We start from the raw sequence: 144,179 nt of genomic DNA, 5'->3' as shown, positions 1-144,179 counted from the left end.
AAAACCTCTTAATTTTCAAACAGTGCTGTCCCTTAGAGATTTGAAGGAGTTTTAAAATAGTCATAATTTGATACAATTTTCCTGAGAGTCTTTGTGTAGTTAAAACCCTGTATAAGTGGTACTCAGACCTTCCAGCTAGACAGGCCATTTGTCTCATGCCAGCAGCAGACCTTCAGTTCCAGAAATGCACACCTAAAATTTGCAGTGAAAGAGAGCAGAGAAATTACTGATACTCTGTGCTTCTCACACAGGCACAGAATTTGTTAGTGAAATGTGCCCAGTGACCATACAAAATAACTTTACGCCATTCGGCAAGGGAAAATTGAAAGCTTTCCAGCAGTCCCTGGGTGATAATTCCTGTCTGCCCCTTTGTTTGGAAATCTTGTGTTTTGCCTCTTTACCCCATTCTCTTTTTTAGCATCTGCAAAAAGTACACTGTTCCAGACTATTCTTCTATGTTGCAACACAGAGCAAGTAACTGAGAGCCAATGTATTTTAACAGATAGTTTGGAGAGCCACTTGACTCTATTTTTAAATTAAAACCTTTGTCCCTGTCTTTGAAATACTCGGTTTGTGGTCTGCAGGGGTCAGAATGTTGGAGCAAGACAGGCAGGAAGTTGGATCACCAGAGCATATGCAACTAAACTGATCAAGATATATCCATTTCTCTCAGCGCGATCACATTTGCAGTCCTTCTGAAATTCTGCCATAGTTTAACACATCGCCATGTTAGCTCACATTTTTTTGCTATGAACAGCCCTACCCAATGATTTGGTTGGAGAAGCAAAGGAAGCATAGAAAAGCTCTGCATTGTGTCTGTGTGCAATACTATCTAAAAAGAACTGGACTACAATTAGCAATAAGTGTGTTCTGTCATGTTCAGATGTGTGCAGCTTAGGTAGAAAAGATTACAGGCACATTATTTAATAATGTAGCTACAAGATTAATTAGTTATTGGTATAAGCCTGAAAAGTCTGGAATGCAATTGTATAAAGGAGGCTGTAGAGAGGAAAGGCCTGGGAAATACATGAAGAGTGCTTAGCCCTGAATAGATAACCAAATGCACAGACCAGGTTGAAAAGGAGATCAAAATATTTCAGCCTTTTCAGAGAACATTAATGTACCCTAGACAGCTAAGCCAAAAAGAATTCATCCCCAGTGGAGCTGTATTTCATCTCACCACTGTGTTGTCTGAAGTCAAACACAATAGCTCTGACATATGAGCTCACTGTGTCTCCAGTAAACAACAAAGAACTTGCAACACTTTTTGTCCCCAGTGATCAATACCGAGTCTAAAAGAAAAACAGAGAAAGCCACTGTATGTAATTTGGTTATCATCAATATTGTATTCCTATTCAAAACAGCCATCAGAAATGTCTACTGCTTCTTAAAAAGCAGAATGTAAGCAGAAAATATTTATTGATTTGCTCTTGTGGATTTTTTCCTATAAATACATAGCAAGGGAAGAAAATACTAAAAAAGTTAGCTTTTGAAGTGAACAGCAGGTACCTACAAGGAGAACTTACCTATTGTGCAGCTGATGGTACAGGAATAACCAGGTAATTATTATCATCTGGTAGCTGAATGTAAAGGAAAAATACCTCACTGCACTGGAGAACTTCCTGAAGTGTTTGTAGAAGAGGCACAGCCTTTACAACTGACCAGGTTATACACCTACTGGTATAACATGTTGTGCTAAACGTACTATTCATTCCTCCTGCTAGAATGCAATAACTTTGGGATTTTTCCTAATGACAACAGACTTACAAAATTAATTTTTTTCCTTATTCTTCTTTTTTCTCTTTTTTTTCCGGCTTTTCACAGCTTCCTCTGTGAAATTTTGCTAATAAATTTTGAACACACTTGTCAAATTTCATTGCAACTGGCTGAAGGAGGTAAGTCTTAAATTTGCTGCTATATACTTCATGCAGTCTCTTGTAGAGCAGAGGGACCCACATCTCCATCCCCGATAAACATACACAGAACAGGAACCTGTACATTCGATTTGTTGGCTGGATAATCAGCACATGTAGCTCAAAATCAGCTAGAGTACGCACACCCTCACACCCTTGTCTTCCAGTAAAAATGTGAAGCAGTAGGACTACTGTGTGGGAGGAATGCTAAGGAATCGGGGGGGGGGGGGGGCAGCAAGGAACATGAGGCAGGAGCTAAGGATATTTTGACAGTGATGCAAAGGGCACAAATGACACAACTCTATAAGAAACCAGACTTCTCAATTCAGCCACCCCCAAGACCATGAATTTCTGCTCTGCTGCTTTCCACGTTGTGCGAGCATCTAAACATCACCCAGCTAGGTTGTCCTGTTTCTAGCACGCATGTTTATGAAAAGCAGGACCTGTACCTGATCTCAAGCAAAGCAAAAGAAAATATTAGCTCAGTTCTCTTACACAAATGCTTGATGCCGTGAGAGCTGTTACAGTGGATGGCAGAGGGGAAGCCTGCTTTGGCAACAGAAAATACTCAGATCTGAATGGCTGGGCTGAACTTTCCCTAATTGGCTACAACTTTCATCACAGGATTTTTTTCTGATTATAATTTTAAAGTATTGTTCTGTTATTGCACAAGCTGAGTAATTTCTTCTGAGCATTTCAGGTTGCAGTTAGGTTACTGCATGAGCAGTTGTGTCCCCAAATGTTCATCTCTGCTCTCCAGATCCCTCCCTGGTGTGCTGACATAGTAATTTGGTGTGGAGAACTGAAGAGATGAAGTGATCCGGATAAGAAATAATCCATCATAAGAAAAGGTTTATTTTTCAGCCAGATCAGTCTCCCTTATGCTAGTGCACAGCAGGAGACAGCACTGTTATAAGAATGAATACTCAGGGATGACAAGCTGTTGTTTAAACTGCGCCACTGCCCCCAAATCACTTGTGACTTTCTTCCCTTAGTCATTTGGGTCTAACAGAAGCTGTTTTAAAGAAGTAAGTGTTTCAGAATGGAAGTCAAGTGTTCCCTGAAAAGCAGGCAAGTGAGCAAAGTGGGAGCAGAGAATACTATACAGAAAGGCTCCTCACAAAATTACAATTACCTAAATATTTATTCCCGAAGAAAAGGCCTTCTGGCCCATTCCTTTTAATTTATTGCTGCCAAATTGTTCTGCTGCCTGAAACTGCATCTGAAATGCAATACTGGGTGCAATGTGATGTGTTTCTGCTGATGTCACTCAAGAGTCACTCTCCCATACCCATACTGAACACAGAAGCGGAAAAATAAATATTTTTTGTTTCTCACAATTTCTGCAACTCTCATCCTGGGAAGAACATGCTAATGGACCTCCCAGGAATGTATAATCTCTTTCCTACCGCCAGGACTGTCATATACCCTTTTGCCTCTGTTCTGTTCCAGGATCTATTGTGTTTCCAGAGCATCAGTATTTGCAGGCGTGAGAACATTGAAGTGGAAGGCAGAGTATGAATCACTGTCACTAAAAACTGGTAAAAAAAGAGGATTTTGGAAAGCAAATCACCTGAGAAATTACGCTTTCTTCTACTGTCTTTCCATATTATTTTCAGAGAGTAAAATGCATGTTGGTAAACCTGTGGACCTTCCAGTGTGCCCCACCTTTTCCTAGGAGAGCAAGTCACTATAGGAACCCCAATGTGATGCTTGATTGTGTTATTATTATGAGCATTACTGTTCCTCTGACTTTTTCCCCCTTCATCCACATTGTCCCTGCAATAAGAAGACTTAGCTGAGGAACAGCTCTTGCCAGTGGTAAGAAGTAAGGATCACAGTCATGCGTAACCAAGTTCCTTTTTTCGTAATGCTTATTAGCATTATAAATTATAAGAGATAAATAAAATACAAATTATAAATTGAGATGTTAAAATTAAAAACCAAAAACATGCATCCTGCTAGAAGCTTCTGATCACAGGACTGGGCTCTAGCAAAATTCGACCTGTGCTTCACAGAACATAATGTTTTACTGAAACAGCGTAAAGGTTTTTTTCATTTTTTTTCTTGTGGTTTTTTTTTTCACATTTTTCCTAGTAGTAAGAGAGGTCAGAGCCTGAAAATAATTTAGCATAAATATATGCACTCACTTTTTCTGGAGCTGCAGCAGGCACAGAACTAAGGATGTCTTACAATTCCTTACAGTGAAAGACAGAAAGCTTTATCTGAGGTGTAGTTCAGATAACTGTAGTTAGAAACAATTTGTATAATTAAGTATTATGGTCACAGGGCTGAAAGGTATGTGTGTGGAAGAACAGGAAAATGGAACACAGAGAAAATGGGGAGGAGAAGTGAGCAGGTCAGAGGCACTCTTGGGTCCGTTTGATACGATTTTTTGATCCTGAACAGCCTGATAGACATTTTGGTGTAGCTGATGAGCCTCCCCACTTCAATAAATACACCTGTGATAAATTCGTTACAAAGTAATGCGGTGAAAGCTTAGCATTTCTACATGTCACGGTTGACAGGCACATAAAACAATCTGCTGGTAACTCTGAAGCACTGACTTTCCACTTGAGCACAGGGGGAGTGATCTTTCCCTCCACGAAGGAAGGCATCATGGTTTAGACAGCCGGCAAAGGACTCGGCGTGGGGCGCAGAGCTGGAGTCCAGAACATGTACCAGCTGCCGACGAGGGAGGGAGGGGAGCCATGCAGCGTGAGCCAGACGGGGCAGTGCCGCAAAGGCGTGGCCGTAGGAGCCGATAAATACACCTGACACATGCCTGGAGTAGAGCTGAAATCCTGGCCAGGGAAGGGCTGCGGGGAGGTGTGTGCAGCGGCAGGGGACCGCGGGGCTCTGCAGCACTACCCGGGCTGGCGTTTCGCTGCTCCCGATGGCGCATTCGAGGACCTCACGGCAGGAATAAGGGACTCCGGCGGTGCTGCGGTCTCTGCCCCGGGAGTCCTTCTGGGCCTCAGGCGATTCGCCTTTTGCTTCTTAACCTGCCTTCACATACCTCCCCCCGCTCTGGTTTTCGGTTTCTCACTCTTGCCAGTTCCCCTTCCCCTCCTTCCGAGCATCTCTGTGCTGGCGTGGTCACATGCTTAGGCTTTGATGCCTTTAATCCCACCCTCACCGCCCGAGAGGGAGGAGGAAAATTTGCGGGAGAGAAGTGAGCAACAAGCAGAGTGGCAAGATAAAACAGAACGCGGAGCTGCATGGACCCCCTTCCCCCGCGGCGGGCGCGCAGAGCCAGCGGCGCCGGCAGCGGGGAGGAGGGGAGCGGAGGTGCCGGATCTGCGGGGGGCCCGGCTCGCCCGCAGGCTGCAGGACGCCGCCCGATGCGCGGGGCGAGGCTGCCGAGCCGGAAAGGGTAAACCTCTCCGTGGGGCTGGGGCTGCCCCAGGCGCGCTGGTTCTCGCTTCTCCTGGGGGGACTGCGGAGAGAGGGGGCCGTCTTCCCCTGGCGTGGCTTTGGGGACCGGCCGGGGAAGGCGCTCCGCCGGCGGCGCGGAGCGGAGCGGAGCGGAGCGGAGCGGAGGGTGGCGGGGGGCGTTCCTGTCCTGCCGGCTGCGCCGAGCCCTGGGGGAGCTGGGCGAGGGGAGGCGCGAAGTTACTGACTCATGAGCGGTGAAGACGGGCACGCTTTCCGGGAACCAGCGGCGCTTGGCTCCTGTAGCCTGAGGCGCCCGAGTGAGGGGGGAAGAGCAAAGCCTCCAGGGAACGGGGAAGTGTTTCGTGCTTGCGCTGAGGATGTGGCTGTAGACGGAGCAAGCAGAAGAGAGGGTGGCCGCAGCCTGGCTGGGCCTACAGGAACAGTCCTTCCGTTAGGGAAGGTGAATGAAACTCTTTTAAGGAAACAAGAAAAAAACCAGCCAGCTTCCGCCCTGTGCTTGGTGCCACCCAAAGGAGCTCTCCGACGAGGTAAAAGCATGGCCAGAATTTCTCTGGTCAGAAGCCCGGGCAAGGGGGTTGAGGACCGGCCACACTGAAATGCCATCTGTGTCTCTGCCGTTTTGCAGGGAGGGCAGAGAGTGGGAGGGGGGATCAGCTTATCTAACGCCCTCTCCTCTTTGACCATCATCACTAAGGTAACTGCGATTAATCCCAGTGCTTTAAGGGTCACCTTGTGCTACCTGGCAGCTGTCCCAAAGGGAGCACCTAAGAAACCTAAGGGCTGAAGTCACTGACATTTAAAATCATAGGCTGTGGAGGAGATTTGCAACTGTGCTGATAGTGCAGCAAAAGATGAAGCTATACCAATGTGCACTACAGGTTCGTAGGTTGCCTTGCTCTCATGGTCACTGCGAAAACCATTTTATGTACAACCAATCGGCTGCCATAAAGGCATGCCAGGTTCAGCAAGCATTTGCAAGCACAAAAGCCAGGAGAGATACCCTCCTGCACATGTGAAATCTGCTGCTTTCTTGTCTGTCCAACAAGTACAATACTAGTTATATAACTGACTGTTTTTCTGCTACTGTATTTATCCCATTTTCTTCCCTTGGGGCTCAAACAGATCACCAGTATCCCCCAGAACCAGGACATCCCATTTACCATGCCCTTCTATGCAGGATAAATAATCTGTTTCATACATTGGGGGGGGGGGGGGAGGGGGGGGGCGAGGGGAGGAGGACACAAGTGGTGAATACAGAGAAGAAGTCAGCAGTACTGTTTAACATTAGTAGACCGTCTCTTAAAAGAGGAATACAGTTTATCAATATGACTAAACAGTTTTTCTTTCAAACAGAGGTTAGAATCACAATATTCACAATATTGTTGCCTGGTACAGTTTTGCATTTTTATTGTTACAGAGACCTATCCCAACTGGAAACCTACCGCCTTATCATCAAAGGTCTTTGCTTACAAAAACAATATCCTATTTCCTTATTACTGTGTTTTATTCTTTACAGTCACAAATAAACAACAGTAAAGCTGCAATATTTTCTGCATTAGCAGCCATCACCACATCCGTTTCCTTTTCTTTCCCTCTCCCCCCCTTCATACATCCACACCCCCAGCCCTATTGTCACAGGTGAATTATTAAGAGAAGTCATCACTGTCAGGTTAAATAAAAGGTTTATTAATGATTAAACAATGATCAAATGATAATCATTGAATGATAATTAAATGATAATCAAATGATGATCAACAATTGAATGATAAACAGTGATTTAACAACAATTTAACAGTAACTAATCGATAATTAAGCTGTAATTAAATGGTAATTGAATGGTGATCTAACTAATGATTTCAACAATGATTTAAATGATAATTAGCCAGCGGTCAAACACTTTGCTGCTTACTACACTGCTAATACTTAAGCTACAGCTGTATATATAAATGTTGCTAGCATACAATATACTTTTAGGCCTAATGTAAAATGTGCTTACCTCATAGTTATTAGATGCCAGGTAAGGCGTCTCTCAACCTTGAGGAGTAACCTTGAGAGGCGTCCCTGCTCAAGGGGAGATCGCTGCTGTGCTGCCCGCTGCCATACAGGAGAGCTCAGTGGGCTCGAGGGGGCTACAGCTAATCTGTCACGTAAAGTGATTGACTGGCAGTCAAACCCCACTTCCGTGTATCTGCATGGGCGCAGCTGTAGCAGTTGTAGTTTTGTCTAGTCCCGGCTCAAGCCAGTACTGCTGGCTCCTGATAAGACATGGCCTAGACTCCTTAGTTCCTGAGAAGATATGGCCTAGCACAATTCTGCGAGTTTGCATAGCAGGTCTGCTTTCTTGGTGATGCCTGAACCAAAGTGCTACTCGCTCAGTCAGAGTGGGTGCACCCATCACACCTACCCAAATCACAGATACTCGGGGAGCTAATTTAATCTGCACGTTGCTCTTTCAGAGACTGTGACATGGCTGGTTTCCTAGCAAGGCCCGGGGGCACGCTTGCGTGTAGAAACTGAATAGAAGAGCAACCACCGAAGGACCTATTCTGCAATAGCTGCGTTGGGATACCTCATTCCTGCTGCTCTGGAATAGGTCCTTCTGGACAGACTTCTCCAAGACCAAGAATTCTTTTTCCTCATCTGTTCAGATTACTTTAATTTGCCAAGAGTTGCTATTACTTAAGCATACCACATTTAGTAGCTGTTTTTTCAATAGCTATTCTAGATAATTTACCTGTGTGGATTACCAGTATGGTTAAACTACAAAATGCCAGTTGTTCATGACAATAAAACCAGGCTGATATGTTACATATCTGGGAAAACCAGATTCCGTCCTATCTTTTATATTATTAAACTGAAGATCCACTAAGGTAGAAATTGCCTCTTGCTATATTTGTGTACAGTATCTTACATGCAGGAGCCCTGGTATTATTTTAATAAAAGACTGTGACACAAGGAGTTAAAATACCAATTATCTATAGCATCTCTGATGAGTCAATACACATGTAGCTCTGAGATTCCAAGAGCAGACAGCAAAAGGTAATAGCTGGTGCCATTATTAGCAGCAGCTTTGTCTAATGTGATTTTTCCTTTTTTAACAAACAGGGTTCTAAATTTTATACTAAAGCACAAGTGGGCTCAAGCCAAAAGCCACTTCTAAGATTTTGGAGGGCTCCAGGCAGATATCTGAAAATATGTAGCAGTTTTTATACAGATCATTGTAAAATCCTCTAACAACATATCCTTTTTTTTTTTACCTCTGACACAAAAGAAAATGTGAATGCAGACACATACAGATTGCATAATTAATTTTAAAGCCATGTAAACCTTTGGTGTCATCTTCTAAAAGACTGCTCCTCACAAAACTCCTTGCCTTAAGTCTCTGTGTTAAGCTATTATCTTGCAGAACTCTCTTCTCCAGGCTGCCTTCCACCCCTACTTGATCTGGATAATGACCTTACTGCTTGATAGAAACAGGGAAGAGCATTGCTTTCCCATGACATTGCATAGCAGGGAGGCAGCCAGGTGAAAGTCAGCAGGTGTTGAGAATGGGCTCCCTTCAGATTTACATGGCAGAAGGAAGTTCATATACATAAGAAGAAAGAAGTTGGGGAAATAACTGTAATTAATACATATTCAGTTCATAGCCTGTTTCACTGGTGGCATAGTTTTACCTTCTTAGTTCAAGGGAAATGGAGAAAGTATCTTCCAGCTACTACATCCACGTACCTTGCATGTGAGGTCAGTAGCTTTCAAACTGTGGTCTCTGGATTTCTAGGAATTTATGAACAACCTGTAAAAGTTAACTACAGTTAAATGAGTAAAGCAGGCTAGCCTATCAGTAAATTTACATTCAAGATGCAATTCTGCAGTTTCTGGGGTTTCCTGTCTGGGTTACTCCCTGGGTATCTGTGCATTTTCACTTTTCTAATAGTGCTTAAATTCTACCTCCTCGGATAGAAAAAGTTTGCATGTTCATTGACAGGGTCTGAGGAATGGCAGATCAAAACAGATGGCTTTGCCATTGGTTTCTACCTCTTAGACCATGTAAGTTCTGCAAAGGGCCAAGCCCAAACCTTCTCCACCTCCCTAGCCACCTCTATGCTTCAAGCTATCATTAACCTGTTAGACGGTAGCAGTGTTATGCCTTTAGTACTTAGACCATAAGAAACAAAAAGTAAAGTTCTAAGAGAACTGAGAGATCAAGTGCATCACCAGTAGCCCTGGTCTTTGCCACAGCAGGAAGCACTTCAGGTGAAAGTTAAATGAAACAGCCTGGCTTATTTGACATTCCTTGTCTAGAAACAACATAATGACAACTGCTTTAAGCAGTGCTTGAAGTAGAAGAGGTGAGAGATACATTTGGTACCTGCTAGTAAAATACAATCAAAGAACAACTGAGCTGAGCTCCTACCGTTAAGGTTCTGCTGAATGTTTTTAGAAGCACAGCTCCTGTCAGGATCGTTAGCATTTTCCAGGAAGCCCAATTCCAGTTTGGCATCTAAGTGTAATGGTGAGATTTGTGAATGCTTGGCTTCTACTGGACACTGCTGTTTTCAAGGTGATCCTGAACACATTGTAGAAATATTATCTGGCACCTGACCTACTAAAAGCTGTCAGAAAATAAGAGGAATTTCAGATGAGAAAAGCTGGCCATCTGGTGCAGTAATAGGGATCAGCTCATGGTAGGGACCTCAGGTTTTGGAAGCTGAGGGTATTTGTACACAACAGTCAGCTTTCAGCATGCATACCTGAAACAGAAGGAGATCTATGTGGCTCTTTATGACTTTGTGAAGCTTGCATCAGTTTCAAGCAGGACTGTTTGCTGGTGCACTAACAATATCACAGCCTAGACAAAGCTCTTGTCTCTGCCAAGAGAGGGTTAATTAGTAGAGAGGTTTGGTCCTGCAGTTGCAGCTTGTCCGCACAATGTTAGGTTGGGGCGTGGAAGTGTTTTTCGTACGAAGGTTTCAACTTGGGATGCCACTGTAGGACCAACACACAAGTCAAAACTACAACTTGCGTGAACACTTACTAGTACCACTGTTATGGCTGAGGTGGGGACTGTAACGGCTGGCCTTACCATGACATTTTCTGAGAGCCTACGTTTGTTTCCCACAGAAATGACTCTACGGCTTCTGACCACATGACTTCATCCAGCTGTTTTTATGTTAGGGCAGGAATGGCTTTTCCCATTGACACTGAAAAGAAGTGTAGTTAGGCAAAAAGGAATCATTTAATATTGTAATCATAAATGAATAATTACGGCCTTGTCTCACAAAGCAGGCCGTAGAAGACAGAGATACCCTCTCCTACATTAGCTATCCAGGAGCCTCCTAAAATTTTGCAGCTTTGAAACTCGTAGAAAGCTTTGTTGCAGGAATGCCTGCATGCAGGAATACCTCTGTGGAGAGGAGTTTGGAGCAGACACAAAATCAGTTTTCTCTTTTAAAGCACTAGCATAGCAAACAGTATTCTACATTCCAAAGAGGATGTTACTCATTTTTCTACTCTTCCTCAGTGTGTGCAGAGGTAACTTTTTCCCAAACAGTAAAACTCAGCCACGTAATTAGGGGACTAATGAAGATGGGAAAGTAGATTTGGAACCAGGTGAGCCAGGTGTTTCTGGAATGAATCTTCATCATGAGGATCTAAGTAAACAAATACTTACTGGAACAGGCTGCCCAGGGAGGTGGTGGATTCACCATCACTGGAGTTGTTCAAGGAACGTGTGGACATGGCATTGTGGGACATGGTTTAGTGGGCATGGTGCTGTTGGGTTGATGGTTGGACTTGATGATCTTACAGGTCTTTTCCAACCTTAGTGATTCTGTAATTCTGTGAAATAAGCCAAATATATAGCTTTATATCGCCACAGCTTCTAACCGTGTTTAAGCAATGGCTCAGTTCGACACAGAACATATATAAAAGTGGCCTCCACTGCAAGTATTTACATGGTTGCAGAGTAGTTACTATTCAGGATTCATACAGGGTTTTTTTAAAGCACTATAAAATCCAGTTCTGATTCTTGCCTTTCTCCTCAAACTTCATTTTTCTGTCAGAAGTGCCACTTAAATACTTAAAGAAGAACAAACAAAATTTTTTCCCCCTAAAAAGGGAAAGAAATGAAAGTGACATTACAAACAGCTTCTGAAAACAGCGTAAGTTCTGTAAAGTCAGAACCATCCTAATGACTAGAAAACAGCCTGACCAGAAACTCTGGATTCAAGTCCTGCAGATAAGATCAAAACTTCACCTCTGTAGAAGGAAAAAATTTCTGTCTAGATTGGGAGCTCTTGGGTTCCTAGTGTTACAGCCAAAAAGTGGGTAGGAGATTAGTGTCTTCCCTCCTTTCTAGATCCTTCTGCTTGTTTTTGGCATGAACTAGAGTATTTGACACACTTTAATATGCTCGTGAGTTCTTTTACCCTCTGTGGTGAAAACAGCCTTTTCCTCTGCAACTAATTAAATCAAGTGCGTGGCAGTCAATGTGAATGCTAACAGCACAGGCAGCAGAGGAAGATACGAAGAGAAGCAACAGTGCCTGTTCGATGGTTGTTTTCCTTGAGGCATTCTGAGTTGCAAAACCAGAGTAAGAGCTCTAAGATCTTGAGTTGTGTTACTGCTGAGGTGAAACCAGGGTGAGTCAGAAACGTTTGTGGACATGACACTGTGACCTGCGTGGCTGCCTTCCAGTCCTGTGTGCTTCTTCAGAGTTAGCTACTTCCTTGTATGAGGCAAGGAGATACCTCCCGAGAGGGTGGTGCCTACCTGTGCCACCTTAGCTGCCCTACCGTGTGCCAGGAGCGGGGACACCAGTAGGTGGAGTCCCAGCCCTCCAGTTTGGAGGCTGTCTCGGCAACAGCCCCAGCAATACTGCTCGCATCAAGGGGAGGCTCAAAAGTATGCCAGTGTGAGTTGTAGAATATGATTCTGCATTCGTGTGTTCCCTTAATGTTTGTGACTGGTTAGCAGAAAATGAGAAAAAGGAAAGCCCTGGATTTTGGATGGATAAGTGCATTTAAATGCCAGGTCTTTGCATCTGATGGATTTCAGGTCTTCATGTCCTGAATCATCATGGCTTGGATCTGGCAGCTGAAATGCAGCCATCACCTTTAAGGCCTTTACAAGGTCCATTGATGCAATACAATGCAGTGTCTGTTAAACAGGATTGTGTAATCAGAAAGAAAAAAAAAAAGAGCTATATGGGAAGACACTGCAAATTCTCATGCATCAGTGTGTAAATTTGTTATCTCTATTTAATTACACTAAATCTTTGAAGTCTTGTGTTTTCATGAATCATAAGATAGCACAACACTGATGTCATGGTCTATCCAAGGATGGTTTGAGATCTCACAGCATGAAGTGCTTGGTCTCCAACAAATATTTGGAATAACTCTTGTATTTTTTCCATTAAGCTTAGTAAAAGGCCTTTCACATAAGATTGTCAGATTCGCATATGGCAATAGGAAGTGGTTCTCTTAATGGCCGATATAGCAAATTTGTAACTATGGTAATGAAGTCAGTTTTGAAGTAGTCCTGGAATTAGATCCTGCTCAGTGTCCTCTGAGACATTTCTTCTATATAGTCCATTCTTCTGAGACAGAGAAGAAAAGCCACAGCCCTGATTTCTTTCCACCCACACATCATTGCTTAGGCTACTTCAGACAACAGTGCAGAGAAGGAAAAATGGTAACATTTTGGTCTGGGAGTACCATTTGATGATCAGACCTTGGTGAAGGCAGAAGGTTAAAAATGGGAGAAATTCTTCACTGAATGGGGCACAGTCAGTCGGGGGGTGGGGCATGAATAACTAAATTCATAAGGAGAGGGAATGGAAAGTAAAAGGGAGAATCAAATAGCAGATTGAAAAGGGAAATTTCTGGCCCAAGAGAATTCATCTGAACAGCCTAATTGCCCTGATTTTGTGTAAGCTTCTGACAGCCAGGCTGTTAGGTATTCATGGCAGCCCAGAGAAGCAGAACAGAAAAGCCAAATATGGCAAAATCTAATTTTTGTGAAGGTGAATGTTTGCTTAAAGTGTGTGTGTGTGTGTATACAAAAAAAATACGTATTTATATGAATGTTTCAGTTTTAAATTAAAGCATATAATTTTAAATTACAAACTTTTAAGTAACAAATATGAGTCAATGGCTCAACTGCAACTTGTTAATCTTGCTGTGATGGTGTATTTCACAGGATCTAGAGAGGAGGAGACATCTGAGAGAGACTCACACACGTTACCCTTAGCGTACACATGCCCTTAGTGAAGTAAATTGGTATCTTATCTTGCTTCACACTCCAGGGACTATTCACACTCCGGGGACTAAAGTGAAAAAGCATGCATTTGGAGGTGTGTAAGCAACAGACAGGAAGCATGTGTCATTCCACAGAGGTGAAAGTTTGTCTCTCAAATATGTGCTAGGCTAAGATAGAAGAAATCTGGCTTTGGTTCTTGGCTATGACCCAAGTCTTACTATGTCACTGTGACCAGACAGTGGTATCTAAGTTCTCTGCCTTTATAGGAAAGGGATTTCCACACATCCTGCATCCACCTTGCCTGTTTGTTACATGTTTGCAGCATAGTAACAAACACAGCAAAGTCTTTCCTATCTAGCTAAGCCAGATCAAAGCTCCTACATGCTGAAAAGGCCTCAGGGGCACTTTGCTGGAAACTTAAGTTTGGCTCATCTTTCTTCAACCTCCCACGACAATTCTGTGATGCCCCCACCACAAAGGACTCCTCAGGGGCCTTTTATTTTGGCTTAATCAGTGACTAGCCCTCAGCTTTCCATTTTCTCAAATCACGGTCTTCCCAATTTGACAGTTCCTATTTCATTAACCATCTTTTTTCTTCCTGTCTAGGCTTGGACAAATTGTGCAGGTTTGGCAGCCACTGCCCCAGTGATACCTTGCAATCCAGGGAGGATGCATCGGAAGTGAAGGAATGAGGGCATGAATAGAGCAGGGGTGCCCTCCTGCAGCAGCCATGTTACACCAAGCCTGGCAGCTCTATGGGAGGTGGTGCCGTTGGTCCAGTCCTTTTATCCATCTCCTCATACTGACTGTGGTGACATTTGGTGTGCTTGCACCTTTGATTTGCCACCGGCTCCTCCACTCTTATTTCTATTTGCGGCGCTGGCATCTGAACCCCATGAGCCAGGAGTTCCTGGAGCAGAACCAGCAGGAGGGCCAGGCTGCTCTCCATTACTTTGAGAAGCTGCAGATACCCAACGCCTCTGAGGCCTCTGGCAGTGACGCCTTCCAGCCCTTGCTGCTGGTCACCATTATCACTGTGCAGAGGCGGAATGATTTCCACTATGTCTTGCAAGTAGCCTCCAGCTTCCACCGCCTCCTCCAGAAATGTGGTGCACGTTGCCGGAGCCACCGCATCCTCCTCTGTAATGTGGAGTCAGACCCCAGTAGCCATCAGGATGTCAGGCTGCTGAGCAGCTTCTTTCCTATGGTTAGTCGTGACAAAACTGGTGAGAACCCTGACCCCAGAGTGAACCAGTTTGAGAAGGAGAAGCAGGACTACGTCTTCTGCCTTGAGCAGTCGCTGTTGGCGTACAACCCAGAATATGTCCTCATAGTGGAAGATGATGCTGTGCCAGAGGAGGAGATATTTGCTGTCTTGCAGCACCTCTTGTTGGCCCGGTTCTCCAAACCATACCTCAGAGATGCACTCTACTTCAAGCTTTACCATCCTGAGAGGCTTCAGCGCTACTTCAATCCTGAACCAATGAGAATCCTTGAGTGGCTAGGTCTGGGTATGTTTCTGGGGCCCGTGCTGAACTGTGTGTACTCCTGGGCAACTGGGCGCCCCAGCCTCAGTTGGCCCATTGTCTTGTTCTTTGCTTTGTACAGTATGGCTTTGTCAGAGCTGGTGGGACGGCATTACATGCTGGAGCTGCGCCGGCTGGCCCCCACGCTGTATAATATCGTGCCCGTCACCGAATGCTGCACGCCTGCCATGCTCTTCTCCGCTCCGTCTGCCCGCCGTGCCTTAGGTTACCTGAAGGGGCTGCACTGCCGCCAGGGTTTTGCTAAGGATATTGCCCTCTACTCACTGCTGCATACTAAGGGGGAGAACGCCTATGTGGTGGAACCCAACCTGGTCCGGCACGTGGGAATGTATTCCAGCCTTCGGCTAAACGACAACCCAAAACTGCTGTGATCTGTTCACGCCTTTCCAGACACAAAGCCCAGAGAACTTGCCACTGGGCAGAGACAGTGTGCAAACTCAGATGTTGTGCTGCTCACACTGGGCATCCTGTGCCTCCAGGTGGACAAAGAGTAACTCTCTTAAAAAAAAAAGTTTCTTAAAAAATAAACTTATGTACATGCAGACCCTGTTAAATATATGCTTGGAACTAATCCCCATGTACCATGTGGGAGGGGAGTGGAAGATTCCAGTTGAGGGTGTGGATTCTCTACCCTCCTTAATCATTCCTAGGGAAAAGTTCTCACATCAATATAAACAGCTATACTGCCTACTCTCCTTTACCTTGGTTACAGAAATCCTCAGCTTAGGGCAACAGAAATGTTGGACAAAGTGAATGTTTCAAATTTAAGCTAGTGACAAGGAAAAACCTTTATTTTACCATCCTTAGGAAGGTCTGATCTCTGACCTCTGTCTGTTCCAAAGCCATGGTTTTGAGCAGACCTTTCAAAAGCAACAGTGGTTTATGTGCCTTTCCCATGAATTTCGCCTAGATTCTTCACATTTTACGAAGCCTCTGTTTGTTACTATTTCTCCCTATAGATCCTATCTATCTGCACCTCCACCCTTCCCACTCCTTTTTCTTGGAACAAAGACTCTTAAAAACAAACCCTCTGCTGCTTCATTAAAGGTCACCTCTGATGTAGGAATAGGAAAACAGAGTAACAGCCATTGATGTTACACAGCCAGGTCACAAATGCATGTTTTCATTGACATATTACAGACATTATAAACAACACAGGATGACTACTGTGTTGGTTGGTATCATCACTAGTTGTAGCATATCCAGGTCATTAAAAGAGGCCACATCAGTTGCTGACTGGACTTAGACATTCAACATGAATTTACCTTGACTTCCCATCAGCCCAGAGGCAAAGGAAAGGTTAGATCAGGTGCCGCTATTGTGCAGGATCCTTGTTTCATTTTGGAGCTGTAATTCACAGCTCAGCCTAAGTGGTTCAGTAACTGCTCCTGGCAGCAAGCAAAATACCCACAGGAAGCAAAGCTAGCTGTTCATAAAAACAAGCAACAATAGCACAACACATCAAGGGGCCACTCTGATACTGACCCATTAACTTAATGTGCTCTGATTGTTAGGCATGTGGGATAGGTACTTTCTACCACAGCTGTGGGCACAGTTCAACATAAAACCATGCAGATGACAGAGATCTCATACAGAATCAAAACTGGCACCAAAATGTTTATGCCTTATGAAAAGCCGACCTTGACTTTAGGTGGGCTTTCAATCAAATTCACTTGTATATGGAGTTTGGTTGAATTATTTTTGAAACCATAGTCCTAGCTTTGGAATGAACCAAGTACAATATTTTTGTCAAGTTTTGGTCAGTGGGGTTGTTTGGTTTTGTGTTTTTGGGGAAGGAAGATCTCTACTTTTAATTTTCTTTCCCCCAGTCTCTTCCCAGGTGATTTATGCCTTAAGCTCTCAACCAAGTCTGGTTGTAGATGTGAAAGACATAAAACTCTTGAGAGATGAAACCAAAGAAAGCTACAAACCTCCAGTACGATGGCTATCGGTTACACAACACAAACGCATAATGCAAGTTAGCCGAGAAATGGCTTCACAACACAAAGCAGTGCTTTGCTCTCTTAGTAATCAGCTGGGATACTTTTGTAACACCTTCGGAAATCAGGTGTGAGTAAAAACTGCTTGTGGATTCCATGTCATTCCAAAGGCAAAACACCTCTTCTGTCAGAGGACACAGGAAAAATTGCACAGGCAGAACCACAATTTATTCCCAGCTGCTGAAAACCCCAAAGATACCAGAGTGGTTGCACAGTGGCAGATGGGCAAACCTATTCTCAGGCTTTACTAGAATATGGTTAAGATGGCAGGATTTGAGTGTCAATGTGTATTTATTCCACTAAGTGCCTGCGCATGTGAGGAAATACAACTTATTTGTTTATGCATCTTCAGCTGTGAATGTTTTAGTGCAGTGTGCTTTCTCCTCACTCTTTTTCTATCTTTGTAATATACAAATCCAGGACAATGCCCTGTTCTTCTCATGAGGGTTCATTCATACTTGTTCCTGCAAAGAAAATCTCACAGCAAGATACAGTAAATGGGACAGGGAAAGGAAAAAGGAGGAAGGAAAGAAAGAAAGAAACCTTAGAAAAGAAACCAACTAACTATATGCAGTTAATAAATGTTTTGATGTGGGAAATGATTTATCCATTTGTCTTGAAGTTATTTTCCTTGTTTGCCCAGTAGTACTTTATTTGTCATCCCAGAAGTCCAGGGGAGGTCAATAATTTCACTGAGCTTCATAGCTGAAAATTTAAGAACATGAATTTGAGGCATCCCTTCTAAACTAGGAGACAATTTTCAGGGCATAAGAGACAAGAGAAATTGACTAGGAGACCGAACAACATGCAGAGGTCCTACAACTTGAACCTGCCAGTGAGAGAGTTTCAGATAAACCCGTTGAGAATGAACTTCTTTGTGCAAGGAGCAGGTTAATAAACTCTTCAGGTCCTTCTGGCATAATTTCCTTAAGCGCCCCATTCACCTTTACAACAGAGGTGCTTCTTTTACTGAGCCTGCTGGGGGCTATTTCTGAGTTAGTCAGGTACTTGCTCAGTGCCCACCATGCCAATGTGGCATCTGAAGCTTTCCTTCTTCTGCCTCTGAACCTTCCCAGGTAGACTGATTTTTGTTTCTGTTTTCTGTGCCACATTTTATTAGAAATGACAAGTCAGAGAAGTGTACTTGCCCTTGGAACAGAAAATGGGAGGTTACTGTGAGCTCTTAATTCCTGTTGGATTTTGTTCCACAGTTCAGGCTAAAAATGCAGTTTCAAACACACAAGCCTTTTCTATCAGTGGAGTGGAGTTGAGTTGCTGTATGTCAGGCTACGTAAATTCAAGGCCTAGCATTAACTCCTTGAAATGCAGCCAAAAGAGTTTGGGTTTATTCACGTTAACACAAACTTAAGTCACTTTTTTTGAAACAAACAATGTGGATTTTCTTGGGTGTTGGTTCATTCCCAATAGTTCGGAGTCTATTTTTCAATGCAGCAACTACTGCTTGCACAACAGGATTCTTTCTTGATGGGCCAGACAGCAGGACTTAAGGCATTATTGTCCAAGACAATTCAGGGGAAGTTATTCAATTAAACAAAACCCACCTTTGTTTCCAAAGCATGTCCAACATAAGCATTTATTCCAGCAGAACACAAAGCATAAATTGATAGGTCTCTATTACATTAGAAGCCCAAGAGGATTTTCTAGCTACAGTAGGTATCGATGTCTTGGTGAGAAGGCACTGCATTTGAAGACAGAAGGAAAAAGCCTTCCTCTCAGTTGTGAGGAGCTGTGAATCGCCAGACTGGGTATTTCAACAGCAATTTGGTTGGATGCAAAGTGAATTACTTTTTTCTAAAAATGTTTACAAGCAAACTTTCTACCAAATAAACAATCTTTCTGTTAAAACTCTATTTTCTCTCCTTTCTGTATGCCACTGTTCATTTTCCTGACTGGCAGATCCATCTCTTTCCTTACTATATTTGACTAAGAAAGATACTTCCGTGCTTATGTGTTTGCATGCATGTGCATGGATGTAATAATTTGGATCCTACAACAATTCATGTTGAAAAGGACCTCTGAAGGTCCCTGGTCCAATTCCCCACTCAAAGCAGGTCTTATTAGACCAGGTTGTTCAGGTGCTTCTCCAATCAAGTATTGAGGCATTTTAATAGGGACCTGAGATAAAATCAAGCTCTAAGTGCTGGAATTTAACCGTAGTATACTTTTCTATAGAAAGGCTATATATTTCAAAAATAAAAGAAGTAATTTTCTGTGGGAGACAGTTGTAGTTACAAAGGCACTGGCAGTTTCTCTCCCAAAGTTAGAGTTTCTTTTTGTGTATTTCCACATCAGCTTTATAGACATCGTATCCAAATTCAGCAGATGGCAGGGCCCAACATACGGTTCTGAATAATCTTCAGTAAAACATACATCTGCCAAAAATGCATATAGAATTAGGCACTCCATGGTCTGTGCTTCTTCACTGCATGTGTCTCTGTTGCTAGAGTAACTTGAGTTCCACAAACTATGTCCTGACACCTCATGCTTTGAGACAATCCCCCCCATCAGCCAGTTTATTCATCCACCTGTAGGCTAAGAGTCAGCAATATCGATGTCCATTTCCAAGACTTTGTTCTGCACAGCAAACTATGAATGCCACATTCCCAGGTGTGTAACCACTGGTCATTTTTAAATGTTGATGAAGAAACACAGTGTTACATTTTCTTGCCCTGTTAGCAAGCCTCTGGCCGGCTATGTATTCTTAAGTGCCTTTTTTCTCTCTGAATTTCTGCCATGGTGTCCAGTGTTCCTCCAGCAGTGCAGAACCTACATTTGCAATGGTCTTTTCACAAAACTGGTCCACTTCAGACATTGGTTGGAGTTTGTGTTTTGCAAATTGTATGCCAACGTTAACATGCAGCACCTAAATGTGTTTTTTTGGGGGACTATGTGCTGCTCAGATAAACAGGTAATAAAAAATTAAGTGTCTCCCATTATAGCAGTCAGTTGTTTGCCTACTTACGTTTTTAAAAACGAAGTGTCAACAGAAAGGCATAGAGACCAGTGTCATTACTGCATTTATCTTCATGTCCTGTTACAGCAATTTTGCACAGCCCAGAAATGTTGCCACTGGCAGCCTGGTTTAAAGTTGTATCCTTGTTTGCTATCCCCACTATTGAAATTATTACAAAGATTTGGGTTTTAATAACAGTAATGTTATGTCCTTGCCTGTTTTTCATTCCACGGCACGGTGTTTGTTGCAGCCCAGCTTTAATACGCAAAGAACGTAGAGCAAGCAAACCCTCCCTGTACAATCCCCTCAGTGCTCTTTGTGGGCCTGAGTCTCTTCTGCCCAATACCCTCCATACCCTCCCTGATGTACGTGTCCGCAGACACTGCTGTGGAGCCAGAAATCTGGGTGATTTCTTTCAGTGGGGTGAAAGGCCAGGCCCTCTGCATTGGCGGTGAGGGCTGTAGGTGAATGGGGAAAACAAACCACTTAATAAACAATACCTCTGATTAGATAGGGATGAACAAGCTGGACTTTGAGACAGTTAAGCAAGACTGCAGAGTACAGAAAACAGGAAAACATCCAGCATGGTGTAAAGAGGTGAGGAGGGGCAGACTCCACTCAGCTCAAGCCTGCTCTGATTAGACTTTAACCCCATCACGCAGGCAGCACTCTCTTGGGGCACACAGAGCCAGGTGTTTTTCATGTGGATGCACATTATACTCAGGCATTTGTCCAACTTCCAGTGTTTTTTTCCATTCCGTTTCAAACCCTTTTACAGGCTTGACCACATACAAAAGTGTTGGTAAGATTAATAGTACTTCGTTTACTGAAATGCAGAGGGAAGCTTTAACTTTCTTACTTTTCTCTTGGTGACCATGTAATCTTTGAAATTGCTTCATCCATTTCTTTCTTTTTAATCTTTCCTTCTCAGATGTACTACAGTTTGCCTCTCTTCACATTTACTTACTGTATTCATTTAAAATGCTAGTTAATATGAGTAATTAAAGGCAAAATCATTATTGGAATGGTACTGCTAGAAACACACATCAAAAACACAACCATCACCTGAAGAAACATAAGCAGTTCTAAAACTTTTACCCATTGCCTTTAAACCAGGCTTTCCATTGATTTTAACGTACTTCATCCAGTAACAGTCTTCACTCAAAACTTCACTGCAGAACTGACAGATCTTTTGACAGCAAGGTTGGATATAACAAGGACAGCAATTAAACTAACTTCTATGAAAATCCAGTACTTGCATTGTCAAACTCAAGAAAGCAAAACCACAAATTAAGACCTATATAATAACCCAAGCCACCTGTAAAGACAGTTTTTAGTGGTCTTTAAAAATTTTAAATGTATACCTCTGTCAACTTTTGTATGGCAATTTCAGATGGAAAAGTCAACATCAGCAAAATCTCCAAGCCATTCAAATACAAAATTCACTTATGCTGTGCCACGTTTGTGAGAGGAAGTGCTAGATGCTTGTGTTTTAACATTATCCATCTTTTATAGCTGACCACCATTTCCTGTTTCCATGCTGTGAAAGGCACAACAATGAACATTTAAGCTGTTTTACTAGTTATGCATCTTGTTTGCAGTGATTTTTCAAACACAGATTTGAGTGAGCTGTAAAGATTTTTATATTGCAAGACTGTTTATATCAGCTTTTCCACTAACAGAAAAAAAGCCATAATCCATGCAGAAAAACTTCAATCACCATGTTTAGTTAGATATGTATTTAAATAATCAATTCTCATACATCCGAAACTCTCAAAAAATAGTTAGTAATCCTTCCTCTATTAGGAGATTTTTCTCTTCACTAGAAAAGTGGATCAGCAAGCACTGCAATAGTCTGTAAAATTATTTTTAAGAATACCAATAATTGAGAGTACTTGTTCTTTAGCTCAACTGCCTTCCCTTCCCATTGTCCCTGTCCTTATCCTCAGCCTGGGATCTTTGCAGTACTTCCCCCTTCCCATGCCAGATGCAGAGGGGGATGAGGAACCCTAGGGAGGCAGAGAAGAGCTGGTGCTTCCTCAGGAACTGAACTCCCATACGAAACCTCACCTGCATGGACAGACCTACAAACTGCAGAAGACAAACCCCACATACCACTAAGATGGGTGGCAACACAAACAACAGTGGATGCTACAAAAGGGCATCTGTTTCAAGCCATCACCAAGCCACAAGTTGTCATCTGTCACAAAGTTGTTATCTGTACCCCTTAACATTCATTTGCATGATCTCTGTCTCTCTTTGTTTCCTGTTTCCCTGAAGCCCCCAAATCTGATTCCTGACTTGCGTGCGTCCTTATTCCTCTGAACACACCTTCCACAACGGTTTGGTGTCCCTCTCACTCCATGTCCACCAAAGGTGCCCCAGTCTTCCTGTACGGCGATGCCTGTACCAACGTCATGCTGACCACAGCCACAAATTCAATCTCTGTCGAAGTAATGTCTAGATGTAGCCACCTGGACCAAGGGTGCTCACACCAGCAGACAGCCTCTTGCTAGCTACAGCCCTATGACTGCATCACGTTACTCTGAAAAAGGCTTAAACAAAAAAAGAAACCATTTCAAAATTAGTTGGATCACTGGAAGGCTGAGAGAGTTGGCAATACTATGAGTTCAAACACTAACGCAGTGAGACAGGTTTACAACTTGGATAATACACGAACTTTGCCGTACAGGCAATGTTTTGTGCCGGCAATGATTTGATATTTTTTATGGGGCAGGTTAGTTGCTTGGTTAAATGCAAGTACACTGCATTCCCCTCACAATGCAAGCTTATTCCTCTTATCATCTAAGGATACAGGATACCACTATAACCTAATTTTTAGAGGTTTAAGTATCCTCAGACCATGATTATGTAGCTGTGGGGATCAAAGTATGTACTTTTTTGCAGTGTCATTTTAATGTCACTCTACTACTAATTTCTGCACAGCACGGTCAGCGTCATGGATCTGCATGTTAATAGTACTGAACCTCACAGTGACATTATCTAGCATGACTGCTCATTCCCTATTCTTGCCTGAAAAGACTTACATTCCTAAATTAAGTGAAAAAGTCAACCACTATGTCCATTCACGTTTTTTCCTCCTCAGTCCTCAGAATCTCTGCTAGGACCTGTAATCCCAGTGCTTGAAGTGCTGGATATTGGCTCAGAAGGACTAGAAAGGCACACCCTAGCTATTACCCACCTGGAAATACATACATATACTTCTGAAAGAGTTAGGAACACAAGGTGGGCTGCAGGGGATTACGTAAAGTGGTTTCTAAATGTCAGACACTATTTCTTTTTAATAAGACTCCCCCCAGCTTTTCTCTAATAGTCTGTCAGACCATATCACAGATGACAGTGGGAAAGAAACACTTCCAAGTACTTTCCTACCTGTGACAGCTTCTAACCAAACCAGGAATGACGGGATTCAAACTCTGATTTCCTCTGTGGCCCTGAAGAAGACCATCAGTATGACACCTTCTTGGTCTCAAGAAGGTCTTAGATAATGTATTTCATTAAAAATATTTTTAATCCATACTAATGCCTCTGTAGTGGAAAAAATTTAATACACCATGGGGTTCATCTTTCTGCTAGGATGGGAGAAATGGAATATAAAGCAAACACTGTAAAGCAGGGAAGGCTTTGTGTCTGTGTTATGTGCCACAGCATTCTTCAGCAAAAAGGTATGGAACAGGAAGGAGAACGTTAAAGAAAACAAAGCAACGCAAGCACAAGGCCTTCAATTGGACTGTATCCTCAGCTTTTTCAGAGGTTTCTCTGCTGACTGTCACAGAGTGCTACTGCTGGCAGCATGTAAACTGTTAAGGTCTCCTACAGGCACTGACCTTGGCACGCAGCTCTAGAAGAGACAGGCTCAAGGACGAAATGCCCTAATGAAGACAGTGTTGCTCAGTGAGGAGAAATCAGATGTCTCACTGTGTCCATGTAAAGGCTAAAGGTGTCACTACAAGAGCCAAACAAATGGAGAAACTACGTCATTCTTCAGGCAAACACTGGGTCTTTGTGGTAAAGACATGCTAATGTCCAAGGTTGCAGAGTGTGCTGTTGCTGAGGGTATGTTTGCCTAATAGTCCCTATGCTGTACTTCCCTCCGGGAGTACTAACCTGCAGTATGGGGAAAAAAAATAAAATAAAAAATCAAGTCTATCTACCTGGATTTGGTGAATAGCTGTAGTGTGATTTCATATAAACTAGAATGCTGACATACCATTTATAGAGCATTAGCATTTTTCACAGAATAACTTTGATAAGCAACTGAGAAGTTTGTATGTCATTGTAATATAGGTAGGTGTTTCAATGGGATTTGGTGGAAAATTTGGCTTGCACTTGTGCATCTCAATGTGGGCATATTTCTTCTAATAACTGTCATTCTCACTCATACACTGCATTAAAGGAAATCAGAATTTGAAGTTTCATTAACCCTGGTACTGTACCATCGCATTTTGCCTTTCCATATACTAACTGGAAAAGGAAAATACATTTCTGTGCTAAATTTTCAAGTGAGGAAAATCAATATAACATTTAGGAAGCCACTGAAATTATAGTAACTCATGTCAATTAAGGATCTGTTGCATTGTTTCTGCATTTTGTTTTCTATTCTTCCTTCCTGCGCTATGTAGTTTCCTAAGTATAAACTTCCAGAAGATCTAACCCTAAATGGAAAGTTATGCCCAGGATCCCTGCAAACAATTCCTATGGTTCCTCTTGTAGTTCTTTTCAGTCTGTTTTAGAAAGAGGAAGAATAATTTGAAATAACTGGAAAACATCTCAGTTTCACCACATCATGAATGGCCTTATATGTACAGGGGAGGGGAAAGGGGAGGAATACCAGGAGCAAGACTAGGTCCCATTGGTTGTATGTGGTTGTGGTCTGACAGCCAATGACTGACCTCAAGCAAGGACACCTCCCCAGCCAGCCTGGGGAGGAGGGAGAATGAAGGAAAAAAAAAAAAAAAACCCACCTGTTAAGAATTTTATAAAAGTTAGTGATTAGAAGGACTGGGTCTCTTTGCCTGCAACCACCTCACCAGAAGCTTGTACCAGCAGAGGCACTGCCCACAAACAAGTAAGTATAATAATTTCATTTCTAAACTGTAAAAGCGGTATGTATCAGCAGCTGAGACGCAATATGTTTATCTGAAGTGGGCTTGGGGAGTTGTTTTTGGTTTTGTTTTTATTTTTTTGTTCCAGGAACAGCTTGCAAGAAGTAAGCACTCAGCCATTCTGCAGTGATCTTCCAATGTGACCCATTTGCTGCTAACACTGGCTTTCTAACTTAGCTTAGTCACTCAGAACTCCTGGAGTAAGTGAATCCTTAGTCTAAGGGGACTACAGCAATAACATACCTGCATTGCTTTCTACTGCTTTGGTTTGTATGTGTTTGCTTATGCTTTTGGAGTACATAAATTTATGTTTTGCAAGGGGAAGAAAGAATGACTGGAGAAAGCAGCTGGTCCTGACAAACACCAATGCTGGCAGAAGTGTAATTATGTGTGTTCATTGTGCAGCTTCTTCTGAACTATTAGTGCGGTAGCATGGATGAGATTCTCCGGCAGGGGATGTAAGGTAGTCTGAAACACATGAAACTAAAGCTGCTTTTGCATTAGGTTGTAACCTTTCAAGTTGTGAACAGCCAGCTTCAGGAAATTGCTCAACAAACTAAAATCCTCACTGAGTCTGTGATCCTCCATCACTTTCTCAACTATCCCATGTGCCTGGTACCCAAAACTATTTAGCCCACCTGAAACTCTCACCACTGCTTCCCCCAGCCTCCCCTGCTGACATTACAAGCCTTGAATTCTCATGCATGTCTGACAGCATTTTTTTACCTTCTCTGAGAAGAGCCCAGCCCTGAGAGAGAAGCAGCTTCACCCTAATGACCACGCTTATTTCCAGGAAACCAGTTTCTTGCCACCCCAGCAACCTCTAGCCATCATGAGTGCTCCAGGAGTGCCCTGCACTGACTGCAGAGGCCAGGTCCCTAAGTACATAGCGTCCTTTCATACTCGCTAGAGAGATGAAATGGGGGTACATTTGCTCAGGGCTTGAGTATAGCTCTGAGGCTAATGTGGGAATCAGGACAGAGAACTGCATCTCGCATACTCCAATCCACTTGAGATAGGATGTTGAAGCAAGGTCCCTAGACAGAGCATGAAGATGGAAAAAACCTTGTTCCCACCCTCATAAGAGAGAGCAAAAACCAACCAGGCAATTTACCATCATATATGCCCCAAAGGACCTATCAAGATGGGGAAATTAGTATATCAATCAAAAGCAGCATCTGCTGCTTTTTCTAGGTGACAGAATTCGGAGTATCTCTTTTTGTCCCATAACCTTGACTCACTTTTTTTGAACCCAGAAATGAAACATTTTGCTATACTAAAAACCTTCACTCCTACTGCAAAGATGGAGAAACATCCTATTCTTCCCTCTGAGCTCCTTCATACAGGAGGCACTGCTGCCACTTCAGCTCCCTAAAGCAAGTATGCACAGAGTCACAGGGTAATTCAGGCTGAAAGGGACATTAGGAGGTCTGTAATCCAACCTCCTGCTCAAGCAGGGTTAGACACAAGGTCAGACCAGGCTGCTCACAGCTTTATTCAGGTGGGTCTTGACAGCCTCCAAGGATGAAGACACCACAGCCTCTCTGTCAACCTGCTCCACTGCTTGGCTGTCCCAATAGTGAAAAAAAATTCTTCATATCCAGTCCGAATCTCTCTATTTTCAGCTTATGCCTGTTGTCTCTCACTCTCCCATCACATGCTGCTGTGAAAAGCCTGGCTCTGTCTCTTTGATCACCACTCTGTAGGTATTGGGGGTTGCTGAGAGGTGCCCCCGAAGCCATCTCTGCTCGAGGCTGAACTAGACCCAGCTCTGCAGCCTTCTCCTCGCAGAGCAAGTGCTTCAGCCCCCAACCTTCTTGGTGGCATCTGCTGAACTCACTCCAATTTGTCAGTATCTTTCCTGTACTCCAGGGGCCCAACACTGGATGCAGTACCCAAACGTGATCTAAAGAGTGCTGAGCAGAGGGGGATAATCCCTGTCCTCCCCTGGCTCTCTGGGCCGGACCCCTGCTCACACAAGATGCTGCTGGCCCTCGCTGCTGGCCCCTGTTCAGCTTGCTGCCTGAAAGGGCCCTGGGCCTTCCCAAAAAGCTGGTCCCCCATCCCACTAGCCCTGGTAGGATGGATCACTGCCAGGGCTCTGCCCCCCAGGAAATGGCTGGGCATTTGTCCTGGCTGAACTTCATGGTGCTCCTGTTGGTCTCTTCCCACTCCCAGTCCGGGCTCCTCTGGGTGGCTGCCCAGCAATCAAGCATATCAACTAGTCCTGCCAGCTTGGTGTCATCTGCAGGCTAGATAAGAATGTGCTCTGTCAGCAGGAGGGGGCCAGCTTGCCCAGCCGTTCATACTTACCAGTTTGCCCAATGTCCAAGTAACCAGACTTACTTAGAAGTAGCTTTTTAATGGAGCTCCGCAGAGAAGTGAGGCCAATAACTAGATTTATCCACTGTAATGAGAATATAAGGTGTATAACTCGTTATGTGTCAGTCAGATCAACACTATGCCTACACGTGATGGGCTAAACTTTTGAATGCTTTTCATTCTCTCCATCAACTGTATTTATCTACTTATATAAGCAACTTTTGCTTCTTCAAACCCTCCTATTTGGAAGCAGAATCTCCTGTGTGCACAGTGCAATGACATGCACATGTGGTTTGTATTGCTAACTGTCAGAGATGATGTTGAAGGGCTGTGTTTACTAGTAACTGAACAGGAAAAGCTATGTGCATGGGATACAAACGGTATTTTCAGTTTGGTCCTGCACTTTTGGAACGAATTTTATAAAAGAAGGCAATGAAGAGATCAAAGATAAAAACTTACAGATTCTAATCCAATCTTTTCCCATCTGCAAACCAGGACTCAGGTGAGATTTTCTCTAAGATTAGAAGATGCCAGTCACTTGAGGTGGTTGGAAAGAAAAGATGCCAATGAAGTATTAATGTTTCTAAGATGACCTGAAGTGGAATGTAACAGTTTGTTCCTTCTGCTGTTCGTCTTGCCTCTGCCCTTTGGTTCTCATTATTAATATTAACAGGATGCAGTGCTTGTGCTGATATCCATGAAGATATTTCCCCTGCAGTCCTCCATTATGGTAGCTGAGAAAAACTTGAGACTTCAGCAGTACAATATTTACTTTTACAACTGTGTTGTCCCCTTTCCCCCTACCTCCTGCTGGTCACAGGCTGGGGGCTGAACAAAGAACTTTGCTTAAGGAGCTGCTGAAGCCTGACAAACACTCAAGGTAGCCATAAAGCTGGGTTTTTTTTGTCCATTCTGTGCAGTTTTATTATTTTGGTTTTTCTTCTACTATTTAAAAATGTTGCTTAAGCAGTTACCACAAAGAGAATACATTGTATTCATACAATGTCAAATCAATGTGAAATCACTTGAGTTTGTGACACTGTGATACTAGCCCACAGCCTAAAATGGGTAAATAAAAATAAAACTTCTTGAAAAACTTTAGTGGTGGGACAAATCCTAGATACTGTTGCTGAGATCGCAGTTCCTTCGAGCTTTTTCCTGCCTGGAAAAGTTGTCAAATTAAACAAATAAAGTAGAATAACAAGGCAAATAAGCTTCGTTCTTGGAAGGATAAAATGAGCTGTGCCGCTTTGGCAGCCTGGGCGCAACCATTTTTCTCAGGACGTGTAAGGTGACGTATCCAGTTCTTTAAGGGGGGACATTAATGTTTGTGTGTATGTGGTGAGAGTTTACTCTATACAAGGCAGCTGTATGAAGTGTTACTGAAGTGTAAGACTTCGCCAGTCCCCTTTAAATGCTCAGAGCAGTACCTTACAGCAGAAAGCCTTTCTGAATCCAACGGGGAAGATCCTCAGAGATTACGTTCCTCATGAAAGAATCACAGAAAAATAAAGTCCTAAATCAAGGCTCCTTGAACATTCTGGACCTTAGAGCTATCATTAGCTTTACAACTGGTCTTTTGCACTCATTTATTCACCGTTTGAGTTAGAAACACTGTGCATTTTATTCGTCCTTGTAGCTCAGCAGGGTAGTTGGGAACCACTCATCATGGCCTTACAGATCATTTTGGAGAGCCTTTTGGCAGATCTCCACCTGCTCCTTCACACTCAGTGGGATACTTGTGTGGAAACTGGAACTAATCTGCTGTCTTCCAATTCATCATTGTGGAACTATACACTGTATTGCTTCAGTCTCTCAAAGTACTCACTTGGACCAGCATTATCCACTGAAAACTCCTATTTCCGTATTTTGGCAATTTGCTTTGCAGGCTGGTTTTGAGTGATAACTGTCTCTTTGTTATCTTTATGCAAACACTGGAAACAAGCAAGATACAACAGACATTAGTCTCATTGCTTATTGCATTGCTGGAGAGAAGGTATACCCGTAGTAGTAACATAACTAGAGTGACTGATGATCTTGTAATTCAGCTAGCTGGATTAAAGATTATCTGGATACACCTACTTGTGCTGTAGCACACCTCCAAACTGCTACTCTGAAATCCCATTACTGATTTAGCAATTCATTAGCTTTGACCTTGGACAAGATCGTATTCTTGCCAGATCACAATTTTCCAGTCTTTTCCACAGAGACTGTGAACTACTGGAGTGATTCCTCAGCATTTTGCATAGCAATTTCTTTAACAGTGCTATGGTTTTGACCGAAGTGCTTACAACACAAACTACTATTACAGTAATCATAATAACAATCCAGTTTCCTATTTCTAAAAGTCATATCAGACACAGAAAGCAGGTGAGGGATCAGGAAGGTTACAGGTGAACCTAATTAGCTACACAGCATAAACCATAGCTCTTCAAGTTCTTTTAGGTGGGCCAAACAGGGTAAGAGCTGGGAGTGATGGAGTTGTGGTCAGCACTGTAGAAGGATGCTTCCCAGAGCTCTGGCCACAGCCTGGCATACAGAGAGAGGAGTTCAGCAAAGCCTGCTTTTGCAGTACCACAGCAAGGCATTTCAGCGCTTGGAAAAGGAGGGAACCCTTCCTCATTTGATGCCGTCTTCATCACGCACTCCTTCAAATTCCCTCTAAACCTAGAATGACTCACCATTGGTAAGTTGCATAGGATGAATTCCAGTCTCAAACAACTCACAAAAAGGTAAAGCAGATATCTGGACATTGCATCTGACTGGTCTTGCTGACAGACAATGCCATTTGAATCTTCCACAATAACATTACCCATATCAAAGTACCTTCAACTATAAATCAGAGACACAGATTTATAGCTGTCACAGTACTGTGTTGGCATTGTTGCCAGAAAATTTTGGCACCATTTGGCATGGTGCACAGAACTCCATTACCCTATCATGAGTAGCAGCCAGATGCATTCTCCCCATTATGCCCTTCAGCAGGGAGGGCAAAACAAGGATTCCCTGGCAACATAATATCTGTGTGCAAGGAAAGAGGATGGAGGACTTCACTGCACACATGCTTGTACGGGGAGACATATTTGCTGGCCATCTCTGGCATATGGTGAAATGGGAAATGGCATGTTCTCACTCCCCTCTGAGGCTGAGTTTGGGAATAGAAAATGCAGATGCTGCCCAGAGGCCTGCCCCTCTGGAGGAAAACTTGTTATTGGAGAACCTTTGTGTGGTTTTTCATGATTCATGCCATGGATTTTATCACCTGCTGATAAAAACATAGGTGTTGCTTTAGCTATAGCGTATGACAAGCAGAGGGAAGAGAGTCTTTATGTCTCAGGCTCACAGGCTTATACACAGAAGGAAGTAACTTGGACTATTCAGATGATCTGAGAAATTGTAATTTAATGCCATATAATGAAAACTGTCATAAGATCAAGCATTCTGTCATAACAAGACAGAACCTGGATTTCAGGTGTTGCATATCGGCAGCTGGTAAGCCTCTGCCACAGCTGAAAAGATAGAAATGTGTGGTGAATCATTCTAAATCCTCAGGTCTTATATTCAGTAAGAAATACTCTACAGTTCTGAAAGCTGCGATGGGGAGGAGAGAATTACAAAGCAAAGCAGAAGGGTGGAGATGGAAAGGCAACTAGACGTAACAGCAAATACTGCAAACACAGGCCAGGGAATGGGAGAGAGGCATTGTTATGAAACATGTAAAGGTAAGCAGTGTGATAACTGGCATTCTTCTGATTGGTACCAAAAAAGTTGTAAGTGCTTTGCAAAGAAGTTTGCAGAGTCTGCAATTAGCATACTTGATAGTCTGGTGCAAGTTTTTATGACAGACTGACCTTCCTTTAGTCTCTGAGCAAATCCATATAAAATACAGAGTCTTTCCCACTTCGGTTCTGGAAGGATGTGTTAGGATGTGGCTCCTGCATTTCTTTCTTCTAGTTTTGCCACCCACACCAAGCCAAGAAGAACTTGAATGGATTTCTGGGCATGTGCCTACGATAACATGGATCAGACAAGCACTGAGAGCCCTCCAATAGAAATAACCCAAGTGGTGTCTCTGGTTCACAGTTTGTGTATACAGCCTCCCCCAGCTTGTAACAGTAATTCTCTTCCACAGGTAAGTCAACATGACCCACCAATTCCCAGCGCTGTCTCCAGAGCAGAAGAAAGCTCTTTCAGACATTGCTCAGCAAATTGTGGCTTCAGGAAAGGGGATCTTGGCTGCAGATGAATCAGTGGGTGAGTTCTGGATATCAATCAATTAGCAGTACCCAAGACTTCTCTTAAATTTGCTTCATCTTTGAAATCAGTGGAGTAAATTAAAACCACTTAAAAACTGATGACTGAGCAGGAAAAACTCGGCCAGGCAGGGCTGCATCTATAACAACAAAGCTGAAAAACTATGGGCTGAGAAGGGAAGCTCTGAACTGAAGCCCCAGTTCATTACTACATACTGGGACAAGGAAGCCAGCCAAGTCTAATATATATCTCTGTCTGACCTTTGTCCACCTCACTAGGTACCATGGGGAACAGGCTGCAGAGGATCAATGTGGAAAACACAGAGGAGAATCGCCGGGCTTTTCGAGAGATCCTCTTCTCTTCAGATGCTTCCATCAACCAGAACATTGGGGGAGTGATCCTCTTCCATGAGACTCTCTATCAGAAAGACAGCAGTGGAAAGCCATTTCCAGCTCTCATCAAAGAGAAAGGCATTGTGGTGGGAATAAAGGTGAGTATTTGTACATGTCTGGCTGGCAGCATACTCCAAACCCTGTTTCCAGTGAAAATTACATATGGGGCTGCACTCTCTCCTGCCAAACACTATTTTTTTTTTTTTTTGTGCTTGGTTTTAAAATCCCTGGAGGATCTCTGCCACCATTCTCTGCATTGCTTTTGTACAACTAACCAGAGGCACATTTGCATTTGATGCAGGAACTTTTCATCTACCAACTCCCATCCACTCACCATTCGCTGCAATTAAATCCCTCCATGCAGTAACCTAAATCCAGTCCTTTCAGCATCGGACAGAGCTCTTGAGCGGTTCCCTGCAGCCATCTACACATTGCGCCTTCTTTCCTCTTACCCAATTCACTCCTTTTCTTCCCCTTTGCTGCAATGTTTCCCTCCTTTGCACCCTTAGCATGTTCAGCCCCACACTTTACTCACTGTCAGCCTGTAAAGACAAACTAGCCGTGGGTAAGAAGATAAGGATGAGACTGATCTTCATCTCTCTGTAACCCTTCCTGTTTTTCTGGTCTCCACAGCTAGATAAAGGCACAGCACCCCTAGCAGGAACAAATGGAGAAACCACCATCCAAGGTAAGGAGAGAACTAAGGAGCCTAAGCTATGACTGATGCAGCAAAGGCCATGGGGTGACTCACCTGAGTCGCAGGCTTGGCTGGTGTCATGACACTTTTCAGAGCTATGTCCTGAAGAACTGCTCTCAGTGGAGCACTGTTGTTTCATCTGCAGGGCTGGATGGACTGGCTGAGCGCTGTGCCCAGTACAAAAAAGATGGTGCTGACTTTGCCAAGTGGCGTGCAGTGCTGAAGATCACCAGCACCACACCCTCTCAACTCGCCATCCAAGAGAACGCCAACACATTGGCACGCTATGCCAGCATCTGCCAGCAGGTATCTACCCTCCAGCAACCTTTCCTGAGACACTGTTGCCCCTTCTCACTGTTCCCTGTGGGAACATGCTAGGTAACTTTAAAGGCAGATCTCTGTGAAGGTTTTGGGAAAGATGAGGAAGAAGAGCAGTGCAACAAGAAGGAATACCAACAAAGTCGGGGTAGACAACAAGGACAGTTTTTTCTTCCACACTCCCAAAAAATTCCCTGTTTTTCTTTACTTAGCATGGCTTGGTGCCCATTGTGGAGCCAGAAATCTTGCCTGATGGAGACCATGATCTCCAGCGCTGTCAGTATGTCACAGAAAAGGTAAGAGATTCCTGCCCCTCCTCCCCTTCACAAATCAGTAGCTAATCTTATGCAGAGTTTGTGTTCACAGATCCCAAATAATCTTGACCAAAAAGGTACTTCATAACTGCACCACAAAAATGAGTTGCTCACAGTCAAATAATGAATTAATAGCAAATGCCACAGTAGAATCCCTGCGTTTGGATTTCCACTCAAACTGCCAATAGAAGCATTCTCAATCTCAAAAACATGGATTGGGAGCAAAAGCACTTACCCCTCTTTCAGTATCTCAGTTTGCAGGGACAAATCCAGTAAACAGGAAGAGTGGTATCCTGGTCATCTCAAAAGCAGTAGTATCTCCAGGGCGGCAACCCCTGTAATAAATTTCATGAGAAAGCAAAGTTCAATTTGATCTTCTCACACTCCCAAGGAATAAGCTGTCTTCCTACAGCAGGTTGAGGTGAAGATTTGAGCCGAGGTCTGTATTTAATCCTTCTTTTTTCAGGTTCTGGCTGCTGTCTACAAGGCCTTGAACGATCATCACGTGTACCTGGAAGGGACATTGCTGAAACCCAACATGGTGACGGCTGGGCACTCCTGCCCCAAGAAGTACACCCCTCAAGATGTAGCTGTAGCAACTGTCACTACACTTCTCCGCACCGTTCCTGCTGCCGTTCCTGGTGATTCCTGATTCATTCCTACATATCCATTCACACTGTCACTCTTGCTGGCCTTGCTCCTACATCTGACACGCTTGCTCCTCTGGCACATAAAGGTCAGGGATTGCGGTGACTGAAGCACTCTGTTTCTAAGCCTTGAAACCTCTTTCTTGCAGGAATCTGCTTCCTGTCTGGAGGTCAGAGTGAAGAGGAGGCTTCTGTCAACCTGAATGCCATGAATCAGTCTCCTCTGCCTAAGCCTTGGAAACTGACCTTTTCATATGGGAGAGCCCTGCAAGCTTCTGCCCTGGCAGCATGGCTGGGCAAAAATGAGAACAAGAAGGCTGCACAGGAGGCCTTCCGCAAGCGGGCACAGGTACGAGGCTTCCCCCCATTGCAGAGAGGAGCTGCTCACCATGAAGGGAGACATGTTGTCACCTTCCTAAGGCTCCTCTTGTTCCTGCCCCTCCTGGTGCTTCATGTTCATCAGGGATGGTAGTCTGTGATTTTTGCCTCACTTGGTTACTCCTGCTGGCTTTCTACATCTGTCTTTCTTACTCCAAGCTAACTGGTTTCCCCTCCTTTTTCTTTCTTTTTCAGATTAACAGTTTGGCTTGCAGAGGACAGTATGTCATGTCTGGGAAGACTGACACAGCTGCCATGCAGTCACTTTTCACTGCCAGCTACACCTACTGAAAGTGCAGGAGCCTTTCTTGGTCCTGTCCCTCTTCACAAGGTGGAAGATGTTCAGAAATGAAAGAAAACCAAGGAAATATAATTTCCCTTACCCTAAACAAAACTGGAGATAAAATGGATTAGCTTCCTCTCCACCCTTTGCTCCCACAGTTTACCAGGAGAATATTCTTGTTTCATCTGCTCATTCCAAGGAAGGGGAATTCTTTCCATACAACAAACAACAGCTGCCAATCAATCACAAACCCGCTCTCCCTCTGGTTTAAACTTAGTCCCCAGAACAGTAGGCAAATTAAGTAGTTCCCTAGCAATTCAAATACATACCCTTGCCCATTACTGCATTTTGCAGACAAAATCCTGAATTACAAAACCTGACAGTGTCTTCAATCATGGGAATAAAACAGTAATTGAAAACTAATCTCTATCTCACAATTCTTGATTCCATATAAACTTTACAGTCTCTTTCACGTGTCTGTGGTTTTCAGTAGCCTATGCAAAGATTAAGTCACAAAGCGTTATTGCTAGTGAGCTTGGAAAACCCTGAGGAGATCAAAGGGAAACAATCAAATAGTGATAGAGCTGTAGATATTAATCCTGCTGACTGAAGTCAGACAGACACTGAGAAAACTTGAGAGATGTATATGGTGAGCCGTGCACTGGACTCAGGCCACAGATAACACTACCTTCAGAAGCTTCTCGCATCTCTGGAGAGTCATGGCTGGTGTGATGACGCTGCTATATACTGAGTTAGGGTTGCACAGGTTAACTTAGTGCTGTGCAAAGACTAGTTTCCAAAGCACTTTTTTAAGGTGGCATTTTCCACAATAATTAACGTAAAACATGCAGGGGAGGATCTTGGCCCACAGTTTGACCTTTGGTATGTTGCTAAGTACTTGTTAGAGATGTAAGCTTTGTTAGCTAAAGCACAATTAGACAGCTGTCATGAAAAAAAGACATAAAAGGCAGAAACAGCAGACCTAAGGTTATACAAGAACATTTGCCCGGCAACACGCTACACCAATCAACTATCGACACCCTGGAGCAGCCCACCAACCAGCAAAGACCATGCATCCCAAAAGACAGCCCCCCTCTGCCTTCAGGGCCACCTGGGACCAGCGGGAGCTACACTGCTCTGCAGGCTGCTCCTGCCAGCAAGGAAAGAAAGGGAAAATCACTGCCCTGTAACCTCCTCGTGCTCTTTGCATTAGTAACCACTCTTTCACCCAGGCGATAAATAGCCAACCTCCTTCACATGGATCCAATAATTGTGTAATTAATGCATGCATTTAGTTTGTCCTGACCTCAGTCATGAATGAAGAACAAGGGACTTGCCAAAAAATACTCCAGGGCTGGTATTGGAGTCAGGAACACCACCTCTTTTCTGGTTTGGCTGTGGTCCTGTAGGTCTCCATGCACCCGAGTTCTAATAAACCTGTGCTCCTGATGAGAAGCATCCTACTGATCTATGCAGATCACTTCTCTTAAAACTGAGGGTAGAGAAAACGTTCCCTCAAACTGGCAAAAGAAACCCTCTCACACTTTATAAAACTAAAGCTCTAGCTTTGCTAAATAATTCCTGCTTCTTTGCCAGACATCTGTCACACATGCTGTGCCTGATGCAGGTGGCAGCTGTGCCCAGGCTCCTTATGTCTCTCTTTGACAGAGGCATTTGTGACCAGAGCAAGTCACAAGTCTGCTGAATGTACTACCATGAAACAAAGCGAGGCTGTGTACAGATGAAGTGTTATTTCTCACTTGTAAAGATAAACATCCTTTTAAAAAATAGGAAAAGTGGAATTCTCATATAATTGTGTGCCCGGATCAGAAATGCAGCCTACAGAACGAAACTCCCCGTGAAAACGCCCTGGCTGACAGCACCGGCAACCGTCACACCCCAAAGACGGGATGAAAACCTCCAGAGACAGCTACCAAGAGTTTTTGACGGGCAAAAATACACAGCGATGGCTAAAGTCGCAGCGGGTGACGACATACGTCCCTACCTTACGCTGTTTCAGTCCCACATACTCTGTTGCCAAACCTCCTTCCCACGCCTGCCGGCACGGCCCCTGCCGTACCCGCCCCGCGGGGTGCGTGAGTCAGGGGAGGCGATGGCCGCCCCCCGCCCCGGACTGAGGGGACGGCGGCGGCGGCGGCTCGGGAGCGACCGCTAACGGCCGGCGGGCCCTCAGCCGTGCGCGCGGCGGGACTACGGTTCCCGTGAGGCAGTGCGGGGGTGGGACGGAAATACGTCACTCCCTGCTGGCTGCCGGGAAGGGGCTTGTCGTCCCCTGAAGATGGCGGCGGTTTTTGCGCTGAGGCGTGTGGGCCGGCGGCTGGGCCTCGGCGCCCCGGCGCGCAGGGCGTTTTGGGGCGGCCTCAGGTAGCGGCGGGGTAAGCGGGGGGGAGCCCTCCCTGCCGGCTGTGTTTTGGGGGGTGGCTAGCGGGGGAGGGCAGGCGCTGGCGGCTTTCGACCCCTCTCCCCGCTGCCTCCCCGTGCTGGGCCTGTGACCGGGCGAGGGGTGGAGGGGCTGAGCAGGCCTGGCCCGTGTTGCAGTGGCCCCCGCTGGGGACGGTGCTGTGCCGCCGTCGGGGGACTGGCTGGTCATTCAGGCCTGCCGTCTCTAGCGCTCGGTTTTGGTGTACCAGTCGAGAGCGTGTTGGGTCGCAGGCTTCGGCGCGTGCAACGAATGCCCTCGTCGCGTCCCTGCCGAGGGTGCACTGCTAGCAGGAGGCTGTGATGGTGCGGAGTTATGTTTTTTGATGCTCTTATGTGCTTTGGTAAGGGAACTTGCTAGGTGTGGAAAAAGATGTTTCAGGGCAGTACTACAACAGGAATGAAAAATAGTTGTTTCTGTATAACTTTGTGGGTGAAGTCGTGCTTATGTGTTGACTAGACTGTGGCACATGAGCAAGTCAAATAACTTGGAGGAGACTTCAATTTTCTAGTTAAAACTAGTGATCATATTTTTTTTATCCATGGGTGCTAATTTTTTCTGTAGTAGTGGTTATCATCTTTTACTCTGTTTTTCACAGCAGATTAGAAAATGGAGCTGTAACTGGGAAAGCAAGTCATTAATCTAGTTAAAATTCTGTTTACACTCAGACCAATAAAATAAGCTAGGCACGTGATTACTATGTAGAGACAGCCTATGTGGCAAGCAGCATTTGGGGGAAAACGAAAGGTCTAGTCTATGTGCTTTTGTTCTTGCATGTATAACGAACCTGCTGTGTCTACAGGATGGGTGAACTGTCTACAGGCTAGGTTGAGTCCGATATTAAAAGCCTATGAAGAGAAATGTGCTCTGACTCAGTCTTAAGTAGCCCAGAGACTGAAAATACTTCTGTCTTGTGTCAACAGGAAGAAGGAAAAAGAAATGGAAGCAGACAAAATAATTAATCAAGAGAAAAGTGAACCCAGCTTGATCTGTCCTCCACCACGCAGCAGAAGCTATCTTCCTCCGGAGGATATACAGAGCTGCCTGGAGTCTCACATCAAGGAGATTTTTGGACCTTCACTTCCTGATAATTGGCAGCAGACACCCCTCAAAGAAAACAAGTTAAAGTATCTCCTCCTGTCTCAGCTGGCAGCAGAACTTGGTCATGCTGTCCCCAATTCACAGCTCCACCTGATGTGCAGTGCTGAGGATGTCTTGAACTTCTATAGCACTCCTGTGAAGGATGCATCGAAGTTTGATGAACTGTGCGCTGCAGAGCTACCCCCAAACCTGAAGATTACCTGGGAGCAGTGAGTCACACCATGAAACATCGCTCTGCTTTGCTTGTGTTCTTCAGGCGGGACTGCAGCGCAGAAGCAGAGCCCTTTCATTTTGGTAGCAACTGAATATATAAATGTCACTAATAAAAGTTCATTTAGTTGTCCTCAGGTTTCATTGTTTCCGTTTTATTATATACAAAAAATAGCAGAAGTTTTCCCTGTGAAACAGTGACGCAGTGTGGTCAGTAACGGTACTAATGTATGCTTTCTGTCCTTTACCGTGCTGCCCAACAGTTATGAGTCCAGTGGGGATAAACAGGGGGGACCAAATTTGGCTATGTCAGGAGCCCTGTTCACCTCGGCCACCAAGACTAGCTGAGCCAGCAAACTCTTGGGGAAGGAGCAGGGAGGTAAGCAAGCATGTTGGTTTTTTTTTTTTCCTTGAGATTGAAAAGAAGACCCTGTCAGCAATAAGGTTTTTAAAAGCCATTACAGGTACCATCTTGAAATAAAACCCCTTGTTCTACTCAAAATTGCTCCACGAACATAGTGCCACATGGAATTCTGAAATCTCTTAACTCTGTACTGGTGAACTCTCCCACAGCCCTATAAAAACAGCTGACATCAAGGCAGCTTGTAGAATTCTTCCATGCCTGTTGAAGGACCCTGTTTTTATATTTGTAAGTTCTGTTGCTCCTTCTAATAGCTATTAGTTAGTTTTTCTTATAGGTTAGCTGTATGTTAGTTTTTCTGTAGCTATGGAAACCCACGTGATAGCTATTTGTTAGTTTTTCTTCCCATATAACTGATGATGTAGGTTTGCTTTTAATCAGACGAGTTAAGCAGTGGAGTCATGAGGAGAAGAAAATAAATGCAGCAGTCTGAGAAATGCATGGTACTTTGTGAATGTTTTCTACAAAACAGGTTGTTTACAGTGAGGTGAGATTCTATGTGTGATATTTCTGGGAATGATCCAGAAACATGCTGGTTATACCACTTGCTGTCCTGAACCCTAGTTGCCCAGGTTTCTTTTAGCATGCAAATACCTGACGTGTGCTTAGGAACTGCTGCTTTTGTGTGTTACAGTGCTCAGTTTCTTTATTCAGCAAACTCCTCAAGTGCCGCTTTCTTCTCATAGCTCTGAAGAAATTCAAGAAACCTCGTTTTTTTCCTCTTTTCGAGTCCTGGGGAATTACACAATAGCATAAGTGTACTACTGCGTGTTCCATTGTGGGGTGGACGTGAGGGAACTGGGGATGTTTCACTCATCGCTGTGGAAGGCTGGCTGTTCACAAATCCCTTCCCTGTAGCCTACGGAAAAATACAGTGTCATAAATAGCTAATTCTGTGTCATATTGCCTGCTTTGGAGGCTGTTTGGGAGCAATGAATTGGAAGTATTTTTTTCATGAAATTATGTTGTCTTTTCATCAAAGGAGAGATACTTACGCCTCCTTGTTTCCTTTTAGTACTCATTATCTAAAAGAACACTTTTAGTGGTAGTTGCACTTTATCCTTGTCCCCCACCTTCTGCGTCTCTCCCAGTATGTAACTTTCATAGCTCAGGAAACATGATCAGAAGAGAGAGTGAAAAACAGAAGACTGAAAAATAGAAGCATAGGCAAGAAAGGAGCATGACAACAGCCTTGTTTCATGTTTTGCTATGTCTGAGTTGAGTCAAATTGCCATTTCCCTGTTGTCAGGTACTTCAGCCCCTCTGAGGTGCAAACTTCATGCTTCCATCAAAATACCTGTGCAAGAAGCTGCAAGGACTAACGTACAACGGAAGAAAATCGGACATGGACGTTTGAGATGCAAAACTTCTAATTGCTTGTAACAAGATGAAAAAGCTTGAGAAAGTGTGAAATGAGATCAAAGTCTTGCACAGAACACCTGTCCCATGGAAGGGCTAAGACTTCTAGGTGTTTAAACACTTTTTTTTATCCTTGGGCTTTCAAAAGCACCTAATTTCTGTTGAATTCAATTATAAAAAAAAAAAATTAAAAGCCCCGCCCATGCATTTGCAGGAGGGCTGTTCTTCATTTGGTTTAGGCAGAACCAGTAGAGGAGATCAAATGAAAGTGTAAAGAAGCCAGGTCAGGAGGGTATTTCTTACCAGAGACTGGATGCCAGGCGGGGTGGACCGGTATCTCTGCCAATGAGAAAGCTGTGGTGCGCTGCAAAGAGGCTCCTGCATGTGTACAGCCAGATGAGGGAGGCTGTCCTACACCACCATGTCTGCCAGCCTGTGGGGGCATCAGCAAAGTCTGCCCATTCAAGTTTGGGGGAGGATGAACATTTTATTTCTAATGCCGACCTCCTGTTTCGATGAGATGTGCCAATTTTCCCTCCCTACAGGTACTCGATTAAGACAGGGGCAGGTGGTTTTCCTGGTCCCACGAGTCACATTCTAGAGCCTTCGCACAGCCAAGAGGCACAAACCGCACAGCGGCAGGAGCAAGAACAACAGCTCTGCAGGGGTACCCACTTCCCTGTCAGATGGGAGTTAGCTGGGGGGCAGAGAGAGGCCACAGCCATCCAGCTCAGTGACTCCCCCCTGGGGGGTGTGTGACTGCTGCCAGTCAGACACTGCTGCCAGTCACATTACGTAGATCCGGTTCATACCTGAAGTACATGAAACTGCACACAGCCCGAAGGCCATACATCCCTCTTAGGAGATGATCCAACTGCAACATACTTATTTTACGCAGTTGGTCATAACACTGGACTGCAGAAGCCACTGTTGGCTGCCTAAGCTTGCTGTACACAGCACATAGAGAATGATGTGCCTCAGAACACGGACTAAAAAAAAAACTAAAAAAATCCAAAGAATACCTAAAGACTGATTTTTCACTGGGTCACAGATTCCAGGAGGTGGACACACATCACTCCTGAAGGGAAAGGCACCTGGGAAAAGCAAATGTGCTGTTAGGTTTCTTCCTGTGTGAAGAGTTACCTGTCAAATGGAAAAGGCTGAGGGTACTATGAATCTAAAATGGTGCAAACACATAGAGCTAGCCAAGAGGAAATGCAGCAAGTGTGTGTGATAGGTCTAGCTTCATCTAACCAGTCACCCAGAACTTAAGCACTTGCAAACAAGCATGCACACCCTTGTGGATCTGCATCTACCTGCAGACCTCTCCTGGGTGTAGGCATGCCTACATACCATGCCAGAGAAGACAGATGGGCTGATTTGCTTATTTCAAAGTGGAGAAAGGTGCCTTTCACCGTGCTCCACTATAATGGGAAGGACAAAGCAGTCCTTCAGGAAGTGGAAATTTGAGATTCAAATCCTTCAACCTGGAGGATAGGGAAGAAGCTCAAAACCATGTTTTCCACCTTCAGAAAGGCTGTCCGAACCATCATGCTAGAGGATAAGCGGAGGGGGACAACATCACTACCAATTCTGTGGAAGCTATTGACCAAGAACACAACATTCATGCTGTGGTAACAGCACGCTTGGAAGGAACACAAGCCCAGGGTCCACAGGTGCAAAAGCTAGGCTACAGAACATAAAGTTTTTATCTTAGAATTCAACCCCCTGCTAACCCTTTGCAGTATGAGTGGACTTAGGTTCGGCTGACTGGGCGTATTGAATTGAGTATTCATTGCTGATATGGTCAATTTATGTGGTCAGTTGTGCTGATGTGGTCAATTATTCATTGACCACAAGGGTCAAATTTATTCATCAGAAATTTTCCCTGTGGAATTTGGCTCAAAGTTGTAGTGAGGGACCCAGAAAACTACCGATGGTTCCTCATGGTCCCAGAAAGCCTGCGTGGCCCAAGTCTGATCTTTATATTCCTAAGACTGAAGCAGATGTCAGTAGAGTCAGAAGAAAATACCAACCTGGAAGAAACATCTCAAGACCAGATACAAACATGCAACCCAAATTTTCTTTGTGTCACGGGCAAATGAAAGAGACCAGGCTACACATTTTGGTTTTTTGATAATTTTTTTTGCATCTGTTTTGGAAAAAATATACAAAAAAAGCCAAGAAGAACCAACATGGAAATGTGAGGTAAACATTCCAGTAAAAGTACAGACAGGTCTTCAATCTTTAAAGGAGACACACAGCAGTTATCACCATGCTAGAAGAATGAGATGCAGGAAAATCCTAGAAACAGTGAAAAGTCATGTAATGAAGCCTTTTCCCCAGCTCTAGCCATTGTAAATGGGCTCTTTTCTATTCTCCCCCCGCCCCCCCCCCCCCCCCAATTGTCTTTTTATTCCTTAAACAAAGTTGTTACGTTGTAAAACAGCAGCTTTGATATAAATTCTGTATGGCAGAATTTACAAAAATGCAGACTGCTACTACAGACTGTGTCAGGTTTTTTTGTTTTTTTTGGTTTTTTTCGACTTGCCAAAGCCCCTCAGTGAAAACTACGCTGTCGGGGCAAAATTGGCTTCTTGGTTCCGCCGATCTGAATGCCAAGTAATGCCACTCCACTGGAGAAGTGGTGTCACTTTTCCTTTGCACCAGTGTTACTAGTTACCCCACAAATCTATGATGAAGTTATGAAACACTTAAAGCGCAGCCTCAGCTCCACAGTGGTGGCTGTATATCCCCATAGTCAATTCCTGAAGCCAGGTTTCACTGGGAGCTTTAGCTGGGCCTTGGGGAGGAATGGAGATCTAGGGAGATGATATAGTCAGCTCACATGCTATCAGCTACTACTATAAATTTTCATGTCCAGCCTGTCTATATTGCAGACTAAGTACATTGTTTTAGTTATTCTTCAATAACTAGCACAATCACCCACACCAGAACAATCAGGCTTTGATTCAGTAAGATGCTTAAGGATATACTTCAAGTCTGCCAAGTAGTCTGGAAACTGGATGGCTAGCTGAAGTCCATAATGCTAAGGAGTGCTTAAGTAGCTCACTGAATCAAGGATGGTTGTTTATTATTTGTTGATAGTATCATTTGGGTTAGATTCCTGATCACCTTTATTTTAATCTCAATTAAATATATGCAATTACTTCAGATCTATGCTGAGCTTACTCAGATCAGAATCTGACCCACTGGTAGAAGCACTTCTTATGGTAAGAAAAGGTAAAAGTGAATTTTTTTTTCAAGATATATAAATTCAAAAATGAAAAAAATTTGTGTACAAATATCACATAACAACATCAACAATTCCATAGATGTAGTTCCTCAGTGCACACTTTAAACAAGAGAAGTTTTTTTTGTTCTTTTTCCATTTTGCTTTTAAATTCTGGCATAATAATATTAAAGCTGACAAAAAATCAGGGCAAGCTACATCACTTCCTCATACAAAAAAAAGTACAAAACATTAGCCTCTAACTAGACATAACATAATACTGGTCATCACAGTTAGACATTCAGTAACTGTGTGTCTTGGAGTATTGTACTGGAGGGTAATAAAAAATAGCTTCTCTTGCCAATCTTCCATCTCAGGTTACTTCAGTCATAGAGGCAGAGTGATTCTGCAAAGAGGAAAAGGCAAACACATGAACATTTGTATACATTTTGGCATTTACATAGCCTAGTGTGTAAAATGAATGAGGAAAACTTTCACTAATAAAATCTGTTGCCCAACTAACATAGGACTTTGAAATGAAGAGCTCACCGCAAATGTGACTGCTGTCTGTCTTGAGCTCATGGTAGGAAACGCTGAACTCAAGCCCTGCTTCTGGGCTATGAACACTCACTAACAGGCTTGAAAAACAAGGTGCCACTTTTTCAATAGAGACTTTCAAACCGGACTGGATCCTGTCCAGAAGGACATGGCAGTACAGGCTCAAGCACTTCATACACTCACGTAACTAACACAGTGGGTCTGTCCTCAGTCATGAAGAGCCTAAAAGACCATGGTTTGGCTCCATGTGATGTGTGCCGGTTTGATACTAGGAAACATATAGAGCTTAAAACCATACAGAGGTGGGGTCGTTACGCCAAAATACATGCAGCCACAGATATATAGCAACACAGAAGTCCTCTTTAGATGGAAACAGTGTTGATTCAACCTTCTTGGAAGCCAATGTCCAGGACTTCAGTGGCAGTACTGAGTCAACCTTGGATCACGCTGCATCTGCAGGGTTTGTGTGGATGCAAGCAAAACAAGAGTGGGAATGGATGCAGAAATCTGCACAGGGAAGGACGATGCACCTCCTATATCCGAAGAAACAGTAATGAGCAGCCACTCCCAAGGACTTGTTTATAATAGCTTCAGAGTAGGATCACTTTTTTCCCAATCTACTCCTGCATGGAAGATGTATGGTCATTTAGAGACTGATACCCTGAATCAGAGAAAATCATTTTGTTGATTACTGTGGACATCAACAGTTAAGGCCTAGTCCCTACCTGCACTTCACAGTCCAGAAGCTTTAAATAGCTGACCAGACAAAATTTTTCTTATAGTCTGTGAATATTTTCACCCATTCAGCCCTTTTGTCATACACGATGCAATGTGGATGTATAAGTAGCCCCTAGTTTCTGGACTGTAAGTCCACTAAAAGAACAGTTAATGCAGACAGTTCTGCAGATTTAGTTGAAAGTCTTCCAGCAAATCTTTGCCTAATCAAAACTGATGTTTCAATTAAGCAAAATATTTCCAGGAGTTGGAAAGTGACTTTTCCATTTTTTTAATTCCTACTTTTGGTTTTTTTTGTCAAAGGATTTAATAAAAGTCACTACTGATCTTGCCACACACCACGTACACAGGAATGACAGGCCATCTAATACAGGAAGTTCAATTTAAAGAACAAATATATTACACCAGGGCATTTCAGATAACGGATAAACTACAGTTCCTCCTCATTTTCAGAAATTCCTGGCAGGTGGCATTTGCTTGTCTGTTTTGAAAGGACTAGGTATGATTCAGTTATGCCAACACAAGCCATTTATTTGAAGTAAGTAGTTTAACAAAAACACCCATCAATGATGATGCTCCCGCTAGCCTATTTTTTTTCAAACCTGAAAGAATGCTATTAACTTCTCTTCTGATGTCTTAGAGATAGAAAACAAGTGTATGATTTCTTCATGATTACTGAATAGTAATAAGGATAAAAACCTAATCTCTATAATATTTTTCTGGACAGCATAGTTTATCCTCAGGATTATGAAAGTTAGAGTAAATCCTTAAGACATCCCAAAAGGATTCCAAGTGTAATTAGACAGAATTATCTTTATTTTTCTCTCAGTTTTCTCTTCTTCTAAGCAAAATTTTGTTATCACAAACGATGCACAGAGGTACATGAAATCCTACTGCTTTAGTTTTGGATGTGCACAGGGGCAAAAGATCTACAGTATTTGGTAGTTTAATGAATAAATGCCTTAAAACAAACTCTCCCCTGATGTAAATTCACTCTGTTCAATGGGCTTAATGTTAGGAATAAAACCAGCTCCCCATGTAGTTATGTATACAACTAATTTTTACTCTGTCGTAACAAAAAATGTGCTTGGGGATGGTCTGGGCGAGAGGATTTACAGTACCTGCGCACTCAATGTCTCCAGAGGACTTTCCACTCTTGGAAAAGCCATTAGCGGCATTCCTCGTGGGTCTTCAGGCTTCGGTTTGGAAGGAGATCCATGAGTGCCTTTAAAGTTATGGACAACACATATCCCCTGTGTAGTGCAGACAAAAAAAAAGTGAGGTCAGCATGTTCTGTCCCCAGGAAAAAGTCACAGGAATTACCATCAGGGGTCTTACAACTGCCAGCTTTTGCAAAGAACTTAAGCTGGGTTTTGGTTCAAGGCATCATCTATCTTAGCCTTGGGCTACAGTGCGTTTATTGACATAGTTGGGCGTGGTGGACTACCTTGGTAAATGGGTTCATCTGGCCTCTAATGACGAACCATTCTCAGCCTTTTTATATTTTATACAGCAGAGACTCCCATGACTGCTTTATCATCACAGAACCATGGACTATCCAGACGATGCATGTTATTATTGGCCAAATATTCCTTTCAGACTCTGTCATTTCCAAACAGTGAAAACAGCTCACTGGACGGCTGAACCTACCTCACATCTGGATGACATCAAGCTCATTTAGCACCATTCCTGCATACTTCCAGCACAACTGCTGCGGTGTTTACCCTACAAACCCTCCCCTTGTGCATGACCAGACTTAATGCACCCACATGGTGATGCTAATAAGAGCAAACACACATGGCAGGTTGGGGCTTGGGAACACAGTGGAAAACAAGACATGCACGAGCCGACACATCTGCTGTCAGAGCGATTCCTGCAGCCAGCTCCTTGCTGGCTCTTCCTTTTCGCTGCTCTTTAGACCTGAGCAAGGAGCAGGCTGCAGTCTGAGTGAGTCTTGTGCCAGCAGCAGGAATCTCACAGCACCTCTCCCCTCCGAGCTCCGGGGAGACCCCTTCCACCACTCTGCAATTGAGCTTGTGACACTTGCAGGGTGGCAGAAAGTCTGCAGGGCCAAAATGTGTCTGGGAGAAGGCTGTCACTGCTAGAAACAGGTACTGGGAGCACATAGATTATCCCCACCAGATACATGGGGTGACTGCCTCTTATATTGCATGGGCTAGATATAAACGGCTTTTCCCAGTGGGAATAGGACAAACTACTTACATTAAAGCCAAGGAAATTCAGGTTAGAAGTTGCAGACATCTTTTTATTTAAAGGGAACACAGGAATAAATGATATGTGTAGGTTTGTTTGGGTTTTAAGTACAGAATAGAAAAAAAAAATCAGTGACAGGCCAATCTAGATTTAAGGGGATCTTTGAAACCTAATCCCTCCTGATTACAGGGATAAAGTGTCTGTTGCTATACAGTGGATAGTTTTGAAACATATTTTTATTAAAGGAACCAGGCACATTTCTTGGTAATAGTGGGAATAATCTTGACTGCTGTGTGGGTAAAGACTCAGCACGAGATCTCTCACCAAACAAAACACTTAAACCACACAGCCAACAGTGGAGCAAATAACATTTGAAGTCCAGACAGATGCTGTTCCTAGATTCTGTGGGAAGGCCTTTGGTATATTTTAATACATTTGGTTACCCTATGAGATGGTGAAAAATTTCAGCTCAACTCCAAATGCTGCAAAGGGAGGTAGTTTTGTCTCCCAGGGAGTTTGTCCTGATCTTCCTTTCTACTGCATTTCTTTTATGGTCTGAAAAAAAATGGGGAACCAGGACCACTGCTTAGAGCTCTAGACAACACCCAGTATCCTACTTTTTTTGCCAGATACCAAGCAGACAGTGGGGTTTTGCAACACAAGGGTGTCAGAGAGGAAGTCTCAAGCATGCCCCCCTTTTGACATCAGTTGAAATCGACACCATCTTCAAAGCATTTTCCAGGATAGGTCAAGTAAGAACATGTACAGTAATTAAAATAATCTTGAAATATATACAATGCACAAATGTCATCATATTACCCTTATTAATTACTATCAACTTGATTTCATATTAGTATTTTCTCTGATGATACCTTTAATTAGATGGGGCTAGAATTAGTTCTTAGCAACTGTATTAATCAGCTGCAATAGGCCACAGGAGAATAGTAATTTTTTTTTTTTTTTAACTGAGGTATTTTTAAAAGGAATGCAGGACTGATGGGCTTACCAGAAACAAAGCTACAGCACTCCCCAAGATGAAGCCTGCGATCACGTCCGAACAGTGGTTTCGATACTCAGAAACTCGATTTAGCCCAGTGAGGAACGCAGCACACAGGGTACCCAGACACAGGACAGGTTTGGCTAGCCTGCTACTCTTTGTTTTAATTGTGCTTGTGATGTACATCTGAAACAAAGGGCAAGCCAAGAATGAAAAGGGGCTCTGCTAGAAATGTATCTTTTTCCACCCAGACAAATCCAAAATCAGCAAGGATGTGACAAAACCCATGATTCACTAAAAAAAGCATCAGGAAATGGAGGAAGAGGTTTAAGGTAATTCAGAGAACACTTCTAAGAGAACAAAACGGATACTGTTAAATGCTGTTTCAGGATGTCAAATATTCCATCAACTGCATTTACATACTGGACTTTTTCTGAGCTGGTATGTACAGGCTCAGTTTTACTGACTTCCTAACTTGTGCAAGTACTTGATCATATGCTAGCAAACATGCACTCTGAATGCACATCACTAGGTGTTTGCAAAGGGAGTCAAGAATTTGTGTTTATACTCCTGCAGAAACTGTAATGTGCATGATGGAGCGCCTAGCATCCATAGGAACTAGTTGCTCCGGTTTCCTAAGTTAAGTTTAAGAAATAGAGAACATTAAGAGAAACCATTCCAGACATTTTCTCTGCAAGATGAAATGAAACACAGAATATGAGAGAGATTTCTTTCAAAACGAAGTTGATTCTGAAAATGTAATTCCAGAGCATGAAGTTTCACTGTGATCTGAATATTTTTTCATGAACCCCACATGTTTTTGGCAGTTTGTATTTTATTTATATGCATTTTGACAGAGAAAGTAAAACCATGTGGGTCACAATTAGCAGCCAGTCATTAATTCCAGAGCCACAAAATTACAAAGATCAAGCAACGCAAGCCTGATGGCAAAACAATTCAATAAAATTCTTTTCAGCAAGGAAGTAGGGATGCCTGCATGATTTCCAAAGCTTTGATAAGCAAAGCAAATACATCAAATAAGTTTGCCAGAAATGTCTCCAGATGACACATTGCCTCCCATACATGAAACAGAATCAGGAAGATACATTTGAAAAATTAATTTGATTCTTTTTACCAATCAGCTGGTAAATGAACCTGATTCACATAGTGTAGATCTGATCCAGTGAAAGTACAAGTACCTGTTCTCCTGGGGAATGGAAAGATTACAAACCATGGAAGTGTCTCTTCCAGTGTTTAATATCAAAAGATGCCATTGTATCTGTAAGGAAAAATGTTCTTTTTTTTGTAAGAATAAGTAAAATCACCAAAGCTGAAAATATTTCCATTCTTGATCCTTTTTCAGTTGTCAGAAATGGAAATACGGTTCTGTTAGTCTGAACAAAAGACTACAGAAGATCCTTATTGTTTTAATCACATCTGCAACAACACCGCAACTAGGATCTCTGATAGTGCTGTCTGCAGGTCACAAACCTTATCTTCCTCTGGGATGACTTCACTTCTGGGAAAGGGCACTGCTGAGCGCTTTGCTGTGGGCAGCACTGAAATCAGAGCGGGACTCTGCAGGATGGTGGAGACCCAAGAGTTGTTCTCATTTGTTGCTGCTGCAGCAGCTAAGGACACCGTGCTGGCTCATTCTGCCAGTCTCTGGCCAAGACTGCAGTGGCTTGGCTGGGGTGAACCTACCTTACGATTTCCCTGTGCCTGTGCTGAAGGAAGGAGGTTTGGCTTGGTGCTTCCAATTGCAACCACCAGCACAGCTTGCTTCGCACTTCATGATCTATGTAACACCATTTAAAGGTGAAGTCAATTTATGAACTGGAATATTACGGTGTGTAATGGCACTGGGAATGGGACTAAGCTACTCTAGAGGTTCCTGCTTGCTTTGTTTTTCCAACCCAATACCTGACGGCAGCAGACGTTGACATGACAGCTATCAACTGAGCACTAGGCGGCAATCTTGCCCCAGTTTTTGCTGGTAGGTTGAGCTGCACCTGACTATTACCAAAACTTGCATTGAAGTTCTTTGGAAACAATAGGAAAAAATATCGTGAAGTGCCACTGTGTGAATCAGTACTGTCCATCCTTTCATCCTCTGCATTTCTTTTAGCAGAAGCCAATTCAAAGGAGCAGTAGGGAGATGGAATGCTTTCCTGTTCCCCACCAAAGCACTACTGTGGTTTACAGCATCCAAAGGAAAAGCATCACCTCTTTAAAGTAAAAATGCGGTCCTGCTGCTACAGAGAACAACCCACACATGCTTGTTTTCTTACAGGTGTGAGATGAAGCTGGATCTTTGGGTTACCCACATGGGAGAATTCTCCTTTTTACAGATGGGAAGTATCTAATGTATTTGAAGTTTCACGCGTCTCAGAAGGAAAATGTAAACTTGTAGTAAAGAGAAGATTTTTAGCAATGAGGGTAATTAACTACGCGAACAGATTGTCAAAGGAAATCTGTTAAACCCTCATGAGGAGGGTTTAAAACAAGACAAACTGTTTTCCCAGAAGGTATACTCCAGTTCATCCATAAATCACACACTAAGCTCAGAAATAACCATGAGAGCTTCTCCATTCTGGTCAGACTTCCCTATCATTGGAGTTTGATCTTTATTGTCCTGGTCCCTAAAGCCAAAATATTTTTTAAGATTCTCACGACGTGTTTACCCTTTCACTTAAAGAATATTTTCAAAGCTTTGTGTAAGAGCCCAAAATCTCACTGAAAGTCACTTACATTTGATTTCCTAGACACACCAGGTGTTTCTGAAAATTTCCCACAATGCTATTTATAGGGTAAATTTATTTGCAAAACTCTAAATGTCAAAACCAGTTATTTGATGGGTGGGAGAGGGAGGAAGGAAGTGAATATAAAAAGGTGTGAAGAAAATAGAATAAATCATACTAAAAATAAACTACATATGATTGAACTATATAAATTATCTATTCAGCTTCTTTGCTGTGCTCTTATCAGTACACTCAAGCAGTGTATTTAGCAATGTGCGATGGGTGATAGTAGCATTCGTCCTGTGTGCAATTCCTCTCCCATCTTTTTCAGACAGACAAAAGCATAGACAGTCAAGGAGGCTTTTTTATTTGCAAGTTTAAAATACGCATACAGACATATTTATATTTATATATATGCAAATATATGCATATATTTAGAATTCATGTTATATCGATGATGAGAAAGGCAGAGTGGAAGAAGACTGTCTTGTCCTTTCAGCAGAAAGTGGGGAGATTTGTGATGGTTTATTTTCCTTCGAAAGTTCACAATTTCATACCAATACTGGAAAATTCTGTGTCCTACAAGGTCTACAGACAATCTTTTCCTTTACTATAGAGATTTCTACGGTAAGAGAGAAGAAGAGCCTTTGGCAATGATGTGTATTGTAGAACATGATTCAGCCTCCTGATGCTCAGTGAAGCTGCTCGAAGATCCAAGGCCTTGAATTTCATTGATTAGTCTGGTAGGTGTTAATGCAGAAAGGGAAGAAATTATTGCTAGGGTCACAGTGGCCTGGGTTGCAGATGGGATTTGCGGTAGTGCTCTCTGCTATTCAGAATTTCCCAAATGTTGAAAGTTTCATGTCCAGATATGTTGTATCACTCTAGTCAAGAAGCAACACACCCAGGTGTAAATGACAGATCCAGGTCATGATCCAGTGTGATCCAGTCTTCTAACAAGATGGAAGTGACAGAAAGCATACCCATATGCAACATATGATTTTATAATCTGTTTTTTGTTTTTTTGCCAGAAATGTTAATGAATTAAGGAGTATTTCTAGCCTACCATTTTCCCTTGGAAGCATGTGTTTCTAACTGTACAGCAGTGTGTACTATGTACAGTGACTGCCCTCTCTTCCTGCGATACTTCTGGGAGACTAATAAAACTTCATTAGATGCCATTCTAATTTTTGTGTAAGTATGAAAGCCAGGGCTGCTGGCTGTTTTCTCATTCCCCTACTTTAGGCATACAAGATTCATCTCTGCCTGCAGAGATCACAAAAGTGATGCTTTGGGTTCTCCTCAGCTTCTTTGGCAGGTGACAAGAAAAAGCCTAGCTGATTAAGTATAAAACCCAGGTTATAGGAAAAAAAAACAAAACACAAAGCCAAACTCATCACAGTGGGAGTACTGTCACTAGCAGACTAATGAACAAATCAGTACAGAGACATCTGCAGAGGATACTCGAGGTTCAGTGACGGGAGGAAACTCTCAGATCTCAACAGACATTCTCCTGCCTCCTCATGTTCAACCTGGTTTATTTTTCTTGCTCCATGGCTCAAATCTTCAGCTTTATGCAAAATACATTTATTACTAACCAAATACCCTGTGTTTTATGTTCAGCTGCCCACATTATCACACATACTAGAATTGGCAAGACACTTCACAAAAAATTGTGCAAACCACAATTACTAAGCAAAGCTAGATCTGAACACTGCATTTCTTGTGTAACGCTCATGTTATTCCCAGCTGACAGGCAGAGAAAAGACAAGGGACAACACCTTTAGTGCTAGAGGGTGTCTTCAGGCAGAGAACTGGGCTAAAATTGGCCTGTAGGCTGAAATGTCTTAAGGGCAGACTTTTATGACCTTGCGGCTCAGAAATAACTCCATGTCCTGGATCCACCTGGTATCTTCCTATCTGGGGAGAAATGCAGGCCCATCGCAGGTAGTCTTGAAAGGCTAGGGCTCAGGAACACTGACCTACTGGGGACTTAAGCTTAGGAACGAAAAGCATTATTCCCCTTCAGCTGTAGAAATCAGCCTGTTTGTAGAAGACTTGCCATCTAGGAAACAAGGGAGGATGGGCAGGGAAAGTCCATGAAAGGATGTAACTAGCTTAGGGCAGAACCAGGACCAAGCCTGATTTATCATGATGAAAACAGCTTCTACAACAATGTCGTATTTATTGGGAACTGTATTTCACACATGGTTGCTTATTGTTCAGAAGTAATGCGTGCAAAATGTTACGGGCTTTCCAAACAAATCCTGATCAAAAGAGTTACCAATTTATACCTCCATCATTACTCACACAACTTTCAGTACAAACAGATGGATATTGAAACAGCAACAGGTGGCCTCTTCATTTTATAGTAACAATGTGGTGTTTTATTCATCTGCTACCAAGATCAGGGTGAAATATTCAGTAAATACCCTGTCATTAATAAGTTTAAGGCTTTTCTCAAATGCTGATGACCTCCAGACAGACTCTGCCATTCATTTGAGTCAAGCTATGGGGGGAAAAAAGACCTAGTTAAGCCATTTTGAGGTCAGAACCAGGCAAAGTCCTTGGATCTTCATGGCAAAACCACCAAGGTTTTCTACTTTGTGAGTAAGCTTCTTGGATCAATTTTTCAAACATTACAGAAACTTTAGCCAGAGAACACAAAGGAGCAGCCGATCTGTTTCACTAGACTTTTGAAGACAGACAATTTCCTTCCCAACAGTATCGCAGTGTCACCTTGTCAAGATCTCAACTAGGGTCCATTTCTCTGTGACAACAGCAAAATTCTACCACTGACTTTTATTACAACCCTCTTTGCACAGGGAATTCAAGTCCTAAACAAGGGGATCAAAATCCAGCCTAGTTCAGGCTCCAATTGAAATGGCATAAAAGAAATAGTAGTGATCCAGGAGCTGTTTAAGCATAACTTCATTTTAATGTTCATGAGACAGGGGCAGGGAGAAGAAGAGGTTGAATGCATACTCAAAGGCCTCTGAGAAAACCAGCAGCAAAGACAAGATTAGGACCTCATGCCTCCACATCATACAGTGCCTCAAAAGCAACGAGCATTTGATTTGCTTATACTAGGATTGGTACAACAGAGAGAGAAGGGGATTTTCCCGTACAGATAAAGAAGAAAGCCCTCCCCAAAACAACTCTCTTTTTCCTCAAAAACCCATTGTAAGAAAAATGGTCCCATCTAGGTGCATATACGGAAACCCCTCACGCAAGTTAGCAATCATTACTGGCACTCACCGTGGCATATAAAGCTGAGTAGATGCTCAAAGCAGCATGTTTGGATGGAAAGGATCTCCTTGCCTTTTCAATCACCTCCACATCCCCAGTGCAGATGTTGCCGTTGTTTATGAACTGGTGGTGGGCCCGACAGTCGTTTCCAGTGTAGTTGGGTTTACATACGGTCAGGAAGTAGGGAGCCAAGTTCCCAGTCACAACCTGGCCAGCATTTACAAATATGTCAGTGGCAAAAAGTCCAAACGCAAACACTCCTGTGAGGAAAGGTTAAAAATAATGATTATTCTAACAGGTTTAAAAAAATTCTTGGTACCTGAAAGGAAGAGACATAATGAGAGGTAAGGGACCAAACCCTGCAGTCATTACCCCTGCTGACTCCAGCAGACTCCTGCATCAAAGGCACGACACAGAGGACCACATGCTTGACTCTGACATGTGCTTAACTCGGTGACTCCAGAAGGACTCAGAAACAGGCTGCAAACAATAAGCAAGTGCCTAAGTACTTTTGTTAATCAAGCTCTGAACAGAACTGTGACCTATAGATTTCACTGAAAACTCTGCACCTGTACTACGCCTGTAAAGTTTCCATTATGACAAAGGCTTCCAGCCTGCAGTCAAGTGTCATGCACGAGTTGTTAAAAACGTTTATGTATTTTTACCACATCTGGGTCAAAAATGGTAATATAACAGCTCTGAACCTGAAAGAGCAGTGTAGTGCAGAGACACAATACTGCACTTATCTTAATATAACTATCTACTGTAAAGTACCTTTTGGATTTTGACTCTTCACTGTCCTGCTGTTGAAAGATTAAGATCCTTATCTAGCAATATTTGGCAGGTCCTTTGGGAAACATCCTAATTCTTTGCTCTGGAAGACATTTCCACACAGTTGTGAAGAAGGTACCTGCAAATGCTATAGCAGGGAACATTCACTTGAGTGCAGGAACGTTTCCAGGGTTGTGGAGCAACCTTGCTCAATCCCTTGCTCAATGCTGCAGTTGTCACATCCTCCACTGACTCCCCATGAGTGTTACCAATAACTGCTACAGCTGCTATAAACATATATGAGGATCTTTCACTTGCATGTACTACCTGCATACCAAATGAACAGAACAGCAGGTTTGCAGAAATGCCAAACCCAAATGTTCCGAAGACTAAATCAGCTCCTCTTTCCCTGTTCCCATCACTAAGGTGGATTAAAGTGTCACAAAATTTTAGAACAAATAAATATTTGCTTTTTGTGTGGGGATGTTGAGGGTCATATAGTTTTGCTTTCTCTCTCCTGTAGCTCTGTAAGCAAAAGTAATTTAAATTGTAAATTAGCTGAGATTGCTCTGTATTTAAATATGGCCAAGAGCTGGAGCTCCAGGGAAAACATCTTAGGAAAGCTGTGATAAAATCTTAAGAAGTGGCACCACGCTGGTTATAACAACTTCCCTGCTTATCTGTACTGAGTTTTTTAAAAAAAAAAAAAAAAAAAAAGAAAGACTGCTATAATCTGAGAAACAAAAAATATCAGGGTGTCAGCAATATAATGTAGCAGAAAATGCTTTACATCAAATTGACAAGAATCATGGATCATTCTGCAAGTATTGTCACCCACCATGCAGCTAACAGAATGTATAAGGGCTATAGCTGACAGAGTTAGGTCCTTATATACATGCAGGCTCTATGTACACACAGGACACTTGCACAGACAGTAACATAAAATAAAACCCATAACTAAAATGGATGCATTGTACGAGTGTCAAGTGGGGCCTGCCAGTGCCACTTGCTCACAGAATGGTGTGGTGTGACGGATACAGCTGTGCTACAACACAAATTCCTCACTGGGGTATTGATGGGAAGAGCCCTCTCTTTGGGTAGCAGCCTGGAGCGGCTGCAGTACTGCAGAGTGGTTTGTCCTTACCACACTTCCACAAGGTTAGGAAGGAGCGTTACCATAGTGAAGACAATTTAGGGGACTGAGTTTATTATAATTCATCATATGAGTTTATTATAATTCATTATTAATGAACTGATACGTGATCATGGATTTAAAAAGCCAGTGGTAGCCGATGAAGGAAGTAGCCTTCCTCTGGTTCTAGACTGCAGGACTGGCCCCTGTCTTTTTACTCGTATGACAGTCTTCCTCCTCTTTATCCTGTGAAATGTCTGTATTTAAAAGGGAAATGGAGAGAGCACTGACACTGCTCCTGTATTTCCTTTATCCTTCTGCTAATATTTTAAATCCATGGCTTTCCACAGCTGGCAGAACTCCTCATCTACATTACCAGTGCACAATGAAGTTCAAATGAAAAAGGCAGTAGGTATCTTTCCAGCCTGGTGAAACAGCAAGTTATGCCAGAGATAAATCTTGCTTTATATACTGCTCTTTGGCCAAATTCTTAAGATTTTTTAGCACAGCTTGCTTTAAATGGCATCTTTTTGATGCACTGTGGAAATCGCAGGGAATGCAGAGAGGATTATTACCCAGTCCTTTACAATACTTAGAGGAAATCTAAGAGCCAGGCAAACACTGCAGTCTGGCCCATGGTCTTTATCACATAAGTAAGTACAAACCAAGAACCGAGGTGTTTCAGAAAAAGCTCATGGGCTTCACAAAGTTATTTCAATCTCTAGGCAGTGCACAGGTACATAGGTGGTCCAGTGTTTTTCTCAAAAAAACAGAAGTTTCAACACCTGCATTTTCTCAATATTTGGTAGCACTGAAAGTGCTGGCCCAGGCTCAACTCCTGAGGGCCGCAGTACCCTGCAGAACAGCAGAACAAGCCATGGCTGAAACCTTTCTCATGCTCTGACTGTGATGCATATTGATCACTGTAATCCCCCTCTTGCAGTTCTGCCAAACTGCGTCTTATGAAAATCATAACTGTGTGCAGCAATGAATTCGGCTAGAAGGAATTTAACCCTTGCAGGCTGATTACACATCATGTGCTCTGTGGGGACTTTGAGATAGGGCTGGCTGTAACTGATTTAAAGGCTGTAACACCAGTGAGCCTGGGTAGTGGTGGAGAGGCCCCTGGTGGTTTTGTACCTCAGGAATCCATCTGTTCAATGGATTTATTCAATGACCTACAGCAGCTACGCTAACTGACCAGAGCACGAGAATGCAATGACGTGATTGCCAGGTTTTTAGAGGCAGACAAATCGCTGCTGAAAGGCTTCATGGGAAGGGCAACTAGCCCTAGCTCTTCAGGGTCATACAGCTGAAGTCCATGATATAATGCCACAGAGGGAGACTGGGAAAACGTGTAACTCTTCCAGACTTTGATGCTCATGTGTAATGGGAGGTGATGTCATCCTTCTAAGGAGCAAGCGCTTTATCTCACTGTGCTCACTCTGTCCTAGAAAACCTGGAAGTGAACTTCAGTCCAGAACTTAGCATATGCTGAGAAAATGTGTAAACAGTGCAAGCCACATGGGAAGAACACCTACAGCCTGTACAGTTGGTTACTAGCAGAAAGGATGGACAGAGGTTGATTGCATTTACATAAAGCCACTCCTTCCCCTCATTCACATGTGTCACTCTGGCTGCACAGAGGCCTTACAGAAGGAGCAGAAGCTATGTCTGGAAAGGCTTCCTGACGTTTTGTCACTATCCTGGCTCTCGGTGTTTGTGTGTGTCAGGAGCAGCCAGAAAGAAGAGGCTAGAAGGCAAACCAGTAAGCAGCATGTAACTGGGAGAGAGACTAATTTAGGCCAGAGATAGAGGGTAGGCTATGCTCCCCGCTACTCTCTTTTGCTGCCCCAGCATCCAAGAAGAAGGGACTGAGGATCAGATTTGAACATATCTTTACCTCCAGTGAGAAAGAACTTAAGCAAACTAAACGTGTAAACCAAAAAAAGAACAAACACAGAAAAGTCCTGCTCAAAAATGCTGAGGACAGACAACATGAACCTTAAATCTTTCCAGCTCCATCTCACCTGAACTAACACCTGCCTTGGCGTAACAGTCTAAATCTTCAGCAGCTTCAATTTTGAATGCTTCAGTTTTAATTTCTCCACTTACATCTCCCCCTAAACTGCTTCCAAAAAGTCCTCCAAGCATGAATCCGTAATTTCTGGGCTCTCACTCACATGCTACTCTAACTGTCCTGCTCCCTGTGTGGCTGTTCATCAGTGTTGCCACCTTCAGTTCTGTCTATTACTTTTGCTAACAGAGGCATCTGTCCGGAAGAAGAATCCAGCCCTCCTCGCTCACTGTAATCTCAGTACAACCCTGTCTTCTCCCTGCACCTCGTGCTCAAGCTCTCTCTTCTTCCACCCTAAATCTGTCTAACATCAGTGACTGCAGCTGCTTGTTGACTCCATGGAAACTCTCGCTATTGCAGACATTTAAAATACCAGTGATTTGAAACAAAACAACAACAAAAAAAACCAGCAAAAAAACCCTGGGAGTTGTAGAAGAGCAGCTGAAAAGACATCTGGAAGAGAGAAGTGAGAACCCAGTGGGTGGAAATGAGAATGAGGAGGTAGAAGGCTTTATTAGAGAAAAAACATAAAACCCTTAAGTAAAGTGACAAAAGAAACAATGCATTGAATGGCTCATGAGACATCAGAAGCTGTGTGCTTTGGTAACATCGTCATGTCTTCTACCAAGTGCATTTATTTAGGCACTCCTTTCTCTCCCAGTGCCCAGTCAATTATCTGAATTTCTCACACTCAACCTAATTTGCTCAGAAAACATTCATATTACACATGCACATTCACACTCCCCCAATCCCTTTTCCACCCTTATGTTTTTTAAAGAAGATTAGAGTTTCAATGGAGAGGGTCCCTGGAAAGACTCATGGCTCTATGGAAATGCTGATCCTCAGCCCATCTCTGAAAGTTTTGCTCTAACGGTCCTGTGCGTCCAGTAAAGCCATACGTTTATAGTCCTGTGACTCACACTCTGCTAAACCACCCTTCATCATTATATCTTAAAGGGTGTTGTTAAAGGAGGTCTGTATCATTAATCCATTTTACAACTGGAGAGATGGGTATTGCAGGGAAATTTATCGTCTGTTGCCATGGCACCAGGAACAGGCTCAACAGCAAGCTTCTTCCAAGCACTTATAATCTGATCCCAGGATTGGCTTTGATCTCCCAGTGAAGACCTCACAAAGCCCACTGCTCCAGGCGTCTACCGCCTCTTCTGTCTGCCTGCTTCACCTGTGAGTGTCCTTCCTGGATACTGTTCCCTCAAGATGTAAGAAGGAAAGCATTTGGTCTGAGCATGCAAGAAGAAATTCAGTTCCCAGTGCGTAAGTATTCTGGAGCCTCAAGACTCCTCTCCACAGACACGCAGGATTTCTCTCTTCCTCGCTGCTTCACAACCATCAGTTTTCATCTGGACAACAGCCAGCTTAGAGCCTGGCATAAAAGGGAACAGTAAGGTTTGATTTGTCCCCAACACAGTGACCGGTTTGTCATCGTGGAAGTTCTTCAGTGATGAGAAGGGAGACCTACAGTAGTTTAAGCTGCTGCAGCAGTTTAGGTTAGAAGCAGCACACCCAAATACAGCTTAAGCCCAGCTGAAAGGCAGAGAGTTAATAACAGAACGTGCGTTGTTTCACAGTGAACTTCAGATCCAAGGCAGACAGAAGGATAAGGTCCGGTAAACTATGTCCTGCAGCTGCCTAGGGAATTGACATCAGAGCTCTGAGTGTATCTATCCTATTACAATAAACTCAGTGTGTGTATAAATCTTGTAAACCTTTATTTGCTGAACCAAAGCCTTAATTTGCTGAAATAAAGCCCTAATTTCATTATTTAGCTGCCCACTGTGAGGTGTCACCATGCTTTAAATTAAGCTGTCAGCAGAAGCTGATCTGCGCCATTTGTTAACTGAAAATTATGCAGGTCCAAAGTAAAAGCCACTGGTAACAAATTCCCGAAGCACGTTGCATTTCTAAGTATCTGAACTGGAGAGAGGCTACTTGCATGTTATCAGGGCTTTGCAGGTGTACAACTTAATCACATGGATTAGAGACCTAATATAATGAAATGCAACACAATACATATTCTAGTCAACCTGCCGAAATGAGTCAGGGAGGTCTGAATCCATGATCCTGGGGATATAATAGCAGCTGTATATAAACAGACTAAATCCTTGACTGAAACCCTTCACTAAATAATGCTAAAATAATTTATAACCTCTTTTTTACAGTACAAATGATGAAGTAGAACATGGAAGCAAATGCAAGATGGCAAGATGTTAACAAAGTACTGAATGGGAAATTACCACAAGACAGGTTGGATAAAAATACAAAAGGTTGTGTGTACTCAAGTTGGGAGACAGGGAGAAGAGACAGAGGCCTGAGAAACAACTGCTCTTACCCCCTGGTTTCTGAAAGGTCCAGCATGTAAACAGCAAATTTTGGCAGCAAAAATTCATAATAAAGCTGCTGGAAGGGGTGAGGAGGGAGGAGAGATGACGTGACTAAAGAATAGCAGTGTAGCACCAATATTTTAGACAGAAAAAACTGCTCCAAAGCAACTGCACACCACTTGTTTGACCTGAAAATCTTCAAAATAAATGTCTGTGGAAGCAGCTATAAAAGATAAAGAGGAAGATGGAATAAATTGCAACGTATATCAAAGTCTGATGTTTCCAAGCTAAGCCAGCTTTTTTTCACTGATAAAGGAATTAATTTTCTAAATACAAGGAACTCAGCAGGTTTCACCAGTCTAAGTGGCAGTAAAGGACTTGATGTACACTGAAGCAAGTTGAGAGGCAGTCCTTCACCACCATGTCTACTAACGTGCAGAATCCATGACTGGGCCAGGAAGCAAGAATTAGTTTTGGTTCTGCTTCCTGTGCACAAAGAACCAGGGAGGGATTTAAGACAAAGCTCAATATTCAAGGTCCCCACTAAACTCAGGAGGGGAGAATCTTAGAAACAGACAGCTGCTGAGGGCTTGAGGAAAACAAGGAGAGAATAAGCAGAGAGCATAGTAGGCAAGATAAGAAAAATCAAGGAAAAGAAACATGGGGCTTTGCCAACATCCCAGAAGAGCTGCAGGTTTTTGGTTTTGCTTAATTCTTTGCTCCACTATCAAGATGCAAAAAAGTGCTTCACTCTGTATACAGGAAAAAAAAACAAGAGGGGAAAAGGCTCAAGGCTAGCAACCAAATCCAAAAGATCCCATGGAGGTAGTATGGCAAGGGTGCTTATCTTTTACATCACCAAAAGATATTCTGCAGTTTTCCTTTTTGATTTTTCCTTGCAAAACCTAAGTGAATGTTTAGTGAAGTATCTACAACTTTCTGCTTGTTTTGTAGAAAGCACATTTAGGCTACTATTCTTAAAACCCCATCTCTTCCCAGCAACTCTAGTTACAGAGTCAGGGAGGGAGAAAAAGCCACTTTGCCTTTCTAAAATTTGGGAATAGCAACTCTCAATAGCTCTCCATGATATGCCTTGCAGGGTCAGAAAGTAGTGTTCATTTTTCCTGACACATGAGCACCCAGACACATTGAAGGATTTTTCTCATCCTTTTGAGTAATACCAACTGTAATGACTTAAAAGGCAATATTCCAAGGAATTCAATTACTGCTTTTTGCAGGTACTCACTTAAGATTCTTGCTCACATATCTGGGCCAAAAGAAATAATCAGATGGGGATATTCTGATGAATTTGTACCAAGACTAAATTGGCAGCAAACTTCTTTGCAACAAGCCAGACTGCTTGCTAGGGTATCTTAGAAGACAACCTACTTAATCAGCTCTGTAGCTTATGGCTCTCAAGTTTAGCAAGAGAAGACGCATGCAGGGAAATCCATGTATGAGCAACGTGGTAGTCTCTCCACAGCCAAGCACCCAGGGAGCCTCTTTTTGGAGTAAGCAGCTGTATGGAGCTAACTTCCCTGATCATCCAGCACAGGCTGCAGCTGTTCAGTCCATGTCATGTTAGCAAAATGCAGGGTGAGTTTCAATGAAAAACATGCAGTTAGTTTTAGTTTCTTTCATAAATTATTTCAGCCACTTTTCAACAAACTCTACTTCTGTCATTTTACTGCAGAGGCAGGGAGAAGGTTTAAGAAAACAAGCAAACAGTCAGTGTAGTTTAAGATGAAACCAACACTTTAAGCCATTCCTAATAATGTTAACTTCCTTTTTCTCAGGAAGACAAATAAAGCTGCAAAGCCAAGATTGATTTCTCCAGCAGGGTTTATATCCTGCTACTCTCTGGGAGTCCACTGTATCATTGCTGCCCCCTCCTCTTCCACTGAAAGAGAAACAATAACATGAATGTTTAAGACTAAAGCTAACTACAAGAAAACATATAGAGCAAGTGCTTAAACTCCATGGTTTAAGCTCTTCTAGTGTTAACCCCGCAGGCAAGAGTATTTGATTAGGACTTTGCAACATGATGAATGTGCTGGAACTGTCAAACAGCCCTGAGTGGTCCAGTGGACTCCGGTACCCTGCTTCTCTCCTAATGGCAGTTTACTATCCATCAATATCTCCTAGAGGTTATCTGAAGTTCAAAGGTATTTTACTTTTAACTACATTACTATGTCTTTTGTTTTCATCAGCAGCACGCATAAAGCAGGAGGCACAGAGAGAGGAGAGCGAGACAGAAAACTATGGCTCCTCCTCCTTTGCAGCAAATATTTGCTGATGATGAAAACCTTAGCTGAGGGTGAGACTTTCAACTCCATGCTCTGAGAAAGTATCCCTGCCTGCAGCCAGGTCCATGCTCCATGGAAGCAATACAACCCTTGTCACAGCCACAGCAGACATTTTTCTTCCAGATAAAGCTGAAAAATTCGGCAGTGACAGGAGGGAAGCAATCCAGATATTTTCAGCTTTTTGTTCCATTGCTTCTTTTAACTCAGACTGTGAATCCAGACCCATCTTTCTGTAAGATGCATTCTGTAAGATGCATACTCTTTAAGAGTACAGAGGGAGGGAGGTGCCGTGATGCTCTGTGGGCTAAGCCCCTCTTGATCAGTGGGGAGCCATATTTACCACTGGCCCATGCCAGCAGCGAGACACGCCATCTCATCCCATCTCATGCATGAACTCGGGACTTCTCATGAAGAAGTAAGAGGAAGGGAAACTACAGCCCTTGGCACATGCAGTTCAGAGCTGCCCTCTTCTTACTCTGCTGATACAAGGAAGTAGTAAGTGAGCAACCAGCCCTCCTTATCTCTAAACACCAAGGGGTGCAGTTTGGGCAGCCTTAAATGGCTGTGAATTGGGAAGCCTTCAGAGGGCAACCAGATGCTCTGTCAGGGCCACAAGCTGCAATGCTGTTCCTCTTCCTGCTCCAAAAGAACCATAGGATGGTCCCCTCAGGAAGGTCTCATAGGTGTTTTTTCCACTAATCAACAGTGTGAAAAAGGCATAGATAGCGGTTTGCAAGCACCATATAAAGCAAGCTCCAAATGATTTAGTAACAGAACTTCATTCATTTCTCAGCGATTAACTTAATGAAAGCTCTAACAAAAAACAAATACAATAAAAATAAGACCATTATTTTGAAGTAGGATCTGGGCTTTTTTACACTGTGCTCAGCTGAACATTATGTGGCAGAACTATGGATGTTAAAATTAGAGCTGAAAAGAAAAATGCCAAAGAGATGGGCTGGTGAGGACCAATTTGTAAGTAAAATGGGTAGTTTACACAGAATAGCAATGATGGAATTATTCATACAAGGATTTGATTGGCATAACCTTTCTTCAAGGGTCCAGAAGAAGCATTAAGCTCAGCAGAACAGGATATAAACCAGCTCCAGACAGCATGATATGGCACATTTTGAACGTTACCTTGCAAATCCCGAGAGGGACTATCCCTCTAAGGTGGAAGATGCCTGCAAAGATTTCACAGCTTAATTAATTTTGTGGTGTAGATTAGGATGTTTCATTCTGTTTTTGTGCAAACAGGGACTAAGTCTGCAGTGCTCAGGATGCTTACCTATAAAACGTATTATTCTTCGAAGCAGTGGGTTCAGGTAACAGCACTCTCCAGTCAAGATAGTTTTCTCTTGAATAATTAGGGTTTCTCGGGTTGACTTTATGAAATACATGGATATCTCACCAATAAAAATCTGCCAGGAAAGGGAAAGAAACGGAAGGTTAAAAATGACATGAGCGAACATTAAAACATGCGTGTCTGGTTCCAGCCTACAGAAACTACTAGACAGCAGTGTGTCTTTGGGACATTGCACTTCCACAGCACGACTACACTTACTCACTTGAGATGAACTGACATAGATCCAGCTCCCAGCCAAGAAAAGGATCTGTTGTTCTTGTACTCAGTGGCAAGACACAGCAAATTTTAAGCCTTCTTATACTAACTCCTGGGACACAGGGAGCAAACAGAGCTTTAATGAGTACTGTGGATCACAGAAGCTCCCATTTTTACTGAGATTGGCATGGAATTTGTCATGTCCTGCTATTAGCATTTAAAATTTACTGACAGCATAGACTTCACGGATGGAAGGCTTCTAGACATCCGGGGAAGTGGAAAGTAACACTGCAGACTTCCACCCCAACATTTTACCAGCAAGCCTCAGCAATATTGGATGCTTCCTGCAGCCTCCACGCCTTCTCAAGCTTGTATTTGTCTAACTCTGCCAGATAGGTTACAGACCTCCTGCAACTTTGAAAAGAAAATCAGGTGAAGGACATCCCTGCAATGGAAATTGATCTGAAGTCACAAAACTTTTGGGGAGGTCAGTGAAAATTCTGGACAAATACATCATATTTGTGCTAATGAAGTAAGAAGTGCCAGGGTATGGGTGCAGCCATAGGGCCAATCACCCATACTGTTATATTGCTAGCATGGTCCCTGCCATAGCCGGGCCTGGTGACAACGGTCTCTCAGAAAATGCCTTGGACAAGTCCCACGAGGATAGCTGCATGCAGTCACTGCTATTTACACAGAAGGAGTTTAGCCACTTGGCCACATATTGCACATGCCAGCTAGTGTGAGGGCCAGAGGATGACTTCTGGCTTGTTTAATCTACTAAATGTCCTGTTTTATTTATTAAAATGTAAAAATTGAAGTCTCCAGGGATCCACTGATGTTGATGTTAGCTGTGCTTATGTATTACGTATGTTTTTGTGACCAGAACATTCATGCTTTCTATAAAAATGATACCTGCTTCCCATAGGAGTAGGATCAGTATTTCCTAAGCACTCAAAATTAATTTAAGCCTGCTGCACAAAGGTCTCTCTGCCCTAGCTAAAGCTGGACAGAATTTGATCACAGGTTTTAAAGACAGTGATGGCCCACTCACAGCAGGCACTTCTGAAAATCCCACCTAGCATGTTTTGTCAGCAGGCTTCAGAAGGGGAAACTGAGAGCTTTTTAGAAAGACAGAGTTTGTAATAAAAGTCTTTAGGAAAAAAAAGCCAGTCTGAAGTGGAAGAAATGAGCTTGTAAAAGGGGAACACTCAAAAGAATTAATTGAATACATTATTGTAAGACACCCCAAGAGGAATCCGTAGAGATTCCTGATTTCTCTGATCCGTAGGTCAGAGAAATGCATAATAAAAGTGTGTACACATGCACACATGCACACAGACACACACAGTTAGTATAAATATCAAGGAACTAGTTTAGTTCATTTTAACTGCTGGAATGGTATGTTGTTTCAAGGACAACAATTTATCCTTATTAAGCCAGATGAGCATCCTTATTGATTATTGACATTCAAGCCAAGTATGCTCAACCACTTTATAATTCTAACCGCTGATGGCAAGAGATGTGAAGTTGTAAAATGTATGTCGATAATGGCATCTAGGGGTGGGAGCCAATGCATGGGAGCCACACTGAAATATTGCCTTTATGCTGTTTCACTTCATCTGCTCTTAACAGAATTGGCAAGCAGTTCAATAAGCTCAGCTCACTAACTACGGGGTTGGGAATTAAGAAAAAGACCATCTGCACTAAAGCAGTTTAAAAGTGATGCTCAGTTTCAAACCATTTATTATTTGAATTATGATAATGTTCAGAAGTTTGAATTAATGTTTGGCTCTCTGTCTGCCTGGGGCTGTATATACACATTGAGAGACAATTCACACCCTAAGGAAATTCTACTCTGTGAAGACGTGGGTTACTGGACTTTAAAAAACCCAAACTTTTCAAATAAGAGAGACTTAGGTATAAAACATATTAACAGTCCTCCTTAACAATACATCCATTTTTAAAGTTGCTTTGCATCAGAAGTTAACTGAATATTTTCCTGCTTCAATTCTCATCTTTATTTCTATAAATCTAGCTGTCTGGCATACTCCTAGCAACTCCCATATGGATAGATTAGTTCCACTTAGATTTAGGAGTAAATTTTCCCAGGCTATAAAACTGTTCAATTCCATTCCACTTATTTAAGCAGAGTTATCCCAGATTTCCTATAGCATAACAGATCAAAATGTGATTTTCTAAATGAACAGTGCCTTTGATTTAATACAGAGTTTAGGTGTATAGTAATAACGCTGTATTTGTGAGGTGATATAAAATGATTCAACATAACTGGACTATTCTTGTGGTGCCATCTCTGCCACTGAATTTAGTTGCCTGAACTTGAGGATTTGGTTTCCTTTTATGTTTAATGTGGGCTCTAGAAAGCCTTGCTGTTCTCTAAAAATTCAGTGGGGGCCTGGGCATTGAGTTCTGATAGCTAATCTAGCTGTGCAAAGCTGAATGTGGTATGAAAAACTCCTCAAAGAACAGATTTTTTATTTTTTTCTCCAGGCATTTCTGAAATCGAGTAACTCTGCTGATTCTCATGATTTAAAACCTGATGATGCTGCTTGAGCAGGGTCCACATCCAGCCAAGTTGTCCAGCTGTCCTCCCAAAATCAATCACTGACACTGTTAAGTATCTTTGTTTCTGCCAGAACAGAATCAGCAGCCCAGGAATTGGTACAGTTCAGTTCTAAATCTGAACTCTAAATACAGATACACAGACACAGGTGGAAAAGGAAAACAGCAAGCAAACCACTTACTTCATGTGGGAAAACAATGCAAGGTTAATGAATTGTTGTATCATACTGGCTTAATTAGTTAGTAGAAATGGCAAGAAAATTGCACTGGAGGTTGGGGACTGAAAGCAAAGGTGATCTGCAGTCTGAGGTGATGTAGGCAATAGAGAAGCAAAGGTAGTACCACTGGATATGATTTTGTTCTTGGTTTCCTGAATGCAATAGCAGCTCAACTACACTGAAGTTATGTTGTTTGGATGCTCTTACTCACATTCCTTTTCATATTACTATTAGGTAAAAATACTACAATGATGCTCCAAAGCCCCAGTATGAATTAGAAATACCTACCCAGCAGTCATTTTTCCTCTGCTGATTTCAACCTGTCCATTGAGAAAACTTCTTCAATTTGTCCTGCCTTCCCATTACTGGCAGTGTCACCAAGTATTTGCTCCTCAACCTTCAGCTCTCAAAAACCTCTGCTGCACATGCTTTACTTATTTCCTGGCTCCTTCTGGAGCAAAGAGGTGGATAAAATGATCTGTCCCATCTTCCTCTTCAACAGCCTTTTGTCAATGACAGATTTGGAAATGATAGTCCTTCAACTTGTGAACTGACATTTTCAGACAGTGGAATATCACTTGCCCTCTAGAGTTCTCAGCACATGAGCACCCAATACTCCCTGCACTCCTGTACAGATTACCAACAGTTTGTTAATTTAATTATCAATTTAATCAACAAAACAATGTAACTTGCTTTTAAAGGGACATGGAGTCTTTATATTTTCTTTTGATTTTTTTTCCTGTAACACTTTCTGATAAGCTCACAGTCTCCTTGCCAAATGATTCTTTACACAACTGTATTCTAAAAATAGATTGGAGTAAACGTCAAGAAGGGCTGTTTCTGTAAGGAGAAACTAAGATAAATGATCCAGGACTGAATCTGGGTTACTACCAAGACGAGGTTGCAGAAAAGTGGCATCCTGGAGCAGCACTCCTGCAGGAACTGTGCAGTGGGGTGAGGGGGGGCGGGCAGCCTCGAAGAGTTATATTCAATTTAGAAAAGTAATAATCGATGGTGCTGACAGCCAATGATGGGTCCAGCTTTAAGACTTTTGTTCCTTTTGCTAATTTCTCTCATTCAGGACATTAGCCTTGTACCTCAGTTCAAATCCTCTGGCAAAGCTGAGGCCAGCGCCCCTGCTTCACTCCCCTGCCATGCTAGCAGCCAAAATCCTACTCCTTAGTCATGTTTCTTCAAAATCCTGTGCATGCAGAGTGCCACAATCCAGTTCCTCCTATGCACTGGCTCGTCACCAGTCACACTGCCCCTGTCTTGCTTCCTTTTCTCCCCGCCTCCCTTTGAAAACTCACTACAGGTTCACTGCAACTTAGTCAAACTGCTGGCTCCTCTTCTCCAGCGAGGTCTGGCCTGACTGCCTCCATGCAGTCCCACATTGCTGCTGGCAGAAGATGCATCTCAACAGCCCTCCTGCCCCTCATTCACTCCCTCATTCAGGGGCGACAAATGGGAAAACACTATTTTTCTATTTTTTTCACACTTTCAGCGAAGACTGGGGTTGTGTGAAAGTTGCCACAGACAGTTTTCATTTCAGCTGCAACTCCACACAGATAAAGAAGGAGGAGTGTCAGGCAGGGTGCACAGAAGAGGTGCAGGAAGCACAGTTGTGCCCACAGCCTGGGACTGCCTGAAGTCTCCCTGTGAAACAGAGCCCTTCTGCTGCTTCCCATGAAAAGGTACAACTGATGGCATTCCTGATCACAGCAAGAAGATGGAGATCCCATATTAGGAAGAATTACGTGAAGTACAGCTGTCTGTCTCTTCTATGTATAAGGTTTACATTATTCTGATTTCTGGGAGCTTTTAAATCTTTCAACTTGTTTACTCTAACAGCGTCCTTGTGACACAGTCAGTCCTTGGTAACACCACTTTATACACAGAAGCCGAATCCAGAGACTTTCTGTTACATGCAAAGGTCCCTGGCAGCAAACAAAACTGAACCTGCGTCTCAGGACATCATCGCTCTCCGTTCTGGGCAAGTTTCAGCAAGCTGTATAACATTTCCTGAATCCTCTATAAGAATGTGTGTGGCTGCATTTTTAATGTCACAAATAGAAAGAACTAAATTAACCAAGTCTGCAGAATTCAAACAGCAGCCAAGGGGAGGAGCAGATGCAAGGAAGGCACTGATGGTGAGACAAGTCATGTGCAGAGCACTCAAAAACAGAGAATATAAGCAGATGAGGGTTCTGGGGCTCAGCCTCAATCATCCAGTTTCAAAATGAAATGACTCCACACAACTCTCCCTGGGAAAAGCAGGCCTGTCCACCAAAAGGTGACCTTTGCAAAATGCTCCAGCAGGTATTTCATCAGCACTGGCTTGCATTGGGCCAAAAGCAATTCTGCCCTTTTGCATCATGGTGTATCTGAGGACTGCATTAGCCCAGCTGCCTCTTCAGGCTCTACACAGGAGATCATGGCTCTATTCATCTGTCATTAGTTAAACAGTAGAAAATTTTCACGAGCACTACAGAATGCAGAGGCACAGAATCACACAGTGATTTAGCTGGGAAGGGGCCCCAGCGCCTTCCAGTCCAACCCCTACTCAAAGCAGGGCCAGCACAGACCACAGCCTGGATGTGATGCGATGGATGGAGACGGTGTGAAATACAAAAAACCCAGTGAAGCTCTCCAGGAAAATTATCCTTCCTTCTCAGAACCCTGCACTTCACCAGCATACGTGAAAGATAAAGAAAGGTAGAAGGGTCTGACATATGTCCTCCCTATGATGCTATCTGGGGACCTGCTGCTTCTCTCTCCATCTTAAGGTTCCTGTCAGCCATGACTTTGTATAGGGATATGTAGAGGAAAAGAACAGTGCCAAGCAGTCTGTTGCAAGGAGTGCCTGAAATCTTGCTGGAGATGGGGACAAGGGCATCCTAGATACAGGAAACAAAAGGGCAGAGTCATGAAGAGGTGGCAAAGATTCAATAAAGCAGGTAGCATAGTCGTAAAAGAATAGGCAAAAGGGATGTTATGAATCTCTTCAAGAATGGAGATCCCACCGCCTTGAGGGGGGTCACTGTTTCAGTGTTTGACTACTGTCATTGTAAAAGGATTTTTCCTAATATTTAATCAGTTTCTTTTCTTGCAGCTTGTGTGCATTGCAGGGTTGCCTCTTGTGCTTTGAACACTCTGTCTCCATCTTCTCTACGGTCCCCACTAAAAACATGGCTCGTATTGACTTTCACTTAGTCTGTTAGTTCCTTAATTCCTTAGATCTCCCTTGCAGTTAGCCTTAGGCCCTGGGGATTACTGATCTGTCATCCTACCTGCTACCTACATTGCCAAATATTGACACTGCACAGCTGAGACTCCATAGTCAAACCCAGGCAGCAAACACTAAGCAACATTCATATTGAGAAAAGACACCTTAGGAGGCAAGCGGTCACTGAGGTCTGCCTTGGCACCCTCTCCAGGACACAGTATTTCTGCTGTGATCTGCAGCCAGGACCCAGACCCAAGCCTGCCTGGGATGGCAGAGGTTTTCCCTTACAGCATCAGTACCATCCCTGAGGACTAGGGATCACCTGAAGGTTTTCTCAGACACTCTCATCTTTGCCATCACCATCTAGACAGATCTTCTCCAGCCCACAGGAATCAATGCTGTATTTTGCATAACTATAAGAGGAAATGAAGCAATGTCTTCAGCTGAAGAGCCAGCTCACCCATAATCTTCTGAGGACAAAACCTTAATCTGCATTCGATTACTTATTATCTCATTCTGGTTCTTTTGTTGTTGTTGGTGGTGTTATTCAATGAAAACAACAGCAAAGAACAGTTAAAAGTCCCTTCCCAGAAAAAGAAAATTGGTTTCTTTTATTCCAAGTCACAAGGGCCAAAATCCACAACTTGGATTCTAGCCTGCCCAAAAACCACGATTGCCTTATCATTGTGCTCAAAAAACCAATTTACTGTGGTAAAATTGTCTAAAATAATTATACTTAAGTTCTAAGCAAGAGAAGAAATTTCCCACAGCTCTGCATTGTTCCTCAGAAACTGGCATATGACCAGGACCGCTACGAAGTCCTGGAGACACTGTCAGTCGAAGCACCTGAAAGTGTTACACCAAACAAAGAAGGTGTATTTATTTTCCAGAATGGTGTGTAAATACCAGAATACAAAAATTTACACGGAGTTATGCGCACACCTTTGCCTCACTCAAACGCATCCCATCTTGCCATGCACCACTTCACAAGCTGGGTCCTCGGCAAGCCTCCTAAGAGGGAGACAAGCCACCGCTGGCAGAGGACACCTGACAAGCCTCTTCCTCCAGCTTCACCCTGTGAGCAGCCCCAGCTCTGCTTCCCCGCAATAAAAGGAAGGTAGAGCCAAATGCCCTTGAGTGGAGATCTCCCCACGCTCTGGGAGCTCTGGGACCAAGCTGAAACGGAGGCCAGCCCTGAAAGCCAGGACTATGCGAGCACCGGGTGTGGTACATCCCCTTGGAAAAGGGATGTATTCTTCCTTAACAAGGAGTAAGGGACACTCCAGGCATTGACACTGACCTCTCCTCCCCGCTGCCGCCCAGCTTGCCGTGCCGGCACAGGGGTGAAGCGTGGCGGGTAGGAAGCTGTAGCACAGGACTCTGTGCTTTCTGGCAGCACTATCACCAGCACAGCTTAGGGATTTCTGCCTGAAAAAGCTGGGAAGAAGCTACTGTAACGGAGCTCTGAGCTGCATTAGCCGCTCTTGTTTTTTCCGGCATCTGCTGCTGAGCAGCCACAGGGGAATCAGCCAACACAGGCAGAAACTCCCTGTTTTCCCTTCTAGAAATAAATCACTGTAATAACATGGCTGTACTAAGCCAAAGCCAAGGAAGCAAGGTGGCAGAGAGAATAGGAAAACCATCTAGAAGAATGATGTTTCTGAAGCTTGGGAGGTAAGTGCAAGTTGTAAAGAGAAGTTTGAACAGTTCCCTCCCACTTCAGGTAAATTTGATCAACACTGTAATTCATCTTCTAATTAATAATCAGACCAGTTCGGTTTGACCGATTCTAACATTATCTGAAAACAAACACTCCTTTGCAGAAATTAATAGCGCTGGCCAGTTAACAATTACATGTAGGCTGCCACTTGCTCCCTGGAAATGGAAGGAAAGAAACTGAAATTGAGTGAAAACCGTAGTGGCACTTTCTATTCTGCTTTAAGGAAACAAAGAATGGCACCCTTGAAGCTTTCTGCTGCTGTTCAGTATTCATTTCAGTGAGCTGGCTCTGTTCCTAAGCTTCTCTGCTTCTCCAGGGTGGGCAGACAAATCACGATGGATGGAGCAGCGCAGGCAGCAGCTCTGAACTCTGGAAGGATTGTTTAGTACCAGCTGGGGAATTGGCTGATTTGCAGTAACCTCGTAACGGGGAAAGCTAGTCTTAAGGGACACTAATGAATGTGGTGGAGTCATCCCAGAATATTTTAAAGGAAATGGCTTGAAAATTTTATGTCTGGGCAAAGCAACTTGTTCCATTTTAAACATTGTTTTCATAAAATTGTCACACTGGCAAAAACTAAAAGAACTATTGTGTTTTATACCACCCCTCCCAATATTTTGGAATTAACAGTGCATTGAAATATTACGCTTTCTCCATGCTCTGCTTAACGTGCTGCTGTGGGACAGGTCACTTTTAAATTCACCAGACCTGTGATCACGGAACTCAAGCTCCAGTGCTTAAGCTTTCAAGCTGCTCTTAAGTTTTACATTCCCTATTGCTGGAAAACCAGCTGAGTAAAATACTTATGCTATATTTGCCTCCAGAAAAAGGTTTGCGTTCTAAGACCTCCAACTCTGACAAAAAAATGCAATTATTCTCTGACTAATTTCACCCTTTCTGAACTACCTGTAACCACAAAAATGAGGGGTTGTCTGTCTAAAGCTCTGTAATGCAGAGGTCAGCTATTCAACTATCCAAATGTGCAGACATGTTGCTGCAGGCCACCTGAAGCCCAAGACAAAAAAAAAAAAAAAAGGCAGTTTTTGGAATATTGGAAACTTTTGATCCTTTGAAATGCAGTGGAGGCAAAGACTGAAGTTCTGTGCTATTCTCGCAAGGCCACAGAGACAAATATCCTCCTTCTCACTCTCCTTCCCTGGCCCCCAGAGACTGACTGGTAGGTACGCTACCCAGTGCTTGCCATGACTGTCAAGGATTGTCTCTAAATTGGAGAGACGTGGATCTGACAGATTTAACAAATTGGCTGGATGGTCTCACTCAAAGAGGTGCAGTCAGAGGCTCAATGTCTAAGTGGCGACCAGTGACAAGTGGCGTTCTGCAAGGATCGGTATTGGGACTAGCGCTGTTTAACAACTTTGTCAGTGGCATGGACAGTGGGATCGAGTGCAACCTCAGCAAGTTTGCCAACGACACCAAGTCGTGTGGTGTGGTCGACACACTGGAGGGAAGGGATGCCACCCAGAAGGACCTGGACAGGCTTGAGAGTTGGGCCCGTGTGAACCTCATGAAGTTCAACAAGGCCAAGTGCAAGGTCCTGCACGTGGGTCAGGGCAATTCCAAGCACAAATACAGCCTGGGTGGAGCAGCCCTGAGGAGAAGGACTCGGGCGTATTGGTTGACAAGAAGCTCAACATGAGCCCAGAAAGCCAGCCATATCCTGGGCTGCATCAAAAGAAGCATGACCAGCAGGTCGAGGCAGGTGATTCTCGCCCTTTACTCCACTCTCATGAGACCCCACCTGGAGTACTGCACCCAGCTCTGGGTCCCCCAACATAAGAAGGACGTGGACCTGTTGGAGTGAGTCCAGAGGAGGGCCACGAAGATGATCCGAGGGCTGGACCACCTCTCCTGTGAGGACAGGCTGAGGGAGTTGGGGTTGTTCAGCCTGGAGGAGAGAAGGCTCTGGGGACACCTTGCAGCAGCCTTCCAGTACCTGAAGGAGACCTACAAGAAAGCTGGAGAAGGACTTTTTACAAGGGCATGTAGTGATAGGCCAAGGGGTAATGGCTTTAAGCTGAAAGATGGTAGATTTAGATTAGATATTAGGAAGAAATTCTTCACCATGAGGGTGGTGAGACACTGGAACAGGTTGTCCAGAGAAGCTGTGGATGCCCCATCTCTGGAATTGTTCAAGGCCAGGTTGGACGGGGCTTTGAGCAACCTGGTGTAGTGGAAGGTGTCCCTGCCCATGGCAGGGGGGTGGGAACTAGATGATCTTTAAGGTCCCTTCCAACCCAAACCGTTCTATGATTCTATGATGGTACATTCCTGTCTGCAAAAATTAAAATGATATAACCATAGCTTCTACCTTACCGTAAGACAGGCTGAAAGCATTCCTATACCCATCTCACCTGACAACAGGAACGCTGGAAATTTAGCAGTTGTTCACTAACCAACCACCAATAGTATCAGTACAACTGAAATCAGTCTGCAAGAGGGGGAGAGTCTCTGAGAAAAAAAAAAGGCATTAGAAACAATGGACATGAGAGGAAGATGAAACCATAGATATCGTAGGAAGCTCTTTGTGGCACCAGAACCTACAGATAACAACAAGTTCCATAGAAAACACATAGGATTCCAGGAATCCCCTTTTTCTACCAGTGCCAACAGCAAAACTTACTACTTGAGTCTGAAGATGTATGTTTCAGGGATTAAATCACTAAATCTGAAATAAAATGGCCAGTTATTTCTTTATAAAGAAAAACAAATTTTTCCTTATGTAGGTGCAATTTATTACTAAATTCACCATATCCTACTACTATGCTGCAAAGATGCTAATACCAACACACTCAGAAAATTAAAAATTAATAAGGCAGATGAAAGCCTTTGACCCATCCTCAGTGGAACATTTGGGAGAAAAATGCATTTCACAGAACAGCGTCAGGCATACAGGATTTTCATTTATTTAACAGTGTCATCATGAGATTCAGGCATCTCCCCTTGCAAGAAGCTCTTATTATCAGAGACTAAGAGGTTATCAGTAAGAGCATTAAAAGACTTTTGTAATTCTGATTTATGATGATTAACTACCCAGTGTAGCAGAAAAAAATGGTTAAATGGAGACAGCGGCATCACATGTTTCAAGAACAACAAATAAAACTGCAGAAAAATAGGCTGGTCTCATTTATTTTTCCACTAAAAGTGCACAGAAATGCACGTACAGTGCTACCAATCCACAACAGCACTTCTCCTGAGAAGTGTTGTCAGGGAAGAAATAAAATACATGCATCCGTTTCCCCATGGCCACTGTCACAGCCAGATGACTGAAATACAAATATATTCCATTAAATTTATAAAGATGCTCCCTTTTGGTTTGCAAGCATTGTAACATCTCACAGCTATGCTGAAATCAGGGCTTTGAGTCCTCTCCAGACCTGTGCACACCGGACTGCACTTAAACACTGCCTGTGCCTCAGATGAGGGAGCTTGTACTGACTCCTAGGCTATTTTCCATAGCTCCAGAAACACTGTTAGTTAGTACCATCAGTGCTCCCTCAATGCTGTTGGGTTCCACCCCTTCTAACATTAATCACTCCTCTCACGCCATGAGGTGTCAAGACAGTGGCAATATGCAGGCAACACAGAGAGATCAGATTTGCTGCTGTAAATCCTCTTAGCCAAACCAACCAGTCTGTTGTCAGAAAGTGAAGCAACAAGTGTTTTGCAGAGGAGAAAAAGTAATTGTAAGGAGGTACTCGCATTACCTTTGACTTAAGTAATGTCTTCACAGTGGAGCTGTATGATGTCAGTGATTTCTCCTGAGAGGAAAGTGTAGAGGGTGAAGCTACAACTTAACCCACAGCGAATGCACCCAAAGCTCCCTCCCATGAAGAACAGCTCTGTGGGTTCTTTTGTTTGTTTTTTTGGGGTTTTTTTGTGTTTTTTTTGTTTGTTTGTTTGTTTTTGTTTTGTTTTTTTTTCTGAGAGAGAGTACAATCGTCACAGTATAAATAGGAATGGCTGCACTTGCTCCTTTCACTGAAATCCCTGGGGGATTCAACTGGATCAAACATCTCTTCTGAGACTGTGACAGTCTGAATGACAGGCAGCACCCATTCAGGTACCCAGATGACAACTGGGGATACTCACACTCTGAGCAGTCTGACCAGCAGTGCAATGCAAGGACAGAGTTTAGGGAGATTCTGAGCTCACTTTCTGTCTCATTTACAAGCTTTCTATTAATGATAGTTGCCAAAATTCAGTCTGCAGAGTCAGCTACTAGCTGAAGCAGAGGTCTGAAATTAGCCTGCAAGGAGAGGAAAGTCTCTCAGAAAAAGATGGGAATGAACAATAAAGTGAAATTACTCATATAAAAACATTGTGCTGAGCATCAGTCAGGAGGACAGAAAAAGATCCCTCTGACATATGCCCTAGTTGAAGATTAGCCCAATAGTAATACATTAAATAATTAAATAATGTATTATTAAAACAATACAATACAAATAATGCAAATAATACATTAAATAATGTATTAATACATACTACATTAAAAATGGAAAGAAAAATGTTTTCCTAGGAAAGTTTGGTCTATTGCCTCCTTGAGGTTGTACACAAAGTTCACAATGAAGCATGGTGCAAAGAGCTCTGTGCTGTCCCTGACCACGTTGTCTCCAGACGAAGCAGTATAGCCAGTGTAATGGCATAGCATAACCCAAGAAGCAGAGCTCACTAGCTTATATCCAGCACTGGATCCAATCATGTAGGGTGATTACTGTACTTCTGGACCCAGGCTTGTGCCTCTGCACAGCTTGCATTGTATGAGATAGTTGCACCAGCTCCACACAGCACTAAGCTGAAGGTCTCTGCACCCAAAAACTTTGTTTGACATTCACTACAGTCTTTCATTCCTTGTGTTTAACATGGGCTATGGAAACTACAAAAACAGCATTGTTCATCTCCTGAAGAAGACTCCAATTCAGTTTTTCATAAATGAGAGTAACTAGGAAAAATTTCTTGGGCCACTGAGAAGAAAGAAAATGCTGATCCAGTGGAGCAAAACCTGAAAGGATTGCAGCAAACTTTGGCAGAGCAAGGATTTAAACAGAAGATCCAAATAAAGAGCAACATTCTCACTACCACTTGCCCACCCAGTGCCGTATCGCTGAATCAAGGGACAAACCTTCCACTAACTTCATTGTTACGGCATCAAGGCATGGTAGCGACGCTCAATCTCCCCTTACAACCACTGCCTGTGAAAGTTACTTCCCTAAACAATGGCCCTATGTTTATGTGGGGGAAGTTGGAGAAATGTATTATCTTTTTCATTTGCAAATCGTCTATCACTGCAGCACGAAGTGAAATAGAAGTCTTAACATTCAACTGAGTTTCAATGCAGAAAATAATACTGCTACTGCGGAGGATTTTCATAAACTCATGTTGTAATTAAATTCAAAACCCCTACCCATTTTCAGAAGGTGTCGTGTACCAAAAACTATAGCCTCTTCTGCAGATCTCTCTCACATTTCTTATCAAATTCTGTGTTACACTGTTTCATGCACTAACATTACTGCAGACCAAAACTTAAAAAGGACATTGGTGCAGCATTCACCTTTCACAAGTAAATACATCATGCACAGTTTTAATCAACTTTCAAAAGGGATGCAAAGCAAAGTTAATAAAAGAAAGAAATATTAAAGATAAAGAAATAAAAAGAAAGACACAAAACAACAAAGTACATAAAGACACTGTCTGATAGGAATTTATCAATGTAATTACAAATGCAGCAAAGCTGGCTGTTTGTGAAATTTACAGCTTTCTGTAGAGAAAATGGAGGACTAAAGTTTTGCTAACCAGTGACTGCAATAATCTGTTTGGAATTTTATGTACTCAGCTAATTGAATATTTTCATTTGCTCAGAACAGCTACATTGCAGCTTACTGGTTGGATAGTAAAGAAAATCAGGTAAAAAAAAAAGTTAAGTGTATGTGACTGCCAAAAATAAAGAGATTATAAATCAAAAGCAAATAGCATTCCTACTTTTCTTTGTATTGAGCATCTTTCTGCTCACCTAAGCCTTTTAAAGCCCTTCAACAGTTCTTTTAATATAGCAAATAATCCTGGATATACTGCATGTCTGACCCAGGTTTTACTTCAGCTTTATCCTGTTTTCTTATTTCCAGTAATACATCACCTTTGCATTAGAGCCTCTCTGGAGCCCAGGCAATTCACAACTAATCACTGAAGTGAGCAAGCTATTGTAAAAGGATTAACAAGCTCTACCCCTCAGTCTTGCATTGTGATTACCTCAGAATAATTACTTCTGGAGATAATTGATGAAGATCATATTAGGCTAAGGCAAAACAGAGACCCGGCTAAGTGTAAATCAATTACAGCTGAAAAGAGAGGAGAGGGGATAAAGATATTACAGGACTACCGCTATTATTTATGGAGCAGTCGGGGAGAATTCAAATAATTTCTTATACTTACGATAGCTGTTGGAGTTGAAGCCAGCACACAGTAGAGCACAAGAGGTGAAATGAAGCTCTCGTCCTCTGTTCCAGGGTATGGTTTCATCAAATTCCCATCCTGACAGAAGAAACCTTGGATGTGCACCTGAAAAGTATCGGTGCACTCGAAGTAGTAGGCAAGCAGAACAGTCCCAGCCATGATGACAAGCTGAAAATACAGCATGGTCACACAGAGACGTTAGTTGCTTTTTTAACAGATGCAGCTATGCCTTCGAGCTACTCTAGTCCTGCAGACCATCCTCCCTTTATCGTCACCCCGACAGCCCTTGCAATACTGGTGTGTGAGTGTGTGCGTTTCTGCGTGTCCGCTTTGCAACATCTGTTACATAAACCTTTTGGCAAACGACACTAATGAATGTCTCAGATAGGAGTGGGTCCGTAACGCGGCTTGTAGAGGGACGGGAGCGTTGACAGCTACTTTATCAAAGGGCATGTGAGTGTCAACGGCAGCAACGATCAATGAAAGCTAGCAGGACGAGGGGCAGCGCTGCAGGAACCAACAGGGACAAGCTAAAACCTATGCACAGCAGTAGGGAGCTGGAAAAGATGATTACAAAGAATAAAGGAAGCTAAAGCCAAAATGCTTCCCAGCTGCAGCCGCAAGCCCATGCTGGAGAATGTGCACCCTGTGCTAATCCAGAAGAGCCCTCTGTGTCCCAGATGAAGACACATCCAGAGGCAAATTGGCCTCCTGCCACTTACCTTTCCTTGGAGCTGCTGCTTCTGAGTAAAGCTTTAGAAGTCTACTCAGAAATCCTGACTCCCTGAACAACTGGTTGCACTGCCTGGCCTCCCCACTCCATCACAACTGCTTTTGAAAAACACTCTGCCTTGAGTCTGGATCTTTACACATATAAACTGCAAGGACCTTTCATGTCACTTTTTTGGTAGTTTATTACTGGCTAAATGGGCTGGTTGGAAAACCTCAGCTATCAACTTTTTCTGTATATATCCACAGTTACTGCACATGAGCTATGGTCAGTGTCTGCGTCAGCTTCCCGTTCTGCTTCAACAACACATCTCAAAACAACCTCACAAAGGTTGTCACTAATCTCACCTCATGAAATTAAGTGGTTATATTAATTCACCATTCTTGTTCCCTTTCTGCCAGACAGCTAAGGAAATCTCGTGTCACAATCCCCATCACTTACAAAAATAGCAATATTGATTTGGAAATTACAACAATTACAGCATCTGATTCAGAATCCTCTTTATAGAGACTAGTGCCTCCTGCCACTATTACAAGAGTTGTCACATATACAAGTTACCTTGCCACACCATAGAAAATAATAATAATAAAGAAAGTGAAATAACAAACTCCAAAGTGCCTTGGTTTTGGTATTTTGCCTCCAAGACTTCTGCATCAAAACTGTGTTGCTGTGAGATTATTGTAAGAATAGACCTTTAACAAATAATTCTGGCAACTCCATCTCAAAGATACACTTACTATCCATGCATTCCTCTGGCCTAACCTTGCATATATGCTCTAACACACAAGACAGCCATTAAAGTCATTGTATATTTGAGTGAGTGTTAGACTAAAAATAGAAAAAAAAATGAAATCAGAGAAATCACTGATGGAAGTGGAACATCACAGAATCACAGAGTAGTTGAGGTTGGAAGGGACCTCTGGAGGTCACCTGGTCCACCTCCCCCCTCCCCATGCCCTCAAGTAGGGACACCTTGAGCCAGTTGCCCAAGGACCATGTCCTTTTAATACCCCCCAGGACGGAGACTCCACAGCCTTCCCGAGTAACCTGTAAGATAGACTTAAGCAGGGCAAAGTGTAGCCAAAGTTGAGAGATTCTGCACCTTCCCCCATTTTTTACCTTAAAAATTAATGATATAATTTTGTAACCAGATGCTAAAAACCCACAGATTAATTCTACCCCTGGAAAACACATCCTGGATTGTTTAATGTTTTTAGCTCAATCAATTAGTTCTATGGAGTCAAACATCAGCTTCTGCTGATTACAGAATTATGGTACCGAGTGAAATTTATACAGACAAAGCACATAGCCCCTTTTTAGAAACTTAAGCAAGTAGGAATCTAAGTAATTATTTCCCCAAAAGTTGCATATTCTCTCTTTCTCCCACCCTGATTTACAGCATGAATGTAATACATCAACCTAAAATGTTGATCAAGCATTTGTTTTCTGAAGATTTTGGCTTCCTTCTGATGATTCAGTAACTTAAGATCCAGAACTTTGAAATCTACCACCCCACAACGAACTGCAGATAGGTTAACCTTGTATGGTGAGTACAAGGCAGTTGCTCTCTGCCGCTCCCTTCCCGCTCACACTTCTCCTGTGTCCTGAGGTGTCCATTGGAGACAGCTGGAACTGGATGGAAAATCTAAAGATTTAGTCTGTGCATTTTTCCCTATGCAATATCTACCTCTAAAGGTGTGTGAATAAATGTGTTCTCTCACGTAATTTTATCTGGATCGTATAGTAATAGCTTTAAATGGAACTGCTAGAGCATTCAATTTCTTAAATGTGTAGGTGAATTAAGTACTTATTTTTTTCAACTTTCATTGTTTATCCTGACATTTTCAAGCCCCCACACCTGCCCAAAAGGACTTTTTTTTTAACAACCGTAAAGCAAGATGCTGTTGTTTGTGTATTCCCCAGAGACATTTACAGCATCCTGGATGAGTCAGTGGGATTCCATATAAACAAACACAGTCCTACAATTAAGGACTTAGAAGGTCTGAATTTAACTCCTTGACCAGCTATAGATTTCCTGATCAACCCTGGGCAACTCAGTTTTATAAATTAACATCAGAGGAAGGCAATGACACTATCACTACTCTACCTGACATGTGCAGACAAACATGTTCCAGTTTACAGGATGCCTGGATGTAGAGGTATTTAAGCTCAACTCCAGCACCTCATACGCCCAGGGCTGTCAGAAGCAATCTGACGCCACCCTTCCTATCCGAAACACCCCCTCCAGCCATGGTCACTGAAAGAAGCAGTGAAGAACAGGTAGGCTGACTTAAGATAAAGATACAAAACATCCGGTAACGTAACTCAGAAAACACAATGCAGTTTAACACTGACATTTTGCAGGGTTTATTTACTAAACCTTATCAACCGATTTCCTAGAGTTTACTTGGGAAAAATTAAAAATGCTCAATAATTCAATTTAGAAAAGCAGCCAATGAATAGCAGTGTCTAAGGTGCTTAATGGCCTCCATTACCACAGTATTTAACCATGTCATAATCCTTAATATTTATCATCACAACTCCATTGTAAGATAAGAAAATGCTCTTATCATCATTTTACAGAGAGGGGACAAAAGCAGAGGAGATAAAATGACTGCCCTTAGGTCTCAGTAGAGCCTGTGGCACGGCTAAGGTTTACCTTTCTTCTGGACCAGATTTTTCTGGATTAGTCAATAATTTGCACATGAAAAAGCTCAATGATATTTGCTTAGGTCCTGATTCTGCAGAAGCTCATTCATTATAGTGTTAAGGAAACACACTATGTGTTTGATTCAACTCCGTTTAAAAACTCCTGCTTGATTTTAGATTTTAGCTGGACTTAAACAATTGGTGTGTGTTTTTTCCACAAAGCCAACTATTTAAATGGATTAATTCTGTAGCACTTAACACCTGTCCCTTGCCACACTATTAAATTCTGCACTGCTCTACAAGCCCACACTGATTCTGTCCTTGCAGACCTTCTTATCACTGCACACCCTTGCTCCTCTTTAAGTTGTAGTTCTCTGCAATCAAAAAATCACTTTCTTAAACGTCCAAGAAATATGAAGCAAGTCTTGCAATCTTCTTTGAGCAATTGGTAATTGTTTGTTGCAGGTGCTAATCAGGCAGTAGTATAAGATTGTGTCCTGAGCATAAAGAAAGAGAATTTTCAAAGTAAGCAGTACAATTCAGTCGCACTAATCCCAAGGCTACTGGGATACATCCAGAAATCCTCCCCTCCTCCTTAATAATGTCAATATAACTCAGAGACCACTGCACATCCAAACCAAAATTATTACAATACCAGATAGTGGGACTGAAGTCCCAGAGCTTCATGCACTCTCTTCATTCACTGCAAAGCACTTCCCAGTTCCCTTAACAACAGTCGGAAGATTTTTTTTTTTTTTTTTTTTTTTTACTGTTACCCACAGAAAAGAGCCTCCTGTTTTGCAAACAAGAAAGCAAGAGGCCAACCCCATTTGGGAAAGGGACATAAAGCTGTAAAAGACAGAGATTAATGTTAAAAGACAGTAGACACAGTGGGAGGCAGAGCTTTTTGATCAGCCTATACTGAAGACTCCCCAGAGTTCTTAATAAAGGAGCAAGAAATTGAGGGAGAAAAGGAAGAGGCTGCAAAAATGTCTCATGTAGTCTCTAAGCATACAATCTCTATGTCCTGTAAGACAGGCAAACGGCCACTGCAAAAATCTCCTTTTTCTGTGTGTTTTGTCACTCATATAAATCATAATGCAAATCCATATGAATGAACCTGAAAACCCCCAAGTACTGCTGGCATTTATACATAAATAGTTAAATTCTTTCAGCTTGTCAGCCTTCCCACACACTACTGATAATATATCTTCTAATGCCTTTAATGCGTGTGACTGATAATTGGAAAATTGTTCTTGCACACAAATGACAACATAAAAGACTATATTTTTATTCCTTCTGAAAGAAACCAAACCAGTATTTCGCATGAGGTGTTCCTTAGTGAATAGTCAATGAGATACCTATTGATACCCTTGCTCAGTTTGTTTCCAGCAAGCTTCAGTGGGTTTCAGTTCATGAACTGAAACTGTCACAATTTCATGAGCAGAGCATCACAAACCTGAACGAGTGTTTTCAACTCTCGACACACATGCTGTGGCTCACAGTTCCACCCATTTTAATCAGATTTCCACCTCCCCCCCCCCCCCGAATAAACTCTAGTGACCAATTGTTATGCAAAGCCTGAAAAACTTTGGTGTTCTTTTTTGAGCTAGGTGATGAGAGCATGACTCTTGGAATAGACACAGTGGAGCATCCAACAGTCGTAACATATGTGTGCCATGAAAACAGACAGGTTAGCTATGTATAGGACTCCTAAGTTACTGCTGGAAGGAATTGTTAAGAGTGTGTCTTTGCTCTCTACTGGGTAATATCAGAAATATTTAACTGTGCATCCAACACTGTTTTGCCCAGGGTTGGGTCCAGGTCTTTCTCTGTGAGGGAAGCCAGGCTGTTTTTCCTTGGAGATGGGAACTCAAATCTTGCTGCTGCAGCAGAGGGTTGTTAGAAGCACAGCAAATTGGAAGAAATCACATGGATTGTCAAATTTCATGACCCATTTTTACTTTTCTAAAAGCAGATCAATCCTTTATCCAAAAATAATTGAGGTTGTTTCCTGAAGCATCCTGTTTAGGTTGAGGCCTCAGAAACTAATGCTGGTTCAGGGGCCAAGAATTTTTTGGTAAGCGTTGTCTGTATTTATTTGTGTTCAACTGATATCCACTTACTAAATTATCCTTCATCTGATACAGAGTTCTTATCTCTAGTGTTTGTACCTGACATAAATAGAGAAAGAAAACATCTCATTAGTTATATTTTGTTTTCTTAAATAATCAGACTTCTTTCAAATACTGGCAGAAGAATTACAGACTCCTGGAAAATACTGGATTTGTATTATTACATGGTAATTTTACTCAAAACAATTACCTTGACAAGCCTCTTCACAGTATGTCTCTGGGAATTTTTTCAGGACTCCTGAAATTGCCTATGCTGACACCCTGACTGTAACTTCTTAAGAAGGGTCTACAGTTTCACATTGTAGAGTCGTCAAGTGGTAAGGAAAATGTTAAACACCCCCTCAGACAAGCCCAAGCCTACCCTTACAAATAACAAAGAAGATGGAGACAGCAATTAATTAGAAGTCCATCTGATCCAGATGCGCTAGCAGCTAAAAGGCCTATTTTTGCACTGAGGTGTGAGGGTAGTAGGTACATATCTCCCATTAGCATTAATGGGAGTTAGCAGTGTGAATTCTTCAAGGGATCAGCAAAAGACTTGGTCTCTACAGCAGTTTGTTAAGCACCTGTTCTGTACCATTTTATGACAAATGACATGTCTTAAAAGGTTTAACCTTCACACTTCTGTAGCATATCCAGGTCTGTAGGAAGAGTGTATCAGACAGTAAAGGCTCTTACAGTCTCTGAATGCAGTGAATTGATGTTTTTAATGGATGGTAAGGATCTGGCCGACTGTGTAATCTTATAGGTTGCGAAGGGATTGGATGCAGCAAATAATCTACTTTTTATGAAAATACTACCAAAAAAAAAAAAGACAAAGCAGCTAGAGAAATGTGTAATGAACAAATACTTCACTTGGAGACAGTGAGAAAAACAACCTATATTGGAATTCCACTTAATCATAAAATAATTCCAAGTGAATAGTTTCGTTATGCCGAATAAACATGTATTTTACACTGTCAGAATAAATACAAAAGCTAATGATCTTTCTAAGCTGCCCGTCTTCAGAAGTGTTTTCTCTCCCTCACCTGATATAACTGGTTTTGCAATCTGATTCTAAAATCAGTTTTCCTAAGCAACTGCAGCACACAAAAGTCACGGTCTGTTCTGAGAGCAGCCAATTACAGGACATGGCTTTGTTACAGGAGCTTTTAAGTCCAGTCAGCATGGTGGCACAAGCTGGAAAGCAGCTTGTAGGCAGAGAGGGGTTATTAGCACACACAGGCTTTTGAAGCTGGGGCTGTGTAGAAATCAGAGCGGACTCTGCAAGGCTTCTTACAAGTCCATTTCAAGAACTAATTGTATTATTTTACCATTTTAGCAATTAAGTTGGGACTAGGTATAGTTTATAAGGCTGAAGAAGACACTCTCAGACGAAAGAGGACTTTACATCTTCCTAAGGCACTTGTTTCAGGAAAAGAGGTTTTGTGAGAGTAGCATGGCCTTTAAAAATACTGACACCTGGTTAAAAATGGTTTCAGGTTCTTTTTTATGTAATGGTCCTTGAAGAATTTCTATGTGTTACACTACAGAAACTTAACATTACCTAAGAGCTCGTCCGTATAAAGAAGCCAGATTTCTCCAGCTCTAGCTGTGTAGTTGAAGCAGTACAGTTCTCCTAATGGTAACAGAGACATAAAGGCATAGAAATGCTGCAACTGGTAAAACTTTTTCATATGTAGGAAATCAAATAAACAACAGCAGGGGTCACCTTGATTATTAGGTGTAACTCAATCCATTCTACACACTGCTCCAATTCTCTCAGTTTAAAGCAATGGTTTTCAACCTTTTAATTTGTAGACCCTTACATTTTACCAGTGATTCTTATGTAATAAAATTAAGCCTACTTTCTTTGGCAGGTAACTGTGGCCCATGGATCGCTCACAGGCTGAAACTGTCAGCTTGAAGGGAGGAGGGACGCCTACCCACATGCTGTGCTGTGTATAATAACAGCGTAATAGTTTTTATGTAGCCAAGGTCTGAGTATAAAAATGAACCAAGCCCAAAGCATCACAGACAAATATCTTTGCATTTGCTCAGGTACCCGGGTAGGATAGGAATAATCGGAGGTAGTGGGTCCAGGTTGTTGGAAGCAGTGTTTGTTACAAGACTGATGCAGAGCTGGTGGATTTCTGAACTCCAGTTCCAGGGGTCCATTACAAGTTCTAATCCTCTGGTACTCCTATTAATTAAAAAAACATTTTTCTCCTGGCATCTATCTCTTCAAAGTTAGTAATTCTCCATATCAACACAAAAATCTAAGCTGCATATGACCTCCACTGGTATTTTGGATTTCCACTAGAGATGGATTTTCTTGTAATGGCTTTTGTTTCTGTCTCCTTCATTCATTCTTTTGGGACCTGTAATAAGATGGGAGGAAGACCACCTTCATATCCATGATACTCCTGGGCAACTCTTACAATGCGCCGTTCCAGGAGGAGTGAGAAGATCTCAGAAAACATCTCCGCCCTTCTGAGGGAACAAAAACGACATGCCATGAACAAACTTGGCAACTCCTTGTCTACCTTCCCTCTCAGACTGCTGACAAGGATGCTAGAGCATGTTCTAACCTTTGGGATGATTCCTCTGACATCAGCACTGAAAGTTGTGTAAGCTTGAGAGGAGACAAGGTGCCATACCAGATAAATGCATCACATGATACACCCCTGCCAAAAAAACCTCAGAGAGCCGACAAATTTTCACAGATCCACTGAAATCTGACACTGACCTTATCAACTAAGAAAGATAACTGACATCAATAGCAGTTTGCCCTCCTCTATCCTACATACACTACTTGCTCAGCACACGTGTTTGTAGTGGAGAAAACTCAAGAGATGGAGATACCTTGCTTCAAATCCTGGGCTGTTGGCTGTCTACTACAGCAGAAATGGGTGTGCGAGTAGTTGCCATCTTATGCCGTGGTTGTCCAAGAACCACGTAACTGCTTCTGACTAAATAGTGAACGATTGATTCTGTCCTATTGGGTTTTTTTCCTTTTCTCACATGTAATCTGTGACCATTGCCTTTGTAAGGAAAGGGCCCATTAACTCAAAGACTATTAAAAATGCTTTTACAAACAACAAAGGAAAATTCTTTATAGATCTGCCATGCTGTTTCCTGAAGATGCCTGTAATGGTGAAACTAACCTGCCTGTTAAAGAGCCACCAAAGGAAAGCATATGTGGTATAGTCCTGATCAACTGCCCTCTTCACTCATATGTCAAGCTAAGTGTAAAGTGGGTGCTTCCCAACCGGTCCTGCCTTCCTCTTAATTCTTCGTGTTAGTGACTTGAGTACAAGAAGCTGTACATATCTATGTAACTCAAGGTCTGCACTTCCAGCTATTTTATAGCTATTTAAACCACAGGCTGATGCACAGTATGCATAGGATCCTGTACCAGATGCACAGAAGTCATGGGTCAGAGAGCATTCCTAGTCCTGTTTTCATGGTAAGGCTGCGCCACCATTGAACAATGCTCCGCAGTCTCCTCTCACTGATAAAAATCAGTGCTTTAATGCTACAAAACTTGCTGGCCTTTTCCCACATGCTCTTCCCTAGTAATGTTCCAATACTATGACACGTGCAAAAATGTACTGTATGCATGACACTGCTGTAGGAAATGTCCACATGTCTATGAGCTGCAACAGTCTTTCTCCCTTCACAATCTCTCTGAATTCCTGCTGAAAGGGAAAAATGCACAATTCTCTGAATTCATAAGGCAGTATCTGTGCAAGCTGTTGATGACTGGGAGCAGAGCTGGCATGGGCGGGTTATCAGTTTCCGTGCAGAATGCCTGATCTTTGCCTGGAACCCTGCGCACAGGGAGGGCAGGGGGGCTCCAGGAGTACCTCTGTCCCACCCCTGCCCAGCTTTCACCCAGGGGTTTGTGGCCCCATCTTGTAACAGCCTGACCCTGCTCTCACAGTGTTCACTGCACTCCTGATGAGCTAAGCTGCCTTGGGACAGCCTTTTTACATGAGCTCTGCCTGTGAAAGGCTAAACTTACCTTGATGCTGGAAAGGGACAACACAGGTCTCCTCACTCTCTTCAGAGGGAATGACACACAAGGGTGGATGTCCCTACAACCTTTAGGTGGTCAGCCAATGCTACAGACAATTGCGCAACATTTTATGTACCTCAGAGAGGAATGGATGGACAAAGAGGAAAGATTCAGCAGCATAGGTTTTGAAAACTGGAAAAAACGCAGTAGTGTCTTTTTAATCGCTAACATCAAAAGAACAGCATTTCCCCAGTGGTTTGAAGAGGGAGGAAATGAATCCCCAGCTCTCTTACGGAATCAGGTAGTACCTGTGTTGCCATATGCAAGAGCGTCTCTATAAAAATCAATAGTAATGATATCTTTTCTTTTGCTAGGAAACAGATAATAAATGCTGTGAAAAGGCCTATCTTTTAGCTCCCCCTAGTATAACCCTGAATAGCAATACATCTGTTCAATCTCTTCCAATTTCTGTATTTTGGCAAGCTATATATTGCTATAATAATCTGCTTTCTTTACAAAACTTTAAAGATTCCCTCTCTTATTAAGTTTTAGTTCCTACACAGTCATGCTACATCGCTTTGTCCATTTTACTAAACAAACAATAGGAAGGGTTCATATGTGACAATTACACAACTTTTTTGTTAGTACTTATGTGACAGCACAGGTCTTGTTATGGAGCAAACTTAAAAGAAAATGTGATTTATTTAAGACAAATCCAGTTATGATGAATTATATGCTGGATTTTTTTTTAATTTAAGGAAAGTATTGACGCACAGTACTATTAAATACTGAGCTTGATCCAAAGTAGATCTTTGAAGGCTTATCAGCAGGGGGCATTAATGCAACATTAAATTCCAAATGCCAAACTACCAGTGAACCATGCAGAGTCTGTAGTGTTTTATGTTTTTAATATGTTCAGTTTCTCCCCTGTATTTTTCACAAGATCATCTCATTTTTTAAAATTAGAGCTAGAATTCCAGGCCATTTGCTGAGCGTAGCAATTTCTTTAATAACCTGTTGTGGGTTTCATCCTGATTTTAAAAAGAAGTCTTTGTCACTGTTTTATGTAGTTTAAAAGAGGAGGTGCTGATTTTATGATCAGTAAATTTGCAGCCAGGAATTTCAAAGGGGATTATCTCCAACAGGAAGAATAGGTGGGTTCAACACTTGTGGGGGCTATTTGGTCACGAGCATCAGTTGCTCCCTGACATCAGATTGTGCACAGCTGAGGAAATGACTGACAATACCCCACTTTCCTACGCTTGCACTCTGACAGTAGCTACTAACCTGGAGAAGAGAGGCATTTCCAGGAGGCAATTTTTAAATAGCACCATTAAATAGCAATTTTTAAATAGCACCAGTAAATAGCACCTCAGAGTGCCCATTTCACTCTTCACCAACTCTGAGGGAAAAGTAACCACACTGATAATTTAAATTATCAGTTACGAAGAATGAATCTAGGTGTTCATGTCAGAAGCATTTTATCTTGTGTTAGTTTTCATACAGTAACAAACAACAGAAAGAATACAGGTTTTTTCCTAAACCTTATTGAAGGCAATTCGCAAAGCTCCTCTGTCAGAAGGTCAATCTAGCAATGAGCTGGTGACTGAAGGTGTCAAAGTTAAAGAGGAAGAGATAATCGGAGCATTGGCTCTACTCCTTTGTCTTTTACTCAGGGCTGATCCTTACTCCAGGCACACTGTGATCTCCTTCTTACTTTGTTCACTGTTAGCATAAAAGTTACTGAATCTGGTCTGGTATTTCTGTATTAAAATCTATGTGTCATTTACAATAATCCACAGTATGTCCATATGTGTAGCACAAAGAACCATTAATTTAAAATTTTGACAGGAATTACATTCGTTGGGATAGCACTGTAAATTTTTTTCTCCATAATAAAAAGCTGGAAATACAGCTAATGTTTTTAAACTAAAGTTGAGATTGTCACATCATCACCTGTCTCCAGGAGTGGAATTTTTGAGAAAAATGAAGAATAGTTTTAAATACACAGTAACATTGGGACTTGAAGCAACATTCAGATGATACCCACATTAAGGATGCGGATCATTAAGCTGTTTGTCTGCTACAGTAGCAAACTACTCTCTAAAATAACTTAGGTCTTGCTTTCAGGTCCAAACCTTCTAGCTTTGGCTCCAGTGTCTGGGACATCATGGTATGCCCCACACTTTTTTTGTCTCTCATATACAAATCTTGCAATTCACTTAACATGCTTTCCTCAGGTACACGCAACCTGCTGCCGTTTTATGGCAAAAAACAGTTATGCAATAGTAAAACAAAATGTGCTCCTCAAACAGCTGTAGTAATAAAGGTCTTCTGAACTTCCTGTGAAATTGGCAGCTATCTTCTGTGTGTGAAAATTAAGACTCCTCTCTTAGCAAAACCTGACGTTTATACTATTAGTCCTTCAAGACCTCAGAAACACTGAGTAAGGTTGGGTCTGATATAGCCTTCCTGATAAATGTCAGGATGAGATTTATAAAATCAAGGGGAGAAGAGAATTAAACTTCCACCTGTCAAGAGAGAGAATGCATCAGATTTTTTTATTTTTATTTTTATTTTGTACATGAAGAATGTTATCACTATTACCAAGTGTTATTAAAACCTCCAAGCCCCAAGTATAGAAAATAACTTCCCTTGAGCAGGTCCCATAAGGCTTTTCGGCAGGTGGCATTAATGCTCTATCCACTTCCAAATGGCACACAGCCAGGAAACTGCTGCTTCCAGCACTTAACACCTTAAAATGATCAACAAACTGTGTTAGAGAGTAAGTAATTTTCTTAGGAGAAAAAGGCTGCGTTAAAATGGCATCTGTTCTGAATGTTTTTTTTTAGCAACAGAAGCAGAGCATAGATATATTTTGACTATTCTGATATTAAATTAGAAGAAGCCACGGGCATGTTTTCTTTTCTTTTGATTTGCACATCAAAGCATCTGCAGAATCAGCATTTTCAAACGAAGAGAACATCACTGAACTTTTTAGTATTCAGACATGTACCAGCACTGATAATACCTATACAGCACCTCCAATGACAAGAACAGGTGCTTTTTTTCAAAGCAGCCCTATACAGGTTTCCCCAAGTTTAAAAACTTGCTGTTGCAACTAAGAGAGAGAGAGAGGAAAGGGAGAGATATTGAGGTGGCAGATACATAAGACTACTTGCAGCTGATGAAAATGAGTTACACTGCAGGACTGGTTATCCTGCACAACTAGGGCTTGCCCAAAACAAACAGTACAAAATCCTGGGATCATCTTCAGGACTTGTTAAGGGAGCTCTTACTGACTTCATGAAATCCAGCACCTAACACATTAGTAAAAACTTCCATGTCTCAAGCATCATACAACCAGCCGTTGCTAGAAACAGCTGCTTTGGAAGAGCTTGTTTTGTTGGAAGACTTGGAACATCGGTCACTGATTCTTCTAAGTGCAGGCAGAGTTCTTTGCATCTCATTAAACTGCCCACAGGAGGGTTAGGAAATAGAAAACAGTCTGCCAGGATGTCCTCAAAGAACTACTTTCCAAATTGTGCTTCAAAGGATTCAGGGTTTGTTCCACTAAAAAATGAGATTCTGTTCTAAAATACAATAGATCAACATCTAGCACTGAGCCAACCAAGGCTTTTAGCTCCTCATCTGACTACGTCCTATCCCAGCCTCCCAATGGAGGGCATGTTTTATGAGGCCTCAGTAGGTCCAGTATGTCAGCACTCATTACACTAAAGTGCTCCCTGGGGAGTGAGTCCAGGCACTGGATATGTGTCTGGAGAGCAGATCTTCCCCCAGTTACCTGCCTCATAATGCGTTTCGGTCTGTCTCCCCGGAGCTTGAGGGAGATTTGACAATGACTGTAATGCAAAGAGCATTCTGCAGTGCAGTAAAGCCTAACAAAACTCCTACGACTACAGGTAACAGTTACAGCAGCCTAAGGACTCCAGTAATGCACAAGCATCCAAATGAGGTATACATTGGGGTGTAGATGGGACAGGACAGGACAGACAGTTGCCCTCTCATGACATCTTCACACTATGTGAGACATTTTTATGAAAGAAGTGCTTTAGTCATGAACAAGACACTGTATTCCAGAAAAGCTTGTCTGGATAAAGTTCTGCAGCTTGCTTTTCACTGGAGATCACTCTGAATCTACCTAATAGTCTGTTCCAGCCTCAGAATTATCGCCATTCATGAAACTTGTTGGAATACTTAAATATTGCAATATAGCAAAATAATAAAAGCCTTGTAAAACTCAGAGCAACACCCAAAAAGTTTAATAAGAATTTGTCCTTCTAACTTGAAACAAGACGTGTTCTTCTGTGAAAGGGCTGCTTTGAGTTTGATTCTTTTTGACAGCAGTTCTTAACCTGGACTATACTGGCATGAGTCATCCAGTGCACTAGAGATACTGCAAAATCTTGTCGTAATTCATTATCTGCCTAATTTCAGTAACCAAAACACAAAATTGCAGCTTATTTAGTTTTGAAATACCACAGTCATTCCACACAAAATATGGATTTGATTGGCACACACACACATTTTATTTGCATAAGGCTGTGTGCTCCCTAAGTGTCCAATACAAGGACTGCCCTGGAAAGCTGAAATGCTGGCCTTGGGTAAAACAACTTCCAAGCTGCCGTACAACCCTAAGAATGGTTCACTGACTGATGGTATTTCACTGTACAAATGGCTCATAAAAGCTGTTAAATCCGTCATGCACTCTAAAGGCATTTTAATGTAACGACTGTTTTCACTTATATAGAAGCTGTCAGGAAAATCTATTCCTCAAATGACAAGAAGCAACAGATCCTGACAAGACACAGGATTCTGGCACAACATACTAATATATCTTCTCAGTATGCTTTTCATGATTGCTCTGCGGTATCTTCATGCAGTATCTTTAAGCAAAGCTGTTCACTGAGAGATGCAGATGTTTATTTTGATTTCTGATGTGTCCTTGTAGGTAGAAAAGCAAGCATCCTTCTGAAGATTGAAAGGACTGACAGTGGGAGAATCAGCTGAAAAGGAGAACTAGGATAAAGCAAAATACAAAAGGAACAAAGATCCGAAGAAAATGAAAACCAAACCACACCAAAACACAATCCTTACTTTCCCTGTGCTTGTTTTCAGACTGTAAACTTAAATGTTAATGATGGATTGGGTGACATTTCTAGCAACATATTTGAGGAAAGGGAAAACATAGTAAAGAAGGGGCTTTTGCCCACCCTGACTTCTAGACAAATGCCAAGGTGCACTACAGTAGAATAGCCTTCTACATAGTAGTACATACTCTCCTCCCAAAGAATAGTTGGTTATTGTTGTACACCATGCATCTTTCTTAACCTGAAGATCATTCCCAGCCTGTTACTTGGAATAAAGGAGCTACCTTCTTGCAGACTGCTGCCATGGGGTCCACAGGCCATTGCCTCATTCACACATTACCCTTCCACGAAGACCAAAGAAGCTGTAAAAAAGCTCCCCATCAGGCTGACAGATCTAAAAGCTGCTGGAAGGGGCCAAAGGAAGGGGAAGCTGTTTTACACTCCCCAGCACCACTGACTTGCAGGCTCAGGGAAGCACATCTCCAGGGAGGGAAACCTCAGAATAAAGTCACAGAGTAACTGTGCATGGTTAGGAAGAGCAGCTCATCAGAAAGCCCATCCTCTCACCTTCCTCACAATGAGAATATCTTCCAAATCTGCTCTCTCCTCAGACATTTTTGCCTGTACTTTCATCTTTTTTTTGTTCTGGTCATCAATCCGTCTGTTAGGAGAGAATCTCAATCAGAAACCAATCCTGTCAGGTTCTTAAAAGATGTGGCTTTGGGCAGTGCAAATGTGAGTAGAAAGGAAGCCTAACTCCAAAGCAAATCAGTACATATATCCACATTTATATTTTAGTGAACATTGCAGGTAGACTGGCAAGTTGGGGAGCTGTGAGGTTTTGAAGAACAGCAGTAACTTCTATTTTGCTCTTAGAAAGAACAGAACTATTGTGCTACAACATTTCTCAACTGAGAAAATCCAATGCTAAATGTAAAGCCTCAGAGAAGCCAAACACCTAGACACCGTACATTCTTGGGTCCCTTTCTGCTGCCTTTGAAACTAATGGCCATGTTGCCATTGATTTTGAAAGGTGTTAACAGTTGGCCCTTTCTCTGAAAGCTTCATTAACTGTGGAAGTGCTCTGCATAGGTGTTTGGGATTAGAACTAGGCAAACCATTTCCCAGCAGTAAATGGGTATGCAGAGACAAGAGGCTGCAGTCAGACCTTTTGCCACAGATGTCTTTCTGCAGCAGGGGCTCTCCCTCCACCAGACTGGACCTACGCACATACCAAAAAGGAGCACATTTTATTCCTCTTTTGTTGTGCTCAAACTACTGTTCTGTTAGGAAGATTTTGATAGGCATTCAGATCTCTACTCTCCCTGCAGTCAGAGAGTGTTTACTCGTGTGTGCCTGGACTGTTCCTTCCCTTCGTAAATGACGTTCTGACAGTTTAATCAATTACAACAAATGACAATTTTACATTCTTCGCCCTGCTGCCAAGTTCTTCATTTATTATTATTAACTACTTCTTGCAGCAGTGTCTCTAATATTCTTCCTCTCATGGCATGGCACTCTGACACCTTTTAAGCATCTGTTTAATCCCTCTCCTTTTCCCATAAGCATGAAAACACTTTATCACATTTTGAAATGACTAATGCTTCAATATTCCTGTTCTGCTACCTGCTGAGGAAAAGAAGAAAGGAAAAGGCTGAGTAATAGCGTTTCAAAGACAGCAGCTTTACAGATGACTGCACTTATTTATTACTAAAATATATTTTAAAATGTTGTGCCAGTGCAATGGAGCTGTAACTTGCTAAATGTTTAGTTCTAAGAGAAAACTACTTTCTTTAGCTATGAAAAATTCTGTTCATAGTTCAAGGCCATAAAAAAAAAAAGATTTACAAAGAAGAGAAGAGGTGAGTATTCAACTAGCAGCTACTAGTTTTCTCAGACAAATCCGAGACAGTCATGTCTCAGACCGAAGCAAAAGTCAGGATAAAAGACTTCATATGCAGATGCTGAGATCCTGACCCTAGCCAAAGGAATAACTGTAGACTAGTCACTCTGTGCCTCTGTTTCCCCATTGTAAAACTGAAATACAGCTCCCCTTATAATCCACATGTTACAGCATCAAGGAGACCTGGCGAACAAGAGAACAATTATATGGAGCCACCAGTGACAAACATGTCTGAACAAGGTGCCAGGCTGTCTTCCGTAGTTCACAGAATTGCTGGGGTTGGCATGCGCCTCTGGAAATTGCCTAGTCCAACTCCCTGGTTCAAAGCAGGATCAGCTAGAGCAGGTTGCCCAAGTCCACATCCAGTTGGGCTTTAAATATCTTCAAGGACAGAGACTCCACAACCTCTCTGCACCACCTGTCCTGGTCTTCAATCACCCTTAAAAGGAAGAAAACTTTTTATTCTGTTAAATGCAATTTCCTGCTTCAGTTTGCACCCACTGCCTCTCATCCTTTCACTGGGAACCACAGTGAAGAGTCTCTCTCGTACTGAGGAGCACAACACAGCTCTGCAGATGTATCTCACCAGTACTGAGCAGAGGGGAAGGATGATCTCTGCTGACTTGCTGGCAATGCTCCTCCCAGTGCAACTCAGGAGGTTGTTGGCCTTCTTTGCTACAATGGGACATTGCTGTATCATGTTCAACTTGTCCACTAGCATCCCCAGGTCCTTTCCCCTTCACAGGAAATCAGCAGTCATGCCAAATACTCCCAACCATTTTCTTGTCCTTTCTGTGTTTTGAAATAGTTTCCAGGATTAGTTATTCCATTGCCTTAACAAGGACTGAGATTCTGAGTCTGACCAGCCTGTAGTTCCCTGGATCATCCTTCTTTCCCTTCCTGAAGATAGGAGTGACATTTGTTTTCTTACCGTCCTCAGGAACCTCTGCCTATCACCATGACCTTTCCAAGATACTCAACAGTGGCTTGCTGTGACACCAGACAACTCCCATGTGTGCATCCTGTCGGGGTCCATGGACTTGTATTTCCCACCAGTTGAAAGGGCCTGGGACCCTTGCAAGCCAGTCTTACCGACGCATGGAAAGCACTGAGTACCTCTCAAATGTTTCTGTGTCCTTAGTCACCAGGTTCCCTAACCCATTTAGGAGTGGGCCCAAAGTTTCCCTAATCTTCCTTTGGCTGCTGATGTACCTGTAGAAACCTTCTTGTTGCTCTTCACATCCCTCATCTGATTCAACTCCACATGGTCTTCGGCTTTCCTAAACCCACTCCTGCATGCTCAGACAGTGTCTCTGTATTCCTCCTGGGTCACCTGCCTCTGCTACTGTCTCTTCCGTACTTCCTTTTTGTGTCTGAGGTTAGTCAGGAGCTCCTTGTTCATCCATGCAGATCTCCTGCTGCCTTTGCTTGATTTCCTGCTCATCAGAATCGACTAATCTCAAGCTTAGAGGCAGTGATCTTTGAAAATCAACCAGCACTGCTGGATGCCTCTTCTCTGCAGGGCTGTATCCCATGGGATTCTTCCCAGCAGCTCCTTGAACATGCCAAAGTCTGCTCTCCTGAAATCTAGGTCTGTGATCCTGTTTCTCAGCTTGCTCCCTCTTCTCACAATCCTAACTCCACCGTCTCATGGGCACTGCTGCCAAGGATGTCCCTGACCTTGCATCCCTGACCTGCACATCCTAGACAAATTCTACCTTGTTTGTAAGTCTGAAGTCTAGTAGAGCATCTTAGATCAGCAACTTATCACCTCTGTCAGGAAGTTGTCATCAGTGCATTCCAGAAACCTCCTGGATTGCTTGGGCTCTGCTGTGTTGTCCCTGCAGCAAATATCAGGGTGGCTGAAGTCCTGCATGAGGAGCAGGTCTGTGAAAGTGAGGCTTCTTTCAGTTGTCTGAACATCTCATCTACTGCTTCCTGATCAAACAGTCTACAGCAGACACCCGCAACAATGTCACCTATTTTTGTCTATCAGCTAATTCTGACTCACAAGCTCTCTGCTGGCTCATCACCCATTCCAAGGCAGATGTGTGATGTGTCCCAGCTGCTCCTTTATATAAAGGGCAACTCTCCCTTCTTGCTGTCCCAGCCTGTCCTTCCTGAAAAAGCCTGTCTATCCATGGCAGCACTCCAGTCCTGTGAGCCTTCCCACCACATCACTGCGGCATCAAGGAAATCATAGTCATGCAAATGCACACAGACCTCTCATTCCCCTCATTTCCTTCCCGCAGTGCGTGCATTAGTGCACAGGCACTTCAGAGAGCGTGACTGTGCATTCGTCCCTGGCCTTGAATATTGTAAAACCCTTGTCTTGCATGTTGCCCAAACTCAGCAACCCTGAAAGCTGGTCTCAAACTGAAACATTGAATACAATAATAAACTGCCCTTTGCTGGACAAAGAACACCTGCCAATAAACTAGACAAAGAAAAGCTGTTAATGGTATAGCCTGCACTGCCTGCCAGGAAACCAGCTATAAATATGAGCTTGCTTTGTTAACCCTTTGTGCTGGGAACAGGCGGCTGCTGGGTGGACCGGAGGGGCTGCCGTTACCACCGACAGGCAGGGATGCCTCCTGTTGCTCAAAAAACCTACTCCTTTCTGCAGAATTGCGAGGATGGTGACTGGGATCAGAGGTTCAGGAGTCAGTTAGTACTTGGCATGTAACAGTTCTTACTTGCTGACTAAAGCTTATAACTAATCCTAAGTGAGTGTGTGTGTGTATGTGTGTGTGTATAATCCAGTTCTCTCACAGGGGAATCCACAAACCCAAGTCATGAGCTATAAAATGTGGCATGACAGAAAAGCATCCAGCTGTGCTGAGTTCCCAAAAATGGCTTGAGAGCTTTCCCTCTCACTTCCTTAATTATGTGCTTATGCTTGGTAGGATCCCACTTCACTGCACTTTTGTTGATTAGTGTCTCTCCTGTTCACATCATGCTGGGTCCTTTGCTCAGTCCTGTTCCTTCACTGGCCCTTCCAATCTGCTCCTTCACTTCCTCACATGATCTCCCTCCCTCTCCTCTCCAGGTTGGCCAGCCTGTTGGCAAAGATGCTTGTGCTCCATTTGGTCAGGATGATCCCCTTCCAAGCAGTCTTGAGCCTCAAAGACGGTCCCATAGTCACACAAGCCAAACCCTGCTGCTGACATCAGCTGTGCAACCAACTGTTGACCCACAGGATCCATCCAGCCCTCTTCAGGCCCTCCTCCTCTTCACTGGCAGCATCAAGGAGACCACTGTCTGGCCTCCCATGCCCTCGACCATTGCACCCAGAGCCATGTAGTCACGCTTGCTATTTCCCAGGTCACTCCCAACAGTATCATTGGTGTCTGGATGCAAGAGCAGCAGCGAGTAATAGTCTGAGGGTTGAAACAGTCTTTCCACAATATCCCCCTCCTGAGCCCCCAGTAAGCAGCAAACTTCTCCAGACAGCAGGTTAGGTCGGCAGATGGGGGCCTTCATTCCCCACAAGTAGGGAGTCTCCTACCACTATCACTCACCATTTCCTCTTGCCGTATGGTTCCAGTTCAGCTGGCTCAAGTGCTTCACTGGACAGAGCTCTCAGCCATGGAGCTGCCACGGCACTGAATCTATTTCATAGTTGCAGATCTGCATGTGGAGCAGGAGCCTTCCCCCCAGGGCCAGAAGTCACCAGCTTCCAGCCTTCACCATCCTGGGAGTTTCCACTTTCCAACCTGATAGGCAGAGACTCTGCCTGTCCCCGTGCTGCAGTTGAAGGTTCAGGCTTTCGAAGCTGCAGAGTCTCAGAGGGGATCTGGTTGATCTCTTTCCTGTCATCTCCGATGCTGTGCAGTCTGCTGACCTGCTCACACAGCTCACGTACTTGGTGACACAGATCCTCCAATGAGAACAACGCTCTTGCTGGCCAAAAGGCCACCTCCCATTGCCCCAGCCACCGCAAGAGGCCCCAGGTGCCTCTGCAGCCTGAGACCTGCAAAGTTGCATGCTCCTTCTGCAGCTCCATGTCCCAGTCAAGGCCTCTAGTGTTACAGGAAAAAATTGCTCCAGTGGCTGATGGGGACCAAATCCTGTGACACATCACTGTCATAACTGAGGACATGGGTGCTGTTGTGAGCAGAGTTAATGGTTCCCCTCTGTGCAACCTGCTGTACAAACAGCTCCCTCCGAGAGCTGTGCTCTGGGCCAGGACTTAGAGAATCGTCTGCCTACACATGATGGAAGAGTACTTGACCCTCCCTGACCCTGCAGGATCAATGGACTGAGGCCAATAGTATGAGGTTCGACAAGGCCAAGTGCCGGGTCCTGCACTTGGGTCACAACAACCCCAGGCAACGCTACAGGCTTGGGGACGAGTGGCTGGAAAGCTGCCCCGCAGAAAAGGACCTGGGGGTGTTGGTCGACACCCGGCTGAATATGAGCCAGCAGTGTGCCCAGGTGGCCAAGAAGGCCAACGGCATCCTGGCCTGTATCACAAACAGTGTGGCCAGCGGGAGTAGGGAGGTGATCGTGCCCCTGTACTCGGCGCTGGTGAGGCCGCACCTCGAATCCTGTGTTCAGTTTTGGGCCCCTCACTACAAGAAGGACATTGAGGTGCTGGAGCGTGTCCAGAGAAGGGCGACGAAGCTGGTGAGGGGTCTGGAACACAAGTCTTATGAGGAGAGGCTGAGGGAACTGGGGTTGTTCAGTCTGGAGAAGAGGAGGCTGAGGGGAGACCTCATCGCTCTCTACAACTACCTGAAAGGGGGTTGCAGAGAGGTGGGTGTTGGTCTCTTCTCCCAAGTAACAAGTGATAGGACAAGCAGAAATGACCGCAAGTTGTGCCAGGGGAGGTTTAGGCTGGATATGAGGAAAAATTTCTTTACTGAGAGAGTGGTGAGACACTGGAATAAGCTGCCCAGGGAAGTGGTGGAGTCACCATCCCTGGAGGTGTTCAAGGAACGTGTGGACGAGGCATTGTGGGACATGGTTTAATGGGCATGGTGGTGTTAGTTGATGGTTGGACTTGATGATCTTACAGGTCTTTTCCAACCTTAATGATTCTGTGATTCTGTGATCAGGAGTCAAGATCTGCAAGCTCAGTGCTCCCTTTGATCAGGAGCAGCTGGCAGAGCTTGGTAGAAGCTGCTGGAGCTTGCTAGCAGCCACCAGCTCCCCTAGCTGTCCTCACTGCACCCTAACATTCCTCTGAGGGTTCCCAGGACTCCCCTGACCATCCCAGAAGAAGTTTGCAGAGGATCAAGAAAATTTCAAAGCAGAGCCCAGAAACGACTGTGCAAATGGATGTGTCTGGCATAGAGGTACAGGTAAACAGGGAATGATTGCAATCTTTTCAAGTGTTAGATGTAGGAGACTTTAAATGAAGCTATCGGGTGACATAAACAAAAACATAGATGGCATACGTAAGCTGTAGAACTCCCTGACATAGGAATTATAGGTGATAGCAATTTACAGGCATTCAAAAAGCAACTGTAAAAAAAACTGGAAGAAAAATCTATCACAAGCTATTAAACACAGTGACACTCCCTCTGATCAGGGAAAGTACCAATACCATGTCAAAGATAATAGTCACCATTCAACAGTCCTGTGTTATACCCTTTCGTATCTATCTCCTGCTTGCCACAGACGTTCATAGCCCTGCTGCCAAGACAGGCTTTTGGCCTGGCTCACGATTGCCTTATATTCTACTGGTGAAAGATGTCACCCTCCTGGGTCCAAGGGTTGCTTGGGTTGGGGAAAATGCAGCTCTTTTCCTCTCTCTTCTAAATCAGCCCAGTATCCTCTTAATAGCTGTGAAGCACTTTGATGTCTTTAGACAGAAAGAACTCCAGTGGCACTACACAAACAAATTGCAGCATAATTAGCATTAACAGAGCAGTGCCGAGAAGGTTACAAGACAATACTCTGCATAGGCATGTGATCAGCCTTGCTGTCTATTTGATTTTCATATAAGGACAGCACGCAAGTGAAAATACTGCAGGGAAAACAGTGCAGGACCCCTGTGTTGCAGGTCTTGCAGGTAACACATCCCCTCAGCGCACATACAGAGGCACAGTGGCTCCCTGTTGTCCTGCCTTTGCTTTACAGTGCCTGAGAGTAGACATGCAGCACATGATTTTGCGCTGCTGGTTTCTCACAGCTTCAGACAGATCTGCTTGCGGATGCTATGCTACATCCTAACCTAGATCCTATAGGAGCAGAGTATGCTGAAAAGCAAAATCTGCAAATTTAATTTCAAAATAAAATATATTTCACTGGGAGATATCTTCCAACTTCAAATCTTCCAGGCTACCTGCTTCTTCTGAACTGTTATGTCTTCCAGATCTTTCTCTGACTCAAGAGTCTACAAGACTCTTTGTGGGTATCTCCAAGCAGTTGATCTGCCTCAGACCATAAAATCTCTTAAAGCCACAGATGCTGCAGGCCTACCTGCCCAGGCAACATCAAGAAACCAAGCCTCCAGACTTGCAGAGAGGCCCTCTTCTAGAAGCAGGAGCTCTGTTGCACGAACCCGAACTGCAGGTCCCTAACCTTCCCATTAGTCTTCAACATCCTCGAGAAGTCTTAAAGGTTACAATGCGTTGTCAGGCACAGACTTGGGTAAGTTTATGGGTTTCGTATCAAGATGTGCCATAACAGTGGATCTTAAAAATCCAGGATCTCTAGTTCCCTCCTAAGTGAGCTAATAGAACAACATGGTATCTACTACCAGAGTTTCAGTGTACACACCAAATTAGAAATTACATTAAAATACTCCATTCCAAACAATGTTTTCCGATGGAATTTTCTTGATATGTTCTGTATTTAGGTATTTTGTGTTTCAATACTCTTGCACTGGACTGCTGTGTCCAGTAAAAGTCACCAAGTCCCTCGGTATCAAGACAGTCCAGAATTCATCGTTCCAAAACCATCTGTAAAAGATGGAAATCAAATCTAGTCTTATTCTAACAACGCTGACCTTCTTGGATGCTTGTTCTGTTGACTATTTCTTCCAGGTATAAAGGCTTTCCCTCTAAGTTGACAACCTTGGAGGCGGTTGGAGCTCTGAATCTTCGTCATTAATAGAATAGCATTCATTAAAATTCATAAAACTTGCCTGTGCTTCCAGACTGATGTTATTTAATAAAGTAGTGCAGGTTTACAGCCTTTAGACATTGATGAATGCAGCAGGTATTGCCAAAAGAAACTATCTGCTGATATCATGATTGCAGGACTCTTAGACCAATCATAAGAATTAAATAGAGGTAATGTTTTAAATTAAGGCAGGAAACTATCAAAGATATTTTATTTCACCTAAATGGTCACAGTCTTATTAATATGTATAATGCATTATAAACCCCATTTTATTTGCCTCCAACATTTTTCCAACTGAACAGGAAGCTTTTAAAACAACAATTACCTTATCACTTTGAATCTCATCTGCTGCTTGCAAGTCATGTTGTGTCTGAGCTAATTGTTTCATACAACTCTCTATCATTGGTAGGCAGTCATACTAAAAAAATTAATAATGACCACTTCATTTTCCAGAATCTGTAATCATCTTGCTACATAATTGTAAATGCAGGGTAGGGAAGAAGGGAAAGCTTGGGTTTTGAAACCTTTCATAAAATCTCTAGGTTCTGGTGCTTACTTTTGCTCCTTTCACTTAAAGATATCATTCTCTTTTCAGTGTTATACCTGTCAAAACAAGTAGAAATGGAATAGTCTGTCTGAACCTCGATTTAACATTACTGATGTTCCTAAAGATTCTCTTTTAACAAGTCTCCACATACACAAAGGACAGTTTATATCTCCCTCAGGCTCTTAATAAACCAAGGCGCAATAGCAGGCGGCATTAAGATGCACACATGCTTTTTGTAAGAAGTTAAATTGTGGACAGTATGGAGAAGAGTCCAATGGAAATTACTCCAGGATGCAGATGTTAGGAAAAAGCAGCACAGTGATACAGCTTATTGATTTACAAAAAGACTGAGGTGGCAAGGCTTGGAATAGGAAGCTTTATCATGCTGGGGTCTACAACAAGGAATGTGAACAAGGAAATCGACACACTGACTGTTAGTAATCAACATGCATTTTCATACTGGTCATGCAAATACCTAGGTGAAATTATTGCAAGAAAAGGGGTTGGGCAGACAAAACTGGTCTTAAGGTTCCAGTTGTACATACCTATAAAATTCAGGAGGATTTTTTACATGATTCATTCCTATATTGCTTTCCTTTACCCATCTTTTTTTTTGTTGCATCCTACCTTCCCTTTTCACTGCCATTGGGCCTAGATTCTCTCTCCTTCACATCAGGTTACATCACGTTACTAGAAAGAATATTAGGACAAGTGTTTTTCCTGTGAGGCTACTCAAAGACTAAGCAGGTTGCATAGTAAGGTTAATAGGAAAACTCAACTGGACAAGGCCAAGAGGAACCTAATCCAGCTGTTCTGAGCTGTGCTGTGCCTAGAGACCTCCAGAGATCCTTTCCCATCTAAATTATTCTGTGAGTCTATGACCTTTCTTTTAACCCAAAGAAGTATAGACTTAGGTTTCTTACTGACTTGGTTGACCGTGGCTGCCTTTCTTGTTCAAATCACATCTACTCCAAGTTTTTTCCAAGTCCCAAACTGTTTTTCTCCTTTCTCTCTACAGAAAGACTCCTGCAATAAGAATGAAAAGCCTGAAGCTCATAATGATAAACCAATGGTGGTATGCATTCATATGAAACCAGTTCTGTATAAAGCAATCTGTTCCCAGAATTTCATCAGTTTGAGAATTTCAGTATGTTTCCTACCATTATAACAGAGCTGCATTATTTTTTGCTTTGGCTGGTTTAAATAAGTTCATAAAGATCCCTGATGACTACTGATTTAACTGGCTCCAAGTCAAAGATTAGTGCAACTGTAAAACTAATAAAAGTGTAATCTGCAATCCAATCTATTTGAAAGGTTAATTCACTCCATTATAACTGGAATCCTATATTGGTCAGGTACCAATAAGAAACTGGATTACATTTATGAGGTACATTTACACATTTTTTGCTATAATTTTATAAAAAATGCAGTATTTATTAGAGACTACAATAAATCAAATGGAAATTTGATCAATAGTTCCACTATGAAAAACAAAGTATCACAAACTATTTTGAGAAGAGATTTAAAGGCCAAACCTTATCCTCTCCAAGGCGCATGCAAAACTCACAATGAGTCCTGAAAAATCAAGTAGACTCTTATACATTGTTTAATCTAAATAAAAGCTGCATTAATTCAATAATGCTGTACAACTGCACAAAATAATCACATACTAAATTTCTGTTTTAATAACATATATAACAAGTAGTCGTATTATTATAGCTCCTTCCAAGTATGCAAAATCTACACTCCAGAAATTAGCCATTAAGTCACGACGAACAATAGATTATTGATTTTTAGGATATATATGTAGCATGTAATAGCTGGGAGAAGGAAATACGGGGATAATTCAGCCATTACATGACCAAATGTAGCTATCCTTTAAATTATAGAATTCACCATACTGAAGTCGTGACAGTAACTCTCGTAATAATTGCATCATTATTTCCAAGCTGCTTTAATCTTATTTCAGCATATTTTTAGTAAACCCTATCAATAATTACTGTAGAATCATAAAAAGTGAATAATGCTGTAGAATTATGGAAAGTTAATAAATGATTCAAAATTATTTTGAACTAGTAATAGTCTACCCCCCACGTGTCCTATTATATGGGTTCTCCCACTCATCTGCTCATGTTATCAGGTTGTAAAGGAAATGACATGAGAAATAAGTGTAGAGCAGGGTTTTGGGGTATGTTTAAACCTTTTGGGCAAAACCACCTGGGTCTTTGCACTGACCCTCTGCAAACACTCAGTCTTTGCTGCAAGGTTGCTAGAGACCACAGCCAGCCATGGGACTCCAGATATGCCTAGTCTGATGCAGAGCTTAATCCCAGCGAGTACTATAAACACATCACCCAAAAGTAAGAGTTACACACCGTTATAAACCACCAGTTGGTTTTTTGAACTGTGTAACAACTCTAAAAATCGACTACGTGCTTAGTAAAATATTGATTAATCATTCGTCTAACAACCATTTCTAAAAATCCATCTGCAATGGAAATCTTGACAATTAAGTCACTCTGTTTCAAGGTGACAATGCATCTGTATTCCTGACTTTTTAACTTAAAACTAGAGTGTTCCAGGAAGAGCTAATACAATTTATCATTGTATATTTATACCAAAGGCACAGATATCCTAAATCTTATGAAGCCTGAACTTCTGAATCAGAAGTATTGTTTTAGGCATGGCATCAAGCTGAAAGACAATCCGTGAAGACTCAGAAACTCTAAAAATGAGAGTCAATCTCTAATCATTGTTGTAAGCAATCATCATAATGAGTAACGATTTCATGTGTGCTAAGATCTGAGTACCCATTTAGCATCATGTGCACAAGATCCAGAAGAACCAGAAGAAGGGTTCCCAGCAATACCACTCTCTCACCTATTTCCTGCAAACACATCTGCATATGGTCAGTTTTCACATAGTTTCTTCAACAGCCCCACTGAATTCACAGCTGTGAACAAATATATGACACATGCAAAATTACCTGCGTGACAGAGTGTATGATTGGACTTTAGGAATGTGATCTGAGAACTACTTGTATTATACCCAATACCTCACAGAAATTCCTGGTGAAAGATACTGCTGAAGTGCAGTGTGACTGTAAGGAAATACATCAGAGGAAAAAAAGTTTACTGTTAAAATGCTGGGATGTGGGGATGGACTGAGGGGAAGTAGCAGGCCTCCCTTCAGATTGCCCCAGAAGTCACAAAATAAACCATGAAACCTGAGGTGCACCAGGCAAGTGAGTTAGAAATATGGAAACATCAGGATCATTTCTCCAGAAAGCTGTATTTTATTTAATTTCTTACTGTGTTCTGATGCATTCATAATAGCTTTATTTATTTTGTGTTACTCTGGAGCTGGTAACTGGATTATCCATTTGTACTTTGGAGGGAGAGGATACCACAATTTAGAAGCTATTTGCTTCCCACAGAAGGGCACCAAAATGTTCTGTCAGCACCTTGGGGAGGTTCCAGTTTGCTGAAATACCTTAGGTTTATAAAGGAAGCACAAGACTTGGCAGACTGATTCCTAAAGCTGGTCTTTAAACTGTGTTTCTAGTGAGCAGGAAATGCCAATATTCTTTAAAAGCTAAATTGCTTGTACCAATCTGTTTGCTGTAAGATTGATCTTGATGACTTCACCCTTGTAACACTGCTAAAACAAAACCCTCCTTTTCAATGTCTGGAGTGGCTGGTCAGGATCCAGAAATCAAGTCCTTTGCAAGTCTGATGAAATTGGACATGATGCTTAAAGAGACCTATTTTACTTTTGAAAATTCTTCTGATGTCAAAACCATTGTCAAAAAGTTTGAATGTGTTTGATATTGCAAAATATGCTCTCAGCACCTTGCTTTGCTCTGTTGTTTCTCAGATCTTTCCTACTGATCAGTTCTGGGAAGGCTTGACTGTTATATTTAGGGTTACTTAATAAGGATTTGTGAGTCCCTATTCATTCCTTTCCACTCTTTTTAAAACTTCATGTAACTTATGAAAATTAAGTATCATGTTAAATAAACCCAGGGATATTCCTACAGACCAAAGAAAAAACATATGTTCACAGATGCAGACCAGAGGAAATGCTGCAGTTGTGTCACATAGGAGTCAATAATATGATAATGCACTGCACCTGCAATGATCTCCGAATTTTCATATATCTGAGCAAATAAATAGCTCAACATTGTGTGCTTGGGAGAGAAAATATGAGAAAAACTCAGGTCTTTGAAGTATGCAAAAAAGTAACACATCAACTGCTCTACCATAATCTGCAAGGAACATAAAAATCTAAGTATACTTCTGAAAAGAAAGGAGAGAAAAATTCAGCAGTAATTTTCACTGATAATATCACTCTGTTCCCATAGGGAAATAGCAGCCCATGTTACACATTGTGTCGTCTGTATTTTCACATTGCTATCTATTTTAAACCTAAATTAAAGTTGCCCAGTCACTGCTGGAAATGCCTTCCATCAAACATGGCTTGTAGAGTTCTGCATGAATAATACAGAAAACTTGCATGAAAGGTGCTTGGTTTTATAACCAATTTTCTTAAAATCTCTATACAATCAATTCTGATTACTAATTTTTCTAGCAGTAATCTACTAAAGCTATGGGTTTTTTTAAACCTACAAATAGACAGAATGGATTTCTACTTAAAAAACAAAGCAAATTCAATCTCCCTAACTGCTGTGTAATTAAAAAACCCCAATTCATTCTCTTACAAACCTGGTTATATAGACCAACATATTATAAATTGAAGTAGTTCTCAAGAGTGTGGCATAGTTTCAGGGCACAGGGAAACAGACAAAGCAGTATGTTCACAACATTTTTCTCTATTACCAAATGCACTTTTTAATTACTTATAAAGACAAAGAATTTTTGGTACCTTTAATCTCTTCCTTGAAAACTGCACCAAATTCATTGGTGCAAACACTAAGATGTTATTCAGGCTGTCAGAGGGATTATTTATGATGGGAAATTTTCAGGATAAAGAGGGAGGGTAAAAAATAGGCTTCATGTGTCTGCAAGCAACAGTACAATCCTTCTTTCATCTATGTTTTAAAGAAAAATGCAGTAAAGCAGCTAATCCCTCTTGGGCAGTCCCTTAATGTTAATTTTAAAATGTCCTCAAGAAGCTGAGGAGAATCAAATAGTAATCTGCTTTTTTCCAGAGTGTCCATTTTGGCCATGATTTTTCTGTGCTTTTTGCCTAACTGTGAGGCACCTAGAAGGATTATAATTTCAAAAAACTAAGTTTTAGTTTATAGTCAGGTAATATGAAAGCTGTCTAGCAATTCAACAAAACTAATCCAACTTTCAGGAGACACCTATTCACTGAGATTAAGCCAATTTTACAATATGGAGTTATCCAGTCTTCTGGAACAAAGGAGGTATGTGTTAGAGAGACAAAGAAAGCAAACAATAAGGAATGACTGGCAAATGGGGAACATAAAGACACATTTAGAAAGAGCAACAAAGAGAGATACACATGCTGAGTGAATAAAATAAGAAACAATGGATCTCAAGAAACAGAAGTGACTGAAGCATGGGCATTATGCAGAAACATCACCATGCTATGAGAGGAGCTTCTCTGAATTTGCACAGCATCTGTCACCATCAATTCACACAGTGGTCTAACTGGAGGATCTAATGACAGGCAGTTTATGCAACACCAGCACGTGACATGTCCCCAGGGCATTTTGTCCTCATAGCATCCCAGTGGAGCAGCATAGCACTACTGCTTGTGTGGCACAGATGGAGAAGGGACAGGGCTTTAAATAGCTATGTGCAAGACACCTATAGCAAGGGAAAGGATTGAGCCGGCACACACGAACCGCTGGAAAATCCTTCTTTTCTGCCTCAGCAGGAAACAAAATTAAAAAGCCCCACATAGTGGATACTGGATACTGCTACAGAACAGAGTCACTGATCATTGCAAGTATTTGGAGTTAGTTCAACTTGGGATACCTTTTTAATGAATGTTTATATTAAAATCTGCCTGGAATTTTTTGGCATTTTCTAGGAGAACTGGTCATTACCAAAATTAAAATTTGTATTTCGAATATCCGAAACTGCGATCCTATGTTTGTATGTCCTTTATGCAATTTTAATCATATCATTAAAGCTGTAATGCAATCAGCATGTTTTTCTTATGAGAGAAGTGATTTTTTTTTTAGAGAAACACAAATAGAAAGTCACTCCCAATACATTTGATGCCTCTTACAAATGTTGCTTTGAGAACCACAGCACACAGAAAAAAGACATTTCACACTTCCCAAACACTGCTCAAAATTAGAGCGCACCAGCCAGTACAAAACGTGCAAAATCTTTTGAGTTTCCAGAACACCTAAACAAAAAATTAGAATTAAAAAAGTGCCACGTATGTCATGACTGTTCTAAATTCACTTATTTTTCAAGCTCCCTAAACGCTGCTGTAATGCTGATGACAAACAGGAGTTCAAGAAGCACTTGTCTCACTTACTTACACAAATCACAGAATCACAGAATCACTAAGGTTGGAAAAGACCTGTAAGATCATCAAGTCCAACCATTACCAAAAAAAACCACCAAACCACAATGACCACCACACAACCCACCCACACCACACAGCACCATGCCCATCAAGCCACGTCCCACAATGCCACATCCACACGCTCCTTGAATACCTCCGGGGAGGGTGACTCCACCACCTCCCTGGGCAGCCTGTTCCAGTGCTTCACCACTCTCTCAGTAAAGAACTTTTTCCTAATATCCAGCCTGAACCTCCCCTGGTGCAACTTGAGGCCATTTCCTCTTGTCCTGTCATTAGTCACTTGGGAGAAGAGACCAATATCCACCTCCCTGCAACCCCCTCTCAGCTAGTTGTAGAGAGCGATAAGGTCTCCCCTCAGCCTCCTCTTCTCCAGACTGAACAAATGGTTTCAGTATTGCAGAAATTCTTCTGCTAAAGAGTAGTTCAGCTGTTGGCTTGACTAGATGAAATACTGGCAGGAAAATGTAGGTAGGCAGAGATAGAAGAATGCTTTCCTTCTGTGCTTCTGTAAGTTGAAACTTTTTTTTTTAATTATGTTTGAACTGATATTTGAAGATGATTCAACTTTTTTTTTTAATTATGTTTGAACTGATATTTGAAGATGATTCAACCTGTCCAAAACTAAACCAGCAAAAAGTAAAGGAATATTTACCCCACTAGTTGTAGAAATGGAGATCCTATGAGGCTGTAACATACCTACAGTTCAAATCAAAGTTTGCATTAGAACAGATGCTTTGTATTTTGCAGCATTTTTCATTTTATTCTTGGGGGGGAAGGGGAGAAGAGATGTTTCTTAGAAAATCTTCAGTTCTTTGCAATGTGGCATGTATTGAGCTGTCAAGAAGAAACAGTTTCCACTCTGCCTGCAAAAGCTTTCCTGAGGGCAGAATAATGGACTTAGCGTGAAAAAGTAGGATCTTCAGATTACAGAATTTGACAGATGTCCAATGTTTTAAGTTTTAATGGTGTTGCTTATTTGAATCTGCCCCTACTACCTTGTCAACGTCAGGATTACAATAATCTACAATAAACCACAATGTGGCACGTACATCAGTCATATTAAAGTCACTTGGTATTCAGTAACTCTTTGATCAATTTAAGACAATTTAATTAAATCTGGTGCCAGAAAATTGCAGTGTTTTCATGTGCAAAGGCACACCTCAGATGCGCCTGACTCCTTTAGAAGCAACTGTACTCGAAAAGAAATCCTCAGATAACTCACACACCGAAACAACTCAAGCCCTCAAACCAGGACTTGCAGTGTGAGAAGGAGGAGGAGGAAAAAGTAAGTAGAAAGTGCCACATCCGCAGAAATTCCAGGATAAATTTTTCCTTTCTTTACCTAGAGAGCCCTTATAGTCATAACTGCTGTTGACTCAGAAGACATGAGAGGGGGAAAAAGTGTTGCTTGCTTACTGCTTCTTTAAAAACTACCATTCAAACAGTCACAATGGCTCAAAAGTTGTTCGTGTGCTTTCCCGCTGAAGTCACATATAGTTGTGGGGATGCTGTTTACTCATAGTATGTACATCTGTTAGCAAATGTAATTATCACACCACATTACACTTCCTGACACTAAAGATAAGCATCAAATATGCTGCAAGTAAAATCACCTTGACCCACTAAATTCAAAGCCAGACTGTACTCAGCACCCCTACACTGCTCTAGTATGAATTTTGTCCTAGAAAGCTAACACCGAAAATGCGATTAAGAAAGACAGAGGAAGACCACAGCGCATGGAAAGCAATGCTAGATCAAGACCTCAGGGAAGCTCACCAGTCCCCTAGGAAGAGAACTGGAATTCACCAGGCATTGCACTTCTTCCACTTCTACACCTGATGTTGCCTAGATCGGAGGGAGCCTAGTTGTTCTGACAATTTGTTCCCTGCCTGCAGAAAATTGGGCCGCTGTGTACAGAACACCCCTCCTCCAGTTGTGATTTTACTTTTCGCCACCTTCAACCAGTACGCATATGGATGTTACGTGGAAGGATGTAACATAGCACTCCTTGGACCAAACCTTGCAAAGCGGGGTGCAAAATAATGAGACAGCTGTGCTCAAGCATCATTAAAGATGTTTCTGACAGCACTCTGTCACGCATGTCCCAGCACATGAAGGACAGAGGAGCCACTCCACAAAAAGTTTTGGTGACAAACGCCACCCTAAGTCAGAAGTATGTGAAAAAGGATGAATATGTGAGAAATTTTTTCCTGTCATCCAAGATGCTGCTTCTCCTACTTTCTCTCATGCTTGCCTACAATCCATAAGACCACTTTAGTGATCAGTCCTTGCCATCAACAAATCCTCAAACAGGCTGCTGTGCACTATTTGCATTTGCTGGGGTAAATCCAGGGCATACCAACAGCTAAGAGCTCTACAGCCTTTGCTGCATGCTCTGGGTCCATCATGGACTCCAAAGGGCTCTGGAAGCTACTGGTGTAGGGCATCCTGCTCTTTGCACTTCTATTTAACAACTGTCAGCAGCTAGCAGCATCAGGCCTCATGGACCAGGTACTCAACAGTACGTACACTCAAAGCAGTGGCACACATCAGCTGAGTGAGGAACAAAGTTGGTCTCATCTTGTTGCAACCTCTTACGTGTAAACCAAGGCTGGGCGAGAGCCTCCTGAAGGCTCCTTTCACTGATGCTGACTGCAAGCAATGCTGCAAAGGTGGGCAGGGAAAAGGAGAATATTAATCTCCTGTACATCCTAATTAATTGCTTATGTGTTTAACAAAATGTAATATACCAAATCTTCCTAGACATTAGGTGACAAATGCCAGACTGTAATGATACCTCTTATAATACAATAAAGAACCATCTAGAAAGCTGCCTGGGTTATTTGGGAGAGGGACTCAGATTTGATAAGTGGCTAAAAATTAGTTTAATGATTCCTTATTTAGCCTTTAAATCTACTCATAATGTGACACTGTGTTTCTAATTAGGGACTGAAAATGTTGATTTAACATTTCTGTCATTACAGATTAGACATCACATGCTATCTCTATATTATTAAAAAGTTCATATTTTGAACATAAAAAGGAATTTGTAGAGTCAGGCACTGGGTTTAAGTTTTTATAATGAGCCATTCATCTTCAGGTCAGTTTTCATAATAAATAACTGCTACAAGTTAGTTGAGTGTGAGGAAGATGAGATGGAAAAAAATGGAAATGCGAATAACAGCTGAAATTATAAGTGTCACATTTGTACAAGCTGAAGCATAATGGTATTTAAAATGTCCAAACTGTTCGTGACATCCCTTTTCCACCACCACCATCACAACTTCTTTGAACACACACTGCATGATGGGCAGTTAGCAAGTATCTACTGGCAGGGCATCTGACATGACAATCAAGGCTCAGCATTTTTTTCTTAGGACCAAATATCTGAAAACTTTTAATCACAGGACCACATTCCATGGAAGACAGGGGGGAAGGCAGCACATTCTGGGGAACAGGCCTGTGATAGTATTTACTGACCATCTCTTTTCCTACTCATAATCACCTAACATGTCTGCTGCTAGATTGTTTTCGCATGGAAAAATGTTATCAGGAAAGCAGGCAACATTATTTTTAGCTGTCCTGCATGCACCTTTAGCAACTGCAGCAAGGTGTCACATAGCTAATCAATTCTCATGGTTGCTTCAAAGCTACAAAAATAGGGCCCATCCTAACCCAGGCAATCCAGCACAGGGCTTGGTGTCTGGGGTAGCTCATCTAAAAAGCACTTCCTTTAGTCTCAGAAGCATGGTAGTAGGCAAAGAAAAACACCTTCAGTGTGCCTTAAGATTTACAGGGACTTTTCAGACCAAATGGCTACTATCAATCATCTCTGCATTCACAGCAGGAAATTAGATTTTCTGTTGTTTAATGCTACAGTGCTTGACATAAGTCTATGAATTTGTAGTTCCATTAGTGCTACATTAAAAATCTATACTGTGGACAAAGAGGGGAAGAAACACATGTTTTCATCAAATGTAGCAGAGAGAACATCTTTTCAGACACTACCTCTCTGTTTTTGACTGATTTTTAATTTAAAATTGTGCTTTAATCAGCAAGGCAAGTATATGAAAGGACAAGGAAAGTACACTTGTGGGGCAAAAAATTCTTTTCTCTTCCTCCTGTAAAAAGATATATTCTTATACTCATGTCAGTCTTGTCTACAGGAAGGACAATTTATATCTCTGTCATAGGCTGCCAACCAGACTCATCATTTGTACATTTAGAGGACTAAAAATCTTCAGAGCTGCTTGTTTAAGCAATAAATTTGAGACATCTCATTCCTGATGGTGTTTATTTGGTTTCTTCTGAGCTTATTGCTGTTTTTTCCTCATTTTTAACCTTTCTTTCTCTAGCTGATGGGATAAAGTAGTGACCCATTTTCTCAGTCAGAACAGCTCCTCAGTTTCCCCAGGGAGCAGAGACAGAGATTCCCCAGGAAGCTGGACATTATGTCAGTAGCAAATCCCTGTGAAGCACTGCAAGGCTCCGCCAGCTTCCCACAGTGGTGTCTGCCATAGCTGCAGCTGGGAAGGCCCTGTGCCAAGCTTTGCTGGTGGTTTTATTATGCTTTTCCTCCGTCCTCATCTTCCAACCAGTCAGATTCCTCCTCCAAGGAAGGGCCATTCAAGTGAAAAGGAAAACTACTGCTTACATTAGATTAAGCACCCAGGGATCATCTGACTGTGTTTTGGGGCTAAGCTGGTAGTACAGAAATTGGAGAGTGCATATAAGCGAACTGTATCTCCTGGCTGGAGAAGACATTATGAGGAGGGGACTGCATGTGAGTAAGGATTAGAGAGGTCCTGAATGCCACTGCATGCTTTTCCTATGTCCCCGGGGAAAGGTCAGTGCCCAGGAGCTCTAGAAAGCAACCATTCACGGTGCCCATTACACCTGCTGCTGCAGCACTCTCAAACCTTTCCAAGATTTCAGTGGAAATGGGATCAGTCTTACACAACACCCAGCATTACAATTGGTCTTTTGACTGTTCTTAGAGCTTCTTTTGTGGAAGAGCACAAGTCGCCTCATAATTTGGGCCAAAAAGTGAGTATTGCACTCAAGCTACATCAGACCGGTGGCTCTGAAGATGGTCAGTCACAGGCAGTTATCCCCTTTTGACGATATAAATTTGATGGAAGCTTTCACCCTCCTTGGAAACTTGGAGTTGCACCCTTTCCAAGAAAACCATCCCAGCCTTATAAGCACCAGTTGAACTTTCATTGATGTGTTAGGGTAAGTAAAAGAAGCACCACAAAAAAAGCAATTTGTACAGAGTAAAATAATAAGCCAATTTTAAAAAAACCCTACCCTTAACAAAGATGTGGAGCCATACTCCATTGTGGGGACAGCCACTCCTGTAACTTCAGTGATAGTCGATTCACAGTCCTTGTGCTAGCCAAGCTCCTTCATCACACTTAAAGGACAGGCATGCCTCATCTAAATTTTATGTTGCACCCGAGCTGAAATCAGAGGTGAGTGTTGCTTCCTAAGCCTATGAACCATTAGACCATGAGATCAGACCTTTCCTTAAACAAGGTCTATTCTTTGTGCAGCAGCAAGATGGATACAGGTCTGAGGAATAATGGGAGGATGAGCAATTACCTGCTGTTGACCTATACCTGCAGCCACTGCCCGTTCTCTACCAAATACCACAGGACTAGCTGGCAAATTGGGTCAAAGCAAGTCTCAGGGACACAGTATCTACTCGTTCTTGCATGCTTGTACCTAAGATCTGGCTAACTCATGCAGGACTGTTTTCAGGGAGACTTGATGGCACTGAGTATGAAGATGGATATTCATGTTAACAAGTAAGAAAGCATTCTTCCTTACAAAAGAAATGGCCAACAAATGACTTAATTCCTGCAGGGCAGAGCTGCCTTCTATGTTGGCTTGGCAACTGAATGCTGCACTCACCTCAACAAAGATGAAGCAGGGGATGATGGAGTAACTTCTCTGGGTATTGTTTCCTAAAGCCATTTCTCATCACACTTCTTGGGGAGGCACTGTTCAAAACTTTATTATCCTGAAAAAGAAAAGGCAAAGGTATTTCAGTACGTTTCCCATTTTTGCAAACTCCTCATTTAACACAATGAGGTTTTTAACATGGAGCACTGACATACTGGACCAGGGATAAAGACTAAAAAGAACATGAAGGTCTAACTTGTGGTGGTACAAAATAACCTAAGAAGGCACTCCCTTTGCAGCACAAAAGCAAGAGACAGACACAGGTTACAAGATACATCATCTACAGAGCAAAGAGTGATAAGGAATACAACTGTTTTCCTTAATTACAATCCACTCCCAAGCAAAGGCTTCTTCCCCAGGATTGTAAAATCACATTTTCAGCCCACTGTCTTGCCTACAGTGTGTTTTAAATCAAGAGGTTTTGCTAATTGACTTGTGAACTTGTACTTTAAAAGAAATTGTACACATGCTCAAAATGTTTATCTGCATGAAGTGTGTGTCGTGCTCAAGATGACAGCACGTCTTACGCACAAAAACCCCCTAACAAGCAAATACAACAAATATGCAATGAAGGACTGTGCCCTTGCTGCAGAGCCTTTCTAGCCTGCTATAAATTCGTACATTAACCCACAAAACCCTAACTACTTAGCATTACTTTGGGCTACTGGTTATTCTAGTTCACGTAACCTTATAATGCTTATAAAGTGCTAAGACACTTAATCTTTTTACAGCAGGAAAGGAGGGAACAGAAGACTAACACGGAGAATTCAGACTGCATGTGCTTTTCTGTATGCATGAGGTAACACATCAAGAAGTGAAGTCTGGCTCAAATGATTTTAGAGAGAGGAATAGGCTAGCAGGGAAGAGGGGGCTGGAAAAGCAGCATGTAGCTCAGAGCTGCCAGGTGCGTGCTTGCACAGAGCACAGACACAGAAGAGAAGGGAAATCCTTTGCTATCACTTTTAATGTGCGCACATCAAGCAAGAGCACAGATTTAGGTGGGCCCAACCTCACTTCCAACACTCACACAGATGCTTACAATCAAGGCAGATCATAAGCACCTCCACAGGCCAGGGCCAGGGGGTCGGAAGAAGGTGAAAGCTGCTGTATTTTCCAGAGGATGCTTTGCACAACATCTTCCCTGGCTCTTTGACCCCACTGGCATCTGGGTGGCAATTCAGGCCTTGGCATACGACGCCTGTGAGGTTCACGAAGGGGTCAGTGCTTTCTCACCAGCTCTCGGCAGGGTTACTGGAAGAAACACTATTATCAGAGCACTGAGTTCAGCAGAGGTTACGAAGCCTGATCGAGGAGCTGAATCGGCTGCCAGTGTTTGCCACCTGCACCATGACGCAAGCTCTTGTCTTGCCACCTATGAACTAGTTAATATATTTCTTATCTCAGCTCTTCACAATTTGACCCAGGGCTGTAAAATACACAATGTATAGGATGGTTTCAGTAATATGGTTTTAGGCACAGCCCAGCTATAGTCCTGCGTCAGAATGGCTTCTGAACTATTAACCATTGAAAAATGCAGTTCCGGTCAAACAAAATACTCAGGAAATGTTACCTGTGATGTGCTTCAGACAATCCCATCCTACACTGTACCCCAGTTCTGAAATACAAATAATCTGGATTTTCAAAATGCCTGTTTTTCCAAACATACTTGAACTTCACTTAGGAGATAAAATGGGTTTTATCTTAAGAGGTCAGTGTCATTGTTTTATAAAAACAGAGAAGCTAATCCAACCCCATTTGGGCTACAGAAAAAATTTCCAATCATTCTTTTTTTTTTTTCATTTTTCACCACCAGCTATTGTGCCATGGGGCTCTCCCTTTAACTTGGCAAACACATAGTGCCTGGTAGAATAGTAGGTTAAAGAGTTAGAGCAGCTTACAGAGCATTATTCCACTAAACTCCTTTTGTATCCTGGAGATACATTGTCAGCACCTTTTTTTTGCAAATCCTGTTTTTCAAATGGCTTAGTGTGAAGATGTTAACAGCTCGGCACCTTCATGAATGCTTTCCCAGATCAAGCTTAGAAATAACCAAGATTTTCCATTACACTGTCCTGTAACTTCAAGCCATGCCTTCAGTTCCAACTGCTGTGACTGCTGTGTGTTCCTAACCAAAGCATAGGGCTGCAAGGCAACCCAGGTACTTAAGAAATGTTCTCAACAGATGTCTGAAAGCAACTGCACAGACTAGCAAAGAAGCTGAGGGTTCTTAGTAGTCATATAAAATTGCCTAATTTAATGCTAGGGGACTCCTGATGTCATAAATATGGATCACTATGTTCTTTTAAGCTTATTGTGCACCAATGGTTTAAAAAACTGCATTGCCTATGGGAAAGCATTTTACATGTCAGCTTCTCTCCTATGTGATGACACATTTGTGTCAGACACAAGTAGTAAGAAACCAAATAGTTGCCTGATCAGGCCAGCTAATTCCCGGATTGTGGGAAAACTCTCAGCTAGCCTGTGCTTGTTATAGCAGGTCTTTTCATCACTCACTTGACAGAAGAAGAAAAGGGAGGAACAGTGTGATCTTGGTGGGAGCACCATCTTTTGTCTCTCTCCAGCTGGCAATGAGTCCTCTAGGGACGCAGACAGCAAAACAGATTACAGCAATCCCTAGATGCTTCAGTCTGCAGGGCAGCCAGAGATAACCCACTCTTGCCCAAAGAATCAGGGAATCATAATAAGATGTAAAACAAGTGTTTAGTGACAGTCCTGTTTTATAATCCACGAAGATCTCTTTGCCTTGAACAAATTTTCATAGTGCAAAGCCTCTGACCAAAGCAACAGGAAATAAGAGCTACAATATCAGCATCTGGTATTGGCTTCTCCATTTTTTATTTTTATTTTTATCAATTTGACTCAATTGTTAAGGAACTCATGTTAGCAAAATTGTAAGAGGCTTTTTAGATCCCACTAGCTGTGACCTTTTAAGGCCTGGTATGTGAGCACTGCATGAGAGTAGAATTGATCAAACCTGTTCTAACTGATTAGGGACCACTGTAGAGGGAATATTAATAATCTGGAGCTCTGGTATTATGAGGTGCTTCTACTCTTTAAACAATACATTTAATTGTATAATACAACATTTGTGAATTAATTAGCATTAGTTAGTTCTCATCTTGCTCAATTTACCCCACATGCATTTTCAGAAAGACCCTGAACTACAGTGTAGGAGGTTATTGTCTGACATCTCCTGGGAGAACAAGCGAAGACATAGAATATACATAAGTGAATTGAAAATTAACTGAAAAGGACAGCAAAGAAAAAAGAATTCAAGCTGAAGAGATTTTCTTGCCGCAGGGATCCATCCAGGGAAAAAAAGAAGAATAAGAGTCAAAGAGTGGAGGAAAGAAGAATGTTCTAAAAAAAGGTATTTTCTTACAGGTTACTAACCAGCAGAAGAATTTCTAAGAGCCCCATTCAGGTATGTTCTAAAGCTTTTTATGTGACCATGTGGCAGACAGCAAAAAGGACATATCTAGGACAAACTAGCATTTGCTGAGCCTTTATAGTATAGCTCCTGCCGCAGACAACACTACAGCTGATTGTTGAGCTGTGTTATGAGTGCTCAAACCAATTAACTGCTTGTCTGTTCCCCAGGAGGCAGTGGTCACCCTTATGTTTTTAAAATTACATCCTGCATAGGTGAGAACATGAACATTATGGCTTTACTTATTGCTACAATGCATATCTGGGCACCTGTGCAAAACACTAAAATAAGCAATCCAGAAAAGCTAACAGGCACCTTTTATCATCATTTTTAACCTATGTTTCATTTCATCAATACCAATGCATGTTTCTTTTGCCATTAGCTCAGAGACTGCCAGCCTGAAATGCAGCAACCGCTGCGCAGACGAAGACAGCAGCATAGCCACTGGCACACACATGGGACATCAATTCACTGCAGAATCCCAAATCTGCTCAGACCAGAGGTGAGGAGGGCAACTACTGATCATTTGGTACCAGGATGTGATGAAAGCACAAAAAAATGGATTGGATTTCCTGTCCCTCTTCATCTAGACAGTTCCATGATCTTTGCAGGAGCAGCTAATATTCTGTTTCAAAATAAAATGTAAATGTTGTATTAGGAGGAACACAACTGTGGTGTTTCTGTAATAATGTTAGAGACACTTAAAATGCAAGCATTCCCCCATTTGTAAATTAGTTTAACCTTGCATTAAGAATTTGCAACCTTCTGCTGGTAATTGGCTTCACATTATAAAGATCTTCCTTCTCATTAAAATAAGAGTTCTGTTTACTAGTAAAAAAAAAAATCACTACAACTTCTGCACCAGTCCATCAAGGATCAGTTTGCCCAACTGAAACATGAAATCACATATGTCAAACCTCCATTCAATTAAGAAAACAAATTCAAACTAATGCCACCGCTGAAGATTATTATCCAAGCTTTTGCAGAGAACTGTATCTTTATAACCATTATTTATTACTCTAGCTCTTAGAGATCTCATTCTAAAGCAGAGTCCTCTATTTCCTGTGGGGGAAACAGAGCCAGAAAGAGTTGAAGCAATTTGCCAGACATCACACAATGACTCAATGTCTAGGCTGAAGAAAGACATATTATTCTCAGACTCCTGTCAAGTGCTCTATCCACTTGACTATATAATCTCTACACTTGAAATGTGCTTGCTAATTCCCGCACAAGATCTATGCAGTTCTCATTGTGCATTTAAGTAATAGAGGTTTCCCTTAGCTTGCTACTGAAACCATGACAGAACGCACATCACAACTCTGCACAAGCACCGATCAAACACACCAAGACATGACAGCCTCGCATCCTCTCCATGCAACTTCACCCCTGGCATGTCCAAAGACACCTCATTATCCCAATGCAACCCTGGCATGAACATGCATGTAATTTTGAACAGGTTGCAACAGTATAATAGAGGGTTAAAATGTCTTTCCCAAACCTCTTTTCCACATAAACCTCAACAATGCATACAAAAGGGCCTAAAGGAATCAAAGGTAAGATTTTCCTGCAAAAGGTAGTCATGGCTATTTAATATTTTCCTGGCTAAAGTACAGATATTTTTAGTGGTTTCAAAGTAATCAGAAAAACTGAGTAGTGGCATGAATCATTCCAAAATCCAAATTGTGTGAGGAACAGTCCAAGTGACATTGTAGCATAAAGACCTGTTTGTGATTTGGTTGTCTGCCTTGCATCCAAACATAACACAGACTGCTTGCTTGGTGTTACTGCGTAAAAATAGTAAAGCTAAGAAAAGAGCACCACGTCTGCATCAATTTGAAGGTACCAGACAACTGGCACTCAATTTGCTGTCTCAATGAGCCAGCACACACTGGTTTTGACCTACAAATGAGAAAGTTATTCTTTAGATCAGGTTGCCCATGATCTACGGAAAAGTGCATACACGCAATGGAGCTTGGGCAAGAGTGAAGACACTCACCTAGCTCTAGCTTCCCAACATCAAAGAACTCTTTAGTCTATCCACTATGAACTGAGGCAAAGAGTCACCAACATCACAGCCATCAGACCAGTAAATGGTGTCAGACTGATGACATTGTATGCCCAAATCCTGACTAACATTTTTGAGTAGCACTTGATTTTTAGTTGTTAACTGCCAAATTGCCTAGTAGCTGGTCATAAACAAATGCGTGTTCTAAGTTTCAAGACTTGCCTGGTGTTTGTCTCTGAGATCAGTCCCAAAGCAGCGGCACGACTTCCTACTTCACAAGAACACTGAAAAGAGGAGGTGACGAGATGAAGCAGGAGCTCAGTTTACTGGACCTAGGTCTCACCACAGAATAAAATTTATCATAAACTTCTCTAACAGCATAAATGCCTGATTTCTATTTAAGGTACATCCGTTCAAAGAAATTGGCCTCTCAGTCAATGTTCTTCTCATGCATGTCTCCACAGACTCAATGTCAAGAAACTAATTACATACCACTAATGATAGCAAGTAAAATAACAAAAAATCTGCCACCAATTCACAAAATAAACCCACACATACTCATCATCACAATAGACAATTTTGCAGCATTTGAGCATTAAGCCAGAAAAACACTTTCTCTGATGACAGTTCTGACCTTTTTCTGCTAGCAGAGGTCACATTTTAACATTTCTGCACTCATACTAGAAAAAACATTTCATGGGTAACAATGATACCTAAGTAATATACTTCACAGCACATCTGAAATTATGATCCTTGATACAAACCCCACCTTGTTATGACAAAAGCTACATGAATAGCTACCTGGATTCCTAAACTACCAATCTCTTAAAAATGTGTTGCTGAATCCCTGGTGGCAAAACAGGATTTGATCCACAGAAGAAACTAATGCCAGAGATTTTAAGAATTCTGTTAGGGATATTTTCCCTTGCTACTAGTTTCCTGTGGAAAATTAACCCTTGTCTGAGTGATAAGCAGCAGTATAAAATCTATAGATAGGCAGACTGACAAGGGATCTGCGCCACTTATATCTTCAAGGGAGTTCAAGTGTTATGTCAGCACGGCAGAGGCCTCATAACAACCTCTCACTGCAGGGAGGCAAGTGAAATCCCAATGCCACAGCTGCTAGTGACAAAATCTACATTGATACCACTCAGCCAGGATTTCACGGACCTTGTCTAAGTAGAATCCAAAACATAACTGTGTAAATAGCAGGTGTATGCATGCTAACATCCAGGAAGCCAAACAAAATGGCCACAAGCCTTATTTTGAACTATCTCACATCCACAAACCTTTTCTTATCCTGCGGGTCTGAAAGTATCATCATGGTTGATCTGTTTCATTTGGCGAGGCATCGAATTCCTTGTGAAAACATTCAGTGTATCACTTACTCAGCCTTGCTTTGAATGACACCCACTAAAATGCAGTGTCATATCCGCAAAACCATATGAATAAAAACTTTAACCTGCTATAGCTGATAATACTTCTCCCTTTCTTGCAAAAGGATTAGCAGTGCATGATAAATGAAGAAGGAATCTCACCACGAGATTCATTAGGAAATTCTTAAAAAGAAGTAACAAGCACTCTCTGAAAAAAAAAGCCCAAACCACTGAATTTATCCGTGCAATTAACAAGACTGATCCCGCTCCTAACTTTCATTTAACTCAAAATAGCTAATTGTTCTAGCTCTCATTTCATCCCTTCAAACTTTAAAGTGAATCTAAATGAAATAGTTGTGCATTATCTTAGGCAAAAGAAAAAGACTATTTCTGGCCTTTACCCATCCACCTGAAGGCACATCATCTTGATTTAGACTAATTAATTTGCCTTGTGACCTTCTCTGAATAAATGCAAAGGGCAACTGGTCATTTCTATCACTTCTAACTGGTTAAAACTCCATGTATTTTTGAGGACATTTATAGCAATAAACTGGCAAGTGTGGTAAGCGATAAGGTAACAGTTCATAAACATAAGGAACTCTGAATTCCAGAGATCAGTAATATGATTAGTTTAATAAAAATATAGCAGTCTATAGTTCCAGAAGTAACATATTCAAGATCCAGAACTGCAACTGATTGAATTAATTAATCACAGGCTTGAGACACGGGTACTCTGTTTAGCTCTATGGTAAATCACCAGTCTTAAAATTTTGTATAGAGTTCTAGTTACACTGTCTGATTTGCACAACCTACAAAGAAATTAGTCAAGACCCCTTTTTATATACAGCTGACAGTCTTGCAAGGCTCAGGCTGGAAACCAAGCATTAAAGTATGACCTCCTTCATATTTGGGATACTATCATGAAGGGCTTGTGACTGAATTTCACCGTTTGAAACCAATTCCATTGTGTTTGGTGCCTGATAGCACTGATAGGCACTGAGGAAACTCTGGATAGTTTCAACAGGAAAAAAACAGAGCAGCCTTCTCCTCGGGTTCTTTTCACCGTTAACTGGTGGAAAAGGAGGAAGACATCGAAGAGAAAGAAGAAAACCTCAAGTTTTGTAACACCAGGTTGTGGAATACAGAGGGTGCAACACGATGCAACAGTGTAGAGGAGAGGAAAACTGGATGAACTACAGAAAAACTGCTATGGTATAGAGGGCAGCGGAGGAAAACAGACCACAAGTTTTTCCTGTGATGGGAAACCAGTAAACTGAAAATTTTGTCATCTCTAATAAAGGGATATCAATACAACAGATTCTAGAAAACACTTCTCCTTTCCCCTCCCAATTTCTCAGGGGTTTGCAGAAGATATTTTAATAATAATTAAAATAATTTTAAAATTATTGAAATAATTAATTTCAATTTTAGAAAAAAATTGTGCAAACAAATTTCCTTCATTCAGATGAAAAATCATACTTTACTACAGAAAACTGCTAGTCTTGTTTTGTTCTTTTCTTTCAAAACATCCTTAGTCAACGGTCCTACTGAAATCTATTGAGCTACTAAAAAACCAATTGGTTGCTTATGTGTCAGCAAGAATAAAAAGTAATGGTTCTTGATTTGTCATAGAGTTTCACAGCCATGCACAGGAAGAATTTTGGGAATCCCAATATTAAAAACATTATTCAAAAATATATGCTGCATGGTCTTTTTGTACACCATCCCTGCTGAGCTTAAGTCCAAGCAAGCCGCTGATTCACGCATTTGAGTGCAATCATGGAGTTACGCCCTTTTAACTTGCAGGAGGAACTGAGCGTTTACACTCTCACCTTAACTGGCCAGCAGTGATTTCCTTGATGCCATGAGTGGCTTGCACTGGAACAGATCTAGCGCAACCAGTCCTGGCGCCAGCCTGCCCCTCTCCCTGCTACCTGGCACTGCCATGCATCTGCTCCCTGCCACTTCCCAAGGGGGTAGCACCAATCCAGCTGACGGAGATGAAAGAAAAGTCTATGGGATGCTCTGACTGATAACTGAACTGAGAAAAAATGAATGGCCCTTTCACACCTCCCCTTGCTGAGCAAGCAATGGCACATCCTTCTCCTTTATTTGAAGCAAGAAGCATGTGCAAAGTGCCAGCTACTCTCAGGCTTCAGATGGAGATCTCCAAGGAAATTTCCAGACCCCTCTCCTCCCATTTTTCTTCTACAACTTAGGAAGCCAGCGCTTTTGGAGAGTGTTCGTACAGGTCATAGTGTAAAGATAAAACAGCAGGAATATTGAGATGAGCACGGGAATGCATAGAGTACAGCTACGTTAGAAGGGGTGAGGGGAGGAAAACCGGGTGAGTAATATGTTTCCATTTATTGCCAAGTTTTTTTCAGGGGATGAATGCTGCCTTGAAAATTTCAACTCAAAATCATGGTGCGCTAATAGTAAACACTAGGCATGTAATAGGCGCAAGCCAGTGGACTCTACGTGGAAAAAAATGCATTCATTTTATCCCCTCAGGGCCAAGCAAGCAAAACTATGCAGGTATTGATTGCAAGTCGTAATATTATGAAAGTAAACAAGCAACTGCTTCACCACACTGTAGCCTTTGGTGATCAGATCCAGAGACACAACCTCCTCTGATACTCTGATATTCATACTGGCAGTGGAGCTGCCAGAGATACACAAGGACTGCATGGACTCCCACTCCTCTAAATCTGGCAGCAAGCTCAATCCTATGTGGATTTTTTGTCTGTTCACCTGGTTTATAAACATCACCTTCACCTTCATCCCTTGCAAGGACAGAGCACAAAGGATTTCTGGCACGTCTGCTCTGTTCCCTCATACAGAACACCATGGTAGAAGCTCTCCTTAATAGCAAAAAAAAAAAAAGGAAAGGGGAGAAGAAAAATAGCCATAATTTTTCGTTTTCCTCTTTTTATCTCTGTGTCCGTTATGTGGCCAAGGGAAGCAAGTATAATCCCTACAGGCTGAATACTGTAATTTTCCACTTCTAAGGACAGTATTGTACTACAGCTCACGCAGTTTATGTGGGCCTCGGAAACACAACATGGATGGAAAGTCAAGAATTTAAGAATTTACTGTTAGACTACCTAACATCTTAATAGTCTAATAAAATTATTGTTATTCATCCAGATCTATTTATTAGCATTAAAAAAAAAAGTAAAAAGAAAAAGAAAATTCAGCAAACTCTAACAAAAAAGTTTTGAAACAGTTAAAAACCGACTTTGTAATGCCTCTCCCTTCTCTGTGGTGTTATGCTCACCACAGGGCCCACCCTAAGTCCTACGGTGGATGGCTTTAGTCTGGGATGGTAGGGAGGGTTATGGCAAGCTGTCAATGTCCTGAGTTTTTCTCCAAGAGGAAGGCATCAATGCTGATGGTGGGAGCTTATTCCTCTTTGGTCTAGGATCCAAATGGGATTATTTTTATACATTTTCTAACACACCTTACACCTTGCTTGTTCTACACTCTTCTGCAATTGGATGTCACGTTCAGATTTGCTATATGTGGTATACCTTACATATTCTTTCCTTGCTATCTTTGTAACACCTAAAACCAGCTTGACCCACGCCATGGCTGCATTCTTTTAGAGACCAGTAACTGACCATTGGTGGGTTGGTTGGTTGGTTGTAGCTCCATTGGCTCTGGTACCACCTTGTGCCCACAATTTTAAGGCCTCTGCTATTATTCCATGTCTGTTCTCCTCCATGCTGCGTTTTTATCCTAGGTTCAGACAGTTCATTTTACTCAGAATAGTGACTTGTTGGTTCTACCTATTAGGTAGAGAAACAGATGAAAATTATTACGAAAATAGGCACTACATTATACAATCATACAAATGTAAGCTAAAGCTAAAACCGGTTAGGTAACAGCTACCACTTTGCAGCAGACAATTGCTGTTACAGTGAAAAAGACCGGAACAAAGCTCCAGGCGGGCCAAGACAAGCCCTGACAATGCAGATCTGGCAAAACCTTGTCCTCGCAGAATTAGTTCAGAGCTTGTGTTCTGTTACTAGAAAAGGCAATACAGCATTTGTCTGGCTACAAGGCCACAACCCCATCCCCCAGCTTTTGATAGACTATGAAACATAGGCAGTGATTCATAACCTATGAATCCAGCAAGGTTGTCGCAAACCCTTCTATGGAGTTAAGCTCCTCATTAGGGCCAAGTACTGGTCTTCTTGGAGGCCTGTGCTCTTCCCTGTGTGATTTTGTCATATGACACCTATACAGGTCTCAGAGGACCTCACATGGCCACTGTTTGACCTGTTAAGCATTTGATTTTTACAGCCAATACAGTCTGCACAAACAATGAAACTGTTACGATTAAAATCACAGCTATAGCATACAAAGCCAAATTCTGAAATTCCTGTAGCTGAGACTGTAACGTTACTTCTAAGAGTGCTATGTGATTAAAATCACATTCTTTAACAGTGTTTTCATGAGATGATAGACACCTATTATCAGGTAAATTGTATACAGAAAGTTAGCTTATAATACTTCGTGGACACTTACATGGGCATATGAGTGTATACATGCATACAAATTTGTATGTACTCAAATACAACTCGAGCCTACGAACTGCATGACAGATGATGAGTGGAAATAAATGGAACAATTTCATAATCGGACTTGGTCAAAATACGATTAAACAGTCATTTAAACACTGAAAGCTGACATAGGCATATAAACATGCCCATCTTGCCCTGTGCTGTTTGCCGCCATCCTTCCAAAGAGACTGTTGGGAACATTGTGTCTTGTTTAATAGCCCTTCACTGCTGATTCACAGCTCTCACCTCTAAAATACTACTATTCTAATTTTCCAAAATCACCTGATCAGCTCTTTAAAAATGAAAAAACCCTTTTCAGCAAATGGGTGTAGGACTGCATATCACACACATACACAGCATACCAGAGGAAACTAGTTTTTACCATCTGTTATTTTCTGCCTATCTGAGGGCCACTGATCTATACACTGCTTTTTAAAAATATCCTAAATACAGTATTAGACAAAGATGCAGTCACCCCATTCATAATGTTGTAATGCTATACTTAGGCAATCTGCTAAAACTCAGCTTATCAGTTCTAGACTTAGCTGATCTACAGCTGCTGCTTGTAGTGATCAAAACATCACATTTTATAAATGCACAAAACTGCATTTCTCTAGATATATATACGCACACACATTTACACACTTTATTACATACTGAAACACTGCATTGATATCTCACTAATCTATTAAGCATGATCACTATTAATAATAGCAAGTATACCTATTCTCACAAAGATAGACTTTTTCTGTTTTGGAGATTATCATGCTTTTAAATTTGATCCATTTTTCTGCATCCCTTAGTTTGTTCATATTTTTCTCTTGTTGTCATCTCAGCTATGACAACTGACCTATAAGAAAAGTATTTCATCATTCTGTTCACATATATGTATATATGACAATACAAACAAAACAAAAACAGTGAAAGCGAACCTATGAAATGCCAAGTTAACAATATCCATAGCGTTGGAATGGATTACATATTCTTCTGTACTATGGAAGAAAAAAATAACAGAGCATAAACTCTTTGTTTTCACATTGATATCATTAGCATTTGCTCTGCTTGATTCCCTTGTTTTAGTCTACTTGCTTTACCTCTGAAAACACCCAGAAAGTCTTTGTAAATGTTTCTACCTTTTCTTCCAAGCGTTCTGGAAGGCATGCTGGAGGAGCTATAGAGCCACAAATGCCAGGCTTCTTACTCCTCGCTTCTCTACACATGAGGCTTACACCACGATGGAGCCTCCTGCTCTCACTGTGCTTCACACTCTGCTCTCTCTGCAGCAGCCCTTGCTGCTGCAAGCCCTCGGTTAGTGCATGTTTCCAGCTAAACTGGTTTCAGTGTATTGCCCACCACCTCCTTCCTAACCGTGCTTCCAGGCTGCTTCTCACAGCCAGTGTGATCCTGCACCTGTACCTCAGCAATCACAGCACTCTGGCTTCTTCTACTTGTATGTGCATCTCTTTTTTCTTTCTTTGCCCCTCCTATAACCAAGTCTTTAGCCCCTCATTCTGTTTCACTATTTGCTTCCTTAGAATAGCTGTCCTAAATGCAGGTATCACAGTCTGCACCTGATACCCAGTACTTTCTGTTGTATCAATAGTACATAGCAGCTCCTAGGCACTTTAATTCCTTAATTCTACCAGAACCATAGGCTTTCCCCAGTCTCCACGTTTTAACTTTGCACAAGACCCAGAAATACAAGAGGTGGCTGTAGGCTGAGACAGAGAGGTTGGGGGCACCAGGTTTTATTTCTTTTCTTGTACTGACCTCCACCAAAAGGGCCAGTACGACACTGAAGCACAGCCCCACTGCTTCAATTCCCTCCGCGACCTTGTGCTAAGCAAAGGTACCTGCCACAGCCTTCTTCCCACACACACACTTTTGACACCACTTTTCCTGAGAGTAGTGGGAAGTCACAGTTTGCAAAGGTAGCAGTTTGTATTGCCTCTTTGTCTTTTCTAGCCCTAGGATCTTTCTTTAGTTTACAATCATTTATTTTCCTCCCAAAGACTCCTATTTCTCTTACCGGGGTTCTGCCTCAGGACATGTAGTTCACATATTTATCAGCCCTAAAATTAGACGCCCTCCTGGGCAAGACCATTCACCACAGCTGTTCTATATGCAGCCTGGTTGATATGCAGATCTTGTCCACAGCTATTGTTTAGAACGGCGCTCTCCAAACTTTTGTGATTGCGAACCTGTATCGGTAAAAAAATTTTGAGCACACACACAATGTATGTATTTTATGAATCTTATACACGTACTACTGTACTAACATATTATGTAACTTCTAAAACATACAGAAAAATAGAAATTAAAAAGAATGAGCTAAAGATGAAAAAAACACTGTTCTAAAAATTTATTAATAGTACAGAAATACCACCCCTTGTGGTGCATGCACCCTGCTTTGGAGACCACTGGTGTCAAAGATCACAGACAGGGCCTGACCCAAATACACTTTTATTTGGCACATACTCTTTCCTCCAATGTAACTTTTCACCTTTTGATATTCCTGTTAAAGCTTGCAGAAGTCAATGCACCTCCTCAGAACGATGATTTGTGGCTGCAGGGGATACCTCTAACCCAGCTCTTACAGCCACCCACTGAGAAGCTGTAGTGGAAGCTTGCACAGCATTTTCTCATTCAGCCATAGTAAGGCAAATACGTCCTTATTATTTAAGAAGCCATTCAGTGCACATATTTTTATTTAAAGGGCCTAATTTTGCAGCCAAGCCTGTTTAAAGTTCTGGCATCAGCTCTGTAGTTCTGTAACAACTTGATATGCCTCCAATTGCACATTTCCCTTTCTTCCCTTCTTCCTCAACCTTCTCATTTTATAGCAGCAAAGGGTGCTCCAAAATTAGCTTTGAAGATTCCCAGTATCTCGTTAAGAGGAGCACTGGGACCTGTGACCCTCTACTCCTCTGAGTGAAGGATGGGGTTGAACTAGGTCAAACCGTAAGTGTCTGTCCACCCCATCACCCCTTTTGGAAGGTGCTTTAGTAACAGCTGTGGTTCGGCATTACATTGCCCCAGAGCTGCACTCAACTTTTTTACCTCAGCTTCACAGTCTCAGAAGTCTGCACCCTTCTCTTTCAGGATTTGCACCTCCTATATGATTGTATAGGCTGCTGCCGGAGCCTCTTTTATAGCTATTGTACAGGGGAGGGTGGGGTGTCTGTCCATGGCAAGGGCTGGGATGGGTGTGGGTGCTCAATCCCTGATTTTCAGTCCTAACTGCCTTTTCTCCTGTAAGGCAGCCTTTAATGCCTCATTCTTTCCCAGCATTTTCTTCCTCAGAGTAGATGCTTACAGGTTTTTTGGTACTGCATAGCACTTTTAACTTACTATTTCACTGCAAAACCATTCTTAAGTTTTAGTCTCTCCCAATTTACATGTTCCACCTCATTTTTGCTCTCTTGTTTTTTGCCCTTCAGTTCAGAAGTTCCTTGTCCTGTCTCTTCACCACCATTCCCTTGCACATCTGATTTCTTCACAGAATGGTTTTGGTTGTGCTTTTTCTTCCAGTTTTGCAAACTCTTGGTCAGCATCCAGGACAGTCCTGCGAGAATCTGGATTCCAAGAGTGAGTACATCACCATATAACCCACATCCATAGGTGGGTCACCTTTTCCTATGAAAATCAAGGAAGTGACCATTTAGGGAGATGCACAAACAAGCTTCCACTTGCACTCCTGAATAGCCGTAACAGTAAAAAGATGTGTAAACCTGTTTTCTTGCCTTTCTCTTCCAGGTGTTCCTGGCTTTTCTATTCTTTATCCAGCTTTGCAGAAAACCCTGCTCAAAGCAAAAATAAAAATAAAATTTGGGACCCAACTACATTGAGGGAGATACGCAGGGACAAAGACTTCTGTTCACTTAGGACTATAATGAGAAAATTTTAAAGCAATATCAGCTAAGACTGGGCTTCTGTCTCACTCCACCTTGCTCAGACTCTCACCTATTTTTATCAGAATCTGTCAGCTCATGTTGCAGAGGCTGACACCTAACTAAACCCAAATTTGCCTAGGTTCAGTACCAGCCAGATTAAGACAAGGAAGCAAAGACCATCTTTTTCCCCCTCTGTGTTTTTCCTGTGATCCTTTATCAGCTAAATTGTCCAAAAATCAGTTACTACATTTTAAGTGACATACTTGTCAGGTCCACAGGCACACACATTACCCAGTCCTCAGTGATGTCCCAGCATGCCATGAAGGCCCCCAGAATGGCTTGCCCACTTTCTCCACCAACTTAATGAACTCATACCACCTATGTGGGCCAAAGAAATACACCTTACATGAAGACTCAGGAAATTATTTTTGGCCTGACTAAAAGCTAGTGAAATTACTTCAGTCTGTGACTTGTCACTAGCAGCAGATACAATGGGGCACATTAGGAGCTGTAGTAGATCCCCTTTACTATTTCTTACCAAGATTAAACCACTATTTGATAAATGCAGGCTCACTCTTTTACCTGTTAATATCATGTGTCAATTACCCATTCATAACTCCATCATGATTATTATTATTCAATAGATGATGGGATCATAAGAGCTTCAAGTTTCTTCTTGGAGCTAGCCATGTGATGTTGTACCATCCCATCTATAAAGCTAGGGATCAGTCATACAACACAGCCACAGCTTAGCTTAAAAGCCATCATTATGCACATACTTACCCTTGTATGTAGAGGAAGAAACAACCAACACCTCTGAGATGGTTGGCGTCTTGACCAACAGACCAGGGACTGACCCTGATTCCTCCAAAACAAAAAGCTGCTTTAGCCTGCCTCCACTTCTCCACAGGACGTGTTGCAACAGACATCTAAGCTCTGTAGATCAGGCACATGAGGGGCCTGTGAGATGTTTTTTACCCAGTTGGTCTCAGCTGCTCATCATTTAAAAATGGCCAACACAGACCACCAAACTGTTGCCCTCCACTGCCAGTGACAGGTACATCCACAGGAAGATGCTTCTGCTCCTCTTGCAGTGGGATGCATTAATGATCTCTGCAGAGCGCACAGCTGCCATAAAAATGGCCGGGGATTAACTTTTCAAAACACTGCTGATCCAACTGCACCGTCACTGAAGGCAGGGATAAAACTTCCATGAATAACAGAGTTCAGCAACAGCTAAGACTGTGTCTCAGTGTCACTAAAATTCAGGTTTCAGTCTCCCAATATTTGGATCAAGAGTACCAGAGCTGTGTGTCTCAATGTATTGTTCAGGTACTAAGCATAGCTATAATTGAGAATTATTAAAAGGAAGATCACTGCTTAACTACATTTGCAGGCTGTGTTATGAATCACGTATTGCCTGTCTTCTTACAGCTGCCAAAAAGCCACAGAAAAGCCAGATCTTGCATTCAGCGAATTCAGCAGAATCACAGTCACTGGCCCACCACATTACCCAGATGAATTTACCACTGTTTGGCAATCCACAGTGCACTAATCTGGTATTAATGAGTGTCCAACCACTCTCTCAGTTCCGACGAATATGAATTGGACCCAGAGGAGCTCTGTTGGTATACTGAACATTTTTACCTGCTCCTACTGACAAAACTGGAATGTCTCCAAACCCCACCTCCCTGCATATCCTGGCACAAAGGAAAAAAATCAGCAGGAATTTGACAGAGAGACGGATGACAGTGGGGAGGAGGAGATCCACTGTAATGAGTTTGGTCCCATGGAGCAAAGCTCACAATAATAATGATTGGCATAAAAGAGTCCCAAGATAAGCAATACAACAATTATCACAACAGGAGGTATTTGCTCATAAGAGAATGACTGTGACAGCTAAACATAGCCAGCTTCCCCAAACAATGAGGAACACATGATAGTGCTTTTCAAGTGTTTTGGAAGTATAAATTACTTTAGAGCTTTGTTCTCTTGAGACTTACTTGCAAAAGGATCTTTTTATTTCAGGACCTGTTTGCAAAGAGATATTTGAGCCCCAAGATGCAAAACAACAATGTGTCTCCTCTAATAAAGGAATGGAAGTATTTAGTGTGCTGGTGATAACAACAAGTAGCAGGATGGAATCTAAGAAAGAGAAGTTGTGTGAAGTATCAGATTTAATACAACATATATTTCTAGCATGGAAAACTTTGGAAAGATTCCAGCACACTTGCAACTGCTACATCCAGCCAGTCGTAACAAACATACAGTGCCAGAGCAGTGGCTGCTAATATGCACAAGCTAATAGCCTTTTCCCATCTTTTAACTTGAGTGATCAGGCATCTAATGTGACATCTCTTCAACTCTCAGTGGATACACAAATAAATAAACAACTGAAAAGTAACCATTTGAGAACTCATGGTTCATCTCTCGTAGAAAGCTGAAAGGGCTACCAACCCTTTCTGCATGCTGTTTTCACCATGGAAGTGTCCAGATACATTACGATGCAAAATAAGCCCCACAGCCATTATAAGCCATTCACAGATTCAGTGTCCAAATCTAATACTTGACATTGCTTTTTCAAATGATCTCTGCCTCTCTCAGTGCTGATTTGTGGCCACAGCAGGACTTACAGAAAATCAGAAAACCTTAAGATGTGGTAAGAAGGAGTTCCATGACTTTCGCATCAATACTGTGACAGTCTGCTGTCCACCGGCCAGTGGCTGCCAGTGACCTCAGCTGGGTGAGACTGCATATTTGCTTTTTATCAAGACATTGCTGTCAGAATTAACATATGTCTCCAGGAGGGCCTATCTGCAAAACTGCTCTTCCTCACCTATGATTACAAACTTGCCAGGACCATCACAAATAAGAAGCCACTTCATAAATAAAAAGCAGACAAAAAGCTGCTAGAATAGATGAAGTGTTTCAGGTGAAGTGTTCCTCTCCTAATTTTACAGACTCACAGATGCTTGAGAAATATACCAAATCACAAAAGCATGGTTCTTAATTTTTGAACAACAGTTCTCATTAGGAGATGAGCAGCGTGGGGAGTAGGAGCGATGTCTCACACATCCCAATCCAGTACCCCACCACTATGATACCATAAAAATTAGACAAGAAAAAATAAAAGCAGCCTATTTCTAAATGTATTCACCTTTCTTGTGTTTTGCTGACATAGCTGAAAGTGCAGTACAAACTCCTGTAAATTAAGATGTGAATACTTCAGTAGTCAGAGCTGTAAAATGCTTTCAGAGCTCCAGGCATAGCACTCTGTTAAATTACCACATTATGCAAAGGTCTTCCTGGAAAAGGATTACACCATGAGAAAGAAATGAAAGGGAGGGAGGGAGAGAGGGAACAACCTACTTAATGCTCTGCTTTAGAGAAGTTTGAGAAACAGTGCAGTACTGACAGAGCTGTGGGATGGCCAGCTAGACTGAACGTATCTGAATGTATAACAGAAGCATTAAGGTTGGTGTAAATAATGTAAGAATATAAACACGTGTGTCTGGATGGACAGGAGTAAACAAAAGGAGACCCTGTATTGGTAAGAGTGGACATGAATTCCAGAAGCAAATATGGGGAACACATTACTTCTGCCAAGCCCAGAAGGTTGCACCCTGACACAACCACAGCACCAATGACCTCCATCCCCACATCAGGAAGATAGCAACAGGACTGAGCAATACTGCCTAAGCCATTTCTCCAACAATTGAAGAATTCCTTTCCAACACCCTACCACAGAAACAGACAAATATTCCAAACGAACAAGGGAAAACATACAACAAGCAGCAATCTTGTTTGAGATTAATGAAACCACAGGAAGCAATATTCTGATGCACAGGACATTTCCATTGTAAGTGCAGCCTCCTAAAGGCTATGAATGACCTGTCCCAAACCTACTGTGTTGTCTTCAGTCCAGAAGGATCCCAGGGATGTAATACAATGTCAGACACCGGCTGCCCTTCTCCTGTCTATTGCACACAAGTGGTGCTGGACAGACTACTTGGGAATGCAGGTCTTGGTGCCTGTAAGTATGTGGGTGTGAGAACGTGAGTAAATGAAAACTGTGAGAATGAAAGCAAGTAAAATCAACATACTCAGAGGTTTTGTAAATAAATACAGCCTTTCTCTTCTGTAAGATCCCCCACAGAGTTTTGTTACACTTATTTCCAACAAACATGATATTCATACGCTCATATGTTGAGTTTTCAGCCTGGGGATGGCAACCAGATGAACTCAATGCTCCTCTTTCCCTTTGCCTGCTCTGATACAAAGTTCCAGCTAATTTTTACTTTCTGACTAACAGTTTGTATAGCTCAAGTATTGTCCAGAAAGTTTCCCAAACAAAGAAAAGAGATGGGAAGAAAGAATTGGAACAAGCTTTCATGAAATTTTCCTCAATTTTTCATCTGAAATTTGAAGCCATTTTTTCTGGTGTGGAGAAAATATTTACATTTTGGGCAATTTTTACCGAACAATTTTGTGAAAAATGTCTTTCACTTGCCAACTTTCTGGTTAATCTTTTCCACCTTTTTTGTGCATTCTTTCCTTAAATCACAGCTCTCTCGTCAAGTGAAAAAAGTAACAGTGGAAGAAATACAATAAATACAGTGACTGCAAAAAAATCCTCACCAAAAATCAAACCAGATTGAATGTCGCTCCAAGTTTGTTCTTATTTCATGAGAAATTACAAAGGTTTCAAACAAATTGAGATTTTTTTTGGTGCACACTCCTGTAAAAAATGATATGCTAGCTACCATTGCATCCCATGCGTTCTTATCACTGACTTGCTTCTGCCAGCAGACATTAGTAAATAACAAACATTTCGTACGTATCTCTTTAGAACAACGAAGATGTAAGATTTTTCATGCTAAAGATTCACTCATCATCTTAAGTCACTGTCTGTAAATTCTAAGACTCAATTTCAGATGTGGTTGTTAGGCAACCAAATGACAACCAATATCACAATTCTTTCAAATAACTATCTTCATTTATAGCCACATAGTGCTTACTGCCCTCCCCTCCTAAATAGGATATAGAAGGTGTAGTAAGAAAGCTTGTGTTAGTCAGGTACTAGGAGAACTTCAGAGTGGAAAAGAGAAAAAGAAAGTTTGACTTCTGGCACCTATGCTTTTGGTCAGCTCACCATCTTAGGAACCACTGGACACAGTAATTAGATGCAGCGGAGTCCATCAATCTTTATTAATGTTTTCTACAAAAATCAGAGCAATTGCGTGAGTACATTCACATACCTGGTAAATCGCTTCTGAATACAGCAACATGCTGCCCCTTTTTACTTTTTTAAGCCACTTCATTTTGAAAAGTCGTATCATTGTTTCCAAGTGGAATTTCTGAACAACAAATCTATTCTTTTCTATTAGTTATGCAATTGCAATTAGAACACAAACAAAGTTTTTTTCAGGTCTGAAACAGATGCTGACAGTTTGAAAAGGATGCCATTGATTGTACAGGTCATTACACAACAGACATTTCCTGAGCCTGCTGAAATCAGTTGGAAAAACAGCTATCACAACAGGACTATATTCAGTACAACAATGCTGTTTCCTCTGTAGAAAATACCTGTCAGCTGATGGGACTATACTTGATCAATGTATCAACCACATCCAGTGACATTCTAAATGTAGTGCTTCCAGAAAGAACACAAGAAATTAATTTTTTTAGATGTTCTACACGTAGAATGCAAACTTTCCAGCTTCACTGCAAGGCTCAAACCTCAGGTGTGGGATGACATTAAAGGCATATTACTCAGAATTAAATGCAACCTCTTACCACTCTTCATCTGGATAACGCAGGACTGAACTCAAAAGATGGGACACCATATGCAAATGTGTGCACCAAGCAAATTTTGCTATTAATTCTTATGAGTGACTGCAGGATTTTCACATCTTTAGGGAGGTTAGGAAGGATGATTTATTTGAAATTTTAAGCTGCACTAAAAATCAAAGGGCCTGAAAATATTATCTGAGTTAGTATTTTGCTTTATATTTTTACATAAATATATAGTTATAATATATTTATGTATTTTTATATTTTTGTATATTTATATATATTAAAAATTCCAACAAAGAGCTGTCAGTCTGAGATCTCTATATATTTTTCTTCTGTTTATATTCACTTTTGAATTACTCAGTGAAGTTTCTTCACATTACGGTATTTGCATACAATGTTTGTGTTACAGCATTGTTCCATATTGTCATTTCACATCCTCTCTATACTAGAAGGTTCTCTATCTCAAATCAAGATTCCCCGTCCCTCTCAACAGCACAACAGAGGTAAGTTGGCTAGGATTCTCTAATATCCATGCACTAGATCAAGAAATAGAACTGCCAAAAGGATATACTGTATTCTGGCAAACCAGTGAAGTTGTGCTTTCATTCTGCATTGGAAATTGCATATCCTTTCAAGATGCAATTTTTTTAAAATAGCCCATTTTCAGGTCCAGAAGTTTGGGCTCATGTTTTCACTCACAGAGACTTTCTTGTCCCTTGATCCCTAGTCAGAAGTGACCAACTGTAAAATGTGTCATGATGAAAGCTTAACTGATGCCAACGTATGTCATGATATGTTTTGGATTTAATGGAACAGGGTTCTTAACAGCTCCACTGGAAGCACTTTGTTTCCACAAGCAGAGACAGCATGCTTCAGCTTTCCAGAGAGGAGAGATGTCTTCTTCACATGTGAAAGACAAGCCAGTGGAATTTGCTAATTTGCTAAGTGTTCAGATTTGCACGTTCCCTTACAATACAAAGAAGTGGCTATTTATTTGGAAAAACAGCTCTACATTAGACAAAGGAAAATGACTCATCTGTCAGCTCTACATGTTTGAGACTTGATGAAGAAGCTCTTGAACACATTTTTTTACCGCTCCCTCTTGTAACTTGTTTGGCATTCCATGGAAATGGTTGAGCTGGCACACTGTCTATAATGCATTCAGATAAAAAACAACCCAACTAGCGAACAACATAACCAAGTCTCTCCAGGCTTACACCTGTTTATGCTGCTTATCCAGCAATAGCAGCCTCTGGGAGTTCCTGTCTGCCTTGAACCCTCCTGTCTGTGCAATTGCTGGACACCTGCTGCTGCCAAGGAAGCAAATTAATGCACAAGGCTGCACTGCTGCAGGTGGAGGTCAATGCTCTCAAAATAAATGCTATGCACTTCTTCTAACAGGCCTGCTCTTTCCATGCCTTTGAGACACTAGACTGGGACTCTGGGAAGACAGTATCTCTACCTACCCCCAGCACTACACTGACAGACAGGTGACTGACTTCAGGCAAGTCACTTCATCTCTGAGCTTCATGACATCATGACATTTTATTTTCCGTAAGTCAGCATTTGTCATTCTAAAGAAACTTGTCCAAAGAATTCTGTGAGCTAGATGATACTACATTATTATCCCTCAGAGGAAAAGGAAAAGCACATTACGACAGCTGGGCTATGGCTACTCAACTCCCATAAAGCTGAGTGAAGTGCAGCCAAGTGGTTGTGTGTGTTTTGGCATACTAAAAACTATCAGACTCTTTTTCTTCACTACAGACGTCTTACAGAATGGCAAGATGCTTTTTTTCCCAAGCTATTCCCAAGCCAAGTAGAAAAACCGGAGTAGTCAACAACACTATTGCAGCAGAAGACTTCTTGTGACCCCTTACTGGGTTACATTGCTGCAAAAAAAAAACCCACAGAGAAAGCAAGTCCTTTGCAGCCCTGCTTGTGTGACTGCTCCTATCTTGTCTGACACACTGGAGACAACCGCCAAAGTTAAAAGGGTTGTTGTGACAGCATGAAGAGAAACTCTCACTCAAGCTGAAAAAAAATCATGCCATACTGAGAAGGAACATGGATATGCAGCATATATTCTCTATTGTATCATGCTTTAAATTGCAGCTAGATTTTTTTTTAGATACACAGACTCTCTTCTTTCGAAAATGCTTGAAAAAAACTTGTGGGGGGAAAAAACCCCACCCCACCCCAAAAAAACAACCAGCCCCAAAGGAAACCCCACCCTACACAACTACTCTCTCTCTCTTTTCCAGTTAAGTTTACCTCTTGACTTGGATCAGTAACCTGTTTGTCCAGCTCATGGAACAGTACCATTTTCTGTTTGTTTCTCCTCACTTACACGACCAGAACTCATCTTGCTCCTTGTCCAAACTACTGAACTAAAGGCAACTGACAGTGCAGGACAGGTTACACTGGCATCAAGGTGTGAAATCCTAATTTCACTGTATTCCTAAATTATTGAAAATACTTAACTCTAAGCAGGTAATGGCCAGATTGTGACTCTTGGGGACGAGTAGCTGGAAAGCTGCCGCGCAGAAAAGGACCTGGGGGTGTTGGTCGACAGCCGGCTGAAGATGAGCCAGCAGTGTGCCCAGGTGGCCAAGAAGGCCAACGGCATCCTGGCCTGTATCAGAAAGAGTGTGGCCAGCAGGAGTAAGGAGGTGATCGTGCCCCTGTACTCGGCGCTGGTGAGGCTGCACCTCGAATACTGTGTTCAGTTTTGGGCCCCTCACTCCAAGAAGGACATTGAGGTGCTGGAGTGTGTCCAGAGAAGGGCGACGAAGCTGGTGAGGGGTCTGGAGCACAGGTCTTATGAGGAGCGGCTGAGGGAACTGGGGTTGTTCAGTCTGGAGAAGAGGAGGCTGAGGGGAGACCTTATCGCTCTCTACAATTACCTGAAAGGGGGTTCCAGAGAGGTGGGTGTTGGTCTCTTCTCCCAAGTGATGAGTGACAGGACAAGAGGAAATGGTCTCAGGTTGTTCCAGCGGAGGTTTAGACTGGATATTAGGAAAAATTTCTTTACTGAGAGAGTGGTGAAGCACTGGAACAGGCTGCTCAGGGAGGTGGTGGAGTCACCATCCCTGGAGGTGTTCAAGGAACGTGTGGACGAGGCATTGTGGGACATGGTTTAGTGGGCGTGGTGGTGTTGGTTGATGGTTGGACTTGATGATCTTACAGGTCTTTTGAACCTTAGTGATTCTGTGATTCTGTGATCCTGAGTAAAACTGGACTTCACAGGAAATCTTGATGGAACCGCTTACTGAGTAAGGTACTGCCAAAAGTGACTAAGAGACATAGTATCAACTCATTTGCTTAAATCACTTGGGATTCATTTTCTCAGAGGTGCCTTCCCATGTATTTGAAAAAAACTCAGTTTCTTCATGCTCTGTGAAAGTTATACACTCTATTCTCCATTAAACAAAAGAAAACAAATCTTTGCAAAGTGTGCCCTAAATGAGGACACTGCCTAGTCACAGTTACGGTTATTTTGCAACCAGACAAAAGAGTTCCGCTTAACTGTGACCAACAATTGCTGTACTGAAAGTAGAGAATGCAGCTTCTCACAAAGTACATCCAGATCATACTCTATGCTGGTTCGTTTTCAAATGTCAGCAACTTTCTGCATTCTAAAAGAAAAGTAATCCTGTAATCGGTAAAGAATGTAAAGCCCCATTCTAGTTAAAAGCAAAACCAAACCATATTGCCCCTAAGCTACTGTACTGACCAAGTGAAACTGCTGATTTTTAATCAATGCATTCTAGTCTGTCTTGTTTCAGATCATGGCCCTATTAAGCCACCAGTTAGTTCACGGGTGTGAGACATGTTTTTTTTCTTTCTACATCGACCCATTAGTAATAATAGACTCCCTTTTTTCTTCCATTAAGGCATTTCAAAGACAGTTTGCAATGAGCTTATCATCTGCAAATGTTTTTGTACAATTTAATACCATGAACTGTAGTATTATATTCAAATAACAACACATACTAAATTTCATTTGGCATGTGGGAAAATAAAATGAACGGATGAGTTTTGAAGCATAAACAGGATGAATAGATAGGATTCTACTTCATCATATTGAATAATTACATCCTGGCACAGTGCCCAAAGCATATTCATCATGAAGAGACTACAGTGTACAGCACACTGCCAAAGTGTAACTTCCTCAGACAAAGGCTAGATGACTCTGACAAATCAGAAATCTTAACAGAGTTGCTTGCTTTTGCCGCATTATAGGTTCCTGGAAATTCATTGAACTGCAATTCATCATTACAGTTCATTAACAAGGTCCATAAATATAAAAGCTGTTAATTACACCTGCGTTGTGCAAGCGTTCACGTATTCTTTACATCTCCCAGCTTGCAATGGGTTCTCCTTCAGGGCTGCTCCTCAGCCTGGTTTAAGGACTGAAGAAGGCTGTCATCATTGTTTGCACCATAAGAAAACACAGCATTGTTCCCATCCTCCTGCTGCAGTGAGGCTGGGCCATCTGTGCAGCTCACAAAGAATTTACTCTTAGCAGATCTCTGTTTTCCACTGGGTTTTTGCTATGGAGATATGCTTTACTTCTGGCATTGTCTGAACTGCTTTATTCTGATCTACAAGAAGCATTCCCAATACGCTACATTCTGCCTTAAAAAACTAAAAAGCACCAGGCACCTAATCCACACATAGTAAAAGAAAAGGATTCGGTTCCTGGTTGTGAGAGCCGCATTGTCAGTCCTGCAGCAGATGCCGTTGTTGGCTGCATTTGCCTGCCCCGCAGAGTCGCCAAAGAGGATATGAAGTCAAATTTGTCATTTTCAAAATGCAAAATTTGTTGTTTTCTCAGAACAGTCATTCTGCTGTATGTTATCCTCCTGCCATAATATCATTTATCCACCCCATCAAAGGTATTTTACCCAACTATCAGGTAATTCCTACGGAAGTACCATTCACAAGATCCAGTGTACTGTGCCCAAATGAAACGTGCAGAATTTATAACCTGCCCCGGGATATTGCATTAGAATATGGTTCCAACCAGATCAGTGGGATAAGATTCTCCCTGTCTTAAAATGAAGGTAACGTAACCTAACTGGATTTTTTTTTCTTACTGAAGTGAAAAATGAAAGACTCAGTTAACCATACATAACTATACAAAATGCTCTTTTCTCCCCTTTTCCATTTCAACAGCTCTGCTTCAGAATTACACTGCTTAAACCTGAGCATGAGAAGGAACCCCAAGTTAAAATCCCTTCCCCCTCCAATGCAGAAGCAGGACTGACACTTATGCATGGTATTACCCCAGGCAGTCACCAAGGCATTGCACTGGACTGCGTGAACCCACACCTGAGGCCAAAAGCCAAGGAGTGGGCATGAGGACAAGGGGATTGCACTGCATTTCCTGGGGGATGGGGTTAGCGCGGAGGAGTGTATTTTGAGATGTACCTTCCCCTTGTGGTACTCCAGGCAAAGCAGTGCCACCAAGCTGCAAGGAACACAACAGTGAAGCTGGGGCTGAAATCAAGGGCTGGAGAAAGCCACAAAATGGGATTTCCTATGGCAGAGGTGAGGACAAATCTCACGTCTACGAATGATTCATTTCTTAGTAGACCTTGGAGAGATTTCTTGCCCAAAGCCTGTCCTGAGAGGGACAGGCAGAGGTGATCTGTTCCCCAGTTGTTTCATTTCCAAAGGGAAGATGAAAAACCGTATTTCAGTCTAGTACCATAAAACCAGCCTGCCTCTTTCTTGACCACAAGCAATTTTTCCTTTAGGGAGGTCCACAAAGCATGTAGTTTTTCCCTTGCTTCCTACTGATGCTCAAGGACTTTTTTACTGTGATTGCTTGTTCTGAAGTTCAACAACATAAGCATTCCTGAAAATTATATGGTCTGCTTGGACAAAATGAGGGTCTCAAAGTCAATACAGACACAAACACAGAAGTTCAGAACTGTTAATTCATATTACAGAAACTGTAAACACAAAAGAGTAAGGCCATTGTCAGTCGAAAATCCCACTCTATCTTAGCTAATCTATAGAAAAATATTTAAACTGCAAATGCAACCTTATGCTAGTTGCACTGCATCTCTTCCAGGATGCAGAGTAAGATTTTCTTTATAAGAAAACCAGGAAGAGACACAAAAGAGGCATGGCTTTCTGAAGAACTAGAAGACATAGCTGTGGATCCGTGCTCCTTTAAGAGATTTTTAAGTTCAAAAGTTTGTCTCCCTTAACTAATTATTCATATGACAAACCTGAACAAGAAGAAGATGCTCCTCCTGTTTTAAAACAAAATAAATAAAACCATCAAGATTTCACCTGTCCAAAACACAGAAATTAAATGGACCTTTGCATTACTTTGCTTTTCTTTTGATAGGACCTGAACTCAAAACTGAAGCAATTACAGTCTCATGTTCTGACATGAGACAAGATTGACAGGTCTGGTACCGGGCTTTTTACAGGCAGCCTGAGATCAGGCAGCTGTAGCCATAGCAATGCTATAACTCACTCTTTCCAGGTCACAATATACCTTTCGATTACTGTACAAAACACCCACTAAAATCAATGACAGCTTCACAAAAATAGCTGGAGTTATACCGTAGCACATATACACCAAAGGTTGAGGCTCTGTTTGGTTCAGTTTAGAACAATCTCCAAAATGTTTTAGTGTTCACCAAAAGGAAAAAAAAAGAATTTATTACAGATATAACACAGATTTTTAAAAAGGTTTTTTGCAAGGGCAGACTCATCTTAAAATTGTTTTTATATTAGTGCCCTTTTATGGAGGATTTGAAAGTACACTGTGGTTTCTTTTCTGTTGAAGTCTGAACAAAAGCAATGCAATGGGAGTACTATGCTTTACACGCTATGTATATTTCTCAAAGCTGGAAGTGTCTCTTCTGCATGGAAACAAAGCTAAAAAGAAGAAAGGCTAATACTTTAATTAAGAACATGTTGAATTACTATTAATGATCAGAATAAAACTAGTCAGTTTTCCACCACCTTGAAAACACAATAATGCTTGTTCCTAGTCTGGCATTATGCATTGCTCCTTCCCAACATATAAAACAAATACCACTAGAAGATTGAGTATCTAACTATAAAGGCAGTTGACTGTATTTCCTGTTGTTATTCAGCAATCATGCGAGTTTTAGAAGCCATCTTATCACACTTCCATAGAAATTCTCAACTCCATTACAGTGTTGTTGAAAGGACTGACACATGAACACCAAGAGACCTTCTAATTTGCTGTGCTGGTCTCCAGATATAACTATAAATTAAAAAATTTTTGACATCCCACTCTGATTTCACCTTCTCAGACAGATGCAAAAGCTTCTCCACATGGAGTCAAGCTTTCTTTTAACAACAGAGGGATAGGGACAGGTGCCCAACTTGGCATTTGAAGGCAAGTAAAGTCTGAAGATAAAGAGTGACCCACTTAAAGAATGTTCCACTTTAGATTTGAGAAGGCATTACCCCAGTCTGACAGCAGGGGATCTGTTTTGAAATTTGAAATTCCTTTATCTTTTGCTCAGCAAGGGTAATGAGAGGAAAGGGATTAGAGGCCTGAGCTGTGATTGAGAACAGAATAAGTTCCTATTTTCTAGCAGCTTAAGAAGGCGGCAATGTCTTACTGCTATTCCTTTATAACATCACTGCAATTTACAGCAGTTCTGCTCTTTTCTGACTCTCAGTGAAAACACTTCTATTATCATTGTGTTTAAAGGGGGTTTGCTGAGAGATGTTTAGCAGTCCCATCTGAACTCTCTCGATTGAAATAGTATATTATTGTCATCAGCTATCAAGAAACTGTGTACCTCTTCTGGAAATTCATGCTCTGATAGAGGCTGTCGGTGGATTTGTGTGTATGCGTTCAAGCTGAAACTTGGTATTTCAAAGGGTTACATACTGGCAATGCAGAGTATGACAGCAGGCTTGTAGGTGACTATACAGACAGGCGCCTGGCAG

At 42.2% G+C, this 144,179-nt stretch overlaps 4 protein-coding genes across 4 annotated transcripts; 3 read left to right on the top strand and 1 right to left on the bottom strand.

Annotated features, from left to right (window-relative positions):
• Nucleotides 1-14,289: 14,289 nt before the first annotated feature.
• Nucleotides 14,290-15,489, top strand: PGAP4 (post-GPI attachment to proteins GalNAc transferase 4). The gene has a single exon (XM_009822017.2). It carries the CDS (start codon nt 14,302-14,304, stop codon nt 15,487-15,489), a length of 1,188 nt encoding a protein of 395 aa, XP_009820319.1. The 5' UTR covers nt 14,290-14,301.
• A 9,660-nt stretch (nt 15,490-25,149) lies between these two features.
• On the top strand, nt 25,150-35,246 carry ALDOB (aldolase, fructose-bisphosphate B). Its single transcript, XM_009822016.2, has 9 exons — nt 25,150-25,181; nt 31,673-31,794; nt 32,073-32,284; nt 32,820-32,874; nt 33,029-33,189; nt 33,414-33,497; nt 33,982-34,156; nt 34,312-34,511; nt 34,736-35,246. Exons 2-9 carry the CDS (start codon nt 31,683-31,685, stop codon nt 34,829-34,831), a joined length of 1,095 nt encoding a protein of 364 aa, XP_009820318.1. The 5' UTR covers nt 25,150-25,181; nt 31,673-31,682; the 3' UTR covers nt 34,832-35,246.
• A 1,876-nt stretch (nt 35,247-37,122) lies between these two features.
• Nucleotides 37,123-38,711, top strand: MRPL50 (mitochondrial ribosomal protein L50). Its single transcript, XM_059834218.1, has 2 exons — nt 37,123-37,208; nt 38,187-38,711. The coding sequence occupies exons 1-2, from the start codon at nt 37,123-37,125 to the stop codon at nt 38,575-38,577; spliced, it is 477 nt and encodes a 158-aa protein (XP_059690201.1). The 3' UTR covers nt 38,578-38,711.
• Nucleotides 38,712-43,597: 4,886 nt separating this feature from the next.
• Nucleotides 43,598-115,143, bottom strand: PLPPR1 (phospholipid phosphatase related 1). Its single transcript, XM_059833880.1, has 7 exons — nt 115,081-115,143; nt 78,464-78,652; nt 63,997-64,129; nt 54,090-54,340; nt 48,100-48,276; nt 46,001-46,132; nt 43,598-43,992 (listed from the first exon to the last, which is right to left on the bottom strand). Exons 1-7 carry the CDS (start codon nt 115,141-115,143, stop codon nt 43,960-43,962), a joined length of 978 nt encoding a protein of 325 aa, XP_059689863.1. The 3' UTR covers nt 43,598-43,959.
• Between the last annotated feature and the right edge of the window lie 29,036 nt (nt 115,144-144,179).

This window comes from Gavia stellata, chromosome Z (genome assembly GCF_030936135.1).
Source record: "Gavia stellata isolate bGavSte3 chromosome Z, bGavSte3.hap2, whole genome shotgun sequence".
Classification (NCBI taxonomy): Eukaryota; Metazoa; Chordata; class Aves; order Gaviiformes; family Gaviidae; genus Gavia; species Gavia stellata.
The sequence above is the reverse complement of the archived record's forward strand: the minus strand, read 5'-3'. Positions and strand labels throughout refer to the sequence as shown.

Bases quoted from the DNA above. Each gene is read 5' to 3' on its own strand.
- ALDOB (XM_009822016.2), top strand. From the start codon at position 31,683: ATGACCCACCAATTCCCAGCGCTGTCTCCAGAGCAGAAGAAAGCTCTT. The intron at 31,795-32,072 runs GTGAGTTCTGGA...CCACCTCACTAG, and splicing joins GGCTGCAGATGAATCAGTGG to GTACCATGGGGAACAGGCTG. The intron at 32,285-32,819 runs GTGAGTATTTGT...TGGTCTCCACAG, and splicing joins GCATTGTGGTGGGAATAAAG to CTAGATAAAGGCACAGCACC.
- PLPPR1 (XM_059833880.1), bottom strand. From the start codon at position 115,143: ATGGCTTTAGGAAACAATACCCAGAGAAGTTACTCCATCATCCCCTGC. The intron at 78,653-115,080 runs GTGAGTGCAGCA...CTGTATTTTCAG, and splicing joins CCTGCTTCATCTTTGTTGAG to CTTGTCATCATGGCTGGGAC. The intron at 46,133-48,099 runs GTAAGCCCATCA...TGCACTACACAG, and splicing joins GTGCTGTAGCTTTGTTTCTG to GGGATATGTGTTGTCCATAA.
- MRPL50 (XM_059834218.1), top strand. From the start codon at position 37,123: ATGGCGGCGGTTTTTGCGCTGAGGCGTGTGGGCCGGCGGCTGGGCCTC. The intron at 37,209-38,186 runs GTAGCGGCGGGG...TTGTGTCAACAG, and splicing joins GCGTTTTGGGGCGGCCTCAG to GAAGAAGGAAAAAGAAATGG.
- PGAP4 (XM_009822017.2), top strand. From the start codon at position 14,302: ATGTTACACCAAGCCTGGCAGCTCTATGGGAGGTGGTGCCGTTGGTCC.